The sequence below is a fragment of the Myiozetetes cayanensis genome, unplaced genomic scaffold (genome assembly GCF_022539395.1).
Source record: "Myiozetetes cayanensis isolate MyiCay16 unplaced genomic scaffold, myiCay2020 scf2-11, whole genome shotgun sequence".
NCBI lineage: Eukaryota > Metazoa > Chordata > Aves > Passeriformes > Tyrannidae > Myiozetetes > Myiozetetes cayanensis.
Genome location: NW_026087411.1, coordinates 56,422,547 through 56,566,725, shown reverse-complemented (window position 1 = coordinate 56,566,725; position 144,179 = coordinate 56,422,547). Strand labels below are relative to the sequence as shown.

Here is a 144,179-nt window from a genome sequence, read left to right as displayed (position 1 = left end):
CTCCTCAGGTGTAGGGGAATCATACCCAACCTTTCTACACTGGATAAAAAAGCTGGACCATATTACAAAGCATTTTAAAGCCATAGGTTTTGATACAGCAGAAAAAAGTGTCAGACGCCCAAGAAGAAAACAACACCAGGAGCTTTATCAAACCAGGTGTGTAGTTTGCAGGGGTGGCTTGAAATCACCTCTGCCTCTGCCCACTCTGTAGTGGCACCAGCAATGGCATGCCAGGATTTTTAAGGGATTACTGATGGTCCTTGCTTACTCTTGCAAATATTTAGACATAAATACATTCCATTTGGATGGGTAAAAATGAAGATGCTGGCTTTAGTAAGTGACTTTAATCCTCTTTTACCCTTATATATATAGTCCTTATAGCTAAAGTGAATGAAAGAAAAACAGAAACAAAGTTATGAAGTGCTGGCTGACTAATTTACCACTTAATCAATGGATTAAGGTATTTTACTTCTAGAAAACTGTGGAAAATACTTAGGTTAAAGATGATATATACAAAATGGGATTTTTTGTGAATTGCTTTCCTTCAGGAAGGGGAAACACATTGTTTTGTTAATTGCCAGTTTAGAAAGCTTTTCTGAATTTAATTAAAAACACAAATGTATTTAAGATGCAATGGAATCCACATACACCTCACTCATGGTGAGGAAAACCTACATCTTTTAACATTTACACTTTATCTAAGCAACCCACATCAGATATAAAGGTCCAAAATAGAGTAAATAACTTTATTGCAGATGCCAGTGCCATTTTTCTACATTTGAAAAGTTTCCAGCCTTTTCTACTAACATCTGATGACAATATTCTGAAAAACATAGCTGGTCTGTCAGATATCTCTGGAATATGAAAACAGCTTTCCAGGTGCTTATGGGGAAGAATAAAAATATGTGGGCTTGACATTACCCAAGATCTGATCTTCATAGTTAGGAAGGCAGCAGAAGAAGAATCCCAAGCATATTTCCATAATGGCGGTGGTCCAGCCAAAGCCATAGGCCCAGCTGAACATATTGATTCCTGTCATTTCAATTTCAGATGAGAACTTTACTGGATAAATGACCAGGCCCATGACGGAGAACACAGCTGAAGAAACAGGAGAAAACAAAAGATGTTTAACATCCAGCCCATTCCATAAAACTTGTAGCTAAATTCATCCACATTCTGGAGAATCTGAAAATTGATCCACTGCTGTGACAGACTTTAGTTTTCACAGAGAGCTCAAGTGCACACAAGACTTGGGTATAGAATCAGCTGAGGGAAACAATCAGTTCTAGTATGGATATATCTGCACAAGTTAAGCCTAACTCCTTACCAGCCACAAAAAGTAAGCCTCCAATCCCACGTATGAAGTTGAACCGAAGTGTGTCAATGGCAAACGCTATGATGGCCAGAGCAAAACAGATGACTAGAAGTAGAAAGCCAACCAGGTATGTGGCGGCAGCAGCTCTTCCCCAGGCTGAAATCAGAAGGAAGATACATTAGAAAGCAACAAAAACAATTAAAAAAATCCTTTGGACTGTTTTTCTCTGGTTCATAATGAAAGGTTAATTTTAAAAACTGTGAAAAGAAGGTTAGCTCCCAAGAAAGAAAGCATAGGAGCTTTCTCCCTCTTAAAGGTGAACATTTTAGTTCCAAAAAAAAAATCATGCACTAAGTGCAGAATGCATAAAAATGCCAGCTTTGTCCTCTCACATGGATTCCAATGGGGTTTGCATGCAAGCTTATTCTTTAGCTTTAACAATGAAGAATCTAGACAAAAATGGCTTTAAAATGTAAGAATGGACACCCTCCTTTAATACCAAGTGTTACCTCAGCAGATGCCATAAAATCAGCTTTATTTTGCATGGATAAGAGGAATTAACTGTCCCTGAAATTAATTTATTTCTTCCTTTAAAATGAAATGTTCATACAAGCCCATGCAAGCTTAAAGGTGTGGCAGTAGCCCATAAATGTCAAAATTCAGAGATTTGTGCCCTTCAGCCTTTGTATAGCTCTGTATCTTAAATGTAGCTAAGGATTTGGAATCTGTTTTGTAAAGAAATTGACCTCTAATTTTGGTACAAATTTAGAACCACTTCATTTTGACAAACTTGTTCAGGATATTAATTCTTTAATTTTCAAATTATATAACTTTATGTTATAACATGTCAGAGCAAAGCATACTGTGATGGCATAACAACTGGAAAAATAATATTTATTTAATATTTTAAGACTTGAGGAGCAACTACTGCTCAAAGAGATCAAAGTGTCTCCTCTTTTAAATGTAAAAAACTCACTTGAACATTTTTTAAATTGCATTTTAAATTCAGTAAGCAGTTAAAGTCTGCTAGGCATCTACAGACTTCATCCCCTCACCTATACATTATGCATTTGTAAGGTTTTGGCTTCTAACCAAATATATACAGCAGCAATGCCAAAAAATTATCATAACTCAAACAACCCTGATGATAATTACAATTCAACTTAAATGCAGCTCACGCAGTTCAGTAAAAGTTGCATCTGAAATTGTGTAAGTTAAGATTTTTGATATGCAGTAACCTGCAATTTGTTTGCTTTAAGCATGTAAGTAATTGAATGCAAAGTGTCCTGCCTTTCCCATGACCAGAGTAAGGTATGCATGAAAGCCACTGGCCTGTTTCCAGTGAGTGACAGGTTGGTGCTCAATCTCTCTTCCCCCAGGCCCCATACCACCATTGCTATTAGATGAGAAAAATGGATCAGGATTTTCCAGATATCCTTTTCTTCCCTTAAGTCCTGAAATGAGAGCAAGGCCTAAAGAATTAACTGAAATATCTCGCTCGGCTGAGAGAAGCCCCTCCATACCTGCTCTGGCTTAATTGCTAAAGCAAAATTTGTTCTGTTCCGTTCCTTGGACCTAATCTTAAGAAGAATGCTAGAAACATTATACAATGGGTCTGTAGGCCATAAATTAAGGCAAAGTAAGCCAAGGTAGACATTTGAATAGGAGAAATAGGCCTAAAGCCAAGGCTTTCTCCAAGCTTCAAAAAAATAGAAAATTGTTTTGGGGCAAAACCAACAGATAGGTAGATAGGTCATATCGAGGAAGGCTACAGAAGACCCCAAGCCCCACAGGATGAAGGACCAGATGTACCACCAATAATGGGGGGCCAAGAAAGGGCTCTGCCTGGAGTCCACCCAGACTCTGCCTATTATCAATATGTATGATTAGATGTTGCAATCATATGAATATGTATGTTAAGATGTTGTAACCGTAGAAGTTAGACCATATAAATTATCCTGTTTTGCACTGATACCTTGGAGCAAGAGCTTTGTGGTGCGAACCACGCTTGCTCCTGACGTCGACAAATAAATACCTTTGCTGCTCAAAAGACCCAAAGGCTTCTGAATGGTTTCTTTAACAGATTTCTCGGATTCAGTCCATCAAAACAAATTTCCCTTTTTCTTGCTTTTCATCATCCTTCCTGATTGTATGATCCCTGCTCTATTCTAGCTATTGCACTATATTTTCAATGTTATGTCATGTCAATTTTCTTTCTTATGCCAAAAAACTGTTTGTTCATAAGGCTTTTCAGCTGTATTTTTTTTCCTGTAAACAGGCAACTACCCGAGAAGACTGAAAGGGACAGCTAGTATGTTCTTACATCTCATTTTCTAGCCCAGTATCTTAGCCCAAACTCTTCTCTCTGGGAGTTTACAGTGGGCTTGAATGTGGGGACACAGGTGGGAGGACAGCGCTTCAGGCAGAGTATTGGAAGAAACAGTCAGGAAGAGGAATTTATTATACTGCTCAGTATATCCTGTTGAAGATGCTTCTGCTCCCAGCCTCTCTGTTACCCCTCTAAAAGGCAAAAAAGTGGCACCTGGCCATAAGAGAAGTCTCTCAGCAGCTGTGACCTCACTGCTCTTGGATACAGGAGCTATAACTTCTGTCAGAAGGGTGAAATGACAAGGACATGTAGAGGTGATGGTTTTTCTTAGGTGCACAGCTGGTTCTGGTTAGGCACAAAACTCCCAGGCAAATGAGTGTCCTTTCCCAGAGCAGACTCAGAGTACAGCTGCCTGCCCAGCAAGTTCTGAGGCACCAAGAGTCCTAGGCATTCTGTCTCACCCACTGCCAGTCTGCCGAAGCTCAGCCTTGCTTCCCAAGAGCTGATGGAAGAGTTCCAACCGCCGGGGTGGGAGCATCACCCGGGCTGGGGGCTCAGGGAGCCATGGCTGGTGGCTGCAGCCGTGTGTGGTGGCACCTTGCCCACGCCAGCATCTCCCTCCTCTGCCAGGCTCACCCAGGTGTTTTTCCTGAAGGAGTGTTACAAATGCTGTGACTGTATGAAAGCAGACTGGGCTCACGCCCAGCCTGCTGGGCATTGGCTCTATAGCAAGAAGAGACATGTTTGTTGCAGCGTGCTTGCATCACTTGGAGGCATTGCTTAATCACTTAACAGCCAATTTTGTGACAGTCACTTCTACAAAAGAGGAAAAAAAGTAACTCAACATTGGAAGAAAAACAATATGCAGCTCCAAGTAAGGCAATAGGATTGCATGGAAGAGTCTTTATGGGGTGTTTTTGATGAACTGGCTTCATCTTTCCTTTACAAAAAGCAGCAGCTCTCAGTAGTCTAAGACTACAGTGTGTAAACACCTTACCTTTCTAGGGTAAAAGGTAGCAAAAGCTTTGTGCAGGAATAATTTCAATTGTTTCTATATCCAAGATGCTTATTTTTCCGTGTGCCAGCCAGGAGCACTAAAGCAGCTTAGTGTCTTCACCAATAGAACTAGAACTTAAAATTCCTTAAAAATGTTGGAATTAGTAGAATTAAACTGATCAAAAAACACTGACAAACAAGTGGCTAATTTGGTCCCAAATATTTTCTTATCTTTCAATAATGTGGGTTTTTTTCTTTTTAACATTGAGCAAAAGCATAAATAAATTGTGCTAACTGCAAAGCTTTTTCTTAAAATTGTGTACTCCAGGCCAAAGAATCCTCACTGGTGCAACACCAACTCAAGGCATGCTTGGGTCTAGGGAGAGCGCAGTTGAAAGCTGAAAGGATCCAGTTCAACTGTCATCAAATCAAAAAGAGAAACAGAGGGAGCAGCAGTTACAGGTTATCAAGCTGAGTCTGTGAAAATATTCAGCAATTTTTGAGATCTGTTTTCTCAAACCCAAAAATAGTGGTGATGTTTTGGCTGTTTAAGAGTTAAAACGTACTTGTTAGAAAAGAAACGTGTTTATGCAAAAGTGTCCTTGAATACCAGCAGGATCCTGTAACACTTTGGTGCCAGTCCTATTTCTCCCTTTTTCGGTTCCTCTATCAGCTGAAAGAACCTCAGTGATCACTTTGAAAGGGTTTGTAGGCAGCTACACACCATCCACTCTTCAAAACTCCTTCTAACTGGCAATTTTCTGAGAAATTTTGTCTTAAAACAAGACTTTGCTACCCCAAACAGACAGAAGCAACCCATGTTTTCATGCCTATCTCAAGCAGAGCAAGGACAGTGTTTCTGATGATAGTGTTTTGTATGTCAATCAACAATGATTTGTGAAAGTCTGGGCTATCCACAGTGAATACAGTAATATGTGACTACTGGAAAACGAAAATAAATGCCTGCCTTCTAAAACTCCCTACGGTGTGAGAAGACCCCTGAGCTAATTTAGAGACCAGAAAGAGCCCAAGCCAGGACAGAACTTATGGTATCTTATGAGCAAGATAATTAACTGAGACAGAATTCAATAATAACACAGCTTTATTACTCTGCTATTAAAGCTAACTCAGTTTGGAGGTAGCCTCTTGGATTGCACCATATAAACACACTCTGAATATCCTGTAGCTGGCTACAGCCATGGGGGAACCTGATGGACTTAATTAGAGATCCAGGACTGAGTGTCTCCAGTTTCCTGCCTTCCTGATTTTACTCACTTGCTTTTACGGTTTGCAAAAGCGTAAGCACTGTTTGTACTTCACATATAAGGAAAGAAACTTCCTTGCTCAGCAGTAAGTTGAGCCAAAACTTTGAGCAACCAGACCTAGTATTTTCTTAGCCTGCCATCTTTCACACTCTGAATGGTGCACTCAAAAAAGAGCTGCTGTGCCTTGAAAATAGCATGGGAAGCCTACTTCCCTCAAGACAAATGTAAATGCCTGTTTTTCTGGTGTACATGTTTCAAAACATTGGAAAATATTCACAATAAAATGCCCCTGTTTTCCTAGATCTGGCACCCCCAAACCACATAAACTATTGAGTCTCTCTTTGGGTGACATTTTCTGAAAGCCACTCCAGAGAATTCAGGAGTACTGTCCCTTGTATAATCAGTAAGAGTATATTTCTCTAAATTTTCTTCCTGGCTTGAAGCTAAATACACAAATAGCACTGGAAAGAAAAACAAACATTTGTTGCCGTCTCGAAGACACCAAGAATTACCTACAGATTCTTGCTGACTTATCATTTTAATGCTTCAGTGAATTGTGCAGCAATTTGAGGAAGGATATCTTTAATTCAAAAGAAACACTCATCGGGAGAGAAAATGTAACAGACTAATATTTTTCTCTGTTATCCTTCATACCATCATGGGGAAGAAACATAAACACTGCAGTTCTATCTCCAGTCTTGGAAAACAATTCTTACAAGAACTAAAATCTGCAATGGTGGCAATTCATTTCTCTGTTGTATGTAATGAGAATGTTTCTAAGCTGACTTTACAGAGCTCAACCTGTTTTACATCTCTCTGATTAAAGGGAAAGAGCATTATTTTGGAAACAAAGCTGAACTCACTTGGGTTTCTCAACCTGACATTCTTCATCAGGGTGTGGTAAACACTGCAGAGCACATACTTCACTTTGAAAAGGGACTGCTTTAGCCAGGTTTTACCCATTTCCCTTTGGTTTGTACTCCTCAAGAAAGTTTCCATGGGAAAGTGTCCATGTTTACAGCAGAACATGTGATCTCTGAATCTTACGATGGTCCATCTGATTCAAAGAAATCCTTAACAATATGTAAAGCACACTTTCATTACGGTCAGGAAGATGCAGGGGGTTTGGCCCCCCCTTGCATTCCACTGAGAAAAGAAACACAACAGCTTTTTATACATTTGAAGGAGTGAGTTTCAAAATTATCTATCATTTACACTCTTTACGAAGTCTGCCTTATCTAAATAGACATTTGGTTGCCTAACTTATTACTTGCCTATTCTTATTACTATAGAGTAGTTAAACAAAGTTTTATCATTTCAAACAGCTTAGGTTTCCCCCACCTCTCTTTTGTCTCCCTTGAGATGCTACATGCTAAAAGTCCTTCCCGCTTTCCCTGACAGTCCCTCTTGTTTACGTAAGCTGAGCTTTATTTGAATTGCCCACAATTCGGGCAGCAATCTTCTTTCAAGCAGTTATAATTTTGCAAAGTCACATTCAAGCAGTTACAATTTCGCGAAGTCACACTTAACATAGCTAAATTTTACTAACATAGCTAAATTTTTATTGAATTTTATCTTGTCTTTATTTCACATCAAACTCATAAACACAGCTCTGTCAGCTGAAGGGTTACAAGCTGCTGGTGTATGCTCAAGCCACTGTCCTCAGGACTCTGGATCCGCTGTGTTACCTGTGCAACACTAAACACTGCAAAGTCCTGCCTCGTGGAAATCCCAACCCCACAACACAACAACTATGGGAGATTTCTGTACTCTTTCTGGAAACAAGTGTACATTGAAATCTCTGCAAGTGTTCAGTGATCACATGAGCTGGCATTGAAATAGCCATGTGCATGTGTTTGTATACAGCCAAGATAAATCCAAAACTATTAAAAGCAGCTTATGGATAAACTGCATCTGCAGACTGAAAGCTATTGACTGAAAATATTTTCAAAGGAAATCTGTACAAATGAGGAAAAAATCACATGTTAGTCATGCATAATTTATGAACAGAATAAAATGAGAAAAAAATCAAAGGCATGATTGGATGTGCACTATTTTCTGAGTTTCTGTCTTCATTATATCTCGATCATTTTTGAAACAACTTCACTCTCGGTGTATCTTACCGACAGTAGTCAATACTGGATGATTTCCTTTGAATTTTTTTGTGTATGTGTCAGTTTATATCTTCTGGAGTGGAATACATAATTTTTAGTCCTTCTGTATGGCTCCTTTTTTGGTAACTCCATTCTTAATTCTCTTAGCATTACTTCTTTAGAGTTCGATTGGCAGTTATTATGGATTTCTCATTTAATAACAGAGTATTATAACTTGAAAGCCATTTTTATGTGAGCTGGAACCAGCTTTTAGCCTGCCACTATTTAAGAGACAACCATGGAAACAGAGAATGACCTATTTAAGTTCACACTAAGATAATGTCATTGCAAAAGTTTCTTGGTGATTAGTAACAGGTCCCATATAAACGAGAAAGGATTAGGACTTTATGACAATTACCCCATAATAATGATTTTAAATGACAACATTAAGGACAAGAGCCTTTATGCATATGTCATTTATCAATAAAACACAGTAGATATTAGCAGAAGGCAGTGTCTTGACCACAGCTGAGTGCTAAAGTGATAGTTCAGAGTGACTTGGAGGGCTTTAATTCCTTTAAAGCAAAAACCTATTAATTCCTCACCACTGACTTCACTCACAAACACAGGCAAAGCCTCCATGTAATCTGCAACCCTCCCCTCTTACTGAGGTAAGTAATTAAACTGAGAAGCTATTCCAGATTGAATTTGAGGGGAGGAGCAGTTACATCTTCAGGGAGTGGTTCAAATTCATCTCATAATAAGCTCAGACATGTACAAGCTTGACTTAGAAGCTGGCTTCTGCAAGTGTTGTATTAATGAGGGCTGCTTCCTGATGCTTACTTAGCGCTAGGAAGGCAGAAGTGGCGGAGGGTGTAGAGCCATCATCAAAGTGAGCACCAAGGGAGTAAGTTAGCTATTAAAAATAATGCACACACAGTGCCTCAAAATTAAAGGTTTGCTCATGAGAGTCAGGGAGTACCCCTATCTCACATTATCTTCAGAAGCAGTTGCATACAATGAGAATATCTCAGGATTAAAACTCAGTCTCATACACTTTAATGCTTTAATTTTTTAATTTTTTAATTTTTTAATGCTTTAATTTTTTTCCTCTTATTTTTTCCTATTTATTTTAAATTAAAGCAGGATTACTCATACTTGGATGTGTATATGGGAGTTGAGAGGATCAGGTAAATAAAACAGGTAAGGTATTGATTAATCAGTTCATTTACATAAGCTCAGTTAATGAGAATAACAAGATGTACCTGCTCCCTAACTACTCCTGAGTTAAAGATGGGCTGAAATATTGAACGTGAATTAAATAGAATCAATTTCCATAATAATACAGGCTATGAACTAGGACTTTTAATCGAAACAGCAGAGTGGAACCTTTCCAAAAAAAGCTCTTTTAAAGTTTTATATTCCCAGAGAAATTTGAGACTGAAGAACACTGAATTTACATCTTATTTCCGTATGCACCAAGTTCTCACTCTTGATCTGCAGTTTTTATGCTGTGACCAAACTTTGTTCTGAAACCTTGCTGAAAGTTGCCTTTTGCACTAGGGAATTTCCCTCTAACAGACAGCAGCTGTGAATCTGGATCTGATTTTCTGTTAGATGCAAAACTTCACTATTTGCAAAATGAAACCCCAGTATATAGGCAGAAATGGTGCTTTGTTCTCTTAAAAATACATTAATTCTATTTAGTGTTCTTACAAATTAAACAGTTTTACAATGCCTCCTGAAAGTCTTTGTCACTTACTCCTTAGGGCTAATGGCATTGTTTAGTGAACTGCAGAGAGACTTCCTATATTTGGTGCCTATTTGGGCCCAAATAGGTGACATTATGTTGACATATGTCAACATAATAGGTGACATTAGATGTATTAAATTGCAGATTTAATACACCTGAAGTGATCTGAAGTGTTATTTAGTACTAGTAGAAGGAAGCTAGATACCTCTGGGACATGGGCTACTGCCATCATGCCACAAACTACCTTGAGTTCCTGGGAATTTTTGACCAATGAGAGATTTTGTAATGACCCTTAACCAAGAAGAAACATGGCATTACAACACTCACTAAGTCAATGTGTTTAAAATTGCTTAGAACAACATAAGCTGCCAGGCAGGAGTGACGTAGAAATGTGAAAAATGTTTTGAGAGTTTCATTTATTTTCCTACGTAACACCTTTCAAATTAAGCAATCTGTTTAAACCTACAGTGAAATTGTGACTGCATCTTGCCACCCTTATCACTGTTCAGACTATGGGGAGGTTATTATAGCCCTGCTGTATCAGATTACCTCAATAAGCTAGAGGAAGAGGTGAGGTGAAGAGAACTGAGAGCTTGGCCATAAGTTTTCACATGCTTTCAGCAGAGATGACTCCTGTGTGTGTGTGTGAATGGAATCCTCTCTCAAGGACTTCAGTTCCTGACAACACAAAGTGTTGAGGATCTTCACAAAGTCCTCAACACCAGCAGTTCATATTTCCTGATGGGGAGATGAGAAGGCTCTACAAAACTGCTGTTTTTCCTCCCAGTCTAACTGTAGTTATTAAAGGGAGGTTTGCAGAATTAATTGCTCAAGAACATAACTATTATTTAGAAAAGACTCTGATTAAATGAATCTGCCACTAAAATTATAAAAGGACAAACTCTTAAAATTACAATGGAAACATGTTAGCAATTGCAGATGAGAAATTAAATTTGGCATGGTAATTAAACACCCTGGGCTTGATTCCCTTCTCTTGTAACTTTTTAGAAACAATAAAGTGTGCCCTACAAGCTGGGGGAAACCAGAATTTTTTCTTTCATTCTTGCAGCAGAGTTCCTTAAATACACTGTTGAGATATTTTTATTACTCTATATGTTTAATTGAGACTGTGTTTTCTATAATTCTAAGTTTTGAATAATTATTGAATATTCTACATTATTAAGTAACTAATTTTGTAATCTCATTTCTCATTGGTTAATCCAAGGTAATGCTACACTTTTAGGAGACTGATGACAGGAAATTACGTTCTTCTCCACACATTGTCATTAAACTACAGACAATCACTCTATATAAATATAACCATTTCATGCTAGGATATAGTAGGAACAGTGACAGGTTTTGGTTTTCAGTTCACCCTGTGTCAAAGGAGTCAAGGCTTGCCCTGTAATCTGGGACATTTATGGGGCATAGAGCTGAGCTCCATCCTGGGCTCTCCCACAGGCTTCCTTGGATTGGTCAGAAGTATCCCCAGCCTTTGTTTCCCAGCCGCAAGGACACTTTCACAGATCTACTTGGATTTCACCAGTTTCTGAAAGCTGTTAAATGCAGAACCTTGACTTCAGGGAAAATCTGCAGTAAAGACACTGTGACTTTAGCAGATCCCTGCTTCAAAAGCAAAGTTACTTGCTTCCTTCATTTCTATTTCAATGTACAGACACTCTCAGATGCCAAAGAGCCATTGGGACAGCTTGCTTCTCCTCCCAAGCCCTGCTGTATCCCATTCTGTCCCTCTGGAAATATCCCTGTGTCATTCTGCTCAGGGTGCTTGCTTCACCTTGAGGCTATTAAGGGTTTCCCCATGCCTGGGATTAGGTGCTGGTTGTCAGATGTTACGGGACTGCAGGGAAAGGCAAAACAGTTTTACGTAGGTAGCGTGGCAATGGTGAAACTTGGTGCCTGGTCTGTCCTGTGCTCCAGGTGTGATGAATCACTGGTCTGATGGAGAAGGCAGTTTTCTGGAGGGAGAGAGCTGTGTGGCCAGCAGTGCGAGGCTAGTGGTAGGTTTAGTACCAAGAGAGAGCCTTTGCTGCTTGGACACTGATCCCAACCACACCATGAACCTTGCTGTTGTATCATCCCTGAAGATTGTACCTGCTGTTGTATCATTACCCTTTCAGCAAGTGATTTCCATTTTGTTCCTCCTGCAGAATGTTAAAGAGTGCTTCATCATAGCAAAAGATTCTCCAAAAACAAGAGTCTAATACAGGCAAAACAGAGAAAAAAACCTATTCATCAAAGGGGATGCAGAATATTTCTTTCCTCAAGAGGATTACTACCTTTGCAACATACCCTTCTTTCACTTACCTTGTAGCCATACTCATCCACTGTCATATTTGAAGTAATTTTTGTTCATTATAATCATACTATACTAGCCTTCATACCTTGTGGTATTGCATTAATATTCATAGATCAAAATATAACTGGAATTACCTAGTTGCCAGTGATTTGGCTGGAAGACAAGCTGCAGGAAGTTGTCCTCTCCACATGGCAAAATCATTCATCCCTCCACTAATCTTCACAGCCACTAAACCCTCCACACATCCTAGAAAAAGGCTACAATTGAATATTATGATGTGAAAATAACTGAGCAACTGGATTCCACTTGCCACTTGGAAAAGCCTTTTCCTAATTTTTTTCCCCAAGATCTGTGTTTGCACTATACTAGTGAGCTGATAACTTCAATCTATACTTCAAGCTTTAAATTTTCAGTTGTTTTGATGGCAGCATCTGCACATGGAAAAGCAGCAGGGCTGGGTGAAACATAACATGGGACAAGTGTAGCCACAAGTTTTTCACACTACTATGCATCACATTAAGACTAATAAAATCAGTTATTTTCCTCCAACCAAACCTACACGTTTAAACATCTTCAAAGTCTGCAGTGGAATAAAATCACATACTGAATAAGTGTCTCAGGTCTGCAAGACACACCTTGTTCAAGAGAAGCAATATAGCCAAAGATCAGGAAAAACAAAGGAGTGCTGTACCAGTGGGGTTTACATAGTGTGGGGTACATAGTGGGGTTTAACCTCTGCATTTTTTTTGTAAACTTAGACATGTCCCAGACAGATACATTCCATATCATGCTCATTGTCTATCCAATTGTCTTCCTCTCTCTTCATGAAGACAGAACAATGAAGAGCTGCTGTTTGTATCTCTCAGCCCTTAATCCTAAACTCCATGCATTCTAAGTGTCCTAATGCACTGGACATTTTTACCTAGAAAGTTCTATTTATTTGAACTAAATACACTTGAAAAGCAAAAGACTGCTGACAAAGACTACATGAGTGCCATATGGTTAAAGCAGATGATGAACTCTTGAAGAAGATAACTGTATAAACTCTTTCTATTCTCATAAACTTAGCAAAAACCACCTGTGAACTTTCACAAAAGACATCTGCACAGGTGGAGCTACTCTACTGGCTTTCCAAAAAAAAAAAAAAAGAAAAAGAAAAAGAAGTCTTTCCTGTGACCCTGTGAGGTTTTAATTGTGCCAGTTTAAGCAGCTACTCAGAGACTCCAAACTCCACTGATGCAGCCAATGAAACACTGGGCCTACTTCCCTTCCAATCTGACCGACCTCAATGATATTGGTTTTTTGTCTTCTGACTGTGTATAAACACATCTTAAGCCAAACAGCAGAAAATCAAGGGGAATTATAAACATTGCACGTGCAGCATTTGATTTGGATTTGCACATCATAATTAAAAACTTGCAAGAATGTTACAATTATATCTAATTACGATATGATGAAGATGTCTGTAGTGGATTAAGATAACTACACTGTCCAAGTCATGTTGACAATATTTCCTGGCAGCTGCTGGAGTACACATGCATATCACATATATCAGTGAAACCATCCCTGCAGGAATTTCAGAACCTACCCAGCTAGTGGCAAATTAGACAGAGGAGCTGAAAGTAAAGATCAGAAGAAACGAGATGGAAACTGTGGAATAGAGGTGGGAAGGAGATCTCATCTCAGGAAGGATGTAAAACACTTCTGTCATTTATGTTTACACCATGTCTTTTGTCTCTGCACTCAGGGAGGTGGATAATTACACTTTGTTTAACCAGCACTGTTTAGCTTGGCACAAAGTTAAACATCCCACATGATGATGACTGGTTGTTTTCCAAGGTCTTTCTGGAGTACTGTGGATAAACTCAATCCCAGAATTGTTAAAACCTATGTTTAAACACTGAAGCAGGTAGAATCAGGCTCAATACAAGACCTGGATGCTGACAAGTGAGATGCTGTCTCATGGCCTTGTCTTTTGGTTGGAATCCAAGACCAGCATCAGCCACCTGCACCCTGCGTAAGAAAAGGCAGGATTCACAGAAGTAAAATCCCAATCCCACACCACTGAGCACAGAAGAACAGAAGACCAGGACTGAATCTGAGCACAAGCTGCCTCTGGGGAAAAGATGTCTGAGAAAAAGGTCTGGAAAGATCAGGACAGTGACATGAGATTTCATCTTTAACAGTCAGTCTACAGCCTTCTCATGGGTTAAGAATAACTCAGCCCTAGGAAGGACAAGATCCACATTTTAGTGGCATAATCTTACAGGGGCAGAAGCCTGGCAGTGTAATCCACTGTCACCTGGCCTATGCAAACATTGTTTACATACAGGCTTTACATATTCTCCCACTGGCTAAGTGACTCCATTATCCCAGACATATTCTTCACTTCCCCCTGGAAATTTTGTCCATGAGGATTTTGAGGATTTGCTTATGTTTCCTGGGTATTTGCTCACTGCGAAGAGGTCAAATGATGGATGCATGCCCATTGAGAGCATAATGCAGTCATACAGCTCATGAGCAGCATTTCTAACGCTTTCAGAAACATCAGCTGACTCTCCAACGTACCTGCCATATAATATTCTGCATATGTGTACCAAGTCCAACATGCCTGTGTTAAAAGTGCTGGACTCACTGTGGATGTGATTCATGGCAACGCCAGACCCTGCAGGATAGTCCACACAGAGGATGACCTCTGTGGTTTGTCTGTAGATGCTGTCCAGTGGGAAACTGCATACAGATGCAGAATTTAAGACTATCAGAGTGAGGCAGGATAGGGAAGTGAAATGCCAAATAACTATATAGGACCTGGAAGCAAGGTGAAAATTCTCTTGTATTACCAAGAGAAGCTAGGTGAAATGCCTTGGTATTTTCTATCCAGTTAAAGCTGGCATTTGTAGCATTCTCTAGGGCCCTATCTGGAGATCAAGAGGAGGGCTGACTCTTCAGGAAGCCTAGGAGGAGAAGCCTAGGGAGAAGCCCTTTGCTAAGCATCATGTTCTCTCTCCTGCTCTCTAGCGATGTACCAGAGGCCAGCTTGCTGGCCTGACTTATGCCCAGCCACACAGCTGATGGTGGAGCCCTGAGAGCAGGACTGGGTGTGATGCTCAATAGCGCTGGTCTTGCCCTGGAGCCCAGCACTCACAGAGGCCTGCTACAATTAACTCATTACAGCCAAATTTTGTGCATAGAAGGTAGAGTTTGATGATGTACAATAAACTTCCAGGAACAATTTTGAAAAACTGTAATAAATGATCCCTGAGATTGTTTCTGCAAGTGTTTTTACATTCATTTTCAAGAATAAAAGCTGAGATTTTTAGTCTTAGAGAAAAGGTTCTTTATTTTCATACGAGTTATCGTAAATTTTAAGAACACTTGAACTTTCTTCCCGGCTCAGGCTAACAACCCTTCATTCACAATTACTTGTTTCAGACCATGGCCAATAGCAGATACACAGAAAGAAAAAAAAAGAAAAAGGAAAAAGAAAAGAAACAGGGCACATCTAGAGTGACCCTTCTCTTGGGCTCTTCTCCCAGGCTCAGTGGTTTACATCTTTTCAAGCTGAAGATTGCACCTGGTTCAACAACATGTTTAATAGCATACTTAACCCAAACTTAGTACAAACAAGAAGTCCTTTCATCTTTTAAAGCTTTCTTTCATAATCACAAGGAGACTTTTTCACACGACCCACCTACCGGAGCAGTTTCAAGGCAGCATTTTGCAGCCTGACACTCCCTGAGAATATCTTCCTACCATCTTACGTTTTTACCTCCTCATTTCTTGCTGGCACTCAGACTTGCTTGTCACAGTAATGCCAGGCTTACCCACACAACCTGCTGTTTGGATATTTAATCAGCAGTAGCCGTTAAGTTTTGAAAAGTAGTGATTAATCAGAAGAGGTCACCAGCTTCTTCTAAGAGAGGAAGAAAACGCTGTAATATTTTCTGCAATGGTACATTACCATGTGTGGGGGTTTTGTATTATGTAACCCATCAGTTTTTTATTTCACAGGGGTGAGGGCACTTTATTTCTTCACCCATGTAGTCAAAAGCCTTGATGTATTTCAGTGACAGTCTCTGTTGCCCATAACCTCATATATAAATGCCAGATATTGGGTGATATGGTTAGGAGAACTGAGGGAAGATGAGTTTGGAGATGTGACCCGCTGCTGCAGAGACTGCTCCCCGCCACCCTTGCAGGCGCTTACCGTAACCCATGAGGGACTCGCAGCTCCATTCCCCACCCTGATCAGGCCTCCTGCAGTTCTCCCATAACGACGCTTGCTGCACGTAGGGCAAGGTCTGCGACTCCAGCCAGCCCCTGCCCGCCAGCGCAATGATACCGAAGATGACTCCTATGCCCAGGAGCAGTGGTAGGATCCATCTGCACCGTGTGTAGTCGAGGCCGTACTTCACCATTGTTCAGGGCAGGGGTGGCTGGTGGGACGGGAACAGCTGTCTCTGCCACAGACTCAGCGACGCAAAGCAGTGGGTGCTTCTGCAAAGCTCCTGCAAAGTGAGTGCCGGTACCTACGGCCGCACGTACAGATGTTTGAGAAAAGTCAGGAGAGACACAGCAGAGAGGGAGGGAGGAATGGAGGGAGGAAAGCAGCTCCACCTAGATTCAGATGAGTAAGAACTGCTGCTGAGCAATAACCAGTTGAGCTGGGAAGAAGCTTCAGAGGCTGGGTTTATCTGTGGCATCTTCTCTGCCCTGCTGACTAGGTAACAAATCCGGTGCTATTTACCCTCAGCATTTAACACTTTCCTTCCTGACATTCCCACCAGCAGAAGAATCTCACAGCTGTGCATACACCTATCTCCTAAGGGATTTGCTCTATGGCAGCTGAAAACAGAGAACAGGGAACTATTTGCATGAGAAGGTGATTGCTTCTGAAACTTGCCACCTGGAGGCTGAAAGCTGCCTTTCTTGGACTCCATTTAAAAATAAAACATACCTTATTTTTTGCAATTAAAAAAGTTCCCGTAGCTACTATAAAGCTAAGATAATAAAGAACATGAGACTGTCCTCCCTTCCCTCCCCCCCCTTTGGGGCATAGCTACTGGGGAAAACCCCCAAAGTTTATCATCAAAAATACAGTATGATCTGGATATAGCCTTAGTGGGAGAAAAAAAAAAAAAAAAGAGTTTTGGTTTGACTGAGCCTTACAAACACTCCCTGTGCATGGGTCTGGCTGTACATGCACTGCCTGGGGCCTGTCAGAGCCTGTCTGCAGCATGCTGAGAGTGATGCAGAGATGAGCTCTCACCTCTCTATGCCCTGGGAGGCCACCCAGCCTACTGTGCTCCCTGCACTCTCCCTTTGAACTAACAGCTGCTACAGCCTAGGATTTTGGTAGGACCCAGATGCATTTACATCTGGAAGTAGCTGCAGCCCTTATAGATCAAAGCTGGTTTGTGTGAAACGCAGCTAAGCCCAGAGGATGCAAAGTATCCCTTGCTCCCATGGTAGATTTTGTCAGGTGGGGTTCCATCCAAGTACTGACTCCACTTAGTCACAGAAATTTGCTACTGTACTGCAGATCATGGTGCAATGTGACAGCCATACTGAACTGCAAATTCACAGCATTTCTGAATTAATATTCATAAATCAATAATGGCCTAAATAAAAGAAATTAATAATTTCCATTACAGTTGATACACTGTGACTAAATAGGCATGGAGCTTGCACAGAACCAAACTGGAACATTCTCAGCAATGAGCTATAGCACAGTGCAGGAGTAGTAACTCCATCATGAAAGCAATTTGAAGATATTAATATGACACCACGTGATATCTCTCATCAGAGATACCTTATTAGCCTGGTGGTAGATTAGCAGTGGTGTAGCTGCTTTATCTCTTATTCTCTCTAGCTGAAGCATCCTGCCAGCAGCTGCCTTTTGGGTCAGACACAGTCCAATATCCCTGTGGCTGTGAGAGGTCCATCAAGGGCATCCATCAGGTCTCTGTGATAGCAGGAGACATTTTTACGGTTTTGGCCACTGAATTTTAATGTTGCTAAAAGCTAAAGACAACTATGAAGACAAGCCAGCTGCTGTTCTGAGTTGGAATTAAGGGACAATCTCACAACTTTTTTGTAAAGTGAACTTTAGGAAACAGAACAAGCATTTCCTTAGAATAGAATGTAACTTCCATTGTAGTCCACATTTGTGCTATCCACAAATTCAGTTATCATTAACCTAATGTTTAAAATGCCATTTACCAGTTCTATAGCACTGCAATGTATTATTTTTATGTATGATTTAAAAAACATATTTACATTAAAACTAATGTTATTTGATGCTCACCCTTAGTGCATTATGCTGGTAGATGCAAGCTGTCCAAGTTACAGTCTACACATGTTCTTTCTGTTGCCACAGCCAAGGTAGAAATGGGTACAACAGAACCCAAAAGATTGAGAGAACACAGATTTGAATATGAAATTTTTTTTAAAGATGACTTCAGAAACACTCATGAATGTGGCAGTAGAGTGCAGATAAGCCCTCACTCAGCTGTCTATACCCAATCTCTTGCCAAGTTTCAATCTTCCACAAAATTACAGCTTTCTAAGGAAATAGCCAAATCAAGTTAAAGCAATTTTGTACTGGAAATCTACTATGAAGTCAGCACTTGTCATCACAAGACAAAACTGATGTCTTGTTTGTCATCAACAAACAAGAGGCAATATTTGTTAAGGACTAAAATGGTCTTCCCTGCATTTAGAATGCTCAGCCATGTTTCAGGTAGGCACTTATGACTGAAGGATTTGTCATCAGTTTCTGCTGTAGCTCATGAATGCATACTGTCACAAATGTCAGCATTTGTGAGGTGATACCATAGAGCTCATTGTCACGCTGTGAAAGATGGTGAGTAGTGTTCAATCACCATGGGTGCTTCTGTGTTTTGCCCATTTTTGTCATCCCTAAGTAACTTAGAACTACAAGCAATCTTCATGTTCAGTAAAAGGGTATTTTTAGATACATGGAAGAGCAGAGAGGGTTTATCATTCAAAGGTGATGAAATGATGTATCTATCTGATGTAATTCTGATACTTCTATGATAAATAGGGAAAAATGATTGGAAACTTTCAGTGATTTGTAGTGAACCCTCACCATGCTCCATCTTTTGCAATGCACAAGCTGGGTGTTTACATAAAAGCAAATGCTTTTTCTCCTTCTCCAGTATCTGTGGATAGTCCCTCCTGGCAAACAACAGCATAATCTGTTGAAAATTATATATTATCAGTGTTAAAACTAGATTGTAGTGCATGTTTTGCAACTAAAAATATTGCTAATGAATCTTTATTATTACTTGAAGTAACCATTAGAGCTAAGAGGCATTAGTGCTAAAAATAAAAATATGCCTTTTTCAGCCAAGACACAAATGTTTTTCTTAGTGGAAGAAGAAGCTTAGAAATTATTGGCAGCACATTTTCACTCACCTTTAGTCCCTGACCTGGTCAGCTAAGCTATATAAATTACTGGATTATCATAAAATGACCAGCTGTGGTGCATATTTTTGACTTTTGCAGCAAGCACATTTTCATTCTCTGATGTTCACAGTGCTTATAAACAACAAGTCCCCAGAGTCTGTATTTTAAAAGCTTTGCTAAGTTTATTTTATGATCTGTTCTCTTGTGTGTTATCTTAAATCTAATAAGTCACTCTGGGCAACTGAGAAACATATTTGTCATGAGCTATCATAAATCTCCTAATTATTACTATTATATTTATTAATCCATTTACAACTATCGGCCCTTCTTTCCAATAATGCCAATCTGCTGTTTTCCTTTGGAAAGGGCTGCACTGCAGTTATTGTTACAATCACAGGGTATACAGTGATGCAACTCAGTCAGCCAAATTGTACCTTGTGGTCACTACCCTGCATCCCCTGGGCAGTAGGGCAATAGCATTCTCAATGTGACTAATATTTCATCCATAGTAAGCACATGTAGAAAAATACCTTTAGACATCAAAAGTGTTCACAGGGCAATCCAAGCTGCAGCTCCTTTATGTTAATTAGAAGGACACTGGAAATGCAATTTGAACAGGACCTGACTTTACTTCTTTGCAAAATAAGAACATTCTCCTAAAAAAATGAACGCAATTGAGATCTTATACTCCTCCACACCAGCCCTTTCTGAGGTACACTCCCGTGGCGGCCAGACACTGTGACTCCTCCGTGACGCCTATGATGACCTGGGAATGGTCAGTGCTCAGTCCTGCTGCTGTGTGTTTGGGAAAGCCTTCCTCTATCTGTCCCACACAGCACAGGAAAGCTCCGCAGATGTTTGGTATTTCCTCTATTCAGTGACTGCTGAGCTCGGAGGCAAATTCCCACAGGGTGTTGTTAAGATTTTATCAAGAGTCATCCAGGACCAACTTGCTGTGGAACCTCCGAAGCCTGACCCATGCACAGCACTGGCTGGCTCTTGTCAGTAAAGGAGGCTTGTCTCGACAGGACAAACTCTTAGGCTTGAAGGGGCTTTCTTTTCCTTGCCAAGGCTACATGTGCAAACCAGGAAGTTTTAACACATGAGATGCAAACAGGGCAGCATCCAGGATTGTCATTTATGTGAGCAATTCAAGGGTGTATTAGGAAAGCGCAAATAAGGAAAACACAAGGTTAGGAAAGTACAAAGACTCTGTGTGCCTGAGCATGGATTTAGTTGTCACCTAGTTTTTGCTAAAGGACTTGATAAGCTCTATATTGGGACAAGGTTTAATCACCAGGTATTTCTTAGAGATGCTCTGTAGAAGTTTGGTGAATTCAGTCAACTCCCCCTTCTACAGGCAAATGGCTGAAATAAATGGTGTCCTGTAAATCCACTACACAGTTAACAGCTGAGACGATCTCTGGACATTTGTAACCACTGTGGGTGTCTGTATTTTCCTTGTGTGGCTGTCAGGATCACAAGCTCTCTGGTGAGCACACAGAATCATAGAATCAAAGAATCATAGCATATTGCATACAGGGATTTTATGAAATCCTGTGTAAGCAGTTAGAGTGGTACAACACAGTCCTCTTCTACACACGGGATAATTTTACTTAATCTACTTTCTTTGGGCTCCACAACTTCTCTGTGGCATAGGAGGGCTAACTAATACTTGTCCTATTGTACTGGATCATAACAGTAACCTCTTGCAAAGCATATAGCTCAGTTGCCTTAGAAGATAAATAAAATTAGCTTAACTTAGGTAATTCCCAGGTGCCACTATCTTGCTACTTACAGCTCTCTGTCAAAGGAATGGCTTTTATTTGCTGTGCCTTATAGGTCAGTTGGGAACAGCTACTTATGACATGAACACCAAGCATATCTTTTAAGAGTTTTGGCCAGGAATTTTCACTTTGAGATTCTCCAGACAAAAGTAGGATTTTGCTCAAACCAATATGTTATATGGAAATGACCTCTTCAGTTTTAAATGTCTGATATGAAATTGATTTGACAAACAGGTTGAAATGAAATTGGTGGTCTCCTGGTAAAACTTTCAACTTATCCTACTGTCTTGATACAAAATGGCAATTATGAGTTTCCCAAGTTTTGTTTTGGGAGTTGTTTGGTTTTTCTATTCTAAATCAGAGAAAAATTCATTTTCAAATTGCTTACAACATATACTGTATTCACAAAGACCTCTGTTAAAAATAGTATGTGTTGTCCACATTCCCATAAATAAATAAAAACCAGTCATATCAGTTCTTCTAGTGTTATCCAATCCTGCAAAGATGAACCCATGAGGAATATAATTAATTTCTATTTATTAGATATTTATTTATTTCTATTAATTATATTATACAATGCATAGTTCTCATATACATTATTATTTATCTTACTTATAGTTGTAATATTATAAAGCTCTAGGCATGTCCACATTTTCTTCTTAAGTCTTTATTATAAATACAGTCTTATTACATTTATGAATTCAAAAATCATAATAAAAAACCTCTTTGGATTATTCTGACAATTCCTAAGTAATTTAAATATAAGTTTATAGAGGCAAATTTGACGGTACTGGATTTTTGCCTGGAGTTTCTAGATGTCAAGTTTTGTAACTGGAGCAGCTCTGCCCACACCTTTGGACACCAGGAAATCCCAGACTAAAGTCTGCTTACAGTACCAGTGCAGACTTGATTCATTGGACCTATTTTATAAATACACTGCATATGCACAGGAAAATCGACACATTCTTGTTCAATGGGATCTACACACATAAACTGCTGCACCTGTGCTGTGTACACTGGCATATACCAGGCTGTGTGAACTCATTGCACATGGATTTCACTACTCCTGTACAGACACCTGTTACAGGAATTACATCCAGAAACTCAGCATGCCTATTTTTGATAAATACATCCTCCAGATTTGATTAAACTGTGCAACTTCACCTACTGGCAACAGAATAACCTGGTTTTTCAGGGGCTGTTCCACATTGCCAGTAACCTCCACTGCTCTGAGTTGTGAGACCAGCTCTCTAGGCTGTTGTGCATTTCCTAAAGCATCTTGGTTTCCATAGATATATATGCTTGGTTCATAATTAATTCATAAGTGTTCAATGATCTCAGCAACTCTGTGTGTGTGTGTGCAACATTTTCTTTTAGCATGTGGGTGGTTTTGTTTCTAGAGTGCTTATCACCATAACAACCCATCCCCTCCTAATGATCTGTTACTACACTCTTGATTTATGTATGTACTCTAGGTCCAAAAGCCCTTGTATGCAGGATGTAAAGGTCAGGTGAGCACTCTTTTAGGATTCTTCCTTGACAATGAATTGTCTAAAAAATTAGTCACTTGTTGCGTCAACTAAAAATACAAAATCCCAGTGGGGTGTGGCAGCTGTTTCCCATATCCATGAGATTTAAGCATTAATCATCCCATTCAAGTCAATTAGCCTTCCCTAGCACTCATTTATGCACATTTTTGATTGCCCATAACTCCCCCTGAGACAAGGGCCAAGTGTGCTCAGATTCTCCTGAATTGCCCTCTTTTCCCCAGGGTTGGATTAGAAGAAGTGACCCTGCAGCCTGAAGCTCTCTGGAGCTGCTCAGAGGATTTTAGTGAGCACAGATTTAGGTTGCAGCTTAATACACACTTGTAGGTAAACAAGAGTACAAATTTTCTTTCTCTCAAAAGAAGGGCACTATAGAAACCCTCCAATTATCTTCAGAGCATTTAGGAAAATCTGACAGGAATCAAAATATTTTCCCCATTTCTGTATTTAAAATTAAGAGTAGTTAAGAGGGGGGAGGCATAGAACCAAAACCAAAAAGAAATCTGTGAAAGGCACCAGAATCCAGGGTAGTAACTGTACTTAAAATTAAGACATTTAGGAAAGAGAACAGATTTAAAAAAACCCAAACAACAGGGGAATGATGAACCTGTCTTTCCAGAAATCAGAAGCCACAGGCTGGTGTAAGACAGCACTGACTGACAGATTTGCTCTCTGTAAAAATGCAGGGGAAAAAAGAGTTGCTTAGGATACAGAATGACATTAGCACAGGGCTATAATGTGGGCCTCGCATAATCTAAGGTTAGAAATGGGAAGGTTTCTAATCACAGGAGAAGTGCAGGCTTCCACTGAAAATAGCAGGCCAGTACCCCATCTTTTTCTCACTATTTAAAGTTCTTGATCAGTATAGGAAAGGCACTTGGAACAGTTTTGATAAAGAACAGACTTCCCACATCCTTTCCTCCTGTAGACTGTTGTGTACTTAAAATGTTTAGAGTTCCCCCTTAAGCTGTGATGCACTTAAGAGGTTTTGGCTTAGCAAAGAACATTCTATGCCTGGCACTTCCAAAGAAAGTGCACAGACATGTTTTGCATTGTATACCTAAGCTTATTTGACTGGAAAATGAAGTTGCAGCCTCCTGGACACGAGGTCATTAACTTCATTTTATTAATCCGACACTTTATGGATACTGATATTCACGTTAAGAGAAGGAAAGAATGACTACTTCATTGAGTTTATGAAATTAACCCATGAACCACAAACAAGTTTCTAGAACCGTAAGTTAAAACATTTTTAATCAAGCCGACACATTTGAAGGGAGTGTCACATACATTAGTATCACTTGAAAGTAATTAATGACTATTTGCAATAGCTTTCTCTGGAACATCTTAATTGTGTAACACACTGGTTGTGCTTCTACCCCTCCCAGTACATTTAGAGCCAAATTTATTTTACATCTGTGCTTTTCTGACAAGTTACGACACCGCTTATAAGAAAGCACACCAAAGACTTTAATTGTGCTAAACCCGGTTACCATACCATCCTCCCTCTCATTAGGAAAGGTGTCCATTTTCTTACTTTTTTTTTTTTACCTCCTTCTCAGCTTTAGCTGTATAAGAATTTTCCAGACTTGGGATTCTCTGCTGTGTTTTGAATTCGATGGAAGTAACTACTGTCATTACTTATGATACAGGTAAGTCTACACAATATTCCCCAAAACCAGTACTGTACAGAAAAGGGGAAAAAAAAATTAAGGGACACATTTCTCACAGAATTCTCTTATTCAAAAAGAATCACAAATACACTTGATTGTATATGCCACGACTGAGCTCATAACACAATTCTGAAGTCTGCAGACATTTATGCCCTGTAAAATTATAAAATAGGCCTTGAAGGGACCTTCAGGAGTCACATGACCTTTCCAAAACAGGATAACATTCAATGTATAGTATTATCAAATTAACAAAGGTGTTACAAAATGGAAAGCTACAAAATATATAGTACAAGAAATACTGAGCATTATAAAATATTAGTTGTAAATTACTTTAGCTTTACAGTATGTTGGTTAATGCTTTTTATGTTCTATTTTGTACATGTGCATGAATACACATACCCATACACTTACTCTCCCTTTAGTACTGGGTTCATGAGAGAAGAAATAACAGAGTAACACACAGCCTTTGCTTTCCATCCTCCCTGTACCCCCCTCAGCCTGTCCTTTGCTAGAGCTGCTTCTCCCAAAGCTGGAAGAAGAGCTCACAGAATAAGCCTCTTCTTTCTTCCCCTGAAGAAAGCCCTAACAAAGATTATAGACCATAATTAAATCTGCTGTAAGATGCTGTAGGTCCATGACCAACACAGACACAGCTCTGCTTTGCTGGAATACTTATTTGGAACTGCTGACTGCAGAAACACAAACTAGGAGCCAGCCAGATTACTCTGACACAGATGTCTGTATGAAGTTTGCATACATAAACTGCTCACAGAACTGCTTATCTGTTTTTGCCTGTTACCCCTAATGACTCATAAAACAGCCCCAAGTTTACTAAACTGAGGCACCTACAGTGTTAAAAACTTTCGGAGGTTTTCAGATACCTTACACTAAGATTTCACTCTAAAGTACACTGATAATTAAAACACTGAAGCTTTAAAAAAGTAGACAAATAGAACAGTTTATGTTTCTACTCAAAGATATTTTCTAGACCAGCATCCCTAAAAAAACATGTAAAAATATATGTAATTTTAACATCTGAAATTTTATTGATCGTCTCTACGACAACATATATTAAATACATATCTGTGACTCCATCACAAGTCCTGCTGTGGCCACAAACCCACCAGTGTTACATTAGCCACTGTTACACACCAGCTCCACGCTTTAGAAGAGATCTCTGTTTAACAGCTTCACCTGGTGGAAAATAAATTTTAATTTTATTTTCCCCTTAATTCAAATAGCTTTTAGTCAGTAACAGTACAGTAACAGATATAAGAAAAGATTTTTAGGTGACAGGTGACTGTGACAGTCTCAGGGAAGTTCTTTCTTTGGGGCTGACTTTGATGGAAGAAAAACATTCTTTGGAAGGCTGCTTTTTTTCTAGTTCCATTTAATGCAATTTTGTCAGAGGTGAAAAAAAAAAATCTCTTGCAGGACCCATTAATGGGTTGTTTAAAATCTATCCTCTTCCTTTTTACACTTGAAACACAATCATCTTTATTCATAAGCAAAAGTCTGAATAATTAGTTGGGAGGGGAAGGAGCAAGTAAACCACCGAAACAGAATTGACATGAGAACACGTAACTAAATACTTTAGATAAAAATTATTTGCTTAAATATGCCAGTGTTTTTCCTAATTTATTACCAGGATAATAAGAAATGCTCTGGTGAAATAAGGTGGGATTTTTTCAGTCTCCTACAATCACACCAGATGTACATCATAGGTACTCCTCTGTTGTTTTGACAGTTGACTGTACTTGGACTTAATCTTTCAATTTAAGTATGGTGCTCTCTCTGGGGAGGAGTAGTAATAGGTAGGCTTGATGTTTCCCAGGACTTCATCTTCCCAGTTGGGGAGGCAGCAGAAGAAGAAAGCACAACCTATAACAACGACAGTGCTGGCCCAGCCAAAACCATAGGCCCAGCTGAACATATTATCTCCTGTCAGTGGAATATCTTCTGTGAATTTCACTGGGTAAATGACCAAGCCAATGATCTGGAATGCAGCTAGAGTGAGACAAAAAAGAACAGCAGGAGTAAGTTACAATGAACATTGAACATACAGTTCCTCCTAAGAAAAGGTACCTGGAGATAACTGCATATTTAAGACATGTAAGGATTAGCTGCAGTCCTGCAATCAAATCTGCATTCTTACAGAGGTACGTGACTTCTGGCCAAGGCAGATCCCCACACCTATCAGATTGCAGCAGCTACAGCTGACATTGCCAGATTGCTAAGGCACATATCTGCATGCTGTGACCAGCCCTGTCCTACAGCCAGGCACAGTGAACCCTGCGGAGCCAGTTACCTCCCACAGCCCCGTTGTTCCTCCTCCCACCAGAAAGGTGGGAAGCACCTGGGGCTCTCGGGTTTTAAGTCTTAGCATGTGACATGCAGGGTCAAAGTTGATGGGTGTCTCTGTACAGTGCTTTTGGGAAAGTGCAAACTGACAAAGCCCACTGGAGCTTCCCTAACCATTATTCTCTTAAATCAACCTTTCCTTGTTTCCCACGAAAATGAGTCATAAACCAGACAAAGACAGCTAATTTCATAAGGGAGGCTCCATCTAGCATGTTTTTCTGCTGATGCCTGTTTTACATCTCAAATAACCTTGTCTCTGTGCCCAACCTTACCAACAACAAAGAGCAAGCCTCCAATTCCTCGCACAAAGTTGAAGCGGAGTATCTCGATCGAGAACGCAATGACTGCAAGAGCGAAACAGATGACCAGGATCACAAAGCCAACGAGGTATGTGGCAGCTGCTGCTCTCCCCCATCCTTGAAGAGAAAACAAAAAAGGTGTTACACACAGCAGTAAGTCATTGCAGTTCTTTGGTTTTCTTTAATCATTTTTTATTGAAATCTTTTACTGTAAGAAGCATGTCTTTATTTCAAAGCAATACTGAATGCCTCCAAAGTACAGAGCTGCAGAGCAGAGAGGCATCATCATTGCTGGAGTAGCACAGAACTCCCTGTCCAATAACTTGTCTTGCTGAAAAGAGGGATACAGTGCAGCACAGAATAGAGATAACACCATCAAACTCTGTATCTGTAAGAGCCACAGACACCGAAGCAGATAGGGCCCACAGCTGCTGACAGTGCACTTTATTGTTACAGCTCCTGTTCGATATGCAAGTTTACAAAATCACTTCCATGTACAGGGAAGTGTGAAAGCAGAAAAGAAGGTACCGCCACAGTCGATAACTGGGAAGTAACAGTACTGTGACATATAATTTCTTCCTGTTTGTTTATGACAAGAATAGTGCACCTGTAGCAAAATTAGAATGACCAAAAAGAAGTAAATTCGGAATAGCTGAAAAGACGACAAAAAGATAGTTCTTGAAGATAAATATCTCTTCACAGCTAAAACGTAGCAGGTGGAAGAGAAACAGACAAATCTGAGTTAAAAGTTGAAGAGTCTTTGAATCATTACTTTGACATTTGATGGAACAGGGTGGTGGAGATTCTTAGTATCAAGCTAATGCATGCTGGAGAGGCTCAGGCATGAAGCAAGTGGCTGTATTCCAGCAGAGCAGCACTAGCACCCAGAACTCACACAACACAGGCCAGGGCCAAGGCAACAATGGTAAGAAAACCTCCTAGAAAAACAGACAGCAATTCCACTTTTGCAGTAACATGGCCTTGCAAAAAGGCCCTCACAGACCCTGTCCACTTCAGAAACCAGGTAATTGAGGTGAGCTCCATGCAAACAACTATAAGCAAAGGTGTTCCTGCCCTGGAGGTAGGATACCTGCCCACAAGGGCTAAACCATACTGGCTAATGCTTTGTTTTCCAGTCAGCTGTCATCACAATTCAATTCCCACATCTACATAATGTGGGTTTCTACTTTCACACAGACAGAGGTAGGGCCAGATCCCGAGCTCCCTCTAATGTAGGAATAAAGAGGGTAGTGAGATCTAGGTCAGAACATTTTAAAAAATCTCTTTCATCAGAGCTGTCCATTCCAACACAGTTGAAGTTACTTTGGAGATATCTTGCTTTCATTGTGGCTTCTATTCTTTCTGTGCAAAAAGTAAGAGGAAAAAGGAGGTAAAATAAATTTTTCCTAAAGAGTTATAACCCTCCACCTTAATTCATGTACTCTAATAGTTGCACAAATGGCAAAAAATAGTATTTTGAGACGGAGAATGCAGTAAAACTATCTCAGATACCTCCACTACATACATAAATTTGCAATCTGAAAGCAAAGCATTCTTTTACAACCATTTTAATTAGATTAGTTTGAACCGGTTTCCTTCTCCTCTATTCCAACAGCAAAAGTGAAATACAGCAGGTACCTGTCAGCTGAATCTCTGCCCAAAACTCCCAACCACCACTGCTGCCACCTGAAGACAATAAAGCTGACATAGAAAAGGTAAGGAAAAGGGTTTTCTCTTCCCTCTCCCTTCCTGGAGCTACTCAAGACAGCAAAAACTTTTCAAATTGGTTCTCCTTCAGCTAGTTGTGCATGTTTCATACCCCTTCCCTAAGGGAATGGTGAGGGGGAAGGAAGGAGAGAGAGAGGGAGGGAGGGAGGAAGGACACCTGATGAGTGTCTGGAGATCAAAACTATGTCAGCAGTCTGAAAAAAGCTTTTCATACAAAATATTCTCAGACATTTCTCAGACCTAACACAGGCATTGAATATTGTCTCCACAATAGGATTTCTTTAGTGATAACTAATATAAAGGGATATATAGCCACACAGCCAGTCCAGGAAAACCAATTCAGACTAAGTGATCTTGGAAAGCTATTTATCAATATTTACCCTATTAAGAAATAAAAGCACAACAAGTGCTTAGTTACAACAACAGTTCCCATAGCACATTCCCTTTCAGATGCATTATATATGCCGACAAGATGTAAGAAGACAAATTTGGTATCTGTTTGATAAAAATTAGGTTGCAAACTCAAATATACCAACGGGTTAGACACTTTGGGGTTTGGTGCAACAAAAACACAACTGGAGAAGTACAAGCCAGAATGCCCCCAGTGCTCTCTCTGCCATTTTTGTAACATTTGTGTTTACTTTACAAGCATAACAAACTTTTGGATACAGGTCAGCCCCAGCTCTGCTTAAAGTGATTTATTGTCTTCTCTCTGGCAATATGAAAATGGCAACACATATGACTGAGAGAGATATCTTGTCAAGATTAATATCAAGCTCAACTTTGCTTCAGGTTTTCAGAAACAGGGCAGCAGTAGGCACCATCATTTTCAGTGAGTTTTGTGCTCACATGTGACAGAGCTCAGCGCTGGTCATCCCATAACTTCCTCTCTTTCTCCTTCTGGATTATCTTTTCCAACAGCAGTTAACAGCCAGTTGATACTGACAAGACCTGATAAGATGGAGTCATATGTGCTAGCCCCAGCACTAGATGGGTGTGCTCTGGGCTGGACTGGTGTAGTAGTCAGCCACTGGACATTTGATCCCCTGTGAGAATCAGAAGAAGAGCAGCAAAAAGCTCTAGACTTCTATATACACACAATGTAAGAAAAATCTCAAAAATTAACCATGAGTCTTCTAATAAGTGACAGACAAAAGAGATTGGGATGGGAGCCTGCACCTTTCCTGAGCACAGGGTGCAGCCCTGGCATGTTTCTTATCTGCAAGAACTGTTGCTACCCCCACCAACATGGAGAGCCTTCAGCAGAGGGCTGCTGCAGGACTCAGGCTGAAACTGCTGTTTCTGCATGCAGGATTCCCCTCATCCCCATACCTATCAAGTCAGGCTTTCGCAGCTCCTTGTCCCTCTAAAGACTTCCAAGAGCTGTTTGAGTCCCTACAGGCACCCAGTTCACCTGTCTGTCTGAAAGATCTTCCCCCTCCAGCTCTCAGGAGGAGAGAGGTGCAAGTTTACCCTCTCACCATTTTCTGCCTTATGGGCTGGAGAGACCTGCACACACTCAGAGAATGACAGATCAGCCCCAGTTTCTAGGTGGTTTATACTCAGAAGTACCTTGTAATTGCAAGATATTTAGCCAGGATTTAAATTTTCCATAAAAATAGAACATTTTCAGATCCATTCATTTGGCAGAGAGAGTATTTCAGACATAAATATGATGTTTGTTTATGAAATCCACCTATAACACACACAGTAATTAGGAGCTGCTTAAAATGAAAGGTGGAAGAATAGGAGAGCAGAAAAGCAGAAAAATAGTTGGAGATACTAGTGTTCCCAGGTTGTCTTGGCCTCAAAGAATAATCAAGTTCTTTGCATCTAATCAGCAGAAAGGTATTTTTCAATTAGGTGGTGTTGAAAGAACATTAAAAAAACAATTGTTCAGGAGCTGAAGGTCTATAATTATTAGGAAGGATTATGAGTTTTGTTACATAGCACTACATTACATTAATGATTACTATGGAAAGGAACTAAGCTGCAAATGTTATCATGCAAATAACTAGGAGGGGTCAGGATTACTTAATGTTAATGGTGAGCACCAGTAATATGATGAAATTAAAAGAAAGCAAGCAGTAGAGCCTTAGCAGTAGGTGTATTTCCTGATTTCATTTGGCCATGCCTCGGCCTTACCAGGTAGAAGATGGAATCTCTACAGGCTAAAGTATTTAAATCTAGATTTCCTTTTAGAAAACAATAAAAGGGCTAGGAAAGTAATCTAGCAGTGAGATGAATTTCTACAGGATTTGAAGTAACAAGATTTTCTCATCTTCATTTACTTACTTCCAAAGGCAGAAGCTAGTTTGTTAGCTTATGAATAACTGGAATCTTAGGGTAGAAGTTTTTATCATGACATGCATAGATGGGGCATGTTTTTACACTGTTGCTTTAATATTTTTCTGTATATAAATGGCAGTAACAATTCTTGTTTGGCCTTGAAAGCCCATTACATAGAATGTCCAAAAAATCTGCCTCTGTTAATGTAATAAAGGAGTAGTGGACTCCAAGCAAAAGAGCACTGTCAGTCCATTTTCTTGCTCAGATAATGCACAAACTTCCATGGTAGCATGACTGGTGACAGGAAGCTAGGTGCATACCCACCACGGGCACGGAAGAGACCAGAATTAAAGGGTTGCTAGGAGGGCTGGCTGGAAAATAATACTGGGAATCGCAACTCTGTTTTGGCTTTCAGAGTGCAGGAAAAGCTATAACACCAAATTATTAAAAACAAGCCCAACTTGACATCAGTTGCCTCTGCCAGGAGCTGAGGAGATGCACAATCCTATACATTTCCAACTTTTAGAGTCTCTGGGTTGTTAGCGGTGGAAGTGCGCCTGCCCAGGAGCCAGCAAAGCACGCTGGCAGAGACACAAGCCTCACCTGTTCACTGGGTTCTTTTACCAGGGAGTTGCAGTAAATGTTTTCTGGGTGTAGATAGGGACACCAACTGCTACACCTTTCCCATTAGCATTTTCCAAGTGCCTGCGCTTGGATGACACTATAAACGATGTTAATTTGTCTTGAATATATCTTGGCATTGTAAATCAGACAAAAGCACGCCTGAAAAGAGGTGTACTGAAAAGATAAGCGTACATCTAACATTCCTCCTTTATTTACCTGGCCCCTCAGTGAAGTCGACACATGCACTCAGCTTCACCAATAGTCTGTGGTATCAAAGTCCATGCCTCTAGAGACGCAGGTACGGTGGCAAAGCTGCAGTGAAATATGATTCACAAAGGCTGGGCTCCTACTCCTAGGTTCCACCTCTTTTTTCCCTTTTTTTTTTTTTTTTTTTTTTTTTAATGTGTGTGGGGCTTTTTTATTTGTTTGGTTTTTTGGTTTTTTTGGCACCTAGTATGAATGTTTCCCTTTCTCTTTGTTGGCTGTTGTGTACTTAATGAACAACAACTGGCTGTTAGGAATATAAGAAAGAGTTAACCTAATGGGGTTACCTTGACTGCGCACATACACACCCATCTTTTACAGTGTTAATTCCAAGCAAAGTTGCTGGGACCAGTCATTCAGAACCAGGAGGATACAGCCACCCACAAATACTGCTCCTAAGTGTACAGCCTCATCACTATAGAGACAATCACCCTCTCCAAGGAACACATTGCAACTAATCCTTGTCGCATCTGATGATTTACTGATATGTTTTAAACACCGAGTCAACAGTTTAATCCTGCAATGGTCCAGATTAAGTCATATTGAGTCATATTCTAATGCAGTGCAGCACCTCTGCATTGCAACATTTTGATAATACACAGACGCTGCCAGCCAGAGTACTTCCCAGGCACAAACCAGTACAGAACTCTAAACAAAATCCCTTCCCTGCCTCCCTACCAAATGACATCCTACTCTTCTTTTTCCCTTTCACTTCTTCCCTCCCATGTGGCATTTGCAAATGTGTATTTGCAAATACACAAGAAGCCATGCAGTTTACTAGACACTCCTATTTGCAAATCTTTTTTTGTCTGTTCCTGCCCCTTTTCCTCATTTAAAATAAGCAACTTGGCTGCTTTTTCTCTTCCTCTTCTTAGTACACATGCCGTAGCTCAATTAAGAAGTTGTCTAATAAAACTTTCTGTTAATGGACATCCACTCTGAAGTCTCCATTTCATCAAGAGAGGTGGAGGATGTTTGGTGCCTAGCAGTTACCATATGCAAAACACAAGTTATGCATCTCAATTAGTTAACTTTAATTTTCCTGCAGCAGCGCTGTAAATGCCTGCTAGGTATTTTTTCCTTTGTAAATACCCTCCCCTATTTTGAGACTAATTGCATTAGCATAGAAAAAAAAGGAAACAAAATAAATCAAGCCTGAACTCATGTGTAACATCCTGTCTCTAGATGTAAATACTGTTTCAGTAGACAGTGGCACTGATGTTATGAAAATTTGAAAAGAGGCAAATTGGTATAAATGAGCCAAGGATGTAATAAGTTTTGGGTTAAATAAGCTAGGGCTTAAATAAGCAAAGTCAAGGATACTATTCTTCTCTGTCAGCTTGTTAAATAGAAAAAACAGGAGAACACTACTTTTGCCCCACAACGCTGAGGGCTGACGCAAAGCACACACCCATCAGTACTCAGGGAAGTGAGAAGCAGTGTCACTACAGGAGAAAACAAATTTCAGCAGCTGTTCTGTAACAGCACTTTTTCCTTTTGCAATGCAAATTTCAGCAACTCTAATACCTTTTCTTCTCTGTCTAATGGGGGAGATGGATACTTTAAACTCACTAGCCAGACTTCTTCCACCTACAGTAAGGCGTGAAGTAATCACTTGGCCAAAGCCACTTCTCTTACAATATATTCAGGATTAACTTTTAAGCAAAAGTGTTGCAATGAAAAGCTTCTGGAAGTCAGTCTGCCTTGCTAAGGCAGCAAGGGATCTGCGCAGGGAAGCAGTCCCAGCTCTCCCAGCTGAAACACACCCTTCCAGATTCCCAGTCCCTAAAGAACCCTCATCCAGGATCTTAAGGCGGGTCTGCTTATTTGTCCAGAAATATTTTGCTTTAGGGAAAAGCAGATGTAATCAGACCCATGTGTTCTAGCAATAAAACAAGAAGTCCCCCAAAAGACCCAGAAACTGAGAATGTGCAGTAAGAATATTACATTGTTGATGCCAGATACAGAAGCAGCTCAGCCAGTTAAAACAGAGGTGCAATTATCCCTGCTTTAGGCCCCAGAGCAACAGAGAGGTGTACAAAAAGAAAGAGCTTTTTTTTTTTTTTTTTCCTGCCTGCAAACCCTCATCAGGCCATTTTAAGCTGCAGGTCAGGAGACATTTTAATAGCTGCACTGTCTTGGCCAAGCAGGGTTAAATTAAGGTGCTCTCTCCCTCAAAAGAGTCCGGGAAAGACCATTTTACTACTGCCCAGGTGTGGTTCTGCATAGGACACCTTCCCTGAAGGTTTGCACGCTCACCATCTGACCAGGGAAGCCACCGGCACAGGGCGGGGAACTTCACTGGTGCCTGGGAAGGCTGCTGGGACTGCAGCCTGTGGAGAGTTGAGGGAAAGCAAATTGACGGACTTGTAGCTAGTTGGCAGAAAAAACCAAAGTATCAACACCCCGGCTTCTCAGCGTTGTACTGATAGAAAAAGATTGTTCTGAAGCAGTCTAGACCGGTGTTTCTTTGCTGGTTTAAGCCCCAAAACAGCACGAGTACTGGTTCGGCAAAGGAAACTCCATCCCAGGGGGCAACTGCTCCACCACAGAGGTAGAGAGGGTCCATGGCCATGGCACCCACTGCCCCGGGTCTCTTGGAGGGGTTCTCACTCACCGTAGTCCATGAGGGATTCGCAGTTCCAGTTGAGGTCCTCCTCGCCCCGGGTGCAGCTCTCCCACAGCGACGCTTGCTGCACGTAGGGCTCCGACTCGGACTCCAGCCAGCCCCGGCCCGCCAGGGCGATGATGCCCATGATGATGGCCAGGCCCAGCAGCAGTGGCAGGAGCCACCTGCACCTCCAGCAGGCGAGGCCGCACACCACCATCGTGCCCGGCCGGCGGGGCGCGCAGCGAGCGCGGGCGTCGCGGGTGGGGTGCAGCGGGGACGCTCCGCCGGGACGGGAGACTGCGGGCGCCCCAGTCCGAGCGGGGTTTTAAGGCGCCGGGGAGGAGGGAGTCCCACCCACATTCCTCTGACTAAGCCTGCCGCCGCCGGCGGCCCCGACCGGTGGGGCCGGCGGAGAGGAGCGGAGCGGAGCGCAGGGGAGGGGAGGGAACGCGGGGCCAGCCCGCTCCCGCTCGGCCCAGGCTCCACGCCAGCCCCGAGAACTCCCGGACCTTGGCTTGCCCCGCCCGGGCTCATCCTTGCACCTACCCTCTTGCTGTCTGCCACCCTCCCGCACCCGTACCCTCTCCTCCGTCGTGGCCCTGCCACCACAAAGAGCAACCACAGCGAAAAAAACTTTCCGTTCTCGGGGTTCCACGAGCCCTGCCGTCCTCCCAGGGACTGGAACTCATCCTCCTTCTCTCTGTTCACTGGATGGACCGACCAGCATTACCCAACATTGATAATACTGATGGTGTTAGCCACTTCAGGCACCAAAAGCTTGCTGTAAATCCTGTGCATTTGAAAAAAAACACCTTACAGAAAGATGTCATATGAGGATGGGAATGTGACATTACTAACAAGGAAACCATCACTTGTCATCAGACTCAGCATTAAACAAACACATGTTTCCTAATGACATCAAATCGATGTTTGATTGCAATTGTGCTCCATCTTCCATGCAGACTGTGCTGGGCACAGCCCAGCAGTGGTACTCAGGACCCATGCACCCTCATCTCTTCCCATTCCATGTCTGGAAATGCAACCCAAGATGCAAGATGACAAAAATGAAGGCTTCCCCAGCACATGGCATGAATAAACATCCAAAATTTTGGTTATGGGAGAAGTGCTTCTCTACAATAAGATCCCTGGGTTTCATAGAGGATAAGGACTCTTATTGGACTGCATCAATTGGGATTTTGTCACAGGTGTGTCACATATGATGAAACTGTCAATCAACTTTGTCAATTCCTCAAAAAATATTCAGGGGAGGTGTCCTACGAGGAAGGATGGTCAACCTCGTTTGAGTACTAATTACTGGCAAATATTAGGGAAATGGTTATGATGCTAAAAATCAGAACAGTAGTATGATATCACTATAGACAAGTTCCAAAAATCTCAGGCAGATTACCTCAAACTATGTGGAGTTTGACCAGCCCTCCCAACATCCTTATGGTCGTTCTCAGTCTTCAGATTTCATTCCAAATTCAAAATAAAATAGAGCTCTAAATAAATTTTACCAGAACTACTTGCAAGTCTCAGTCATCAGCACACAGTTTTTTCATAGATAAGTAATGGCAGAACTGGGCACCACGATCGTCTCCTTTGTCACTGCAGCAGAACTTCATTTGCACAGTGCTGAGCGGTGATTTTCCAGCAGTCTCACTATCAGCACTCAAGTCACCTCAGAAGGAGATGCAGAAAGTACTTTCTTCAGCACAAAAAGTGAGAGCCGTTGGAAGAAGTGAGGTTAAATTTCATCCATTTTGCGGGAAGTAGAGGAGGAACGCACCAGTCAGGAAAGTGCTCTCTTCATTACAAGGTCAAAAGTTAGGGAGTTCCCCCAGTTCAGACAGGAGCACAGAGCTGGCTTCCATTTTTAGTAATTGCATTACTTGGTTTCCCAAGGTTGTGCCTGCACCTGGAGTGCCTCAGTGGCCAAATGTTTCAGTAGCATAATGTCAAGCTCTGAGATGAGCGTCCAAGCCCACCTCTGGCATTATTGGCTTGTGTGGCCTATTCTGCTTTTCCCAGTGATCCCATGAAAAGAGAAATGCCATCTTCTCCTTTCTTTTAAAATACCTGGCTTTTAAACAACTAGGAAATCTAGCTGAAGTTAAAAGATAATATACCAAACATTCCATTATGTATGACTGGGGGTCTACAACACAGTCAGTGAAGTTATCTGCCTTCAGTCCCAGTGATACTTAGATTTAGTAACGAGGAAATCTAGCAAACTAATAACCCAGTGCCTCATGCAGCAAAATAGGCAGCTACAGTAACATATGTAGTTTTTCTCACCTCTGGGCTGTATAGCCCACATCTTCACAGAGACCAGATGGTAGGAGTCAGCTCTGTGGGGTTGCAATGATACACAAATGAAAAACATGTATTGCTGTGCTCATGAGGAAAAGATGCCCTAATACATAACAAAACAAACAGGAGGTTTGCTTCAGTAAACACGAAATCTACCTGAATGTATCTGGGCATTCTGGATCAAGCTGCTTTGCCAAACATACAATGTCTTCAGCCATGAACACAGCTATGTGTTCTGTAGTTGTGAAAATCTAGACACTTTCCCCAATTTTTTCTTTAACCGTGGAAAAAAGAATCATAAGCTTCTTTCACCATCACTACCCTTACCTCTATTTGTTTATTTGAATAATTGTTTATGTGAATAATAAAATAATTCCAATTCCATCCTTGTGGCTCTATAGAGATGTTTTTTCTTGGAGTGTAATGAGGGATACGCCTCTCTGGTAGACGGTGCTTTATGTGGAGTAAATCATTTACCACTTCTGGCAATCATTCACCCAGCTATCGGAGAAAACCAGGTAGCCCTGAGTGAAGGTCAGGGAGCAGCTCCAGCCCAGATGGGTATGGATGGGCTCTCACAGGCTTTGAAATGTGCCAGTGGGAATCTGCAGGCCAGTTGCCAAGAGTTCATTTTGGGGAGGGGGGAATAAGGGGGATACACAGTAGGTAGCACAGTGCCAAAGGCATCTCTGTACCTTGCAGCAGAGAGTCGCCTCAGGGCTGGGGTACTTTTCCTTTACCTGTTTTACCCCACTGTATTTTCTAGCCTTTTTACCTCTCAGCTAAAATCATTAGGAAAAAAAATAATGTCCAGAGACTGCATACCGGTTGTAAATCCAATTATTTTGTAATTCATGGGTGTTGCCCTTTAGCAGCGTCTTATGCTCACTTTCCTCCATGTCCAAGTGCCCCAATTCTACTTAATCTCTCTTCAGGCATCACAGCCATAATATCTAATTAGCATCACCTAAACAAGGTAGTCATTCAATCCATAAAACAGGATAGGAATGGGATGTACTTAGTGTAATCCGCAACAACCACTCCGTCAGTATTTCCAGATCAAACTTCAGTTTCCTTGTGTGTGCTCAAAAGCTGCCATTATCTGAATTTATAAGAAAGCAATTTTTCTGACCAGCTCTTATCAGTAGCCCTTGGTTGAACTCAGTTTACATTAGAGACTCATCTGGGGCTGGCATAGATGAAATAAGCTGGCTCTCCGCAATTGATGTGCTGTTGAGCCTGCTTCAAGAGCCTTATGCAAATACTAGGGCAACAGTTTGGCCTGCAGAGGTGTGACTAACCCTTTCTCATTCCAGCAAGAGCCACCTTGTGTGACTCCATCAGCCTAAGATAACCTAAAATCTTAGAAATAAAAGGACAGTAAAGAATCCTTCTTCTGTGCACACAGTGTCTATGTTTGCCATACAGACAGTTGTAGAGCTGCACGTGAGCTCACTAACTTCAGTTTTCTACGCTTGGGTTGTGCAGCGGACTCTCTACTGTCATGGAGTGAAATCTACTGGGTGAAATTCTGTTTCTATTAAAGGAAATAGCAGAATCCAAGGTCGCAGCAATTTTACCTCAGAGCTCTCTAGGGACCTCAGGCTCATTTAGATCATGCTCACACAACATCTAGGGTCTTCAGAAAACTAAGGTCTATGGACTGGTTGCTGCAACTTTTTCTCCTTTACCTCATTCTCTCATTTGCATTTCCAAAATATAAAAAAGGAAAACATTAAATAAGGAACTATGTCATCCTTGATCTTCGTAGTGATTTGGGGTTTGTCCATAAGTCTTTTTCCAACGTTGACCATCTTCATGTGTGATGTTACATAGTGCTAGCAATTGCCTGGCTAACACTGGAACTATTCTTGCAGGAGTGTGGGCTTGGTGCAGCTTATGAACATTATTTCCTAGACTTGCTATTACTATACTTATTCACGAGGGGCGGGAGGGTTTCACTGGTTTTTTACTTTGTTTTCACTTGAGATAAACTTCTGTTTATTCAGAAGAATGGGAAAGACTTACTAATCCTTGCAGAGACTGTGCTTATATTTATTCTGACTTGTGTATTCACATCTGATAAATGAAGAGATGTGACTTGTAAAAATACCATATTCGTGCAATATCAGATACAAAGCTGGAAATGGTTTTTTCACACCTTTCTGAGTCCAGGTGTCAAGTCTGAAACTCTCCTTGAGAACTGAAATTTCTGCTCCCACGTCACTTTTTCTACAAGCGCCGCAGGCGTCCGGGGGCGGCAGGGTGGAGCCGGGGCTGGCCGTGCCTCTGCCTCCAGAGGGCAGGAGTCACCTCGGGAAAGCTTGGAAGTGGGGGATGAGATCCGGGGAGGGCAGCTGACGGCCTCCCACCAGAATCCCCTCCCCGACGAGGGGTTTGTCGTGTCCCGGAATCCTCTGCCCGGCACCGCGGAGCCTCCCGAGTGGCTTGGCCAGGCTCGGCGGGGCCCTTTCAGTTGTCCTTGTTTCTTTTCCTACAGCAACGAGAAAAGGGCATTCCGGCTGGAATCGGCAAAAGTGTGGCCAGCAGGACTGGGGAAATGATCGCTCCCCTGTACTCAGCACTGGCGAGGCCACACCTCAAATCCTGTGGTCCGTTCTGGGCCCCTCACTGCAAGAAGGATGTTCAGATGCTGGAGCATGTGCAGAGAAGGGCAACAAGGCTGCAACAAGGAGCTGGTGAAGGCTCTGGAGCACATGTCTTAGGAGGAGAGCCTGAGGGAGCTGGGGATGTTTAGCTAGCAGAAAAGGAGGCTTGGGAGGGACCTTATTGCTCTCTACAACTATGTGAAAGGAGGTTGTAGCCAGGTTTGGTTCAGCCTCTTCTTCCAGGTAACAAGTGATAAGACAAGAGGAAAAGGTCTCAAGCTGCATCAGGGGATGTTCAGATTGGATATTAGGAAAAATTTATTCACTGAAGGGGTGGTCAAGGATTGGAGCAGGCTGTTCAAGAAAGTGTTTGAGTCCTCATCACTGAAGGTATTTAAAAGATCTGTAGATGTGGCACTTGGGGACATGGTTTAGTGGTGGACTTGGTGGTGCTAGGTTAATTATTGGACTGATGATCTTACAGGTCTTTTCAAACCTAAATGATTCTAGGATTCTATGGCATTTAGGTGCTTATTCCCTTGAAACCGCAGGCCAGGGACCTAAAGAGGAATTCCTCTCACTTGCATGCTTTAGACTGAGGCTGAAGTGAAGAGCAGTGGCTGACTGTCTCCCCACTGATGATGGGGAGTCACCTAGGCCATGGGGTTAGCTCCCACCCAGGCACCTGCATCCCACTTGCACTCTGTGCAAGGCAGAGCTTAAAACCTGTATGACTTCCAGAGGGAGTTTGGCACTGCCTTCCATCCATGTATTTGACTTAATTTAGGGAGCTGGAAGGTCCTGTACTGCTGTCTATTCTTAGCACTGGGGTTATATATATTTTACTCAGTATTTTTGAGTAAGGAGTCAAGTTGAGAGTTTTTCATTCAAATATCTCATAGAAAAACTGTCCTGATAGATATTTTGATAGATTTTTTTTATAAGTTTTCCTTTCCATCAATATTTGCATTTAGTTGCATCAGTCTGTATTTCCTGTCTCAGTTCATCCTTCCTCTCTATAAAAACCATGTGTATCCCAGAGCTGCCCACACAGCACTGTAGAAGATCATCACCATTTTTATTCTTTCCAGCCTCAGCACAGGCAGCTCTTGTAAAATGATGTCTTGGTTCCCAGCAGTGGCATCAGGAGCTTTTGGGAAAAACTTGATCTCCGACTGCACATCCTGAAGCAGACATTTCATTGCACAGTTCCACATTAAAGCCCCTGTTTAGCTTTTATAAATGATTCACTGAATAGCTCAGTCCACTGAGGCCTGATTTCTAAGAGACAGCCTGGTACTTAAGCACATGCTCGAATGAGGGATCACAACTCTAAATTAGCAGCACATTTGGACTGGATTAACACAGCATGCACAAACGTCAATACTTTGAGTCATTATTTTCAGGGGCAAATTGGGGGTGCTGCTTCTGATGCAATCTCTCCCAAGCCTTGTTCCACGAGGAGCTGCCTCTGTTTTGCTCCCTGGCAATGACCCACTTTGCTCTATTATTATGAACAGCAATAGTTATAAATAGCTATAATTCTGAGTCTTCTCTCCCATCATACTGGACAGACAGGAGAAATTTCCATCTATTTGTCCTGCTGCAGACGACTCACTTTCTTCACATCAGATAGATCACATTTGCAGAGTTAGCTTTCCCTTGCAGAAACAGTGCTATACCTCTTAATTTTAAAAGCATGTCATTCATGAACACCTTACTGTGAGAGAGAGTTGAGTGCAGAAAGATGAAAGAGGACTTTGCAGAAGATGATGTTGTAAATGCCTAAAAATATGGGAGAAGAAATAATTTTAAAACTGCACATGGAGTTAACACAACCACGCATGACCAAGATTAAGACTTGAGAGTCAGTAGGAAAGGGCTGGGAAAAGGAGGAGGGAGAACAGGGAAACACTGCTTGGGTGTTGACAAGGATGCTACAGGAAAACATTTTAGCTCATGAAGTGTGACAGTATCTACCTATTTCCCTCAAGTGTTTGTGAGGTTACTCTGTATATGCTTCTTTGCTTTATAGTAGTAAACACTAAGATAGAAACACTGGATTTGGTTCATGTATAAAAGAGTGGAGGTGAGGGATTTAATTTAAACACTGTCATCAATAAGAAGTAAGCACTGAAGATATGTGCTTACACAGAGAGAGAGGGATGGTAGGCAGGGGAAAAATATCCTCGTATTTTTGCTCCTCTCTTTGTAATTTACACATCATACAGTAGATAGCAATTAAATTGAAATATAGTCTGTGGTATAGTGTGATCAGTTGGAAAAGTGAGACCACAAGAGACTTTAATTGATCACACAATAACAGATGGGGTAATAAAACCTGGGACAATAAGGAATATTTGCGGAACAAATGAAAGATCAATTCCCCTTCTGTTGTAGAAGCAAGAAAACAGCCAAGTGTTAAAGAACAATCTAAAAGGCAAATTGATGAGGAAGAGAACATATGGCAGAGATGGAAACTGCTAAATACACACAGAGGAAAATGTATGTTTTTAAACTGTCTTTACAGCACACTTGTTTCTAGTCTTTGCATGCTTTTTTTTTTTTTTTCCCCCTACTATTTGTGAAGAAACAATTCCTTGTATCTCAGCAGCAGAAAGCATGAAGAACTAGGTACAAAATATAGGTTTAAAGTTTAAAGAAAAGCACAGTAGGCAGAGGAAAGAGAAAAGGAGGATTTTCCACAGGCAATCTGAACAAAAATTCTACCAAGACTTTTTTTCCCACAAATATTATTGTAAAAGAGATTATGCCATGTTTAGAAAATGAATGCAATTAGAAATGGATAGGAATCAGCTCTGTCTAGCCACTGACACTATACTTTTCCTGCAGTATCTAAACAGCAACAGCGAGTATATCCTGTACTCCATTCTGCTGGGAGCAGAAGAAGCACACTAAACATGGAAAGTACTGATAAACTACTGAAAGACTGGAATCTCTTTCAACTACTCAGAGTCTGTTTGTACAGTCTGATGAAGGGCAGTAGGAGTCCAGCAGGTGATATGAAGGGCCAATGCAGAGATTTGGCCTAAAAGGGCAGCTCTGGGCGCAGCTGGAGCTTACTCGTTCTCTGTGGGACATGCAGGGCCTCATATGGCTGGCACCTCAGCAGCCCCAGGTAGTCTTCAGTTCCTAGGTGAGGCAGATGTGAGGAGGAGTGGTACCCAGATCAGTGCTTGCTGTCATTCCCAGTCTGGAGCATTGAGAGCAGCCTTGATGTGGGCAGTGGTCCTCATCCAGCAATGACAGCTCCAGGGACTGTCTGTGAGAAGGTCATCACACTCTCAGCACTGAGCAGCCTCACTTCCAACATGAGCAGGAAGGTTGCCTTTAAACACGTACTGGAACTGTAGATTTCAGGGAGAACAACAGTCCCTCTTGTTCCCTCACTCTGTTCCCAGTTCTTAGCTAGGAAAGTCTCACACAGTTCACTGGGACTGTCCTATATTTAAAGAAAGACCTGCAAGCTATCTGCCAGTTGCAGGGGTGACAGGGCTATGGTTCACACATGGGCACTGCCCACTCCTGTAGTGGGATATGCAGCAGAGACATATAAACCCTCCGTGGGCCCCATAGCTGGATCTAGCTCTATGCAATTCTTTGCAAGGTCAAAAGTTCAGCTGAAAAGAAGTGAGGTCAAAACCCTGGATTTAGAAGCAACACCTTTTTTTCTATATTTCTATGTTTGTTCTAAACAAGTATTTATTTTTCTTTATGCTGCATTTCCTCTTTCTTATGGTAGTATGCAAAAGACAAGAAATGGTGAAGTCCCTATCTATCCCTACCTGCAGTCCCATTTGAATACATCATAGTCAATATTGTCATTGATGGTAATATGAGAAGGACAACATGGAGACAACAGCAACACTGATGCTTATCTCCTGCATTGTGCATCGGGATGTGCTGCAGAACAGTGACATGTATTCTCAGCAAAGCTTTTTCTGGGTTATGACTCATGTAGAGCCCTGTTTTTCTGCTCCTCTCCCACCTACTGTGACAAACAAGAGACTTAGAGGTAAATAAATGTATAACCAGCTACTATTACCAACCAAAATTCAATAAATAAATGTAATGTATTGCTGCACCTCCTGCATACAGGCATATTGGGATCCTTAATCCAACACCACACTTGTGCAATGACCTGTGCCCTGCCCCCTCCCACTCTGAAGCCTCAGTTGAAGCTCTCCTGTTTCAAACCCTCTTCTCATTTGCAGTCTTTTATCATTTACCTATAGCAGCAGGCCAGCGAAGAAGGCTGTAGAGTTTCAGAGGACTCTACAGCCAAGAAAGAGCAGGTGGAGATGTTGGGAGGAAGACAGAGGAGGCAAGCAGTAGGGTAGGGTAATATAGAAGCAAGCCTGGGCAGTGGGTGAGAGCCTGCTGACAGCAGCTGTGTCACCTTGTTTTAGATCTTTGAAACAATGTAGGTAGGGTTTGGAGTTGTAAGGGTTTCACTTTTCTCTTTTTTAAGGGTGGGTATGTCTGTGTGCCTCAGCACAATTAAAGGCAAACAGATGGAAGTTACAAGAGTGAGCCAGTGTTTATCTGAGGTTGGTGGAGAGTCCTCTTCCTCCTACCCACAGTAGCAAAGTTGAGCCTGAGATATTTCAGACCCTGAACTTATGGGACTAGCAAACTTCCACCATCCAGTGACCTTTGACAAAGTGAGTTAACATAGGAGGCACCCACACGTCTGGATGGGAGGGGATATTTGCTCTGAGCCTGCTTTGTCTACTCTGTGTTTCATCCTTTTGCAAGCTTATTGAAGGGGCAGAATCTTGATATAATTGTAAACTCTTGACTACCTGAAAGTAGGGACTGCCTTTATCAGGTTCACCAAAGAAAAAGGACAATGGTGTCTGTTCCAGATAGCCACGCACAACCAGAATTGAAACATTAATAATGAGTGCTCACGTATGGCACATTAGGATAAAATCAGGACGTAGAGCCAAGTGACTTAATCTTCTATGAAGATATTTTTATTTGGAACCCTTTAAAAAGCTGCTATAAAATAATTCTTTTGGCTGAACTGGCTTAAGCACCTTAAAACGTGGCAACAGCTTCTTGAGTGCTAGGCTTTGGGGCTCACCTTTTTTAAACACTTAGCAGTTTCCTCCCATCCAGTCATTTTATGTTATTTGCTTTTTTTACAGGGAAGGAAGATATTTTTTGGTGTGCTAATACTGCAACAGTGAAGCTCTTCCCTCAGGCTGATTTTATTTTGTGGACATCTGAAACATTTGGGATCAGATTACATACTAGCAAGTAGGACAATGGCATTGCCATAATGAGCTGGAGACTAATTTATAGGCTTTGCAGATGTGAACGCATTAGTATGCAAATCATGAGCAGCCCCTGCCTATAAATAAAAGAACTTACCTTGCCAAGAGATGGCTGTTCCCAAAAATATAATGAGTATTATAAATTATAAGCAATTGTCAAATTTCAGCTTCCTTTGTATTCTTGCTTGTGCTTCTCTAAGGGAACATTTAAAGACAAAATGTATAGTACAATGCATGGCACAGGCAGTTACATTCTTTGCTGCCCAGTGCTATTATCACCTTTTGCCAACTGCCACTCCTTCATTTGTTAGAAAAACAGCCAGTCAGACTTGTCAGCAGCTTTGAATAATATGTTCCTACGTGGTAGTACTCTGAAAAGGAAGGATGGACTACGGCGAATGCAGTTAACTGTGGGTCAGGAGAAGTTTTCTGTTTACAGTTCTGCCTAAGACACAGTTCTTCCTGTGTGGCCTTTGGCAAATCTTTTAAGTAGCCCGTGCCATCACTTCTTTAGTTAAGAAATAAGCAACATTAAGGTTTGTTTTACCTGTGTTTACTGTTCAGATAATGTTTTGGGGTAAAGCCTGACTTTACTGTCTATCTGTAAAGGGTTGTATGTGTTGACACACGCTGGGCATTCCTGGCAGTAGAAATAAGTGCAGAAATAGCTTCTGAAGTTACAGGTTTTGGTTTTTTCTTTTGGAACTGGATGAGAAGAACTTAATGAGACTGCACTTAATTATGTGATTTGCTTTATCAAGTCATGAGCTCATGCGGTGCTCTCTATGACTTTGCCAGCTTCCTACCACTCCCTACCTCCCCAAAACACCTTTTAATGACAGAAGAGCAGAAACAGCAAAACTGAGGAATTCCTACAAGTTTTGCCAAAACAAATTGCCTTGTGGAGGAGAGAATCCCAAAGTATCATCTTCCACCCCTAAAGGAGAAGCTCTACACTTCTTGAGGTTCTAAGAGAGAACCTCAGAACTGTTAAATTTTCCTGTTCATAGAGCTACTTGTTTCTCCCTAAAGTTGTATTCTTTGAGGTTCATTTCAGTGGAAGAAAAATCCTTCTCAAAGTAAAATAGGCTTGCTGGAGAGAAAGGTCACTGACAGCTTTGCTTATTTTATGGACAAGTTACAACAAGCTAAGCCTTTGCCATCTGCTCTGCCCGAGACTGTAAAATGGAAAAAACCCACACCAACCAAACAAAAAGAACAAATCACAAGAGCACCAAGGAGATACAAGTGGTTTAACTGCCTGTGTATGCTCTGCCAACAATGCAGCTTGCACTGAAGATGTTGTTTCTAATGGTTAAGACACAAATCACAAGGAAAACAGTTCACACATAACACAGTAAATTTCCTGCTGAGATGGAGTTTTCTTGAAGCAGATCTGACTCCACCAGACCATTCAGCTGTGCTTCTGTGAAATTATGTGAGCTTTATGTAAAGACTGTCCTAAGTAATTTTTTTAATGTTGGTTGCATCTCAGGCAGTAAGGTACAATGGGGTGTGAATTATTGGAGGAATAAGGCACCTGGTGGGGGGATGCGTGAGGCAATAAATGGTTTTTGCATGTAGCTAAACACCACAGCAAGGCTGTGAGGTATCTGAGAAGCACAGAAGCATTCATTGAAAGTATGTTCCAAGTGCCATGTTCAACAAAGAAAAAGTTAAACAAATATAAATGTGAAGACTGTGGATTTCTGGCCATGTGAGAATTTGGGAAATCTATGCAGTTAGTTTGCTAGAGAAACATCATAAGAAAACATTGAGATGAATAGATTAATGGGGAAAATAATTAGGATGGGGGAAAAAAGTGACGACTTCAGCACATGCATGTGTCAATAAAGATGCATCATCCATGGGAAGCGTATATTTTGCACTCAGTGATAAATCCTCGTAGTGACATGCAGCTTGTTATATGGTATTCTTGCTGCATTATTAAGCACAAAGTAAAAACGCATGAACCAACCATACAACATATCGTAAATCACTGTAATGCACATTTAAGGGTTTTCCCTTAAGAAATGAAACTATAATCTAATGTATTGCATTTATCTGTGGAATGTAAATTCCTGTAGAAATGGATTCATAGTAAGCATAATGGGGAACAATCTTTAATGAAAAGATTTAGAAGGAGTATATCTATTCCTTGAATTTGTCTTTAAGTTACTTAAGTTAATAAAATTTGATTGACATCCAGGCATTTGATTATCTCCTTGGATTATGAAAAAAGAGACTCTGAATTGTAGTGTATATGTATGTATTTCAGCTAAAAAAATTAGACTCTTCTGTTAGTTTAACTCTATGGGACCATCTTCTTTGACACTGAAGGACCTGTATCAGGTCACAGTCTTGCAAATACCTACAGTGGCTAACCCCAATATGCAGGAACAACCTTTAAGAAGGAAGGAAGAGAATACAGGAGTTGCTGCTGCCCTCCTCAGAGGGTCAAGTGCCTGCATATACACTGAAGTATCCAACAACTGCATGGAATAGGTGAGGTATATTAGGTGTAACATAAGGTGTATCTTCATTCTGTGGCCAATAACAGTAAATTAGCTGACAACATTTTGCATAAGGCTGCATGGGAACAAGTCAAACTTCAGAGTTCAATTAAAAAATATAATTATTTATATTCATATACTTCATATTTATAAATCCTTAAGCAACATTACTAAATCCTCTTATTCTGACATCTACATTGCTATTCATTAATGAATCAATGATGCTCTGTTCTTTTGCATCATAAAGATCAGCTTACCCTTGGCATGAGCAACTATTGGACTAATTGTTCCCAAATGAAGAAATTATTCAAGTTAGACCCTTGGTATTTGATAAGATAATGTTTTCAACTTCCACAAAAATCAGAAAATGCACACTAAATTAAATGAGTTATTTTCTCATTACTAATGATGTGTGACTACAGAAAATCAATATTGTATCTGTAATACATATATTGGTTATGAAGCTGGCTGGCATTACAGGTGGGACTACCTCAAGGTGACCTGGCAAATGTCACAGTACAATCTCATTTTCACTCACTTTGCCAAATACTAACTAGGGCTGAAATCTTCCATCTGGATGGGAGCAGGGTGATTACTTTACATTTTGATCAGATTAGTTTCACTATTTGTAGACAAAAGAGAGGAGATAATGTTTTGCCAATGTTAATACAATCTGATAAACTTCCTTGGAAAATATGTACTGTCCCTGTTTGCTGTCATGAAGAATTAAAACAAAATGTAAGAGTGGCTTATGTATCAGAGTTATGCTTTTGGCTGCACTGTTGAAAACTTGTCCAAGTCTGAACACATTTCAGAAAATAAGCCTACACATGTTCAGTAAGGTGACTAATTTTTATCAGTTCCTACAGATCAGATGTGAAAGAGTAGATTGCAAAACTAAAGGGCTATGGTAGAAAAGCTGCTCTGTTTCCATATCAGTGGGACCTCAAATCACACAGTTCTACTGATTGCAATTGTGTCAATAAAGCATGAGGAAAAAGAGTTGCATAGGACCAATCAGTACCGCTGAAATCAGTGAGACTTACAGTAGTACAGAAAGCAAGAGTACTACTAGGCATATTTAACATCAAGCCAACAAAATACATTCACACTGCATCCCTAAAAATAGTAATTGTTCTTTAAAGGACCATAATTTTAATAACATCCCAAAATCTTCAATCTGTTTTTTTTTCTGTCTGCTTAGCCTATAGTACACTGAAGGAGTCCAGTTTGACAACTAGAAACCAGATGAATCTTGGTTATTAGATAGCTTTTCATCAGAGGTTTTTCGTTTATAGACTGAGTATATTTGAATTTGAAGCTACCGAAATCTAAACACAGAACTCTGCAATGCCATTCTTTGAAATCTCTTTTCAAAATACATGTCGGAAAACCCTGTCTTTCTGCTAGACTTTCCATTTAATGCAAGAGTAGTTTTTAAAAGACTTAAAACCCAATGCATTTGGGTAGTGATGCTATCCCTCAGGCCTACAAGGCTGTGGGCTCCTGTGACTATTGCTGTAATAAGAGCTTTTGTGTGGTTCAATATCCACTTAGCACCGGATTTTCAGATCATGACTTAGAGGCAATTACTGTCTACTCCTAGCAAGATGGAAGCTGAATGCTGTACTCCCTCTGATTATATATCCAGAAAGTATATGCCAATAGCAATCTGAGCATTGATTGAGTGTTGATTAATACTAGTAGTGGAATATAAAAGGACATCACTCAATGTGCAAGTTCATCAGTCAGTTTACAGCAAACTGGTCTCTCAAAGAACATTCCAAGAAAGCTTCCAAGCATGTGGCTATACCCGGGTCTACTTATAGGTCAAATTTACTGCTAATTTGCAATTTGTCAAACTCAGGAACCAACTCCTGTGCCAAGTCAGATGACAGAGAGAGATGTATAAGTAATTGATAGTCTTTTCCAACCTAATTGATTCTGTGATTCTGTGATACCTTTGAGATGAAAAGTTGTGTCTTCAAGGACAAGAGCAGATGGGGAGTAACAGATTCTTACTCCCTTTGGAAGAGCTTTTGGAGACTGGGACTTACTTGCCTTGAAATAAGTTCCCACTTATTATTGTGAGGAATAATACTAAATACTAAATTCCTACCAAATAGAAACCACACTCTGCTCTGAAGCTAACTACTCTCTTCATTCAGAACATTTTATCTTTTAAGTCTTCTAAGTTGGTTTTTAATGTTGGCAAAGTAAGCACCATTGACTAACAGAGTCAAAACACCACATCTCAGACAGTTTGTGGGCAGCATGGAAAATAAAAAGGAGATTATTTTTTTTCCCCTTGTGTTTAGTCTTTACATGAACACACAAAAAGAAGGCTCTGAATTGAATGTTACCACCATAGTATTGGAAAGCCAAGAGTATTACCCTGAAACCAGGGGATTCATTTCAGACTGATCTATCAGTAGCAGAACAGAATCTATAAATTAACACTATTAAACTTCTAATTAACCTGTCCCGTTGTGTTTCTCTTTATTTGGCACTATGCTTAACAAATTCAAGGATTTTTCAGAGAGTGGTCATACTTTAAATTTTGTAACAGTGCATGAAAATCTATTTATCTATTTCAAAAAGACCATAGTAGATTGAAAACTTATACAGTTCTTAACTTTTCTAGGAGTATTTCTAGTACTTCAACCCATGTATTTATATGCTTAACACCAAAGAGGCTATGCAAATCACAATTCATTTCCTGGCCAGTAGAGATACATTTAGTTAGACCTTGGTGACTTTTCTTGACTTTGCAACACAAGCCTCTAACAGCTGTAGACGCCATGATATCATTATTTCCTCATAACGAGAGACACCTTTTTCACAGTCAAAGGCCACAGCAGATTTCAAAGCAGGTTATGGATACAAATATGTATAATGAATTTGTCACTTTTGTGACCTACATTTCATACAGCTACAGTTCAGTACCTTTTCAGAGACAGCTTCACAGAGTTTGAGTTTGTGCCTTTTGCATATTCCAAATATATATGATGGCCAGATGGTACAATCCTGACTTTTGTGTTCAGCTTTTGAATGGACTACTGTTTTCTTTCCATAGATCAAGACTAGGGGAATCTTCTGGATTATAGGGAGAAAAGTGGGACACAAGGAACCCTCTGAAGTTTAGTTTTCTGGCTGACTTAAAATTCTTGTGATATTAATCTTAACTCCACAGTTATTTGTAATTTCCTTGCCCCTTGAAACCCTATCAATAGAGTCTGATGGAAGAAAGAGAGCTTTTATAGTTCAAATCTTCAAGCTGCCTTTTCCCATGTACTCACTCTTCTTCACAAACTCTTGTATTGCAAGGTAGAGAAGAACTGAAATTAGTACAGAGAAGGGCAATCAGTATGACCAAAGATCATTTAGGAAGAAAGATTAAATAGCATAGTCCACTGTAGACTGGAATAAAAACAGCTGAGGGAGGACATGCTCAGTGTATAAAGAGTCATGAATTGTGGGGGGAAAATAGGGACTGCTTATGCAGTGCTTCTCACAGCACATAAGGTAGGTAGAATCAAAAACCTAAGCAAAAAGAAGCTAAAACTCTACAAAAAAGTATTTTCTTTTGTTTGCGTGCAACTCGGCTGTGGAGCTTACTGCCACAGGATGCTTGTGCAGGTCAAAAGCATAAAAATAATCAAAAGGAATTAGATACAATCCCAGAAGAAAAATCTTACAGATATTACTGAATACATGAAGATAAAACCATTGTCTCAGGAAGTACCTAGTCTGCAAATTAATAGAGACAGAGAGAGTTTACCAGAGGAAGGGGCACTATACTTTTTCTACCTTTTCTTTAAGAACATCCACCTAACTTCTGTCAGAAATATGTAAAAAGAACTTTGATTTGATACAGAATAGCTGTTCTGTGTTCCTGATACCTTCTTCAACTGCCTTTGCAACTCTGCAGGGAGACGAGAAGATTATGGCAAATCGAAGGCAGTTATGGGAATTTTTGCTTTTCATCTGTTATTGCAGAACGTATATCTCAACAAGGCCAGAATGTCTTGTCTCGTACTTCTACCCTGACTTGGACCTCAAGACTTTACATTTGCTTCAACTGTTCTTTACAGAATAAATTATGTGAGGCTATGTTGAAAAGACAGTTTTGAATATATACTAGCCTTATTGAAAGTTCCCACTTCAGAGGGCTTTTCTCCCTAACTCTGTAATCCCTGCACCCAGCAGCACCCATGCTCAATGTGCTTTGCAGTGCTTTGTCTTTGCTCAGAAAGGTCATGCTGTGGAGGGTGCAAAAAGCAGCACCAGCTCAGGAAGGATTTCATTGAGCCCTCTGATAGCCTCTGGTAATTCACTGTGTAGTCAGACAAACAATGACAGATGCCACCCTATCATCAACAGTGTGTTCACAGTCTAGACATCCAAAACTGAAAACAAATCCTGACAAGGGTCTTGCTTGTCTGAGTCTTGCTGCCCTCTGGGAGAGGGAAGGAAGGGTACCTCCATCTGGTATCAGGTGTCACAAAGGTGCTGATGAGCTCATGTTCCACCTACAGCCCCTTTCACTTCAAATTTTTTGAGCAATTTTTTCCTATATAAAGGGATTCACATGTACAGACCCTGCTGAGCAAAACTGAGCCTAAGCTTCTTTTGAAAATATAGTCAGTCCAGTCATAGGGGTGCTTGTGGGAAGACTAATTTTTGAAAAATCTGGCTAAGCAATATTTTTGAACCATGGAACCAGGTGTTTTTCCTTTCATTAGAGGGAATTTCTTAGTATTTTGTAATTAAATTTGAAGGAAGTTCTCAAGGGACACAGCCCATCTCTTCAGTGCACACTTTCCAGCATCTGAAGCATACAATGAGATCTTGACCTAATATATTGTTGAAATGGCCAGAGCACAGGGAAAACATGAGTGATAATGACTAATAGAAAGTATATGTGATTATCTCACAGTCTAACATGCCTTTGTCTCACACTTTTCCACTGTACATTCTAGTTCATTCTTAGGACCTCAAAGACTAGAATGACAGGGCAGGCGTGTGAAATATGTCTATATGCTATCAGAAGAGATTTAAACACATTGCCTTCCTCGGCTACTGGAAGGAGCAGACACATAGCAGCAAGGAGGTCTCTAAGTCAAGTGAATACTGCTCACTAGCCTAGAGAGAGAATTGTACTAATACAGCTCTATTACCCTGGGTATTTTGAGTAGCTTGGCTTTGCTTTCACACTTCTTGGCTGTGTTCTGAGCTCTGGGTGTATCCCAGGATATAATCAGTATTCACATAATGCAAAAGATCAGTAGCACTGCCAGGTGAGTGTTACAAAAGCAAACTGCATATCTGCCACTGCATCTTAGAGATATATGACCACTGCATCCTGCAGATACCAGATCTGCATAGGAGCCTTCTGACTTCCAGCTGGACAAGGCTTCAGATGTGCAGGGAACCATCAGAACTGGCTCCTAGGTAGCCTCTACCACTGTAGAAGGCTACTGGCTTTCAACAGCCAGGACAACGCAAGGAGGACTTATGAACTCTAAGAGTGACCATAGAAAGCTTAGTTGTCTCTTCATGACAGAAGACAGGAGGTTTCTTCACCATCATCCCTACCCTGTACCTGGACTTCCAGATATTGTGACATTCTAGGCCACTTGCCTTGAAGGGGAGTCCCAAGCGCATGATTAAACATGACCTCCTCCCTAAGCAAAACGTATTCAGTGACTGACTTCCAGCAGGACATGGTTACTGTGTATTTATGTCATTGCTACAGACAACACACTCAAGGACTGATGGACTCCTGCTTATATTGAAATAGAGGGCCTCACATTAAAAGTGTCAATAAGCTGACTCATGGTACTTTGACATGCTCAGGAAGAGTCATCATGACTTAATTTTTCCATCTGCATAAATCTTACTGGCTCTAGAGAGCCTGAACATGTCCTTTGTTTCTCTCAATCTGGTGACATAACTACAGGGAAAAAGTGTTTAGCAGCAGAGAATCCATTTTGCTTGAAGACATTGGACAGTGGGTGAAATACAAACAAACGCAAATTTTGGTTCAGTAAAATCGAGCATGCATGAAAACACTGTAGCTCTGGTGAAGATTCCAGCTGCAAAGGCCCTCCTGTAGAGACCACAGAGAAATTAACCAGTGAGTTGATGATGCATATAGTTAGAAAATAATCTGAAATTAAAAATTAATTAAGTTTCATCAGTGGTTTCCTGAAAACAAGCAATTAATTATTTACTACTTATAGATACATATTTATCTTTTAGCATTTCAGAGGTCCAGATGAACTCTGGTACATAGTTTCTGCATTAAAAATACCTCAAACACCATCATAGTCCTTTTTGTTTTTTCCCCTCAAGGAAAAAAAAAACAAAGTCTTGAAAAGACAGAAACTGACTCTCATGCTCATTTGCTCTAAGCACAACGCAGAATAAAGAGGAAGCACATAGGTGGGAAAACAATTCATCACCACTTCAGCTTGAGCGTTGACTTAAAGCATCACAGTGCCCTGACAAACCCAGCCACTAGCTACATTTTTTTTCATTCCAAGGAAGGTGGCAGGGCATGGTCAGAGATAAGAAACTTTTGGAACATACTTTTGGCTTCTTAGAGATTGGTTTATGCCCTGAAATTGGAAGCTTAATGGTACTTCTTTTAGAGATTGGGGTTTTTTTGCTTGAGTGGGTTTTTTTGTTTGGGTTGTTTGGGCTTTTTAATCCTTACTGTTGTAGCAATAGGCATTCCCTATCCACCTCTAGACCTTTGTGGCATCATTCTAAATCATTTTCTTCAGAGAGGAGTTTTACATTCCAGCCTTAAAAGACAACTATGGATTATGCATTCATTATACTTCTGAACACAGGATGAGCCCTTGTAAGTATTTGGATAAGGGACAGCCTTTGAAAGCCCAGTATCCTGTGGGAAATGCTATGGCTGATTCACCAGGTGCCAATATTCTGCCTGGTAATTCACAATTGGTACTCTTCCAATTAGCAGTAGGAGACAACCTCTAATACTGCCAGCTGCTACCTGGAATGCCTTTCTTATCTGTTTGGGTGTTTTTTTCCTTGTCTGCTTGCTCTCTTGTATCTTTTTACAGAGATTCTGCAAGAAGACAACGTCATTGTAACACTCAGTTAACCGATGCAATCACAAAAAGGGCAAGTAGGTATAAACTAGAGATAAGGCAAAAGAACAGCAAACTGAAGAAGGCAGGAGGTTTGATGAGTAGGAAGCATTCCGAGCCTGAGGAGGACGATCCGACTAGCGGAGTGGCTGTTTTCTCCCCTGGGGGACGGCTTGATGGGGGGCACATGAGTGTGCGTTCTTTTCAAGGCTCAAGACAAGCGACAAGTCCTGACCTTCTGCATTTGCCAGCTGGGGAGAGAGGCGTGGATCCCGCAGGGCTCACGGCCATTTATTTGACCCTAGTCGATTTCAGGGGATAACCAGAGCCGGCACGCACGGCGGTGTGCAGACCTGCCTGCCTCTATCCGTCGGGTGCGACAGCGCCCGCGGCTCCGCAGGACGCTGCGGGCCGGAGGGATTGCGCTGCGGCAGCGCTGCCGGGAGCGGAGCGCCGGGCTGGCAGGGCTGGGGAGCGGCAATCGTGCCCTGCAGTCCCGGGCCGCGCTCAGCAGCAGGGTGGCGGGGCGGCACCGAGAGCAGCACCCCCCGCCCGCCCGACCCCGCGAGTGCCCCGTTGGATTCGGGGAGGCCGAGGCGCAGGCGGCTCCCAGCGCGCCCCTCCCGCTGCCCGGGGGCGGACAGGCCGGGCTGCCGGCTCCCCGCGCCGCCGGTCGCCATGGCGACCCGGCCTGCCCGCGCCGCTCGCCTCCCGCGGGGCTGCTGCTGCCGCCGCAGGGTCCGGCTCCGGCGGCGCCGGCCCTACCCCGAGGGTTCTCCGCACCCCCGCAGGGAAGGGAGTCTCTGCGCTCCCGCGGGCAGGGCCAAGCCTGGCCCCAGCCCCGCTGCGCCACCGGGGCCTGCCCGGGGTGGGAGAGGAGGAGGAGGAGGAGGAAGAGGAGGGACTCCGCAGCGGCAACAACTGACGTGTCCCCGCCATGGAGCTCGGCGTGATTCATCAGCGGCGGCGGGGCGGCAGCGGGATGCCGCGCTCCGCTCCCGCGTAGGCACTGCTGCGGCGGGGGCAGCCCCGGCACCGCTCTGCCGCCCGCATCGCCCTCCTCCTGCTCCTCCTGCTCGCCGCCTGCTTCTCTTCCCCCGCGGCTAGGCGAAGATCCCGAGGGAGGCAAGATGGAAGAAATCCTGCGAAAGCTGCAGAAGGAGGCGTCGGGGAGCAAGCACAGGGCCATCAAGGAGAGCTGCACCTGGGCCATCGGTACGGTGTACGCGGGGGGCGCGGCCGGGCTGCCGCGGGGAGCGCAGCGGGGCAGGAGCCGCCGATGGAGGGGTTTTGTAACGGCGGGGGCAGGGAGACCTCAGCAAACTTGTTCCGCGCTGGCTGCTGAGCCTCCGGCGGGCGGGGAGCGACAGGAGCGCCTCGGGCTCTTCGAAATGCCCGGGAGCTCCGCGCTGCTGGAAGAGGCCGTGGCACCTGCTGCCGGTCCCGGAGAGTATCCGCGTCCTTCGCCCTCCCCACCTCCTGGATCTGTTTCGTGGCGCTTCCCAGGCAGATACGGGTATCAGTAGCTGTCAGTTTCCCTGTCAGTTTCGAAGGGGCTGTCTTTTTCTTAAAAGGCTCCCTCGTTCCCCTAAATCATCGTAAAAAACCGTCCGGCATAGTTTTTACTGCCGGTTTATGTTCGGGAATCTATTTTAAAAGCTAGGGGTTTTGTTTTACTGGATTCCATGAGCTCTTTTATCCTTGCTATATAATGGAAATAATGATCAGTATAAAGAGTTCATTTTTTAAGGGAATACAAGCTTAGGTACATTTTAGCATCCATCCATTTTACAAGATTGTTTGTGTCTTGAAGTGTTTTTTTGACGCTAAGAACCTGGAGCACTCGTCAGCACTCGTCAGCAAGACCTCTAACTTACATCATCGTAACTGTGATACTTTCAATTACTTTAAATTTTTATTTTTCATCCATACATAGCTACAGCATTCTGTGATAATTCATACCTGTTGCTGTCTTATTACTGGCCTTTCATCTTGATGTTCCATGGATTGCTTCATTAATTGTGTGTTACTCTTGCACAGCAGCCATGCAAATATCCCAAATACTGTTCCAGTTTTAGTATCTGTGCTGCCGAAGTGCTGATATGTGAAAGTGGAAAAGATGGTACTCGATGCCTTCTCATTGGGCACCCAGGCACCTGACAGATTTCTGCAAAGCTTTGTAGACTTGGAGCAGCAGTGATTGTTGTTTTGTCAGCTGAAGTAGGTGTAAACTTTAGGATCGTTAGTTCAGAGATTGTAGCCAGATGTATTACTGTGGTTGAACTCAGAAGTTTCTTTCAAAAGCCCTATTGTTTCTTTTGATTATACAGAAACCTTGGATTCTCCTGATGCTGCTATCAAGATACCTCCATATCAGCTAAGGTAAGGACATTTAATGTTGAATCCTGTGGAGCTGTCGTTATTTGTAAAATTGAAGCAAAAAATTGAATTAAAAGTGAGGTGGACAGGGGAGGGGGCTGAATCTTTGTGATTTCTTTAGTTTGTAGATATACGTATCTATGCTGATAGTAGTGGATAACTTGCTGATGATTCCTTGGCCTGTGGCCATGAATGAAATGTGTTAAAATGGGTATGTGTAGTGGTGACACTGGTTCGAAACCTTTCGGTTTAAGAGTTTTCCTTCTGAATTACAGCTTTCGGTATAAATGATAATGTTTCCCAGCCTTCTGAGTGTCTTTGTTTTCTTTTCAATCTAAATCAGTTTTTGTTTACTGAAAATAAAAATTCTGGAAACTGAAAAATTATCATATAGCTAGGACACTGACTAAAAACTAAAATAATGCAGTTTCTATGCCTAATTCTTCATTTAACCTACTAGATTATCTTGAGTAAGCCTTCTTCCTTCTTCCTGCCTGCATTTGTACACCTATAAAAGATCTCATTTTGGAAATTCTGATTGTTATGGAGTCAGTGGATAAGCAAAATTATTCATTTTCACTTCTGACAGAACCATTGGGAATCATCAAAAGGAACTAGCAAGCATACTGCTTAAAACAGAAGGACGCTGTTTCACACAGCCTAATCATTCAGATGTGAAATACTTAGGCTTGCCTTATTAAAGAATGTAATGGATGCTAAAAAATTGCGTGAGTGCAAAAATCACCTCAACAAATCCATGGAAGAAACTGATTGAAGTCGGTCAGATGCAAAGGTACCCCATCTTATTCAGAAGTACTTTAGTCAGAGATGATTGAGTTTTTATAAAAGGATATGTAGGAGTCTTGCTGGATATGTGGCCTGTCCTGTAGTTCTTCTAGATATCTGTTCTGAGCTGCTGACAGAGGTGCCATTTGTTTACCACAATATTACTCTCAGTAAAGCAGCCACCAAATAGGGAAGGTATAAGAGCAGTTCTTTTGCCACTCTAAAATCCTATCAGCTGCAGTCCACAAAAGGCCTCAATGAAGTGGGAGATGGATGTAGCACAGGTCTGACGTAACCAATGCCAGACACATGCATCTCCAGCACAGACTGGAAACAGCTGGATGACTAATTCCCCGTAGCTTCATTAGAATTAGGTTTACTTGTCACTGTGGCTGGAGAACACTTGGCTCTTCATCTTCCCTTTTATCAGCCGCTATCTTTATGGTCTCTCTGTTTTTAAGTGCTGTTGTCTTTCCCTGTGAATTAGTTAACTAGCTGTTACCACACTACTTCCTTTTTCACTTGCCTACTACCTCTTTACAGATATGTCTACTTTTTCTCTTCTTCCTCCAGTCTTCTTAATGATGTATTTGTTTAGTTGGGGCGTTTTTTCCACTGTAAATCCTAATCGTTTTAAATGAAGCTAATACCTTCACAGGTGTAGCTATGATGAAGGAAACTCTTAACGTTAGACTTGTCAGTAACAATGCACTCATTATTACTGAATGTTTTGCAAAAATAAAAGGTACACAGGAGAATTTGAATAGAAGCTTTTGTTGTGGGGCCCTTGGTAAGTCTCTGCCACACAGCCTCAGACAGTGTGGGAGCTGTTGCTGAACTGACTCTTCCCTCTTTGATAACAAGAGGCACCAGGCTCCACATCAGCACACTGAGCCACATCTTGGGCTGGAGTTCACCTGCATGGTGTGCAAATTAGATAAAAAGTTTTCTTTGCTTGGTATTTGTGAAAGAGCAGCACTCTGATGGCTTGGGTCCTAACACTGCAAAAGAATAGCTTTGAAAGTATTGTGGCAGCTACAATCAGAAATACAGCCAGGATACAGGATGGAGACATCCTGACCATGCCTCTTTCCTGCTTTCGACTTATATCAGGTGCAGGTTGTATCACCTGCTGTAATACAGGTCAGCCTCTGGAGCTCATCCACTTGGAATCTGAGTCTGCACTTCAAACTTTCTGCTATATTATTTTTGAGTGTAGTAACAGAGCATGGGAATGTGTTGTAGAATATTCCATAATACTAGAACTAATCTTTCCAGTAATTAACCCTAGTCCACAACTCAGATCTGAGCTCCATAGTGACAACATACTGAAAGTGTTAAAGGCAGTGTGGCAAATAGTTCAGGAAAAAATGTATTTATGAGCTGAATTTTGAGTACTTTATGGGGGGGGAGGATGTTCCAGCCTGCTTAGTAATAAAATTTGGGGTGTCCTTAGAATACAATGGATATAAAGAAAGGACATCAGCACTTCTCTACAGGGTATTTGGGAAAGTTCTTGATCTAGGGCACATTCATACTGCATAGGAATGGAGAACAGATTGATGAGCTGCCACATCCAGTTGAGATAGATACTGACTTGGTTTCAAAAATAGTAAATGAAATAAGTATTCCAGTCAGTATTGTTCTGTTTCTCCACAGAGCAGTGTTTGGCTTCCACTAGTGAGTTGTACTGATGTTATTGACATTTAACAGGTTGTCTATGACCATGCTTAAGTTCTTTTCCTTCTAAAACTGAAGAATGAAGACTGGTTTCAAAAATGAGAGTGTGTAAACTGTATACTCACTTTTTTTGATTTATAATAAGAAAAACCATTTACTGCTTTTGACACCCCAGTTCCAGATGAGTAGAGGTTCTTCATAATGTTTTCTTGTAAGATCGTGACCCTAGTGTGAGATTGGGGACGACCTGGTGTCTTTTTGCATTTCCTCAGCCTGTGACCCATTTTAGTTCAAGGGTTTTTAACATATGTCAGCTACATACTTGTTTCCACAATAGTGTTGAGGTAGATTCTGTGTTCTGGCTTGCTCCTGATCCATCCATGGTTTCCTCTCTTGTATTGGACCTCTGTTACTGAACATTAGGCAGACCACATTATAGTTCTCTGTGCAATTAATTAGGGGCTGTAGCATTTGTATGGGAACCGTTTCTGGCACTTGTCTGGTAGCAGTTTAGATAGTTCAGACCTGCTATGTTTGGGAGCACCTGGAGTATTTTTGCCCCAAGGGAATCTCAGTGACTGGACATTCAACCTGGAATGTCATTCTTTAATTAGTTTGATAGAGATCTGTTGGGTATATCTTTAGGGAGCTAAATGAGACTATTTTGCTGTTCCACTTCCCTTGATGTTAATTGGTCTTATGAATCCAAATCCCACTTAATGACCTTGCATATTAAATCTAATGAGGGGCATTATTTAAATGTCTCACTTCCTAAAGAAATACAAATCTCCAACAAGTACAGAGTTTCCCTCAGAGTCTTGTCAGCTCTGCCTTGAGATAGGAGTATGTTTGACTTTTTGGGACTTTCAGCTTATGATCAGAGTATTGGGCAAGGTTTGAGAGAGTAATGAAGATTAAAGTGGATCAAGATGGAAATGACTTGAAGTCGGTTCAAGGCTTTGTTGTAGATGTTCTGGGAATTCTTCAGAAGGGAGAGTCACATAACCTATTGGTAACTGGTCTCTTATTAACTGCATAGTATGATGATATTTTTCTCTGAACAGGAGTTGTAACGATTGAATATGTACTAAGTCCTTAAGGAGTCTGGATGGATGACTTCAATCATGAGTTAGATAAAAGGAATTGATGTGCTCGTGTTTTAACTGGTGAATTGATCACACAGAAAATAGCTTAAGAGTTGTCTGCCAGCAAACAGTTGTTTGCTACTAAGTTGGGCTCTGTTTACTTCAGTATTTTCAAGATGACAAATTCTTCCCTAAGGCCAACAATATACACTGAATAAGCCTCTCTTCTTGGCTGATCCCCAGCCAGGTCCTCTACTGTGTTTTTAGAGACTGAAATATGACCTATTACAGGTAACTGAACAGACACAAAAAACAAGCTTTGAAAAAGAATGTTTGATCAGAGCAGTTTAATACTCATGAGAATTATCACCCTATCAGAGAATAAAATAAGAGGCTAGACAGCACTTGCCAGTCACATACCACTTTCAAAAAACTTGGGTTTAGCAGAGTTGCTTGGAATGCTTTATGAAGTTAAGTCATGCCTTATAGGCTATGTAAAACTTAGTGGCTTTTTATCAGCACAGACTTGGTGCTGCTAAGAGGAGGTAGATGGGACTTCTGAGGGAGCTTCTTTTCAGAAGGAATGCAAATTACATCATGTACTGTACCAGAAAGGCTCACTTGAATTCCACTTGTATTTCACATTGGCCTTTTAAAAATTACCAGTACTTCTGGATATTATAACTGGGAAGTCAGAAGTCAGTGATGAGCAGGGTCCTCTGTAATAACCAGCTTACATCCAGTTCTATCTCTTCTATTTGTGTCCCAGTAGTAGTCGTCTTGGTACTAGTTTTTGAGGGCAGTTTGGGAACTTCAGTAAGCCAGTGTGATGAAGACCTATCAGGAACAGACATTACGTCTTAAATTTAGCTGAACTCTGAAATATCTCGTTGCATGTGCTCAACAAATAATGAAAGCAATAATTGTGGTGAGAACATCACCAAACAACCAATGCTATTGAGACGTCCAATCCACTTACCTTCGCAGGTAATTCATCCACTTAAAGAATCTTGAGTCTTGGGATGTGTTTTGGCTTCTCCATTGTGAGGAAATGTTTATGATTTCATCATTTCTGTATTTTCCCATCTCTTAATTTTGATCATACTTTCTGTTGGTTTCTTTCTTCTGGGAGAGAAAAGATAGATATATATATATATAGCAGATCCCTAACCAGAAATAATGAATGTGAGAGGAGGAATGGCTGTCTCTGGAGGGTGACTTTAGCATATCTCTCTCTGTTTTACTCTTTTGCTTTTTTAAAACACTTTGTTTCCAGCTCTTGCTCTCACAACCACCTGGCATTAAGTGCTCCTATGCTTTCCTCCTGGATGTGACTGTTGGATATGTGACTCCTGCTGCTCAACCACTCTCTGTCTGGCATTCAGCAAGTGGATTATGAATTCCCTGGCAGGCATGTGACCAAGAAGAGGTTCTAGTTGCAGAGTGGATTGTTGAGCTTCATCTCTTGCATTGGCAGTTTACAGTCTTAATCCAGACTTTTGGGGGCATTTATGTAACTCATTTGGTGTTTTGAATGATGTATAGGTACTGGTCTTGATTTAAAATGTTGCAAACCCAGTTCTAATGTTCAGGAGTAGGTGAGGGGAGGAGATCAGTGTTTAGAAAGGCAATGTGGCACTGTGTAATGTAGTATTTGGATCAATCTGCATGTTTAGTCTGGGATATGTAAGTCGCCCTTCTGATGGGCAGGTACATAATCTCTGCAAAACTTTACATCTGCTCTGGGACCCAAAAGACAGCACAGCTGAAGAGGAAAGGGATGTATAGGGTCAGTTTCTATAGTGCATGTCTGAACTCTTGCTGTCAACACAAGATTTCAAAAGTGTTCGAAGGCCTCTAGATATAGAAGTCCCTAAAAACCTGCTAGCCAGGGTTATTGACTCATGAATGTATCAAGCAAGGCAAGGTTTAGTGTTGTCATGGAAAACAGTGCATGATTTCTGCTACACTTACTTGTGGGTTTGTTGTGACTTTTTTTGTTTAGTTTTGTTGTTGTATTTTTGGTTTGGTTGGTTGGTTTGTTTGTTTGTTTTTTAAGGGCAGTGCTTGCTGTTTCTGAAACTAACTTTCTGCCCTTCCTGATATTCTTTGTGGTAGTGAACCTTAATATTCACCACTATCTTGGGTCTTTGTTTCTTTTATAGTTTCTTCTGAAAATTCATTCTACATTTGTGACAAAAGTCCACCTTGTACTGGTCTTGGCTGGGCTAGAGTTGGTTTTCCTCATTGGAGCTGGCCGTGTGGGAGTGGAGAGCATCTGAGTGGGGCCAAGGATGAGGGCAACTGTAGTTTTAGCTATTTGTCTAACTTCTAACAACAAATGCAACTGAAATATTGACCTTAGGGTCTAAGGATGATAATGGGATAGCAGTGTGTGTCTGTGCTTTAAACATTTGATTCCTTTTAGTGCTTGCAGAGGAGAAGAAAATGAGAACATCATGAGACTGTTGATATTTGCCTTAGAGAGTGAAATATTGTTGAGGGCGGGCAGGAACCAGGAGATGGAAGAAAAGTGGCACGGAAACTGAAAGGACTGCTTTCCTACTAAATAATGCTTTACTCTGCTGTGGTCTTTGTGTGATGCTGTGCAAGGCATGACTTTTCTTTGTTTTGAAAATGAAAGGGTTAGTGGGAATAATAAGTTGTTTCTGACATTTCTTTTATTTACATTCCATGAAAAGTAACAAACCTGCAGGAAATTCACTGCCTTTCATTTCCTTGAATGTTTGTTTGCTTAAGAAATTGAATATGCTGAGGTGCAGTGAGTATAAAATTACATAATACATTGCAAAGGTGGGATATTTTTAACAACCATGCCTTAGGTCTGTCAAGATTTAGCATTGAACTGCTGTGAAAGTTGAATGGCATTGCAGATTGCAGCATTGATATTCAAAATGTAACCAGTAATGACCAGAAATGGATCTCATTCTCCCATTTCTTCATCAAACTTCTGTAACTCACTGTAGCCATACAAGTGTAATGGAGAAAATAAGGTAATTTGCACGTTCTCTATGCTCTAGTACCTCTATGTCTCTTTTCTGTTCCCTCAGTTCTACCTAGTCCTAACATTGTAAAACTTCTCCTGCTGGAAGTTTAATTTTCATAAGACACTTTGTTTGTTATTTTCATGGAAAAATCCTTAGCTTCCTTTCCAGGCTTACCAAGTAGGGGGAAGAGAATTTCATGGACTAGTTTGATAAGCTTTAAAAATTGTATGCTGAACAAGTCCTGTATGTCCTCTACTTAAGGGCAGGAGGTGTACACTAAGGATGAATACTCGGCTTCTCACCTCATCTTCAAGTTGTAATCAAGAAAATCACCTGAAGGATACAGGTTGCTATATAATTAAGATATTCTAAAGTTTACATGTCATCAGATTCCTTAGGAGAAGAGTTACTGTGATACCTTGTGCACAAAGGGCAAAAGTCTGTAAGGGTGGATGTGATGATAATGTAGAGGGAGAGTGATGATAATGTGTCAGAGAGAGGGGAGCTTTGGAGACTGGCAGCATCTGATTATTGTTTTGGCCTTACCCATTTAATATTGTGTAGAATCTTTTGTTGTCTCTCTTCCTCTCCTCTCAAGTAAAGGTACACCATGTGCTTATATTTTTTTGTTTTGTTCTGTTTTGTTTTCATCTTGACAACACTGTCAGGCTCCTATCTAGGAACTTTGTGTTGAAATCAAGATGTTATTAGCCAGTATACCAAGGAAGCAAATGACCTTAGAAGTGCTCTCCAGCTGAGTGAGTGTGCTGAGCTACTTAATTACAATGGCATGAATTTTGTGGTCTTGGCTGCATGAGGTTGGAAGATTAAATTGCTCATGTTTGCTTTTCCATAAGTAGAGCTGTGCTTCTTCTGTAATGGCAAATCCATTTATCTTGGAAAGTATGTAAGTAAAGAAGATTAGAAATACCATTATCTCACTTTTTAATAGCAAGCAGTTTTAAACTGCAGTCTCATTCAATATTCCAGGTTGAAAAAAATTATTAAAATTCTAGCTAAGAAACTGTATGAAATTACGTTTAGGCATTATTCTTCACTTCTTTTTCTCTGTGTCATTAAACATCCTCTGATAAGCAACTCATATACTTCCCTCCAAAGGTAGGTTTGTTTAAGTGTTGAATGATTACTTTGTGTCTGGGTATGAAAAGCAAATAGATTGAAGGGAAGAGGGAATATGTAAAACAAAGAGGAAGGAAAAATTAAATACTGACTTGGAGGGAACTCCAAGAGAGAGCTGATGTCAGCAGCTGAGGTGAGAGAATCGGATATGGAAAGGAGAGTTAACCTCAAGTCAGATGAAAAGAAGCCTTCCATTGTAACTGGATAAAAGCAAAAAGTTTTGTACTCTGTAGGGAGGAAACGAATGAGATTAAAAAAAAAAAAATAAGATACAAGTGGTGAGACAGAAAAATGAAAATGCTTTCAGCTAGAAATGATATTTTAGTTATTAGTAAATGTGGAACCTCACCTGATTATGTGAGAGGCAAATCTCTTGACATGAGAAACATGTCTCTATGATTTTGAGTAACTGGAGTAAAATCCTGGCTCTGATGAAGCAAGTAAGCATTTTTATCTACATAGTATGACAACAGTCCCCCAACTGCTGATTTTGGTTTTTTTTTTCAGAACCTGTAAACTGCAATGCTGAATACTTGTTCATTCTTATGTAGCACTGCAACAAGTTGTCTAATGTGCATGATCATCTTGTAATGGTACAGCATCATAAAGATACTTTGTTATTGGTTTGGGTTTTTTTCTTGAAAAGGAGGGTTCTAACTGGAAGTCTTCAGATTTTGTCTTTTAGAGACCTACTAGAGCAATAGGGTTAAGTATTAATGACAAACTCGTACTTGCATAGAGGCACAAATTTTAGTGCTGGAGCGGTCTGTTGCAGTCATCTGGTTTGACTTCCTGCATTGTGGAGGCAGGAGAACTTGCCCTATATTTATACACTGTGGACTCCAAACCTCTCTCTGAGCTTGACTTTAATACTCTTTGTACTCTTGTCATATTTGCCTAGTAGATAAAATCAATCATTTCTCTAGAATGTGAGCAAGGACCTAAAATTTCCCTTCTTCTTGAAGAGCTGTTGCTCGAAAAAGGATATATTTATTTCCTGTTCCTCCTCCAGGTTTTAAGTATGTCTGTTATAAACCATAAAGTTGTTGGTGGAATCTTCTATCAGTGTTCTCTAAGCTAGCACAGTAAGTTTCTACTTCTATATGTATGTGTGTTCATATATACAGCACTGGAATTTGTTTTACGTAAATTAAATCACTCCCTTTTGTGCAATGGTAGTGTTTGCTTCTGTTTGGTTTATTTAAGAGTAACAGCTATGGGTACCTCCAGAATTCTGAGAATTCATCCCTACCATTTATTTTTTCTTCATGGGCGAACTCTCTTTTTGAGTAAGTGAGGCTAATCATGTTACACTCTGCTACTCTGTTCATCTTAAGCAGCCAAAATGGAGAAGCTCTATTCAATCATAGATTTTACTCTGGCTGTGACTGTTATCCCGCCTAACAAACAGTGTATCAGAAAATTGCAGCAGCAGCGAATCAAATTCTTATCTGTTCTTTGACGGGGTTGTGAATTGCTCTATGGAATGCAAATTGCATGCTGATTAGGCCCCGGAGTTCTGCATTTTGCTTTCAGCAGGAAGATAATGCAGAGAGATGTCTTATTTTTAATCTTTAATTTTCAGAAATGGGATTAAAAATAATATGGTTATCACCATTTGCATGAAGGGAAAAATGCCTCATTTATAGTGCCCCTTTCCCTAAGTCAAGGGGCAGAAAGTAGGTTGTGAGACTGTGTTTCGGGCACTAACAAGAAGGAGTTAAGATTGGGCCATGTCCTATCTTCATTACAGTTTTTATCATGAGAATGAATTAATGCGCCATTATTCTCTTCTCACTAAAGGCTTTCTTCACTACAATTGATCTCTCTCCTTACAATAGTAATCTGTCTTTCTCTGACCTTTTTGGCAGTCTGTTTTGGCTGACATGTCATAGCACCTCTTGTTCCAGACCTGCAGGGAAAGTGGTAGGTTGATGAGCCACAGCAAACGCAGACAATTAGAAAGGTCATTGTAACCTAGCGTGCTGAATATAAAGGCTATTTATTATTTATTTCTTCTCATGATTCATTCTGCAGTTAGCGTAGTTGACAAGTCACGGAGTGAGGTAACTCAGGAAGCACAGCCTGATCTTGGATTACGCACTTGGTTCTGTCTCTGAGCTTTTTGCCTGACCCTGGGCAGATAGCTTCCCCTTCTCTAAGTCAAAGGTTCCCCCTTCCTTTCACCCTCCCTCTATTTTGTACTCAACTCATCTCATTCAGGGTTAAGTTGGCCTTTGTGCCTAAAACTGCATGTGTATGTATGTCCATACCTGCGTGCAACTTAAGAGTTCCAGTGTGCAACTAGTTTCTGTACCTTATGTAAAGGGAAAACATTCTTAAATGTGTTTTGAAGTATACTGTTGTGCACCAGCTTAATCTGAGAACTTCACTTATGTAGAATATCTTACATGTGTCGCATTACAAAAGCTGAATGAATTGTAACTTAACAGCACAGAACATCAGACAGTGCAGTAAGCAATGGGATCCCATAGTGTGGAACCACTCAAAACAGGGTTGAATTATAAAAGGGCTGTAAGGTATAAGAGGAAACCTCAGTCCTTTACTTTATTGCTCTCTGAGACCAAATTCTGGTCTACATTCTCTCTTGTGCATCCTTATTCAATCCAGTTTTTTAATGGTAGACCTTAGAAGGGACTGACTGAATTTAAGTCATTTTCTCCTATTCTTCCTGAGGATTATCTACCATGTCCTCCTGTGTTCTCTTGCTATCCAATGATGCCTTTAAATAGCAGGTTAAACTGAAGTGTAGAAGGTGCTCAAGCTAATCAAACATTGCAAGGTATCTCTGCAGGTGTTTTATATCATGGAAATGCTAAAGGTTTAATTGACTGAGTGTGTAACAAAAACAGGAAATGTCATAATGGCAATTCATTTTCTCCAAGAATACAGTGGGAACACAGTCTACAGCAACCTTAATTAGATTTTCAGTTAAACATTTTTAGCAAGGATGGGAAGTTCAGCTAATTGAATCTGTTCTAATTTCCATTCTCCTGTTTATCATTTTTTCTTCTTCATTTTGGGACATATCTCAAGGCTCTCATTGTTCTCTGCTCATTGCAGTATGTGATGACAGATGGTAGGCAACATGCTGATGTGCAGGGTAGCTACACATAAGCCGTAGGAGCTCCCACCTGTCTTCATTATAACGAAACTGAACTGGATCCACTCCAGTAACTTTTGCCTTCTTTTTCCCCTCTCCTTCCAGTCTCCATCCACTTTAATGTGAGAATAAGTTTATTCTGTATTAATAATGCCCAAAATGTTTATATGCTGTTGCATCAATCTGTAGAAAGTCTAAAAGCAATGTGGTGTTCAACCCTTAAGAGATGAAGGTCTAAATAATCATGTTTTTAGCATCCCTGCAGTTAGTATATACACTATTGTGATTTTTTTTTCCTGTCTGTGTCTGGATGATTGAGTACTGGTTAATGCAAAGGTACCCTGTTTTGGCATCTGTTGATCTACTAATTTCAAGTGTGAGTTCTCTCCCACAGGGTGATAGTGAAAACGTCTTTAAAAGAGGAAATATGTCAAAGTCACAGTGCAAAAGTTAGCACTTAAAGGTGCTTTGTGGATTAGAGATGTATTGCTGTGGCACCTTGCTATCACAGTTTACCTGCAGGCTATATATGTTTCCAGGTCCAAGCAAAGTTGGCATTAGATACATAGATGGTAGCCAACTCTATACTGGCTAGAGGATTGGTGTCTGAACTCTGGAGTAGATGTTTTGGCAGTTTCAGCAGATTTGGGTTGTATGACACTCTTACAGGAAATATTTCCTAGATGTTATGTAGTTCAAGCTGTTTTGGATGCTAAGCTCACAGGTTTCAAGAGTCCTTCTAGTTAAATTGATTCCAGAAACATTGAAGAAAGGAGCTTCTGCAAAATTTGGGCTTTGTGCCTGCCTGTTTCTCAGAATATCTCATGGAGCAAATGGTTACCTTTTAGTTAAAAATCTATTTTAAGGTATACAGACATGTAGTCTGCTTCAAGTTCTTTAGTATTCATGTTTCTTTAAAAAGATTCCAATAGTGTTATGCCAAATGGCCTTTTACAAGTTCCCATAACCTGTGAAGAAGGTAAAAATTTAGACCTGCAGATTCTCAGAAATCTTTTCCAAATACAGAAGCTTGCTATATTGCTTAACTGAGTCATGCTTGTGACTTTCAAGTCTTTAATTTATCATTAAAGGAAGGGGTTGCATTTCAAAGAACAAATAGCAGATTTGTGCCCCTTAGGGTAGCTTTTAATTTGTGGTTTTTTTGGGGAAAGGTGGAGAGAAAGGAATAATACCTGAACTAAATGAAAATAGAGTTGGTTTTTGGAATGGAAAATCAGTCCCTCTGCAATCCACGATCCACTGAAAGAGTTACAAGATGGGTTCCCCAAAGGTGAAATGACCGGTGTTTGGTAATCTCCATTTAAATGTTTTTAAAAAGAAAGTTCAGGTTGTGGACTTCCTGTTTTGGAGTGAGGTTAGTAGGTTATGGGCAGACTGTGCATGACTTTAGGTAGCTTTGACAATGACTCTGAAACTCCAGTAATCATTATTGCTCTAGTCTAGGATTTCTCCTTAGCTAGTTATGAAGGAAGAATTTCCAGTTGGGTAAGAAGAGACTCAACTAATTGTTTTCTTCTTACCTTGCACACAATTGTCTTCATGGAGAGGAAATTAATGTGATTCCAAAAGGGCTCCTTGGGGTACAATCACAGAATATGCCAAGTTGGAAGGGACCCACAAGGATCATCAAGTCCAGCTCCTGACTCTTCACGGGACCATCCCCAAGAGTCACATCATGTGCCCAAGAGTATTGTCCAAATGCTTCTTGGACTCTGTCAGGCTTAGTGCTGTGACCACTTCCCTGAGTGAGCCTGTTCCAGTGCCCAACCACCTTCTGGGTGAAGAATCTTTTCTAATATCCAACCTAAACTTCCCCTGAGACAACTTCAGTGCAGACACTTGGAGTACTGAGACTCTTAAGGGCTGGCACAAATAGTTTGCCATAAGCAAATATGTCTACACAAATGTGAAAAATAGACTATATGTACAGATTCTTGTTATGATATGTAATCTAATGAAGTGCAAATCTTCAGGGAGCTGCAGTTGGACATAGGCTGAGTATCTCTGATCAGGAATGAGTTTCCTGCCAACTAGCAGGATTTGCTTAAAGGGTTTGTGGTTACTACATGTTTAGCAGATGCTGCAGCCCTTTTCTGATAAAAAGCGAGGAGTAAAGAGAGAAGTCACAGTTCCAGGCAGTGTTTGATTTGGTCACCAAATTAAATAAATTTAGTATCTGAGCACTGAGTCAAAAACATCTAAAATAATATCCTAATTAATAATTTATTTTAATATTAAAATTTTGTTATTCTATAATCAAAATACAGCTAAGTCATAGTTATAGCACATGCTAATTCAGGTGAAAACTGAACTCATTAATGTCGATTTACTTTTGTCTGCACCATTTATAGTTGGAGGGAGCTAACACAACAGGGTGCACTGTACTGTAGAGCAGGCCATAGACTAAAACTCAGTTAATAGAAGATGGATTATGAAACCAGTTTTCTGGAAACTTGAATATTAAACAGAAGGTAAGTGACTGAAGTGTAATGTTCAACACACTGAGTTGCAAGAGCACTAGTGAGTTGTGAATCAATGCCATCTTTATGCTTTGCACATTCATGCATGCACACAGAGGGCTAACAGTTGTGTTTTGTGAAATTTCAATTGAAAGACCATTCTTAACAGTGTGTGAAGAAACATGCCAGCTTTTCACAGAGTTGTGAAATTATCTTTGATTACTTTATGCAAGTGTGATCTTACTGAAAGTGATACAGCCTTTCTGGAATGTTACTTGAATACCACTTTTAGTTTCATTTTTCTCTCTCTGTCTTTTTTTTTTTTTTTTTTTTTTAATTTTATTTTCCTCAGGGAGAAGTGTCTTCTTCCTCTTCAACTGGCTCTGGAATCCAAGAGCATGAAGCTGGCTCAACAGGCTCTAGCAGGCATGCAGGTATGGCTTTAGAGTGGGGGTGTGTTGGCAGGCGGTGGGTGTTAAGGAAAGCTAGGCTTTCCTCTTGAAAAATAGCACAGAAAAGGTATCTGTCCTCATGTTGATCTAACAATAATGTTTGTGTTTCTGTAATGGTGTTCAGAGGTTAGGATGCAGGCAAGGCCTGGTGATTCTGTAGAAGCTAAAAATGTTTGCAGATAGGTAGGAGTTCCTGGATTTTAATGCTGAAATGTAGATGTACTCTTCCTTGTGTGGCCCTTTGCTAGTCTCAGTAAGCTTGCCACTGCTAAACCTCTTAGAAACTAAACTGAGTCAAGACTTGCTGTTTTCTTTGATTGGAAGTGAGTATAAGAATGTAAGTGGATCATTCAAATTCATTTAATCCAGCATATAAGGTGTCAGATATTTGGTTAGAGTGTGCCCCATATTGGGGCACAAAATAGTTGTAGTAGTTCTAGAAGGCTCTGGTAAAGGAAAATGGTGTTTTTTGAAGGGTATCGGTAACACGTGTCTTCTGGAAAGGCCAGTGATCACCTTCTTGCAGCATAGTACTCTGGTCCCGCTCTGACATCCTGTGTCCTGCGTTTCAGCTACATGACAGCTGGGGAATGGAAGTTGCTTTTATAGTGAAAAGTGGGACTTAAACAAAGATATGTCTGTTGTACTAGTGTGAGGATGCCTGTTAGAAGAACATTGCAGCCTGATGATCAGCAAAGAATAGTAGAAGAATTACGAGTGACCCACTGTGTGTTGTAGTGTAACTTCCTTGGGAACACTCAGTGAGAATAAATTTTATATTTTTAATCTTCTAACTTACTATACGTAACACTTGAGTTCTGTAAGAACTGGAATTGCAAAGTTGCGAATTTTCAGTGTGGTTACAGTTAAATAAGAATGTTACCTCTGAAGCCTAAATAGGTTATCCAGGCAAGAATACAGTCCTTCATCTGCATTTATGATACCTGAAGTTTTATGAAGGGCAGAAAAGCAATCCACACAACTGATGATAGAGAGGTACGTTAAAAAGTAGGATAAAAGACAAAAATGAGATTAAGTACAACTTAAATTTATCCAAGTAGGTCACAGGATGGTGGAAGTTAGCAGGGACCTCTGGAAGTCATCTGGTTCAATTCTGCTGCTCATATGGGGTCATCTAGAACTGTTGCCCAAGTTTGTGTCCAGATGGCTTTTGCATGTCTCCAGGGATGGAGACTCCACAACCTCCCTGAGCAACCTGTGCTCGATCACCCTTACAGTTTCCTCATTTTTATTGTTTCCTGATGTTTGGGGGAAACCTTCTGTGTTCTAGTTTGTACCCATAGCTTCTTATCGTGTCACTGGGCACCACTGAAAATATCCTATTCTGTTCTCTTTGCAACCCCTCTTCAGATATTTATATATGCAGACTACATCCTCTTTGAACCTTCTCTTCTCCAGGATAAATAGTTAAAGCTCTCAGCCTTTCCTCATAAGAGAGATGCTCCAGTTTCTTTGTCATCTTAGCAACCCTTCCCTGGACTCTCTCCAATAGCTCCATATCTCCTGTGCTGAACTAAACATACTTCTTTATATAGAAAAGCCCATTATTTTCACTGCAGTTTGAGTTAAATCTCATCAGGCAGTACAGTGCTAAAACACTTGATGTACTGATATATGGGAAATTCTTTAAAACATTGTTTTGGGTTAATCATGGCTGACAGTTCCAAACCCAGTCACTTACTCTCTCCCTTGCAGGGGAATGGGACAGAGAAACGAAAGATGAAAAGTGAGAGAACTTGTGAGCTAAGATGGAGTTTAATAGGTTTAAAAAAATTAGTTTAATGCAAAGCTGCATGCACAAGCAAAAACCTATATGGAATTCATTCACTTCTTCCCGTGGACCAGCAGGTGTTCAGCCATCTCCAGGAAAGCAGGGCTCCATCATGCCTTGTAGTTACTTTGTAAGACCAATGCCATAACTCTGAATGTCCCTGTCTTCTCCACTTCCTCCTTCTTTCCCCAGCTGTTGTTGCTGAGCACAGTGTCATATGGTATGGAATATCCCTTTGGTCACGTTGGGGTCAGCTGTCCCAGCTGTATCCCCTGCCAAACTCTTCTGCACCCCCAGCCTACTTCCTGGGCAGCCAGTCTGAGAAACAGAAGGTCTTGATACTGTCTAAGCTCTGCTCAGCAATAGCAAAACATGGGGATGTGATCAATGCTGGTTTTGGTCACATATCCAGAACAGCACTCTGTGAGCTCCTATGAGGAAAATTAACTATTCCAACCAAAACCAGTGCAAGCATAGAAAGTAAGAAGGAATGAACCAGTGAAATGTGCTACAGAGTTGAAGGTGAGAAGGAGCATCAGTACAAAAGTCATGCAAAATGTACAGGGTGAAGTGGCTGTGCAAAGTCTGCACTGGGACACAGCAAGGTTGTGTTCCTGAGATCTAAGACAAAGTAGTTTTGCTTTGTCATGGGAGTTTCTAAGAAGATGGGAACTGGGAAAAAACTTGAGTAGGTATGTCTGTTGCAGGATGCCTGCCACTAATAAGAGGCACCCGTGAAGGTGGTTATAGACTAAATAGAAGAAGCATTTCTAGTAGAATTCCAAGGAAGTAGTACCACTGGCCATGTTGATAGTTGCTCAGATATTGGCTTTTTCCAGGCAAAGCAAATCTGATCAGCCTAAAATATTCAGTCGGAAGTTCATTCAGTCTGTACTGAACACACTCCTGTGTATGTTTGTGTTAGTCACTTGCTCACAGTACCCTTCCTTCTGAGAACTTGATTGTATCCATTATTAATCAACTTCTGAATGACGCAAAACACATCTTGTCCGTGATCAGAAGTGCCACCTTCACTGTGCTTCACCCTGTACCCTATTGGAACAACTGAGACAAGAAGTGCCTCTGTCACCTGCTGGGCAGAGGATCTGATGGCACTAGTTTGATGTCAGAATACTAGCCTGAGTGGGGCTTTTTGTTGTTTTTAGGTTTGGGGGGCTGCAAAGGTTCCACTCTCTCCCCACTTCTAAAATGTTGAGATGTTTTGCTGAGGGCATTACTTGCAGTGATTTATCAGTTACTGATGCCCACTTTCTTCTGGACACTGATGAAGTAGGATGGGGAAAAGATGATACCAGAATGGCAGCTGACTCAAAAGATGTTGACTCCCCCGCACTGGCTTCATGGCATGTCTCCCAGTTTTGCTGTATTTCTGCATTTTATGTTATTTGCTCCATTTGAAATTTTTACATAAAAATTTTTACATAAAAAACCGCAGTACCAAGCACTAATAAGTTAGTTGCAGTAGTTTACAGAAGAATTGGGCAGAGGTAGTTTTGTCTCAGCCTGTACATTGCCATTTTCTCTCTGCAGAAGCTGCTGTCTGATGAGAGGTTTGTATCCGTGGAAACAGACTCAGATGAGAAACAGTTGCTTAATCAGATGCTGAATGCCGTCAAAGTGACTCCTTCACTCAATGAAGACCTGCAAGTTGAAGTGATGAAGGTTAGTGTTTCACACACATTAGTGCTTGCAACAGAGGCTGCATGAATGAATGCTGGAGTTAGCAAATAAATTAGCTGTTGCCTTGGAAGTCTTCATTTTAGGACAGTATTTGATTCCCTTCTTCCTGGTGGCAGATGTTGGATGGTTTCATTTCTACTTCATTTGTGTTTCCCTGATTAAATAGGAGATACTTTATATTAAAGGTCAGTACACTGGTGATTCCAGTTTTAGCAAACTGAAACAGCACAATCAATCTGTTCCATGGGAGCACACAGATAAAAGACTTGTAGATTTTTAAGTTTGTTATTGAGCTTTAGTGATCATGAGGTGGGCTGTGCAGGCTTGTAATTTTTATTGTGTGTGCATAGGTGCTTTATAATTTGTTAGCTATATTTTCTCTTTGTAAAATGCTAATGATCAAGCACAATTTGTTTAAGCACCAAAATGTCACTGGACCAGTACATAAGGGAAATAATTGTTTTGTAAACTCAGTGAATACTCCCATTTTTAGAAATGCTTTAGCATTCTCCTGTATGCACGTTAGGAAGCTCAGCTGCCAGGAGGTATTGTTTTGGATTGGAGGTGATGTCAAATTTCCTTGCTCTGTCATTGGATTGGTTGTATGATTTGCCAGTACTGTAATAAAAAAATGACTTCCAATTATGGTAGGATTTGTGTGAAGCAAGATAATGGTGGACAGTTCTCTGATGTTTGGATGTAAACTTTGTACTGCAAGGTTTGTTTGCTGTAGCTGATTGCTAGTTGAAACCATTTTGGAATGAACCTGGTGGTCCTTTTTGCATGTTCATTATACCTAGAACTAGGGAGCCCCTGGTGGTCTAGTGGTAAGGGCACGGCGCTATCACCGTGGAGACCCAGGTTCGATTCCTGGTCAGGGCCACTCCCGGGCAGGTGGGGCTCGTTAGCCCTTAAAGGCAACCCACCTACGTCCTAAGGACCTCGCTGCCACCGTCCAAGCTCGCTTGGCCCCGGCAGATGAACCTTAGGATTAAAGGGTGGGCTCAGTTCCGCGCACACTGTGTCTCACCTAAAAAATCCAATGCGCAGGCTGGAAGGTGGAAAGACCTTCCCTGGATCTTCGCTCGCAAAGACTGGCCAATATATTATTATTATACCTAGAACCTGTTGATATATTTGGTTCTAGTCCTTGACCATCCTGTACTTTTAAGTACATAGACTAGCTATTTTGTTTCTTGCATGTGGTATTTTTATTCTAATGAACATATCCATTCTGAAACTGCTCTGTAATAGTTCTACTCTTTAGCACTAGAGGTGACTACCTGGGTGGAATATGCCCAGTGTCATAACATGCAGAAGGGTGAACCTAGCAGCAGAGAAAAGGAAGTAGTATTTTAGTAGACTCTTACCTGTTTTATGGAGCAGGCTTCTGCCCATGTACAGGTTTAACTGTGACACCCAGATCTACATTCCTAACCCAGTATGCCTCTTTCCTGCCTCTTTTGTCTCTAAAGTAGGAAAGGGGAAGAGTTAAGAATTAGCAATACTGAACCAACAGGTCTCTCTTGCTATGCAGTAATTTTTTGCAAGTTGCTTTTTTTACATTCTTGAGTGTTGCAGATTGAGTATCTGCATGCACACTGTTTATTTGAAAGTCCTGGCATACATCTGTCAGAAATTACCCCTACACTAGGAATGTGAGCACTGTATTTTGCTACAGTTACGAGAATATATCTTCTCAAGTTGTTTTGATATGTGAGAAGCCAAAATAAAAAAGAATCAAGAAACCTTCAAAACTTTAAAAGAGAGAAGGGATCATAATTTCACTGAGTGAAATCTTGATGTACAAATGTTTTCTGGCTAAAAGCACAGTGAAATGCATGTATGGTAAAATCAGGCTATAACTTTACATCCTGAGAACAAAGTAAAATTCCACTGACTTAAATATTTCAAGAGAGCAGAGGACTAAACATATTGTAATCAGGACAATTAAAACTCAGAGACCTTGGATTTGAGCCTTGCCTGAAAGTCAAATCAAGGGACATCTCTTTATGTTATAACCTGAAGGTTACAGATGCCATTGCAACACTTGAAAATGTTGTAGCTAATGCAGGCCTGGTGAATGGCTAAAGCCTTTGGGGAGTTTTCTAGCAGCTGGCCTCAGCAATGTGTTAATATCCCTGGATCTGCTAAAATGTGTCCTCAAGGCAGCATATGATTGTACATCAGACTGTGTAATTCCATCTGGAGGAGATTAAATGTATCTTTATCTAGTGCAGATAGATATTAGACACTCCTGAGTGTGAGCAAGTTTGTGTGAAACTGGATCAGCTGTGATACTGGCCTGGTTCTTTGCGACTTGCTGCACAGTTGTACCAATTTCACAGGTATTAAGAGTGTAACCATCAGAAATTACACAGAAGACTAGTCATGCAAAATCAATGTGAAAGTAGATGTGCAGGAGTAGTTTACTGCAAGTTGCTGGTAGATAAGCTTCTAAATCACTTAAATGTGTGTGTTTAGGGATTTTTTTTCAATCCTATCCAGAATATCTCCTGTTGTTCCCAGTAAAAGTACACCAGAAAGTCACACTTCAAATACTATCCAGAACAAATGTTTTGAATATTTATTTTAATGGTTTGTTGTCACCCACCTGTATTACAGATGGAGGTGTGAAAGGCTTTGATTGGCTGAAGAGAGCATTCTGTAAAGCTTTTTATATTCAGATTGCTGCAAGCTGGAATTGGCAGTGGAAGGGAGAACACAGGAGAGGTGTAAGGGCGGTTAGTTGCCTTGCTTGACACACTTTTGGAACCTGATAAATATTATTATAGATGGCCAGCATTAGACAGCAATGGAATAGAGTAATTGTAATGGTTGTTGTAAATAAATGGAGAGGTGTGCTAGCTGGACCTCTTCTGGCACTGAAAAAAGCAAACAGTTTAAGCCACTGTTGTAAAAGTGGAAGGGCACTGACTGATTTATGGCTAGGTACCAAATTCTCTTTATTTTTAAGTGTGAGTGTCATGGCATGCTCAGCAGATTCCCAGATTGCAGGATCACAAAACCAGCATGCCGACAGTGTTCAGACTTAAGGGCCAGGGCTGGGGACTGTGCTGGAGTGCATCCTGGGCAGCTACCCAAATGCAATTGTTAAGAAGAACTCAAAGCCTTTCCCTCTCACAATATCTCTCTCCACTGTGTTAGGTGAGGTACCTATTATCATTTTTATAAACTTCGATGTAAATTGGAATTTTACTTTTTGTAATAAACAAATATTAAACTAAATTCCAGGTTAGAGACTGCTGTCAGTATCTCTAGTTCTTCTGAATACCAGTTGTGGATTGCACCTTTTTCATAGGGGTTTCATACAGAGTGATTATGTGGGGAAATTCCCTCCTTGGATTTCCAGAGTAGAAATGATACTCTTGACATCCTTGTTTGTTTTCTTTCTTGTAGGACACCCTTATGATTACTAAGCACTGTGTCTACAGCACTTTTATGCCCAAAAGAAGGGAGTGGTCTTTTCAGTGAGGAAGAGGGAAAGGCTATGGTTTCTCTTTGACATGAATAGGCACCTATAACAAGTACAGGTGTACTAACTGGATTTGATTTGCCACATTCCAGAGCAAACTGTCTGGTGTATATAAATTTTGCATTCAGACTTACATGTTATTTAACTGCTGAGCCAGATATTTCTTTATAATACCTCAATGACCATATGGTGTGTGTATTCTATGCCACGTGTGTTTTCTCTGTACCTCTGATGTGTTTTATGGCAGAGATTTATTAGTATTTTCAGACTGGGGGATAAACTGAGGTTATTTTGGTGCTTTAATGTATATGACAAGATACTGAGAAACCAGAAAATCCAGAAGGTGTGACCAGAGTGAACAGTGTATCTGACACAAGGCCAGTTCAGTATTCTCCTCTGCTGTTGCCATGATACTTTGCTGTCAGACTGAAAAGGCTTCTACTATATGTTTTACCAGTTTGTGTTTTTACTATACTCAACTGGCTGTATCAGTGGAAGGGAAAATCACACAATCATACAGTACCTTGCTCGATGTTCTTCTTGTAATACATCAATAGCTTAACTGCAGTTTCAAACAGAATAATCTAAATACTTGTATATTTTCTTTATAATATTCATGGGGGAAGAGATATATTGATCACTAATCAAATTCAGTGTTTTATCAGTGAGATACCAAAGTGACTCAGTGCTTTATGTATACAGTTACAGATGTATAGAAAAAATCAGGGGAGCAGTAATTTAAAACTTTCATTAGATGAGCACGGTCATGCAATATGGCTGGCCCAGAAGTGGGAAGAATTTTGTTGTGTGACATGGTGCCATGTTATAATTGAGTGAATTGCAAGGTTGTATCTCATGTTGATGAGTGTGGACCTTTTGTTGACCTTAAGCACTAGACTAACAAGCAAATAGATACTCTGCAGAAGAAAGGGGACAATTTCTAAATTGAGGATTAGTATCATGCATTTGGGTTTGGCTGTGGATTCAGGGAATCCTGATTTTTTTTTTTTTTTGCCCTGGCTTGATGCTTTTAAATTCTGGTTTCAGATGTTTTTAAAATAGCTGAAGTACTTCTGCTTCATGCTATTAGACCTTTGCTTGCAGGAACACATTTGGTATTGGCAAAAGCACTATCAGATATTGTCAGATCAGCAGTGGAAAAGGAAACTAGGAAACTAGTCTATAGCTGAGTCTCTGCATTGCAGCCCCTCCCAGCCTCAACAATTCTGTGATTTTTTTTTTCTTTCTCACTTTGATTTTTTTTTTTGGTGACTTTTCATCAGTAGCCTTGACCCTAAAATGCATTTCCTTCTGGAAAGGCTCCTGGAAAAATGGTATTCAGCTTTGAACATAACTGTGGCAGCGAAGAAGATGAAATCAAATATGAAGGAAATAGATAGTACGGAAGGAATCCAAAACAACAGGGACTGTTTGTTTGGGGTTTTTTTCTTCTTTTTTTTCTTTTTTTCTCACTAATGTTATGGTCCTTTTCAAATATCAGTTGACAACCTTCTTAATAATGCCATACCTTTCTATCTGTGAGAACATTATTCTCAAATAACAACAAAAACAAGTTTAATGAATAATTGCAAATTAGTAGATGAGTCCTCACACAGAAATAAGTTCTCCAGATAAACCAGCCACAGTGTAATGTAATGGGAACTATCAGTAAACAGATAGTTCTTAAGAAAAAGGCATGATTAGTCATGTAAATTTTCCCTTTCTACTGTATCCTTTTGTTTTCTTCAGTCCCAGATAAAACTTTGTAATGTAATTCAGTGCATGTCAGTTCTGTTTGCCCAGATTTCCCAAGAAATTTACCACTTGCAAGACTGACATTTTCAAGCATGAAAGAGAATAATGACCTTTTGTGAAAGAAACTCCAGTGTTCTGATTTGGTGGGTTTTCAAATATTTCTTTATTTCACTATTCTTATTAATGGGGTTATGATATGCTGGACATGTTATGAATATATACAATGTTTCTGTCAGTGGAGCTTGCGAGCTTTGTTTCGTATTACCTCTGAGAAGACTTCACACAGTTGAGTTGCGGCTACTTTACTTGTGGTGGCTTTTGAATAGACTTGGGGATTGTTTTGAAACCAAAAAATAATCTTCCAGAGTGACTTGAGAGAGAGAAGACTTTTCTAGTTCTGATTATTTATTTATTTTCCATGGTGAACAGCTATTTCATTTAGTAAAGGTTAGTTTATTCCCAGTGACTCCAAACTGCATTTGTTAGTGGATTAGGTATACTTTTTGCTGATGGGCAAAATTTTAATGATTTTTCTTCTGTAGGCTTTCAGTGAGGAGTCAGCCAGAAGTTTTTTTAATCTATGAATGAGGTTTAATAATCCTTGTTAAATCTGCTGTGTCAAGACAATCTTTTATCTTTGCCTCTGATCCATTAATACAGCATTTGGGAACTCTCCAGTAATAATAGTTGATAGCTCTTTTTGCGATTTCAGTTTTCATTTCAGGTATATTCAGAACTGAAATCTGAATTAGAGTTCTGTGGTAAAACTTAGTTTGTGTAAGAACAGACTGTCTTTAGATTGAGTGTTAGCAGTTGTTCTTTCCAAGATTGCTGCCACAATGGCTTAAAGATGCAAGGTGCTAAGAGTCATATCCTAGTTTTTATTGATTTATTTTCTGTAGTAACTAATTGATAGGGCCCCAGTTATGCTGTCAAATTAGTAACTTGAAAAGGTCATTATTGAAGATCTGCAAGGAGTTGTAGAAAAGGGTTTTGTTTGTTTGTTTTGGTGGATTTTGTCTTGTTTTTTGGTTTGGTTTTTATCTTAGTTTTTTAAACAATTATAGTTGACCTGTTTTAGGTTCTGCACATCCATGTTGTTACAGGTTCAGGGAGGTAGTCCTGATCCGATGCAAATATTGAATTAAGTTGGATTGTGCTTGAGCAACCAAGCAAAACTTATGAAGTTAACTTATGGTTAACTTTTTCAGAAACTTGTCAGAAACTTTTTTGCTGTTGAGCTGGTCTTTTGCCTTCCATCACAAATAATAACTTACATATTTGAAAAGTTGTTCCAAACTGTTTGATCCAGAATGTTGGCAGAATGCAACTGCAAAATCCCAGCCTTTTTGGATGATTATACTCTACACCTTTTTCTTTATTACTTGTAAATGAGGTGATCACTGTAATAAACTCTCACAGATATATATGTTCTCATTGTTTTAAGGTTAATATTTATGATATGTATCCTTTCCCATACAGTTTGGTTATGCTTAGTAGCATATAATTTGCAACTGTTCTGCTTTGTCCTGAACTGTAAAATCAAGTGGAGGAGGAAAATGGACTGTGAAACAATTTGGATTTAAAGGTATACATAAACTATGTTCCCTTTGAGGCATGACATGTATAATAGTTTTATATGGGAGTAAAGACAGTTGATTTCTCTGCCCATTAAAAACAAAAATTCATTGGTGCAGCAGTAAAAATATAGCTGCTCAATGGAAATGGGGAAGAGAGACTGTTATTATCAGGATGGGAATCAGCAATCCAATTGTTGATACTTGCTGTAAATCTATGTATTTTAGTTAATACAGAATTTTGGAATAAGAGACCATTTTATCCTCTCAGTGTATTTTATGCACTGCATTAATGCAAACGTTTTTCAACATTACTTGCAATATAAATTTTAGTCCAGTCATGTTCTAAGCAGAGATGGGCTATGTTTTAAATAAAGTAAAAAATGAAAACCATTATGCAACTTTAATTGCATACTTTAATCCTGAACTGGTTTAAAATCTGTATTAATGAGAGAAAAAAAAATGCTGAAGATTTGTAGAACAAAGTTTCACCTGAATGTACTTTAGTTCTTGTAATAGTGGTGCCTCGTATGAGGTGTTATAAGCAATAACTGATTTTTTTTCCAGTCCATAATTCAGAGATGTGTTAGCACTGGCTCTGTTAAAGAGGGGATTCTGTAAAGACTTGCACAATGTCATGAAAATAAGATCCTTTTCTAAGACCAGTCCTGCTGAGGAATGCTAGATAGAGTTCTTAGTGCTTTGCCTTTTCATAAATTAAATTATTGAAATGTGGGCCAGCTACAAACCCAGATTCTCTGGAGTTTGCTTCTCTCATTTTTTTCTGGTTATTTTTAAAAGTTATTTTATTCATGTGCTTAGTTATAAGTAACCAGGTTAAATCTAATTGATTAAGTGACCTACCTTGTGTGCTTCAAGATAAGCTCATCCTTTCCCAAGTTAATTAGAACTATGATAAATGCCTAGTTCTGTGATTAAAGAACTCCCTTGGTTCTTAGGTGCCTGGCCATTGTAGCAGTAACCAGTCTTGAGTTAAATAGTTGAGCTTTCTCCTTAAGGGTTGCAAAAGAATGACAGTGGTTATGGCCTGAATGTGAGCAAAAGAATACTGGATGAGAACTGCCTAAGCCAGTCAGTAGTGAATGCAGTGTCTCAAAAATCAAGCCTCTCTCCAGGATCCAGCTTTTTCTCAGTACCTTTCTGTACTTGAATTCATATTCCTGAACAACCTCTCTGGGTTTGGACAGATGTGTAGCTTTAAAAATCTAAACAGAGGGCTGGTCATGTCTCTTGAAAGATTTGCAGGGTAGATAAGTAGGCTTAGTTTCTTGCCTGAAGAAATTCCGATGCAAAACTTTTAGCTGTCTCAGTGCTATGAGGTTATGAAGGTGTTTTCAGATAGAGAAGGTGCTCATTCTGTCACGTCAGAACTGGTGTAGTATAATCAAAACTGTTGGCATCAGCACAAAATGTAGCAAGTCCCTAGCTCTGGAAAGTGTAATTTCACACCTGTCCAGAGTGGAAATACAAGTTCTTACAGACTTCCTTTAATCTTAGACACATACCAAGAACCTGGAGATCAGTTAACCACTATGAAAATTAATTGGAAAGATGTTGTATATTCACAAACCCAAATACAGAAACCCTTTAACTTTCATATATTGCCTTTTAATCTTTTCCCTGCTGCCAGACATTAATGGTGACAATGCCAAGTTCTGCCAGCCAGATTGTCCACACAACAGTGGCATTGAATGGTCACTTGCCGTAGCTTTTGTGTGCAATTATACACATATATTATGTTTGTATTATACACATCTAGATGTGCCACACCTGTACACAGATGCACCTAGATTAGAGCTTCTCTGCTTATGAGCTTCCCATTATGAGGGCCACTGACACTATAGCAGTTAATGCTGTCTGGTCCTGGGGGAGCTGAGGAGAGAACTTGTGTCCTAATAAGCTGTTCTGACACTGCCAGCCAGCTCCTTGAGTCCTCTTTCCTGGAGCTCCTCACGTGTGTCTTTTGTGAGAGAGGAGAAAGATACGGAAACTTCATGTGGTATCGTGGTTGGTGTGGCAACCACAAAACCACCTTATCTGGCTTCTTAATATCAATTTCCTCAATCAGATTGGGATATGATCTGGGATAGGGTGAAATCCTCTGACTGACCAGACAGCCTGTGTGACCCCACTTCTTAGGTTGTCTTCAAGCTAACTTCTCGCCAATTAATCTAGTGACTTGAAACAGTAAATTTAAATCAGCTGTTCTAACATACAGTGTCATACAGAACATCTCCCTGATACGTGGTGGGACCTTCCATGTATCTGAGGGCAAGGGAGTTGTCTTCCCTCTCTCCTTCCCCAAACCATTCTCTTGTTGTCAGAAATAAATGTCAGAATTTTCCACGCAGCAGATATACCCGGTCTTTTTTTCCTTGACAGCTCTGTGTTTATTTACATCTATGTGTTGACATACTTCTGAATAAAATTGATAACAGATGCATTTTTATTATTATAATATGCATTATGCATGATTTTATTATAATAACTTCATTTTTACTGAGGAACTCTTTAAACTTTTTGTTGGTATTTTTCAGTTTTGTATTTGTCCTTTTTCAGTTTTGTTTTACTCAAGTTGTTATATTCTAATTTAGAAAGTAATGCAGTATACCTAAATAGACTGTAAGGGGGAAATGTCATCCTAGTGCTGCTAGTCAGCCTTTTTCTTTAATTTTTCCCTGCCTTTAATTACTATAATTCTAAAGATGTAAGCTCCTTGTCAGAGTATTGTGAAAAACTCTGAAGCATCGATTAAGCCTTAAATAATTTCTTTCCCTTCTACAACTGTACTACATAAGCAGGAGTTTCACTTGGTTTCATACCACCATAAACAGTGTTCAGCAGCAGTTCTGTTTTAGTCCAGTGAACTAAATGGGCATTGTCTTCTCAGAGCATTCTACTTGTCACTACTGATAATATGTGAGGTGCTCCTGTACCAAATACAGTCTTTATGTCTGAAGCCTTGATGCATTCATAATGCTGAGCAGCATTTATGGGTTTACTAATTCGTAGGAGACACACTCTCTCTTTATAATTAAAATCTGCTGTTTTGTACAGGGATACACGGTGACACAGTGTACAATGACATCATTAATAAATTGGTTTCTCCTGCCCTTGTTTTCCTTCAAGGCCGAAGAGTGCAACATGAGCACATTTTCAGTTATTCTGACAATAGGAGGACATCTCCCATCCAAACTGTTTTGCAGAAATACTGGATGACTGCTTTAAATGTCATACTGCTGAGATAGTAGTCCTGCCTTGTCTTCTGTCATAGTTTTTCCTCTAAGGGGGCAGGATTTGACAATCATCCCACCACATATTGCATCCAAGTTTACAAACCTGCAAGTAAAGCAAATTAGGAAAGGCTTCTATTATGAATCCCACAAAGGGATTAGAGGTGGCTGCAAAATTGTTTTGTTTTTAAATTTTAAAGCTTTCTACCTTTTCTCTCTTTCTTGGGGATACTACTTACTTTCTTCTGTACCACACAGTGGTTATTTGACGTGCCTCTACCATAAGGTCTTCAATGCAAGAGTTGCTTTATACTACAAGTAAGTGCAAAGCACTTGGGGAATTTGGCTAGAAATGCTTAACAGCCTTAGAATCTAAAAACATTCCCTCTTTTTCCCTTTTCAAGAGATCATAGAATCAGAATGGTTTAGATTGTAAGGGACTTTAAAGCTTGTCTTGTTCCAATGGCCCTGCCATGGGCAGGGACACCACCCACTAGACCAGGTTGCTCAAAGCCCTGTCCAACCTGGCCTTGAGCAGTTAATCTCTCTTAAAATACGGGATCACACAGAATCACAGAATGGTTCAGGTTGGAAGTCATCTGGTGGGTCATCTGGTCCAATGTCCCTGCTCAAGCAGGGTCATCCTAGAGCACGTGGTACAGGATGGATAGACATTGTCATGTCAGTTTAATTACATTGCAATTCAAATCCTATACTTTTGTGCCAATTGACCTTCACTGTGGCATCAGAAGCAGGGTTTTTTTGTTTTGTTTCTACTTGTTCTGAAAATTACCAATGCATATGCTTTTATACTATAGTTGATACCCTGGGACTCCAGGGAGTAGGAATTATATTTCTTGTTCCATGACAGTCAGAGCTTCAAAAGTAATTAAAATAAATACTTTCATTATGGATAAGCCATTTATGGAAATATGATCTCATCCAGGCATTTGCAAGATAATGCAAGCCAAGTAAAAAATCCTGGGGGTTATGTGACTTTGAAACTATCTCTACAGTCATATAAATTCCTTCTTTAATAAAAAAAAGAAAAAGGAACAAAATGTGGTTTACAGTCCATACCAATCAGTAAAAGCTGATTTTCAATTTTGTTTTGCACTGGAATTGCTTTGTAGTTACTAGGAATTGCTTTGTAGTTTTGTTTTTGCTTTCCCTACAAGTGGTGTCAAAACCAAAATGTCATTGCCCAAGAAAGCCTATCTTTCTTTTCTTTATTTTTTTTAAATACAGACTGTTTGAGTTAATGTCATGAGTAGTTAAGCAGCCTATGGGATATACTGTCTGGAGACTCTGTGTTTTTAGTGGATTTGAGTGATTAAGTTTGGTTTTGTTTGATTGGTTTTAATCCCATTTTTCATCCTGTAATTTAAAAGAGAAGCCTGCTGTCTTCCTGTTTGTTCCACATAAATGGGAAAACATGCAAGTTAAGTGTCTGGATCATTGCCAAGACTGTAAATGAGCCTTGCAGCAGTGCTGATGAGAATCATAGTGAGAGCAGTTTTGTATGTTGCTCAGAGACTGTGTTTCACAACTCTCAAATGACTTGTGAGGGAAGACCATAGCAGTGGAGCAAGCTAAGAATATACTGGCTCATAACCCTTGCTTCTGTCATTTGATTACATCAGATCATATGCCCTTTCTCTAGCTAATAGGTTCCCAGATCTACTTTTTCTACAAAAAGTAGCAATCAAAACTTAGTAGTCTTTTTGCTGAATTTCCCTTTTGTTTCATAGCAAGGATTTGATCATCACTTCCTCACTGCACTTGATATCTGACCATTCACCAGTTACTTGCAGGTTTTTGGCATATATATATATATGTGTGTGTGTGTGCGCTAACTTTTCATAATTCAGCACTCTAAAGGAGGGAAATAAAATTAAAAAAAATAAATAAAAAGGAGGGGAAGAAGAGATTTGGAAGAGCAAGGGCTTAAAAGAATGCCTAAACTTATGTACTGCCATGTAGTGTAATATATTGACTTCCAGGTTTTGATCTCTGAAAAGCATTAGATAACAGCACACTCTACAAAGCCAAGATGGGACAAGAGAGGAGAAAATCCCTTGAAGCAAATGAGGTCTTACAAGTAGGGAAATTCAGGACACACAAACCACTGGATAAGATTAGTCATACGCCTGGCTGTCCATCGCGGCTCTTAGCATGATAAGAAGAGATTTGTCAGTGAGAGGTGAGAGTTGTCTGTCTCTGGGTTTCTGAACTGTGTTCTAAAACCTGTGTTTTACACAGCAGTGTCTGGAGAGTATAAATCACAGTTTTTTCCTTAAGTAATGAATATATTTTTTAGCCAGCTGTTTTGCTCTCACAGCTCTTAGAAAATTTCAGGTTAATTAACAGCTGAGAAAGTGAGGCCCAACAGCTGACTGTGAGGCAGACCAGTAGCTTAGAATCCAGTTAATGCTGAACAAAATTGTTTGGCTTTTGAGTTTTAAATTTTGCAGGTACATACTGAGCAGCAGATGAAAATAACAGCCCTTATAACTGAAGTACTTATTAACCAAATGAAATTAGTGAGAGTTATTGTAATTGACCATTTACTTTTCTGTTATTCTGTAGAATTTGCTCTGTTGAGAGGAAAAGATGTTATCACAGTTTCTTCTCACTGGCACTTGTCCATGTACTGGTAAATGCTATGGATTGCAGAGAAATTTGTGGAGCTCATATCAAGAAATACAAAGCACAGCATTCTTAATTGTTTATAGTTAGAATTAGGTTTATTTCTCTGGCAAGTTCAAGTGCTCTGTAGCTCGTATCTCTCCTTGTAATACTGAGGTAGGCTGTGTAACACTTTTAAGATGAGAAAATCCATTTTGTCCATTTCAAAGAAAAGAGAAACCATGGAGAAGAAACTTGGCTGAGAAAGTTTGCTTTCCTCTATAGGTAAATGCTAAATATCTAAAAAAGAGTTTCTAGTGCAGGACTGTTGTACTTCTGAAGAGTAGCATGCCCTTTTTTATTGCCATTACCTCTAGTATTTATCCACACTATTTGGCTTATTTTTATGAAAGACTGAGAGTCTTTCATAAAAGATAACACAAACTGACAGCTGTAAAATTGCCGTTACGCAGTGGTTTCCTGGGAACACTTTTTATAGTAAAATCATCTTCTGTAGTAATAAGATCAACCTCCTGATTGGTATTTTATTTACAAAATGAAGCAAACAAACAAAAAAACCCGAACAACCTTGGAGTAGCATGTGACATCCTGTAGTGAAATATGGGGGTTTTTGATGAGAAAAATATTTGTAAAGGTGTTGTGCATTTCAGTGTGTAGAAACTTTTCAGTCTGACTCTCAAAATGCAGAGAAGGTTATTTATGTCCTTTTCCAGGAACATGTCCCACTCATCCATGGACAGGCTCTTCTGTACTTTGCTTGTAGCTAAGTCAGTAATGCTAACTTATCTGATGCCCCTTATTTCCTTGTGAAGCAGAGGACAGTAGTTCTTAGGGGCTGAGAAGTTGTAGGGAACAAAGCATTAATGTTAATGTGATTGGTATTTGCTGGTACACTTATCCCACTCATACTATTTCAGACCAAGCAAAACATAAATTCTGGTACTGAGGAAATTTTACACTTTGAAGGAGAGAGAACAGTAGCTTTCTGTGAGGCAGGAGGGATTGAAAAGGAGGAAGGGAGACAGGGAGGACATCTCCAGACACTAAAGGCATTGGACAGCAACTCTCGCCACTTTGCCCCACTAGACGTGGTAGATGATATCACATTCTCACTCTCCTTGTCTTCGAAGTAAGGTGTTAGATGGGGCTTATAGTTCTAATTTCTCCTGCTGAGTTCAAGACAGGACAAACCTCCCCTCATTCATTGGGACATATGAATTGTTTTTTAGATGCTCATTATCAAATGAATGTAATACACTTACTGGAAATGTCCTATGCTGGGAAATCTTCATGTCAGGCAGTAATTAGTGGCTTGTCTCACATAATACCTATCTATCTGTGCCTCTTAAGTAATAACTTTTATTGTAGGCATTTTTCCTTCTTCCTTTGTTATACTAATAGAAATAAATTAAAGGACTGATTATAAATAATTCAAAGCTTGTGGTTAAAATATAAATGGATTCTGACTATGGAGTCCAAGGCCAGAGTTGATCACTGGATTGTCTTTCTTTGGTGGTCATATGTAGGAGACAGTAAGAAGTAATGCACTGAGTGGTACCTCTGGGGCCAACAGATGCAGCATCTCAGCTGGATCTCCTCTATCCCAGTAACACATGGTGCTAAGAAGCTTCTGATGCCTGCTCTAAAAATTGGAAGGAGCTGTGGCTAAAAGCACATGGGTGGGAAAGGGAGGCAATAACCAGTGAAACTTAATTTTTTTCCTTCCTCCCTCTCTTTTGTTGCAAGGTCCTGCTCTGTATAACATATACCTCTACATTTGAACTGAATGGGAGTTCAGTGCTGAAGATTGCTGAGGTAAGTGCCTCTGTCATACCATGGCTTGTGTCACTTAACTTTTCCCTGCTACCTTTCTTACATAACCTGGAATTGAACTAGTCCAAAACTTAACTACCATTTCTAGTGTGAAGAAATAGTTGCAAGTTGGGCAGGTTTGATGGGCTTGCATGGGAAGGCACTTTTGGAAATGGACCGATAATTGTATATTACAGTGTTGCACATTTACTACTCATTTTTACTTTACTTTGCTTTTTTTTCTTTATAAAACAACACTGTGCTGATTTCTTACCTGCTGCAAGTCTAAAACTAATGTTTTTCCTCAAGAGGGGTGTATAAGCCATAGTGCCTCATGTTAGCAGAAGTGCCTCAGTGTGCCTTGTTAGCCTTGTGTGTATCTTTTTCCTAATACATCCAAGTAAAATATTTAAGCAAGTGTGCTAGTAGTCACTGTACTCCCTTTATTCCATTAGATTTTAGTCGGAATTAAATTGTATAGGATCTTTGGTTGTAGAAAAACATACCTGCGGGTATATTAAGTAAGCCTTTATAGGTGGGTGATATTTTTAGTACATTTTGTAGCAAGCCACAGAGTTGTTTGTTCAGGTTAGAGAAGAGGCACAGGAACACTTAATCCTTCTGTGCAGCACACACTGTTGTGTGTGGAACGTGTTATAAAATTAGATTGTTACCATGGTATGGGCAGAGGAAATGGCCATGAAAAAGTGTAAAGATTATATACATGTCCTATACTCCAGGTGTTTGTAGACATATAGAGACTTGTTCCTTCTCAGGTTTTTGTTATTTTGGGTGGGACTTTTGTAAAAAAAAAGAAAAATCCCATGTGAAAGTAGCTCAATTTACCTGGATATTACAGAACTTTCAAGTGTAAGAATAAAATTGACCTTGAATTGTTTTACTGGAAGCTGAGAATGGGGCTATAGAGATAACCAGGAACTGAAGAAAACAGCTTCTATTTTGTAACAAATGGGCATTAAAAGTCCACATTTCATGTATATGGCATATACATGATACAAAAAGGTAGTCATCATTCCAGATTAACACAGCTTTGGTTTCTCCTTGTGCTGGGTGAGACTGTATGGTATACCTATTTTTGGAGATCATTGTAAGCCCCACCTGCAGATGCTGCAGATGTCAGTGTCCCAAACCAAAGAAAACAGATTGTTTCCCCTACTGCAGTTTTTCTCAGTGGACTTTCTAATATGCAAGGCAAAATTTAATGAATTCAGCTTAGTGCATCTCTTTGCTGTAGGCAAAGAACTCTAGTTTAAACGAAGTACTTTCTGGGAAAAATATTTGATGACTCTAAACCCTTCAGATTTCAATCTTTAGGAGCACTGCCTTAGTCTGGGGGAAAACAGTCAATCAGTCATGTTCTGTGTGCTATAAGCTGTATCAGAAGTCGTATTTTCTGTTCTCTGTGGAAATTTGGATAATAACAGGACTGTTATGCATAAAAAGCATCCTGGAAAATGGCAGTTGTCTCTCATAGATAAGATATTAAACACTGCTGTTCTTGGTAGCTGCACTTCACCTTCATTCCCAAAGGCTATCCTGGCTCTTAAAAACCATAGGTTTTGTACTGATACAAATTAGCACGGTGATGGTTCTTTTCTGTTATGGTGAACAAGAGCTCAACAGCAGGCAGATGAGATGTGCCAGCAAAGTAAACAAAACTCTTTTCCTTCAGTGAATTGGAACAAGCTGTAATACAGAGTGTACATGTTTCTATTTGGAGTGTTTGGAGGTACAGTTATTTTCCCCACACTCCTAGGGAAAATACTGCCTCAGTGAATACCTAGATCATTCTAAATAGCAAACCCTACAAGGCACATACATGCTTCTTCCTGCCCAGGTTTTAGGTAAGGCAAAGACTTTAACAGCTGGAATCACTGCACCTTTGTATCTGAATTCTGCAATGCATAAGCAGTAGGAGACAGAAAAGAATTTCTCCGTTCAGCATTTGGTTAACCTTCTGACTTGCTCTAAGGGAAAGGTGGCAGAAAGGAGCTTTCTGTTCCAGTGCCCAAGCTATTTGACATTTTTTTTCCAAGTCAGTCCCTTAGTTCCTTTTCCTAGCCTGTACTCTGTAGCAAAGTGGAGCCACTGCAGAATTGGAAAGGTGCTGCCTTTGTTACTGATAGAACTCTCTGAGGACTATCTCTGAAAAACAAAGCTACAGTCTGGCCATTTTGCACTGCCGGATCATTTGCAATTCACGTGTCAAAATAATGGCATTCCAAATCTTTCTGAACCTTATCAGGTTCAAATTAAGAAAGCATCCAACATGAAGAGTGCTATAATTTGTGCTTAAGTATTAATAGTATTGAATATAGATTAATAGTATTAAAAATAGACTAAATCTTCCCCTGGGCACCTTCCCATGCTTGCCTAGACACCTGCAAGAAAATTTAGTTCATGTTTTCTTGTTTTTACGTGTATATTTGTTACTCCCATGTACCTTTTGGTGGTTTGTTTTGTTTGAATCTGTTGTGTTTCATTAGCTAACCCTTCTGTGTTTTGCCCTTAGTTGTGTTTTGCATGCCATAGAGCTGGAAGTCCCCGAATGCATGAAATGATCAAAATGTCCATTACACACCTCTTTGGAGCCCTGAGCTCTCGCATTTTTACTGATGCTTCTTCATCAATGGCTTTTCAAAAGGTATCTTGCACAGCCATTTAGAACACAGACCTTCTGTAAGATTGGAGCTCAGGTGGACAGTATGGTTGCTTACTAGCTTGCATGGGGAGGGGAGAGAAGGAGGAGATATCAACCATGCTCTTTCCAGAAAGTCAGCCTACCTTTAAGAATGGTATTTCATCAATTAATTCAGGTACTCTAGAAGAAAACTTACAGCTTGAAAGAATGATCTCAGCAGCACTGGAATGGTTTGGCCTCTGCGAAGGGCTGTACATGGTTAACAGGCTTTTAGGTTTTTTTTTTGTCCACTGGAGTTCAGGTGATAGCTGAATGATGGGCAGAGTTGGTCCAGGCCTTCTTTTAACTTAGAAGACCATCTTCATCACTGACCTCAAACTAAATAAAATCCTTTATATATTTGGGGCGATCTTAGAACCTCAAAAAAGGGCAATGAGACGTGCCGTCAGTTTGGTCCCTTATATCCTGCAGATGCATACAACTAATCCATTCTACTGTGTTGTCAAAGAAGATAATCAGTCTCAGGTTGTCATATGCATGGTGTTTCTTGCATGAGATAACGAGCAACATACATACACTTGAAAACCTCTGGGATGCTCTCTCTCTCTGCTTAGTTGAGAAAGGGAAAATAAGGCAAGAGCTTTCATGTGTGATGTCTTGAATCACTGAAGCTATAGTTTGTATTCAAGAAAACTTGAAAAATTGGAGGATATTTACATTGCAGACATAAACTTGCAGAGGGTTGGTTACAAGGAAGTATCAAGAAATGAACAATCAAATCTGCATTTAATGAATTATCTACAGAGCAAGACAAGTGCCAAAATCACTTGTATTTGACAGAAGGAGACTTTGCCAGTTTTGCCCTACCATTCTTGCAGCTGTGAGACTGATGAATTGCATGCTGCTTCTAGATGCTACTTACTTGGTATTCCATTCTGCTGAAAACTTATAATGTCCTAATAAAGCAACAGTAAGGAAGGCTGACTATCTGCATGCAAGAGACCTTGGTATCAATACCTCCTAAAATGTGTTACAGTTCATATCTTTGTGCTACTATCTTGTTTCCTCATCAGGTTTGCATTGAGACATATGTATCTAGCTGTCACCAGCGGAGCATTAACACCGCTGTGCGGGCAACCCTCAGCCAAATGTTGAGTGACTTGACTTTACAGTTACGACAAAAGCAAGAAAACATGGTGAGCCTTCTGGCATCAACAAATGGTTCCATGTCCATGGCTGCATACCTTTTTGTTTCTCTGAATGCAGTGTGTTGTACTGGCTTGTTGTGCCTTACGGCTTTTATTTGACACTTCCGCAATTAATCCTGTTTAAAAGCTTTTTTTGGGCTCCGACCATGCCTGCCTCAGAGCAGTCTATGGGAAACTCAGCTCTTACATTGTCAGCTCCTTTGGTTGGCTGATTTTTTTTTTTTTAATTTTTATTTTTTGTTCCCTTCCATTAAACAAAAGAGGCTTTGTTCTGATGTCAGGCTGCCTTGGCCTTTTCCATTCTTTTGTTTTCTTTGCTTGTTTTCCTAAGATCCTTCTGCTAAAAGTTTTTGCATGACAAATATTTACATAAAGAAAACAAATTCTCAACTAAAGGAAAGTGTAACTAAGGTTTTTCTTATACTTTTTTTTATAGAAGATAATTTTAAGCTCGTGAAATTCTTTGCTTAGCTGTTAGCAAAACAAAAGTAATTCTCTTTATTGCATTATTAGAATCCATGAGAGCTCTTTGAATGAAATCCCAGCACATTTTCAGTGAAACTGTAAATATTCTGGGTACACGTATTACATTGACTTTTTACATTCGTTTGTCCTGCTTTCTATAATATCATATTGTCAAAAAAGTACTATTTGTAAAAGTCAGTTTCTGTGTATTAGGAAATTTTAAGAACTATAGTTGTTATTTTCCTTACATCTGTTTTGGGTTAAGATGATCCCTTCTATTTTGGATTAGGAGACTCAGCTTTTATCTCACTGAGCAACTGCAGAACAGAATTACTCAGTTTAGGTAAACTTACCTTCTGTTTGTACTAAGTAGGTTCATTTTTACTAGCCAAAATATTTACCAAAAACCCCAAACAAACAAATACAACCGGTAGTTTTGAAATTTCAGTTTGGGTCTGCAAATTTTGTTAGTTTTTGTGTCTTCAGTTTTGTTAGTTCTTAGCTAAGGACTAGGTAAAAGCATATGAGAGATGCATTTAATTCCTGACAGTTTGTTTTTGATGCTTGAGAGAAGAATTTGGCTTGACCCCTTTGTGCACTTAATAGGAAAAATCCTATACCACAGCTGAACCACGTGATGTAAGAGGTCATTTCCATTTCCTGACTGCCATTAATTCTGTTGGTACTGTAACCTTAACAATGCCAATGTTCTAAACTCTCAAATACTCGATTGACTTTGGTTTCTAAGTACTTTGTGAAACTATGATTTCCTCTCAGTTATTTTCAATGTAACTTACATACCGAGTTATTACTAAGTTGTTTTAGGGATAGGAAATCCCTTAAGAAGTTAGAAATTCTTGTTCAGCTCAATGAGATGTGAGTTCCTTTAATCTAAATGACTGTTGAACAGATCTTAAGGAATTTTAAAAACATTTCAAAAACATTTTGCAAAAGCTTCACTTAAAAAAACCCTAACAAACAAAAAGCCAGAACAGGTAGAGGACACGAAAGAAAGCTCTGCTGTTGAAGTATTGCTTCTATGGTGTTTTTCTACTCCTTGCACCAATTACACTACCTTTGTCTTTCCTCAACAGACGATTGAAAACCATGACACCCTGCAAAAATTCAAGAGTCAAGGTACTTGTAACATTTTTTAGTGACTCCTTACACTCCAGCTTTTTTATTCTTAACTTTCCTTTCATAAACACAGTGCTGTTTGATGTCGTGGGAATTTCACCTTCAGGTTTTCGTACCTTCTCCATAGCTTGATATTCTCTCTGTTGCCTGTGGTAAGAACTGAGACAGCCCTGTTAGCTCCTGGTATTTTCAGATCTGTCTTCATTTGGACCATGGTAACGGCATTGCATTCAACATTGTAATAAATTATTGTTTCAAGATGCTAACATCTGTAATTAAGGAATTTGTATTCTGGAGAAAGTTTTAGTAAGTGGCTTTACTTCCTAAATTGAAACAGATTCATGGAGTAGGATATAGAATCTGTAAATGATTGTGTTACTCTATTTCAGACCAAAGATGCTGTTTTTATAATGGCCACTTTTGGAAGCACATCACTACTGAAGGTGTGCTTATGCTTGCCAAATAATTATTTTACAAGAGAATGTTTTTCTACTCCCATTCTGGCTTAACTTTCAACATCTTCTCTGATAGATAAAAATAATCCCTGTTTTTGACCTTCTCACAGGATTTCTGCAGAACTTGTATGAATGGAGGCTAAAATCTTTGAAGAGCACAAGCATCTTCTTTTAAGATCATAACCTGGTCAGACACCAGAAGCTGTGTAGGAGAGACAAAGTGCAGGGAGAGATACAGAAATTGGCTGCCACGTAGAAATACTGGAGTCTTTTTTATTATTTAATTGTATACTTATTTTATTATCTGAATTGGATTTCAGATAATCTTCTGTAAATGCATGTAAGCAATCAATGCTCTCTCCAGATTTAATAACTGCTACTTTTGCATTTTGTGGAGATCACTTGCTAATTTAGGACTTTTCCTATTGCATCTTCTCTATGAATTTTTGTAACCTTGCTCCTTGTTTAGAATCTCTGACCAGCTCTGGAAGTCTATGCAGTGAATTGAGGTTGTAATCCATTTGCTCATATGTAATGCCTCTAATCTTTGTCCTTTTTGGAGGTACTTCGGTGGAGTCTCTTTGTGATGATGTTGTATCTGTCCTCACTGTGCTCTGTGAGAAGCTCCAGGCTGTCATAAAGTAAGTTATTTCAGTTCATAATTTCAATTTATTACCTGGAGTTTGAGAGTTTCATTGATACATGTGATTGTACTGTTGTAGTTCTGGAATTAGAGAGCAAAGCCATGGTTAAACAAAGTGTTTACTAGAGGAAGTTTTGCTCATGATGCATTCATTTAGTCCTTGCTTGAAATGAGGAGCTAATCTGCCTTCTTTGTGCACTGTTCAGCTTTAAAAACTTCTAGTAAGTCTAACCTGTAAGTAACTTCCATACAGCAGTGAAATACTTATCAATGGAGAAGTTTTCTTGCTGGAAGCAACTGCCATGGAAAGAACAACAAGAGCCATGGAAAGATCTAACAGAAACTACATTGAGAACGAATTAATATGTCCTTCTCAGAAAGGCAGCATTTATCCAATGGAAGTAATTTGCATTATCAAAGAATTCCTTAAATGTAGGAATATCATACATTCTACTTACTTGGAAATGCATGTGCATAACTTTAAAATGTGGTTGTTATGGGCAGTAATAGAGTGTTATATGCTCTACAATTTTCAGGAACTTACAGAGCCAGAAATAGCACAGACATCTGTGTGCAGTTTTTCTATAGACTTTCCTCCCACAAGTGTCTCTAATTACAGCAAGATTTGAAAGGGAAGAGTGCCTTACTTATCATTATTTAATCAGTGTCAACATTTGAGAAAATAAAATCAAGAGTGCAGGGATGCCCTGTGCATGACCATGCAAGTGTCAACTGTAAGATGATGATGGTCTGCATTAACACATTGTAAGAAGTGTATCAGTTCCAGGCATCCACAGCTTTTTTAGTATTCTTTCTCATGGAGCTTCCTTTATGTTTATGGTTCTGACAGAGTTACTGGCAAGGCCCTGAAAGGCAGTCATGTTACCATGCAACTTTCTGCCTGTAGACATTGACTTCTGACAATTGTGGTTGTCACCAAGAAAAGAGGAAAAAATAACCAGAAGAGAGCAGCCTAAATGTGCTTCAGATTGTCTGAAGAAACTATCCAAGCCCAAAATCTTCTGTTGTCTCCTTTTCCTCTGTTTAAGGATTCCTGCCTTCTCAAGTTTAGATTGAATTTGAGTAATTACTTCTGTTTTATTCTTCCTCTTTTTTTCACTGGGATTTTTTTTTTAAGTAGCAGATCAGTGCATGTGGTCAGTACAAAATAAATGGTATGATGGTGATCACACCATTATAGATGGATAGAAAGAAGCAATATAAATCAAATGCTGTAATGTATGGTGTAATTTTCAAGTGAACTAATATAGTTATTGTAGAAAATTAAATAATCATTGTTTTAATATGATGTGAATGGCATCTTTTTGCCAGTGACAATCGGCAACTTCAGCTTCTTTACTTGGAGTGCATCCTTTCCATGTTAAACAGCTCCTCTCCCAGCATGCACCAGCACAAAGGATTCACTGATCTAATATGGTGAGTACTTCTGAACACCAATGCAAATACTAAGTTTGTAAATATAAAAGGACCTTCTCCCCCAGCCATGCGAACAAACCTCTAGTAAGTCTCCATATGTGAACAGGGCTTGATGTTAACCTATTGTCAGTTCTTTCTGTGCTTCATATAAGATTGGGTAGGATCTCCTGCTCAGCGAGCACATTAAATCCTGATTGTGAATTTGTATAATGAAGTCCAGTATGTTTATCCATAACAGAAAATCTCTTATGCTTTCAGCACTAGTTTGGATTTGTGTGTGGCATTAAACACAGAGATATTCTGCTTGTCATAGGAAGGTACTGTACAGATTCTTACTGGTCTGATGCAGTAATACAGGAAGATAAGCAAAATTAATGTCAAATGATGGGCTGGTGACCAGAAAAGCTTATGACTTGCATTGTGTAAGGGCTGAGGCTAAACCATCTTCATGATGCTTCCCCTTTAATCAAGAAATTCTCTTTTTTTAAACACATCACCAGAAAGACTTGATGTCTTCGGTGTTCATATATATCTCTAAATTGTTTTATACCATCACCTCAGAGCACCTTAAATAATCCTGTTCCTTCTTTTTATTTGAAAGACTGGGTTTTTTATAGTCTGTGGATAATTGAGTCACTGTAATAAAGCAAGAATGTAACTAATATGCAGTTCCTTGCACTTTATGCTCGTCTTGTGACTCTGTCAGGTGATTGTATTAAGGAAAGATATGTATGACTGTTAATGGCAAATGTGTTTCTTGTACTTTTACTCTGTAATTTTTGAAATTGAAGTGTTTGACTTGGGCCCAATTCTAAGGATGGAACATGTAATGGCACCCATAACTTCCCTTGCTGTCCCAGGAATGTCAGTGACTGCTGGACTGGGAGGTCTTCAGGTTGATAACACTTGGCAGGGACCCTGTACTGAGGCCTTTTAGAGCTCTAATGTAAGAGCAGAACTATCTTTTTCATGAAAAATCCCCTTCAGAAGTTTCTGCCTTGAATTTCACCCAACCCTTTATTTATGCTTATGTGACTGACTCGTGGGGACATTGTATAAGCAAGGTCACTGAAATGATCTTAGTTAAAAGAAAACGCTTCCTATTTTATTATAAGTCTACATCATTTTGATGATCTAGTTTATGCTGCAAATCTGCAGGTGTTTGTATATGTAACCATGTACCTTCAGGGCAACCCACCAGTGCTTCTTCAGGGACTCCTTAACTCCTTAACCTGCATTGCTGCTAAGGAATATGCATCCTTCCAGCTACCTGCTTAAGTGGGAAGAAAAAAAAAACGTAAAACATTGGGAAGACAAGAAACAGTTTAAACTGCAAACATTGTTTTGAATATATAGTAGTATAAGTACACACTAAACATTACCTGTCTGGTGAAGTTGTGATCCCAACTGGTAGCTGTTGTTATTCTTTAAGGAGCTGTTGCCTAAATGCGCACACACACAGCTTTCTCTCTGACTGGTGCTTTATAGTCAATTCTCAATAGAAGATAAAGAAGGGAGCAGACAGACAAGATTTACCTCTGTTCTTCTGACAGTATTCTCCATAGTTTGATACAGATACACTTAGATAGGACTGAGATGCTTGGGGAATATAGTGGTGTTACAACCTGTGATTACACCTGCTTTGAGATAAGCATATTTCTTTAAACAGTAAGTGTGAATTGATATGTTTTGAAACGTACCTGGTCGGAGAGATAAATAAGCAGACTCAAAGTCATTATCTGATTCTGATTAAAACTCTTTTTCTTTCTGTGACTTCAGGAAGCTGAGCTGCTTCAGCAATCATGTTAAAAGAAGCAACAAAAATTCTGGACTGCATAGAAATCTTGAGAAAATAAAACATACTTACCTGTGAGGATATATTGTACGAATTTTTACTTGTCATTCAGTACTTGATCTAGGCACTAGCTTGAACCTCTGAGACATGGGTGAAAACCAGGTTTGGGACTCATTCTCATGCAGTACTTGGCTTCATAAATTAAGGTCTTGCAGACTGAAGTAAAATGTCAAGTGCATGAGTGCAAAGCTGAACTAACAGCTAACGGAGCAAAGTGCTGAGCTGGCTTTGGCTCTGCCAGAGAAGAGTGATCTGCTGGTGTTGAATCACTTAACATGAGTGCTCGTGCAGAAAGACGGTTGAGGAAGGATGGTTATTTAGTGTATAGTGGCATATGAGTAGTTATTGTGCACACTTTGAGTTATTGTGGACGACTTTAATTATCTTTTCAAAAGCCAGCAAAACAGAGTCTCACAGCTAAGGGTGCTTACTAAAATACATGCATGTGCAGTTCAATAGTGGAACATAGGTCTTCTAGTTAACCTGGATTAGTACTTGTTTGGTCAGGTTTTTATAAAGCTCCCAAGTTGGACTAAAGAAGAGACACTTAGCAGTAGAAACCTGGAATTTCTACCTTGCAATCATGTTTCTAAAGCACCCAAAGGTATTTCCGTATGTACGGTCATGCTGATGCTTGGGAGATGAAAAAAGCCTGGCATAATTTGTTGTTCTATCTAAACACTGCTGTTGACTGATCATTAAAACAAGAGTGTGTATCTCATTTAACCATGGGCTATTTTCAATCTGTTCCTGTGAGATTATTTTTTTCCGTTTACCATCTGCTGCTTTTCTCTTTCTCAGGAAGCAACTGTGTCCAGCCCTAGTAGTAATCTTGGGAAATCCAATCCATGACAAAACTATCACCTCTGCCCACAGCAGCATCTGTCTTGAGGCTGATTCACCTTCCTCAGGGATCTCTGATCATGGCCGAGGTTCAGGTTGTTCCTCCACAGCACCTGCCCTTAGTGGGCCTGTTGCACGGACCATATATTATATTGCAGCAGAACTAGTTCGACTGATGGGGTCAGTGGAATCAATGAAGCCTGTGCTACAGTCTCTGTATCACCGGATTTTGCTTTACCCTCCGCCTCAACATCGAGTAGAAGCCATCAAAATTATGAAAGAGGTAGGATAATCACGTGTGCAAATCCAGGCAGGTAAAGCAAAATGTTTATTTAGCAGTAAATGTTGCTGATACGTGTATACCAATCCATTTCAAACCTTCCCACCTAGGGATGTTGCAATCGTCCTTTCTGAGCAGAGCTGTTACATCAACACCACTTCGACAAATATCTTTAGTTTTATGAAGCCATAATAGCTTTATTTTTCTCTGTAACGCAAGTTACTGTGGCAACTCCATCAGCGCTCATGCTGTGGTACTACGTGGAGCAGATCCTATCACTGAGTCATGACTGCTCTTTTGGGTGAGATAGAGTATAACGAACCAGTTTGCAACTTCTTTGGCATCTTTCCCCACTCTCTGCTCTTGCTAGAAGGAAACATTCATCCTCACAGTGTAGTTTCCAGGAATTAAAGTGAATATATGTTTTGATTACTTGCCAATTTTTTGAACTACAGTTTCTTTGAGCATTTTTTGAATAGCCACAAGGAAGCTGCTAATGGCTTGAGCAGCCATTTCAAGACCAGTCCATTCTGGCCTCTTGCCCAGTGCCTCTGAGAGCACTAGAGCTGGAGCACAGTGAGACTTGTTTGAGCACCAGCTGAAATCATGGACTCTTCCACATGGGAGCTTTCTTCTCATGTTGTGGAACACAAGGCAACTTATGTAATTTGTAGGAACAATGGTATCTCTCAGAGAGTTTTTCTTCTAGCTTGTGCATACCTAGGCTGTTCTGTTTCTGAAGATCTCTCTTAACACCCCACAGCCACCCACTTGGTTGTCTGAACTAGCAGTCATCCTTTCATTTGGTTTTGTCTAATTTTAAATAGCAGCAAGATGATAATTGAAGTTTTAGGAAAAGCTTAGTCTAATGTTGTTTCCTGCAGGATGTATGTTGCCTCTTTGGGCTTATTAATACATGCTCATTTGTAATGCTTTCTCCTTGTATTTCCTGGTGGGCATTAACAAGGAACTACCCAGCAGGTTGAGTCTGAAGGATTTACTTAGCCTATCTTTGCATGACTCTATCATTTTGTAACTAGGTGACTGAAGAGAAAGATTCTCTTTGGTATAAACTATAGTGCAAAATATGTACTTAGGCATAAAAATTCTCTTGTGAGCAATATCACTTGAAACATATTCAGTCAAAAATGTAAAACACTGGAGAGTATTCTGTATGTGATTCTTGCTGAATATTCTCCTCTTCTTTATTTGCTTTTCTGCTTTTAAAAACAGGAAGGATAGCTTTAATAAATACAACATCAGTGTGCTGCTCTCCTTTTGCTGTGAGAAGTTACAGTACTGCTGCCTCAGATTTTAAGGCTTGATAGAATTATGACTTACTTATTGTATTTAAATAATGCTTAGATAATCCTCTACTTACTTCTGTTTCCTTTCCTTTCAGATACTTGGCAGTCCTCGTCACCTTTGTGATTTGGCAGGGCCCTGCTCTTCTGAGTCAGAATCCAAGAAGAGGTCTATTTCTAAAAGGAAGTCCCATCTGGATCTTCTCAAGCTGTATGCTTTGTTTCCTCCTTTAGCCTCTTCTCTTTTAAACCTGTGCACACAGGACACTTAAGCAGTTGTACTTTCAGGAGCATACCCAATAGCAGCCAGGGTATCTCTCTGGTTAAATAAGCTGTGAAAATGGAAAGGGGTAAAAGCTGGATTGTCGTCACTCTGGGCTTATTTGTAAAGGCATAGATAACTACCTTGTGGAGTTTGTAAAAATACCCAAATATGTTGTTTTACAGCTGGAAATTTGTGGCTATGGGTCCCTAAACTTGCAATGAAATAACTGTGTGTTTATTTAGAGGTACATTTCCAAGATGAAGTCAGAGGAGGTCATAGAAAATTTAAACATCGTCAGATTGAGCAAGAAGGGTAGTCAGCTCTTGTAAAGATCATATCTTGTAGACAAAATAATTTTCAGGACAGATGGCTTTAAATTTAGTTCATTTGGGTGCTGAGATTTTTTTTACAGTTTAAGTGCTTGTCTGTAAGGGAGAACATGCTGTGCATGCTGGTATAAATGCACGCTAACTGTTTCCCTGGTTGGTACTCCCTTTACAGAATGGCCACATTTGCATGGGATACTTAATAATTTGTTCTAATACTGGTTGTCTTTCTCAGGAGTAGTCCTATAGGAAAAGTTCACTTCATTTTTTTTCTTGGTTATGGAGGGATGGTGTTGAATGACAGGGATGTGCTCCTTATACATTTTGCATCACTTAAATGAACTCTGTATTGATTGCAGTATCATGGACGGGATGACGGAAGCATGCATCAAAGGTGGTATTGAAGCATGCTATGCTTCAGTGTCCTGCGTCTTTGCCCTGCTTGGAGCATTAGATGAGCTGAGCCAAGGGAGGGGTCTTAGTGAAGAGCAGGTCCAGCTGCTACTCCAGCGCTTAGAAGAATTGAAGGATGGGACTGAGACGAGCAGGGACTCCATGGAGATCAATGATGCTGACTTCAGGTGGCAGAGGCGCATCCTGTCCTCAGAAAATCCTACCTGGGAATCAGGAAATGAGAAGAGTCCTGATATTAGCATTAGCGTTACCACAGACACTGGTCAGACTACTTTGGAAGGGGATATGGGACAGACGACTCCAGAGGATAATCCAGAAAGTCAAAAAAACTCACTGCCATCTCCAGCTGGACATGAAAGCAAAGAGATTCATTATAGAGAACCAGAGTCAGAAACCATTGACCAACCAGATGTTGTTCAAAGAAGCCACACCATAGTCTATCCAGATATAACTAATTTCTTATCAGTTGATTGCAAGACCCGATCATATGGATCTAGATACAGTGAAAGTAACTTCAGTGTAGATGACCAGGACCTTTCTAGGACTGAGTTTGATTCATGTGATCAGTATTCTATGGCAGCAGAAAAGGATTCAGGCAGGTCTGATGTCTCAGACATAGGCTCTGACAATTGCTCCCTGGCTGATGAGGAGCAGACACCACGGGATTGTTCGGGTCACAGGTCCTTACGTACTGCTGCTCTCTCTCTCAAATTGCTGAAAAGCCAAGAAGCGGACCAACACAGTGCACGGCTGTTTATCCAGTCACTTGAAGCTCTCCTTCCTCGGCTTATAGCTCTTCCCAGCATAGAAGAAGTGGATGGAGCGCTGCAGAGCTTCTCTTCAACATTCTGCTCAGGTTTGCAAGCAAATGCTTACTGTCTAACCAGCATGCACACTCTGACAGCAATGTACACAGAGCCTCCTGTAGGATTTCATCTTCAGAGAACATATCCAGAATAAGGAGGTTTGGGCTTTACAAAGTACATTCCTTCACAGCAACACACTTCATTTAGGGCAAAGCAAATTGAATATGCAGGCACTGATTCAAAGGGAGATCAACCCATTGACTCTTAACAGGCTTTTAATAAAGAAATGGTAATAAATATTTCTGTAATAAAATACCTCTTCACAGGTTTGTGACGATCCGTTGAGAAGATTTGCACATGCTGCCATTAAAGAGGTTGGGGCAGCCTTTTAGCATGACAGGGATGTGGGGAGTACCATCCCCTGTTTTGAATGAGGTTTAAGTAGCTCAGTACATCACTGCATTACTGTTAATAATGCCAGCCTCACAAAAAAGGTGATAACAATTCTACAGCAGTAAGCTCTTGAAAAGATAGGAAAAGAGGAGAGACACTATTCTTCACTCTTTTGTTTTTCTTAATGTTGTCTGGTATGATAGGAAATGCAAAACTCAAAGCCCAGACAAAGTGAAAAATTAATATCTTACCTTTTAAGAGACTGAATACCTTCAGTTCTTTCCTGTTTAGAACCTTTGGGATCTTGACTTGTCAAACAGAAAAAGTCACGTAAAGGCTAGTTTGTCCTGCTGATTTAAAGTGTGATATTTGAAGTGTGTGTAAATATGTATATATTTAGAAGCATTTTGCTCTCCTGACAGTGACCAAAGTGGAAATGCTTGCTAAAATATATTTCTCTGTTTCTTTAACTTTACTGCAATTGCCTTTCCTATTGCTCCTCTCCTAATCATTGCTTCATTCATTTGTGCTCCCTCACATTAAACTCATACAGAGTCAGAAGGGCTGCCTTCCATCATCATACAGCAAAATTTAGATATGAAGCTGGGTGAATAAGCTGATATTCCTGCTTAAATGCTGCTCAGTTAAGCTCAGGAAGATGGCGGGTGGTATTCTTAAGAAACATTAGCCATTTTATATCATAGAAAGGAAGTATCTTAAAGGAGGCAATGATGTTAGTTACTTTCCTAATTGAGGCAATCAAGAGTGCCCTTTCTGTTACGGGGATATTTTTACCTGAAAAAGAATGATCTTGAGGTTATGCTGAAAGACCAGTGCTAGACCTGTAGCTCCAACTTTTGTGCACCTGTTCCCTCATGCATGAATGAGTATGCCGTTTCTTTCCTCTTTTCTGTTAAGTCTTTTTAGACTGTTTTAAAGCATCAGAAGATGCGGACCTAGGAAACTTCCAGATTTTTAAGGCTAAACACATTTTTTTGCTGGCATTAATGCCATTATGACTAATACAGTGAGAAAAATGGAAGAATGTAAATCAATTTCTATGTTAAATCCATAATTTGTGGTTTGTACATATCTCTTAAAAAGATACCTAGTCTTGGATTTAGACTGTTGAGAGACCTTTCACTTTCCTAAGAAAGCCACCCTCGTGACTAAATGTGTACTTTAAAAATGTACACCATATTTCCACATGGATTTGGTGAAGTAGTCTTAGAAGATACCACTCATTAAGGCGTCATGGAAAAGTAGAGCAGCAAGTTACTGTATTAAGACATCCTCGTGTTTTCGTGGAGATGTGACTGTTGCAGAGTTGTACTTTTGTGCTCTCATAAGATCTGTGTGGTTCACGTTTCAGTTGGATACTGGGAATGAGACTCAATCCAGCTGAAACAGTCCCTTAACTTGTACTTCAGATCTTAAGCAAATGTCCATCGGTCCTCCTGAGGCGAGAACTTGTGTTCCTGTGTATGTGAGAGAACTGTGAGTTTGAAGACCTGTTAGAGAGACTTACTAAAGTTGAAGCAAATGTCAGGGGGTAGGAACATCCCCTGGAGAGCTTCCAAGACACCTATCTGACCTGCCTCTATAAGCAACGTTGAGGTCCTTACTTCAGGAGTCCTTTGTTACCACCAGCAATTTAAGGCACAAATTTTAGGTGATGAAGTTAGAGGGACTGATCCTATTTGTTGTATATACACCATCTATTAATGTATAATTCTTGAAGAATACATTAGGAAATTTGAATATTTCTTAAAACTCGGGTTGAGAAAATGAGCAGGTGCAGTTCTGAGACCAGCCAGTACAGAAGCAGTATTTTTGTGTTTCTGGGAGACCTTATTTAACTGCTTTATTTCATTTCTCACACTTTGGGGGAAAAATATGTTTTAATAGTCTTTCCTACAAGCTAGGTCCTTAGATAGAACTGCAATATTAGTGTGTTTTCATAGAATTGAAAAGCAATGAAAGAAGGTAGGAATTTGGGGCACTGCCATGGGACTGTAAGCATTGAAAAAGTGAAGTCAGCTGAACAGAGTTACAGTGAAATTCAGATTTGCAAGTAACCTGGTTAACTCCTAAATTAACACCTTAGGAATAAGTTAGCACCTCTTTTCAGTTTTGATTCCATAGTTTTTAGAGGCAAAGTTTCTGTTGGTGAGCATCAGCTAATTTTCTGCTTTTGGGATCTCAGAATCTCTTAAATGCAGTTTATTTCCCCATATTTTAGAGGAAATTGGGGATCATATTTTTCCTAGGCACTTTTTGGTGCTCAAATACATACCCACTATGTAGTATCCACTTTTCTATGCTGTTCTACACCTTCCTTTTTAATTGTAGTCTTGTATTTTTGCACAATTTTAAAAATATTTTAATGCAAAATAGAGTGGGCTTTTTTAGTGTGGTTTTTTTTTCTTTTACATACCTCTCTGCCTTGAGGTTTTTATTACTCTAGCAGATTCTAGTCTTAGAGATAAGATATCAGATCAATGAGGGATAAGATAGCCACATCAATATCATGATCCTCCATCCAACAAAGTGTTAAGATCCATCTTTGCCTTCAGCGATGAAATCACTAGAGCTACTCACAGGCTACTTTCAAGCACGTGGTTGCAGTTTTGGTACTAGTTAAAGATTCTCTGTTAGTGTTCACCATGAGAAATCTACCCCAAGCACATGCCAGCCTGTGTGGGTATGGTTTGTAGCCAGCCCTATCACCCCTCTTCCACAAAGGTTGCTCCCTTGAAAAGCTATTCATCTTTTAGACCCACCCTGGAACAGTTACTATCTTTCTAAATCCACCCTCAAACAGTTACTCACCTTATCCACGCCCCCAAAGTGACGACAGTGGAAAGTCCGAGAAGGCAGCAGCACAGAGCTTTCAAACCCTCACGAGGCAAGAAAAACATTTGCTTCTTTTCTGTGTGTGGATTTATTTTTTTTTTTAAATGTTAACAGTTTGTTGTATTTTGTCTTAGAAGAGGTGTGAGCTTTATGGTGGGAGGAATATATTCACAGTAAACCACTGTAGCAGTTAACAAATGACACAGCTTTGCTTCATCACATAACTAACCTTGGAAGCTGTTTTTTGTTTCATTTCAAATGTTCCTCTAGGATAAAGCTTACTCCTTGATTTTCTCTAATTGACATTATATGAATGGATTTCACAGTTGATGTGAAAACCATGAAATACTGTGAGTCATATGGGGGGGATCTAGTATTTCTTGGTTTTTCATGGCTCAAACTATAGATCATGGAGATTTAATTAGGTCATACTTGATCTATGTTTTTCTACCAGTAGGTCAGCTAACTCAGAGGAAAATGTATGTGCCATCCATGGGAAGAAGGGATTGTGCCACTGAGCATGGTTGTAGGCTGTCGTTTCATACCAGTAGTGTTTTCAGGACTACTGAGTGCTTTCATGTGGCTTCTTGGTCTGACAGAACTGAACGTGCTCAGCTATTTACAAAGTAGGTCTTGTATGAACTAAGTAAGGTTTGGAGTTGTTAACGAGTTCCAGCCAGCTTGGCCCCAGGTATTTGTCCACTTAACTCTAGGCCATGGAGAGAATGATGATTACAGTCTGGTTGAAAGGTGCTGAGCACTCCAGTCCCCATCCAACAACTGATTTAGCCAGAACAGTTTTATGGGGGGGTTAAAAGGGATTTTAACCTCATTAGCACCATTTGGTAAAATATTCTCGGTGAAGTACATAGGCTTTGTGTCTGCCCCTGCACACGTCACCTTTCCAGTTGGCACTGCAGGTCTGTCCTAACCTTTGCTTTGTACTTGCTGCTGCTCCTTGAGTATTTCAAATTTAGTATGTTGCTTTGCTGGACTGTGACTGGAGTGTTCAGTTTGTCTTGTAGTAGCACTGCATTCTAGATTAACTACTTATTTTTCTGTTCCCCGTTCTAGTCCATTTAGTAATTCTAACTGATGACTCATTAACTATTCTAGCAATCTGTTGCTGCCAAAATGCTAGGAATAGTTTCTGATATTTTTTTCCAGGAAAAATCTGTGTAAAATGTGAGAACTCACATGGTGTTTTTGTTAGGTATGATGCACTCACCAGGATTTGAGGGAAACCTAAATTTCAACTTCCAGACTCTAATGAATGCAGACAGTCTCTATGTGGTATCACATTACACTCTGCTGCTCAACCTGAAATTGGCCAACTCCGATTACTACAGGAAGAAGCCTGCCCAAGCCCCTGTGTTGCTGGTGAGTTGGGGAATATGGGAAAACTGTTTAAAAAAAAAAAAAAATTATTTTGCTTCCCTTCACATAAGCCAACCCACACATAAAGCCTTCAGGCTGCTTGCTAAGTGGAGAAATAGTAGTTGCAAATGAAGCGTTCTCCGGACTGCTTATGAATCTTGCATGATCAATGTTGTGCATTTGAATTACACAGCTTCTCTGTAATTTGGGGGAAATGAATGCTGCTTACTGATTGTCATTGAAGTCGTAGTCATTTTGATGGGTAAACTGTTTTCAGAATAGATCTTCCTTGGCATCATGTGATATAGCAAGTATTGTCTCTTGATAATGGGCATAAACATACCTTCATCTTGCAACTACTTTTGAGCCCAATGACAAATTTGTTGCTAGATACTTGACTTGTATTTCCATAGTTGAAGACATGAGAAGTTAAAGTGGAAAATAACTGCATTTTAATAATGTGAAATTATGATTTTCGTGGCACATGGAATTCCTCAGCTTCTTGGGCTTTTTAAAAATTGTTTTGAAGCCTGCAAGAGTTATGAACAGTGAATCTGTGTTTTTCAACCAAGTTGCCAAAGAGAAGTTGTTTCAGAGTTTTCTTAAAAATAATAAAAAAAAATTGTGATATATGGAACAACAGCAACAAAAATTATGTCAAAATATATCATTATTGCTGAGCTTCCAGTGTAAGAGAATTTATAATCTAGATCATCTCAAAAACAAGTGGAGTTTACATCATCCCTAGTTCTGGTATGCTCTGCAGCTGCTGCAAGTGCATATCTGTGGCTCAGAACATTCTCTAGGGGCATCACTGTGCACAACAGACTTGAGCACGACCAAAGTATTTTTGGAGATCATTCTGATGTATAATTGGACACCAGTTCATCTGTGATAACTGTTCATGCAGAAGGGCCCAATTGCTGGACAGGCAGAGTTAGGTGCCACAACCTCTTTTTATTGGATTTGAGATCCTACTCCTACCTTGTGGAAATAGTGAGAGATCAGCATGTCCCATTGTCACTGTACAAGAACTGCCATTATGATTTGCATTAACTGTGATAGGAGAAGGGAGAGCTCCTTGTTTGTGTCATTCTCCACTGTAGAGGCACATACAGGAGAATCTGGACAGGCTGGATCAATGAGCAAAGGCCAGTTGTGTGAGGTTCCAAAAGGCAAAGTGCCAGATCCTGCCCTTGGGTCACAACAACCCTGTGCAGCTCTACAGGCTCGGGGAAGAGTGGCTGGAAAGCTGCTTGGCAGAAAAGGACATGGGGGTGCTGATCATGAGCCAGCAGTGTGCCCAGGTGGCCAAGAAGGCCAATGGCATCCTGGCCTGTATCAGCAGTTTTTGGCCAGCAGGACTAGGGCAGTGATTGTCCCCCTGTACTGACCACTGGTGAGGGTGCACCTTGAGCGTTGTGTTCAGTTTTGGGCCCCACACTTCAGGAAAGACATTGAGGTGCTGGAGCAGGTTCAGAGAAGGACAGTGGAGCTGGTGAAGGGTCCAGAGAGTAAGTCATATGAGGAGTGGCTGAGGGAACTGGAGTTGTTCAGTGTGGGGAAAAGGAGGCTCAGGGGGACCTTATTCTCTACAGCTACCTGAAAGGAGGTTTTGGTGTGGGATGGGGATCAGTCTCTTCTCCCTGGTAACAAGTGACGGGATGAGAGGAAATGACCTCAAGTTGTGGTGGGGAGGGTTAGACCAGATACTAGGAAATTTTTTTCATGGAAAGAGTTTTAAAGCATTGGAACAGATTGTCCAGGAAGTGGTAAATTCACCATCCCTGGAAGTGTTCAGAAAGTGTGTGTGTATAGCACTTGAGGATATGGTTTAGTAATGAACATGGTGGTGGTGCTGGGTTGACAGTTTGACTTGATGATATTAAAGAAATTTTCCAACCTTAACAATTATATTATTTCAATCCTCAGTTAATTCTTATCTTTGCATAACTTCATTTCTATTCCTGCAGTTTCTTACTCAGAGTAGATTTGGCAACTGAGGGTCATGTTGTAGGGCTTACTGTTGTCTTACATCTGGTTCCCTGCAGAAGGAGTTCATGAAGCAGGTCCAGTCCAGTGGAGTGTTGATGGTTTTTTCCCAGGCCTGGGTTGAAGAACTGTACCACCAGGTACTAGAAAGGAACATGCTGGGGGAAGCTGGATACTGGGGAAGCCCTGAGGAGCACAGTCTTCCACTTATCAGCATGCTGACTGGTCAGTATTATATTATGGTGGCAAGGCTAACTTCAAAACACATGTTTAAAACTACGTAATGCAATGAAGCAGTGTGTCATTGCATTACATACAAAATGTGGTGTTTCAGGAAATTGTCAGTAGAGAAGGAACCGGACTTAACTGTGGCAAGTATTTAAATGTTTGGTTTGGATCATCAGAATGCTTTTGAAGTGTGGGTTTAAAAAAAATCAAGCCTGTCTGCGGGAGACAGGGAGAGTAGTTTTGTTCATTGAATCAAAACATCTCTTATTTCTGTCAGCTTCAGTTCTGGTAGATTTAATGATAAGCAATAAGGGTGCTGTTTTCTTGATGTCATAGAAAAGCCACTTCAGTGTGCCTGTGGTGCAGTACAAATATAAATAGTGGCATCTGATACTGGAAGACTTCCACAGATTAGACTCCCCTTGGTTCAGATTTGTGCTATGCCAGGGATATGCCAAATGGCACTACAGAGAAACTGAAAACCTGGAGCACCTCTAACAAATGCTTAGAAACAATCCGTAGCTTCATTTGAAGGAAAGAAAGCAAATTGTTTTAGTTGAATGACAACAGGATGGCAATGATATTGTATTGATATAAAATGCACTGTCTGCTTTAATGTGTATGTAATTAAAACAGTATATGTAGGGAGAACCTTAGCTTCCACTGAGCCATTAACTGGTAATCGAAGGGCACTGCTCTGAAAGTTTTTTGCTGATTGTACTGAGCTCAGTGTTACCTTTAGCTATTGAGCTGAGAAGCTGAAAGAAACACTTTGGAAAAACAATAACCATGAAGTGTGTGGAAAAGCGGCTGCTAGAAATCAACCTGGTGTCCCTAACATTAAACTCCCTGTGAAAAGCTTATCTTGTTGTGTTGGAGAAAGGGTTGTATTTCTGTTGTTGAGATTGGACCTACACAGGTCTACTAAAAATTGCATATAAGACATAGGATTCCAGTGCGTCTTGAGGACTCGAACGGAGGTCTGGGAACATCTAGATACAGGATTTAGCAAGATTTAAAATTTTATACTAAGAAATGCAGAGATTTAAGTGTGTGGTAAGTTCTCAACTGTAAGAAATATCAGTAAATCTTTGCTGGGAGTTCTGTTCACTGTGTTACTTGGGGAGCAGGGTGGTGGGGAGGCAGCTTTTGAGAGTGGGATGTTTCCCTTCTTCAACAAAACACTGGTTATTATGAGCAAAGCATAAAATGCCACAGCTCATGTTTATGCCAAGGTTTCAGTAACCTACCAGAAAGAGTAATTAAAAAACCTGAGAAGTCAGGAGTGATAGCACTTACTTGAACAAAGAGCCAGTAAGAGATACTTTCCTTGTACCATCTGTGTGTCAAATAGTAATCTGATGTGTTTTTTAATGTTCTGGCAGACATCGATGGCTTGGGAAGCAGTGCAATCGGTGGCCAATTGATGGCGTCTGCTTCAACTCAATCTCCTCTTTCCCAAAACCGGAAGACAGATGATTCTGTTGTTGCAGGTATTAAGACTGTACTATAAGTGCAAGTGTGTCTACCAGCAGTGGATTGTTACATACCAAAAGTATATTCAGATAAATTGTGTAGAATAACAATTTAAGGGCTGAGGAAAGTATCTCAGTACATCCTGCATGAACTACTCGTTCAGCCTACAAAGGACAAATGTGACTTGGTTTTTTACCACTGATGATAAAACTGCTCTATGTCTAGTTGTAGTAGTTACTACTACAGTAGTAGTAGTAATGTTTTTCCCACTCCAGGAGTTGCTTTTGCCCGATACCTTTTAATCGGCTGTTGGAAGAACTTGATTGACACTTTGTCCACCCCACTGACCGGCCGCATGGCAGGCAGCTCCAAGGGGCTGGCCTTCATCTTGGGAGCAGAAGGAGCCAAGGAGCAGAACCAAAAGGAGAAGGACTCCATCTGCGTGAGCCTGGATGGACTGAGGAGGGCAGCCCGGCTGAGCTGTGCTCTAGGTACTGTTGCATGTGGGATGTCTTGACAGACTCATAAAATAGGATGGTAACTTTCCTTGAAGGAATTTGGGAGAAATAAAATGCAGCCTGCTATTCCAGTCTTGGATAGGAACATAGATTGTGGCAATTCACATAGAGTGCATCTGCCCTAGATATAGCCAGCCAACTTTCCTTGACATTGTCTCTTGTTGAGTTTGCATGGGAGAGGAAATGTTGGTCAACCAGTAATTGTGCTGTTGCTTTACAGGAGTTGCTGCTAACTGTGCATCTGCTCTTGCCCAAATGGCTGCTGCCTCCTGTGTCCAAGAAGAGAAAGAGGAAAAAGAAATCCAAGAACCCAGTGATGCTATAACTCAAGGTAACTGTGTGATTAAATTACCTAACTAATATTGCCTGCAAAAGTGCAACTGGAAAGCACTTTGCCACACATAGTGGCATTCCACTCTGTCGTTCTTCTACTGAACACCACTGACTTGTAGACATATGGGATATATGTCTTCAGTGCATGTTCTGCTGTCCTAGGTTCTTAACATTATATATATATATATATATATAATATAACTAATATATATTATATAACTAATATATATTATATAACTCTATATATATTATATAACTAATTATATTTAAAATGGAACTGAAATCAGTGGAACAACAGATAAGCCAAAAAAATTTTTAATGTGTGCTTTTTAAGCCTTGTGATACTAGTACAACTAGAGGGCATCAGAAAACCAAACTATTTGGGGTTTTTTATGTGTTGGGTGGTAATATAAACTGAGTTTGTGTCCTTCTCCCTGTCCTGTGAATGCATATAATGGCAAGAAGCCCATAACAAAACACAGTGTTGCACGAATGAGCCTACTTAGCACTTAAATTTGGTGTCTTAGTAGAGAAAACAAAACTGAAAAAGCCTGAGCTAAAACAGGCTTTTGATCACTCTGCTAGATATGACTGCAGTGTGTTGGCCAGGCCATGCTGAAGCAGAGAGGAGGCAGTAGGCCAGAGGCCCAACAGATCTGTTCTGTGTAAGCTTGCAAAGCTTCAAAATTTGATCCTTTGCAATGCAGCATGAAAACTAAGCTTTTCAAGGATTCTCAGGAAAAAATGGGTCCAAATGCTTGTAATTCAGATCAAGATTAGTTTTGCTTTGAAAAGCATATCCATTAACAAAAACTCTTTGGTGAAACTTATGTATGAGAGTAGATAAGAAATCCACAAATGCTTTTTTTTCCATAGCAAAGCAGATTTTGTTAAAAATAAGTAAATAGCCAGCCAGATGTCTCTGAAGAGAAATATGTAATGTCACTGACAATCTGTTACTGTTCTGTGGGCAACAAGATGTGAATCTAGCACTGATTTTTCTTCTTCTATATAAGATCAGTCAGAAGGGATTTTAATTTTAAAACTGTCTTAAGTTTATTAGGAAGAAATGGGTTTCTCTGGTTTGTTTTTTGTCTAAATTCATGGGGTTTATAGCTTTCAGTTTGTAATCCTTTGCCATCATCCTATATATGCACCAGTGTTTGTTTAAAAGCTGCAGAAACTATTTGGTTTTTTCCGATGCTGCAGTGAAACAGAAAGTGGAGCAGAAACTGGAGCAGATGGGGAAAATGCAGGGAGTCTGCCTGCACACTGCTCATGTTTTGTGTATGGATGCAGTCCTTAATGTGGGTCTGGAGATGGGAAGCCACAATCAAGACTGTTGGCCTCATGTGTTCAGGTACTTACCAGCTTTCACAAAATAACCAGAATTTATACTATTTTGTACTAAATTGCCTGAAAGTAAGGGACTGAGAAAAAGGGCTTGATGGGCTCTGGGTGTTCTGTATAAACAGTGTTTGAATTAACTACCAGCATCTGTAAAAGGCAAGACAGTACAGTTTTCCACCACTATTCAGAGGCAAAAATCATTACTTAGAAACTTCAAAGCTACCAGAAGACTGTACCAGACCCAGGAATCTAAATGGGCTTTTAAGGCACTGTCACCAAACTATTTGCTATCTAGGCACATGAGAGGTCAAAGGGTGTAAGAAGAAAGGTTATCCATGTGTGGTCTGAGAGTTAGAGATTGTCTGTTCATGGTTTGAGGAAAATGTTCTGTGCATTGTATCTGATTCAGATGTACAAATCAGTGCCTGCGAATTGGCAGCAGGTTTCCATGTCAGTTGGCTTCTCCTACTTATGGGGCTGTGTGGTAGCCAAGAGTACTCTGGAGTACAGACCCAAGCATTTCTTCAGTGAGCCTGTGATTAGTGGGGGGAGGAGTTGGTGTTCTGGGGTGTTTATTCGTCTCTCGCTTCTCCTGTTTGTTCTCAGGGTATGCGAGTACATCAGCACTCTGGAGCACACCCACTTCAGTGATGGTGCTTCCCAGCCCTCCCTTACCATCACCCAGTCACAGCAGGCACCTGGAGGGCTACACCCAGACTCTGAGACTGGTGACTCTCCTCAGGCACTCACCCCGGAGCAGGAGACCACCCTGAGCAACCACCCTGTCATTCAGCCAGTTTCTATCCAGGATCTCATCAAGGACAACAGTAAGGGCAGAGCTTTTGAGTTCCGTGGAGGCAGTCTGCTGTGTGGGACCAGTGCTGCCAAGGCTGTTCTCACGCTCTCCACACAAGCTGACAGGTAAAAACAGTGCTGTCAGGAACCAGAGTCCTTGTTCCCAAAACAGTACCAAAATAGCCCTTTTTGTGCTGCAGTGGGTCTAATCTTTGTTCATTGCAGCCACTTGCTTCAGCTGAATTTCACAAGAGGACAACAGTTTCTAAAAGACTGGGTTTTTTTCATCTCTGCAGTACCTGCCCTGCAGTTACTGAGCTGAGTATGTCTGTGCACAACAGTGAATATGCCACATAAATCAAATGCATCCTGAGAGTGATGGATTTATTTCTTGCATGTAAATTAATCTGTTGTATTCAGTAAAGCAAACAAAATAAGTGGGTGTCTTATCCTGACAGGAAGGGATTGAGTGACAAGACTGTCAGTTAGAAAGCATCTGCTTCTGTCAGGACTGTGTGGACAGTTTATCAGGTGTCCCCAGTGTGTCTAGAGGAGGAAGGGTCACCAAGCATGGTCACAGAGTGATGTGGTTAAGCATCCCTTCATCGTGGTCTGCTGACTGATATGTGTCGCAGACTTTTGCGTTATTTCTGCTATTTTTTAAGCAGCCTAGGCTAGAGCTGAAAATTTGCCGAGTTTGCATGCTTATAATTATCTTTTTTCTCCAACTGACATTTTACATATCGATCTCTGGCCATAGGAAGCTGTTGTTTGTAAATTCAGAACCAAAAGTAATGGATGAACTGCTTGTAGAAGTTTGACTCTGGACATAGAAAGTATCTTTTCTTTAGGAAACTCACAATACAACTCGGTTCTGAGGATTAGAGAATAGCAATACTGTAATCTTAATGAGGCAGGTTTGATTTCTATGCTTTTACTTCAGTGTGAACATTTATTAGGACTCAATCCCCAGTTTCCTAGGGCTATAGAAAGTTTTTCATGAAAAACAATGTCAGAAGATCTTATTTTTGTCAATTTCTGGCTGCACCATGTGAAATTTCATTGTAGTCTCTGTGGAACCCACCTCCTGTGTAACCATGTTTGCTTTTTAAGTGTACAGATTTTAACTGGTAAATCTAAAGGGCTCACTGCAGCTGAAAATAAGGACTCTGGCTTATATTTGTTGTAGTTTAACAAAAACATAACTCCGTACTAGGCATGGTGAGAAAATTAACTCTACCCCAGCCCAAACCAGCACTATGTTCCAAAATAGCAATTCAGGTACAATAACTTTAGATCTAAGACTTCAATTAATTTGTTTTTCATGTAAGGCTCCGTGACTTTAGATGGAACAAACTGGTATAACTGTAAAGTCAATGAAACAATGATGATGTATGTTGTGAGGACTAGGCATGTTCTGTTTTGTTTTTTCATTAGTGGTTCATGAACTGCTTTGAAAAAGTGACTTTTTGTTGTAGTACCATAGTTGGATCCCAAAAGATTCTGTTTGGTCCCACAGCAACCCTCCAATTATTAAAGCTTCTGGATCAAAGTCTTTCTGTAGCACTGTATAAAAGAAAAAGCCCTCAATAACCCAATGTGTCATCAAAGGTCACACATAGCAGCCATAACAGATAAGAGTTTTCTTCTTACATACGCATTTGAGTCTGCATCTCATGAATTTTTCAGTTAGATTCTGTTCTTTACTTATAGGCTCTTTGAAGATGCTGCTGACAAGTTAAACTTGACGGCACTGGCAGGCTTCCTTTACCAGCTCAAGAAGGCTTCTCAGGCCCAGCTCTTCCATTCAGTCACAGATACAGTTGATTACTCACTAGCAATGCCAGGTAAGTCACCTGAAGATCCCTTACAAAGTGTTTCATATACAACTGTACTGCTTACAGGACTTACTCTGTGTCCTTACAGTTTTGATTTTTTCCAATTGAAAATTCAAGATAAAAATAAAACACAGAATTTAGTCTAATAAGATCTCTCTGTAGGAACAATTCAAAGTCTTTAGAAAAGGCTGAGCATTTTTTTTTCGGGCAGGGACCACATCCACATCTGCTTTGAAACACTTCAGAGGGCATTCATTTCATTCTTGGACTTTGGGGGTGTTAATTATCCACAGATACTTAATTACAACTTCACTTTGGAGCCTAGTCCAGTATGGAAACTTGGGTGAATGTGAACCTAAGACAGTGGATTTAGGTTAGATGTTTGACAGTGGGATAACTTCAGAAGTGTTCAGAAAATGGGTAATAGCGAACAAAGCACACAAATGAAGAGTGTTAAATAAAGCAGTGGGATTTGTCCTACTTGCTCTTCCCCAACAGAGTGGATGGGGCATGTGCCTTACAGTGCAAATGGTTGTTTTCATCACTGTCTCAAATAGATCAGAAGGATTGGGCACAGAGGAAGATCTTTCACTTAAATTTGTACTGTGCCTGTAGAAGCTACATTACTCATACAGGTTTTGTTCTGTCATGGATTTTATCTGATATATGTCTCCAGTTTAATCAGTTTCCCCTTTCCCTGAAGTGCTGTTTGTCATTTGCCAATATAACACTTCAAGTTGATTGGTTTTTTGCTCTTGCTTTGTCTCCAGGCTTCAACATTCATAACTAGTTTTAATAGCTATCCTCTTTTCATGTATGTAGTAGTCAATCAACAGTAGTAAGCAATAATGAAACTGAAATCAGGATAGAGCAATTAAGTGCAATTTTTTATTTTAAAAGTGGTATGTCCCCTGATTATATATCTCATTAGAGATAAAAGCACCAGTATATGTTTGAATGAGGGAATGAAATGTCTTTCCAAATTTTATAAGAACAATGGAAGATGAATCCCTTTCAACAGCAAATAACAAGTGACTGGGGAACAGTAAAGCGTTTTCTCACATTCTGTTCTTTGTATCCTTTGCTTAATAAGAAATACAAAATTAAGTACCCAAACTAAATAATTTGCAGTTTATATTCTTTCCTGTAGATGTCACCAAAGGCTTTTGTAACTACCATTTTGGGTCTTACTATCAATTATTTAGCTACTTGCTTAACTTTTCTGCAGTATTTCTCTAGGACTTTGTCTTTAATACGTTTGCAAAAAACAGGAGTGATCACTTAAATCAAAATTATGTTTAATAAGTTGTTCTTAAGACGTGGATCCATCTCTTGTTCTTTTACTTATACAAGTATAGACTGTGTTTTTCATTGGGGTTTTTTTTGGTTTTTTTCCTTTTTCTCATCCCTCCTTAAACCTCCCCCTGACTTAATAAATAATTTTCAACCTGATTTCAATTCCAATTTAGACATTTAGAGATGGAGGAGCAGCTGATGCCTAGCTTCCATTTATTTTCTTATACTTTCTTGTAGGGGAAGTAAAATCTACCCAGGACAGGAGAAGTGCACTTCACTTGTTCCGACTTGGTGATGCCATGCTCAGAATTGTAAGGAGTAAATCTCGCCCGTTGCTCCACCTCATGCGCTGCTGGAGCCTGGTGGCACCTCACCTTGTAGAGGTAGGAACAGGGGACAAAAATGTGAATGTGTGGAAGAGATGACAGAGGTGAAAAAGATGGAGAAGGCTTGATAGCTCTTAAAATGTATAACAACCCTCAACATTTTCAAATCTACTAGGTATTGTATAAACCATGTCATATACCGTGATACTGCAACAAAGGGCTGTGCTTTTAAGTAACTGAAATGGGCAGGACCAGGGACAGGGTGTTGGATTTTTGCAATATGATGCAAAATGTGTCTGGTGAAAAAACTCAAACCACACCAAGAGGCTATAAGTAACTCCTCCATCAAGTCTTCCCATAAAAGGATACAGGTTTCTTTTCCTACATAAAACCAGCTCAATGGGAAGGATTATAACATTTTTCCCTTTCCTTCTGCTTCCTTGTGAACACTGCTCAGTGGCATGCCAGTAGCAGCCACAAAATGGATTTCAGTCATAACAAATGAAATTTCCTCAGTCAAATTTTCAGTCTTTTCAGATGAAATGCTGGTGTCTTGACTTCTTAGAGCTTTTTGATTTGTATCATTGGTATGAATAAATGTGCAGTACTTTTTTTCTTTCTGTTGATGAGGTGTGTAGTGTCATTTGCCCAGGTCTGGTGGGAGTATGCTTATCTGAAGTCTAAAGATGAGCTGTTCAGTAAATTACCATAGCACTTTCTTTCATTGACTTGAGAAAATGTGTAGACCATCTTACAGCAGAGATCACACATCAGGAAGTCTCAATGGAATCCCTTTAAGTGAAGTAGAAATAACAAAGAAGGGTTTTGTTGTGTGCTTTACAGCCCTTTATCTTGAAAACCTGTGTCCTCCTTACCTTTGTATAACAACCTGAGATATCTTTAAATACTTTGCATGTTTTGAACACTTTAGGGTCTTTTAAGATCCCACACTAGTTTAAATTCAAGTACCATCTATGTTTTTAGACACAGGAGTGGTCAGACTTTTGGGTTAACTTCAGTGAAGATGAGGGCATTATCAGTAAAAAGTAACATCACAGAAAGGATAACCTGCATAGTTGCTTAAAATGGTAACTTTATATTCAGATTCACTGCTCTTCAATTTTATAACAGTTCTTCCAAGTGTCAAGAACCTTGAAGTTCCATAAATAGCCAGATAAGTGGCACTTGTTCATGCCTACATAGGTATGGTGAATATTTGCAGAAACTACCTTTTTGAAGGGAAAAATGGTCACCCAGTAGAAACAAAAGACAGTGTTTCACATGAGTTCTGTTCTGTGAGTTTTAGTATTTATTTATTTTTTAGCTCTGTACTTTTGGAATTGTTAACAAACCTTCATGCATCTGTGGAACTCCCAGCAACTCAGAGTCTCAGTCATCTGTTTCCATGGCAGTACTCCCTCATTTTCAGTGTAGTGGGGTCCCTAGTAACATCAGTGGTGAAACCGCTTTTAGGGTTCAGCAACATGAAGTGCTTACCTCCCTTGAAAGTGTCTCACTAAACCAAATGTTTTCTCTTGCACATACTCTAATACTTCTCCTTTCCCTGCAGGCTGCCTGTCATAAGGAGAGGCATGTGTCTCGAAAGGCTGTCTCCTTCATCCATGACATCCTCACTGAAGTGCTGATGGACTGGAATGAGCCTTCTCACTTTCACTTTAACGAGGCGCTTTTCCGCCCCTTTGAGCGCATCATGCAGCTAGAGCTGTGTGATGAGGATGTCCAAGACCAGGCAAGTCAGTTCTGATATGGGTGTCTGTATTTGGCCTACCATGCCCGTAAGAAGAATGGTTTCTGGAATGCACTTGGTCCACCTGAATGTTTCTCAGATTCCCTTCAAATGCTGTCCTTTAATGATCTTCAAAGAATTGAGAGTGCTCTGCCTACCTAAACCAGCATTGTGATACAGCACAGAGACAGTACACCTGGCTTTAAAGCAATTAAATAAAGCTTTTCTATTATCTAAAGAAGTTTAAATAATAAATTAGTCTAGACTGAGTGAAATCTAGGAATCTGAAGACACTGTCATTCTTTCTGAAGATCCATCTATATATCAGTTCTGTTTTTTGATTCTGTTCTTTTAACCCCTCTTACACTGACTGCAGGTGGTCACCTCTATAGGAGAGTTGGTGGAAATGTGTTCTACCCAGATCCAGTCGGGATGGAGACCCCTATTCAGTGCCCTGGAAACAGTGCACAGCAGCAGCAAGTCAGAGGTTAAAGAGTACCTTGTAGGAGAATACTCTATGGGTAAGGACTTACTGCACTGACTGTTCCATATGTGTTTTAGATTCCCTGGGGGACACAGTAACTAAATGTATTTAAATGCCCTAACTGAACAGTGGCACTGCAATACTCCAGAACTGTACTCAAGTATCTGACTTCTTAGTTGGAAGGGGAAGGCAAAGCACAGGTATTGTTCTGACTTTTTGGCCTCTAAATTCTGACAGATGAGTAGAATGAGAAAGAAATGCTTCAAACCTATGTGAATAATTTTGAGCAACACAGTAGTTGAGGCATACTGAGCTTGGCTGAGCCCTGGTCACTGTCCTGCTCAAGAAAGGGAAGCAGATTGTATACAACCAGCATGTCTCATGTGGACTGTCTTCCTTATTGTGTGAAACCTAGTGCTCTTAAACATCATGGTAACTTAATGTGATAATCTAGACAAGCGCTTGTCCAGGTAGTTTAATCATAAGGTTTTCAGATTGCTGGTGCTGCAAGAATTTGCACCCCTCTTTGCTTGTATGGAAATGGAGTAATACGGGAAAATAATTTCATTCTGTTCTTTTGCCCCATTCAAAGGTATTTTAAATGTTACAAGTCACATGTAAGGTTTCTTCGTAAACTTTGTCTTTGAGATCTGTTAAAACTGATGGCTGAATGCAGGTGTACACAGCTTTTGAAGATTGATAATCTACTTGGGAAAAACAAGGCTATTTTGTTACTGTGTGGTCTCAATAGTTTTCTGCGTGATTGATGTCCTCTTGGCAGTTATCAAAAACTGAACTAGAAAATAAACATAAACCTCCACCAAACGAAGTATTAGCTTCTGAATTGAGTTCAAGAGGTGAAACCTGCTCTTACCATTTGGACAGGCATACGCTAGTATTTGACATAGATTAGGCAAAGGAGGGACTCTGTATCTCTTCCTATGAAAGGCTACATGAGTTGCCTCAGGAGCAAGAGAAGCTTTTACTTTTAAGATGGTTTCTGTCTCTACTCAGAATAGAAAAAGATTTTACAGATTCAATTTAATTTTTGAAAAATGGTTGGAAAATCATTTTTATAGGAGTTGGGGAAAAGTTCTCATCTTGTTATTTCCACAGGGAAACGCCAGGCTCCGGTGTTTGATGTCTTCGAAGCATTTCTAAACACAGACAGCATCCAGGTCTTTGCCAATGCTGCCACCAGTTATATTATGTGCCTTATGAAGTTTGTCAAAGGACTGGGTAAATATTTTCCTTTCCTATTAAGTCATGGTATTTCAAACTTGATCCTGCAGAAGAGGATAATTCAGTTGTGTAATACATAGTATGGTAGAAAAGAGAGAGAAAATGAAGAACATGAGTCCACAATGCTTAAAAAAAAATGAAATGGAGACTGAGGGATTATTTGACAAACATTTTTAATACTCTCAGTTCTTCAAGTTTTTATAGCATCAAAAATGCATCTCACTATTAAATGTCTACTCCGTCTGATCTTAATTTGCAGCAGAACTTGCTTACATTCATTTAAAGAATAAAACCCGAACCAAACCCACTACCTAGAATATTACAGAAATGGCCTGGCGTTATGCAGAGACACTAGGGAGTATCTGCAACAGAATAGGGTGTGTTTTATGTTCAGAGGTCAAAGGCACATCTGCTTTATGTCCTTGCCCACCTCAGCAGCAGTAGTTTGGCGTATGCACTGCTGAAAACCTGCCGAACCTTCTGTGAGGTCCTGAGCATTGCAACTCACACCACTGTCCCTGTGCTTTGTGTTGTGTTACTGAGGGCAGCAGAGACCAAGAATATCGTGCCAGGGTGACCCTGCAGAGTAATTGTGGTGCTTTGCCAAAATTCAGAACAAAGAGAAATGCTGGGTCGTTCTGATCGCCCATGCTTACCCTGATCATTAGAATTCGACACTTTTCATTGAACTGTGACAATGATGGGGTGTTTTGGTTATCTAAATTACAGAACTTCCAATGAGTGGTAAAATTAGACTTTTGGTTTCTATAGGTATATTGATTCACAGAGGTTTCTGTCTGTAAATAACTCCTTTGATCTAAATGAAGCACCTAACTGCAGCAAATCTAGTCTTTACTCTTGTCTTATTAAGCTATTTCACTATTGATTTAAATGGAGGCAGAATTCAACTTGTGATAACAGACCATAATTACTACAAAAGAGAAATAAACTTGCATGTCCAATACCAATAGAGGGAACTCATGTTTCTTCTGGAGAGTTCAAAAGCCTGTCTTTATGTTTCTTTAGGTTTCTTAGTTACATGAGATAATTTTGACCCCTTTGTGGTCACATGTCAAAAAGCAAGATTTTTTTTTAATTAAAGGTAGTAGGACTATGGGATACTTCAGCAAATACCATACTATGTGCATTTTAATGTAAAACTAAAGGATTCAAATTTCACTGGCTGACTTGGCTGATCTCAATAGTGGACAAAACTTTAAAATGCATTATGGAGGGAATCATTAAGGGCATAGAAGAAACAAATAAATATAGTGAAAGGAGAATAAAGTAGGACTTAATAAAAGGATTTAATATTTATTTTGTGGTTTTTCTGAGAGAAGTAGCTCTTAAGACAACAGAATGTTTATGTGTCTAGGCATTTAGTAAAGTTTCAAATTTGGCACTGAATTGAAAGTAGTTGGATAAAATGGAAAAATGGTTATAAACCAAGTATTCTAAGGTGGGCAGAACACTGGCTGACAGGGGAGGAAAACAGACTGTGCAGACAGGAAAATGGTGGAATGAATGGAGTTATCCAGAGAGGATCTCTGCAGCAGGATGCCTTGGAACTGCTCTGCTTATTGAATTCACTTAATGAAACTGACCTGAAAGAAAGAGTCTGCTGATGTCGTAGAGTTGGTAATACTAGCAATTTTTAGCCTGAGGATATATATCATACAGTTGAAACTGTGAGACCTTGACACCTGAATTAGACAGCAGAAGGAAATATAGTAGCACAAAATATAAAATGGTGCATTTAAGCAGTAAATAAACTAAAAGGAAGAACTTGTGCTATAAAAACTTTCCAGGGCACTGGGGTACAAATGAATAGAAAAAAAAATGAGTATAGTAATTGAGCAAAGAATAAGAATATAATATGAGCAAGTAATTACAACACCCATGGAAGAAAGTGGAGTGGATCAATATAGCAGATAATATAATATATGATTATAAGAACTCCCAAACACTTTACTAAAGAGTCATTAAATAGGCGTATCTGTATCAAAACATTTATTCATATACAAGTTTGTGGGCCAACAGTGACCAGTATTACTGTATTGTTTGTGTGGGGGTCATCTGGTTGTCATCTAAGATGATCAAAGAAAGAATGTTTTCTGGCTTCTGTTCAGATATTAAGGCATAAGTGAATGAAAAAGGAAAAAGAATTCTATGTTTGTTTATATTCTTCTGTCCTTCCCAATGCTACCTTTCCTGTCCTCAGGGGAAGTAGATTGTAAGGAGATGGGTGACTGTGTGCCAGGATCAGGATCTGCATCTACAGACTTGTGCCTTCCTGCACTTGATTACCTCAGGAGATGTTCTCAGGTATGATGAACAATCTTATACAGGCACTAACTTGGCCTAGGAAACAGTTCTACTCTGCAGGCTCTACAACAGTCATGAGATGGTTTGCATGAATCTAGCAAAGTCTGTGGTGACCCTGATGGTAATAACCTGCACTGCCAAATGGTCAGTGGCTATATCTGAAGGCATATCATACCTTGTAGGCCAATTAGTGGTGGGAAAACTGATGAAATAAAAGCACCCAGGGAGCATGTGGGAAAATGTGAACAATGAAAACCTAGTAGTAACATATACAAAGCCAAATTCATTCTTATTTAAATGGTAACTGTAAACAATGTTGAGAATCAAAGACAAAAAAACCAACAAACAAACAAACAAGCAAAAAACCAAAACAACTTGAGAATGCCCAGATCTTAAGAGCAACAGGTTACACCCTCTGAAACACAGAAGCAGCTTATTTGTACCATGAAAACTTATCTGAAGCTTGGGGCAAATCTGTAATAATTGGAATGCTGAGGTGTTTCCTCTAAACTTCTGGCCTCTAATTGTGTTTTCGTAGCTTTTATTTTATTTTGCGTACTTGTGTTGTATGTGATAGCTTTTACAAACTTTAATATATTTACTTATCCTCTCTTTTTTTTCCTCTATCTCCTCTCCACTTCCCTCCCCAAGTTGTTAGCCAAAATCTATAAAATGCCCTTGAAACCCATCTTCCTCAGTGGTCGGCTAGTTAATTTGCCCCGCAGAGTGCAGGAACAGTCAGCCAGCAGTGAGGATGGTATTGAATGCATCCTTTCTGACTTTGATGATGACACTGGTAAGTGCATTGAAAGCAGTAAGTGCAGAATTAATCAATTACTTCTTCCACATGTTGCTGTAAATTTTGCCAACTGCTGAAAGCAAAAACTTCATCGTCTCCCTGTTGTCTACACAAACACATGTGCACACACAGAGTTTGGAAGTTCAGATCACATCACCTTCTTTATGTAAAGATACAGTTCATATATGAGAAAAATACAACCCATCTGCTAGGGCGAGGCAACAATATTTTAATGAATAATTATTTTGATTATCCTGATATTCATAATACAACCAAGGTATATTTCTGAGACCTAACCCAAAACAACCTTTCTAGACTGCAGCTGAAGTAAAGGAGTGAAAACCTTTTAAGGTTGGTATTGGCAGGCCTGCCTTAACAGAAAAAAATATCAGTATTTAGTTACAACCTAGAAAGATAAGGAATAATTGTTTAAATGTTTTCAAACTTGTGTCCTGTGGTCTGTTGAAATAAACGGTGAATTTCTGAAGTCCATATAAAGCTACATGACCTCCAGAAAAAACAAGCAACATTTGTCTCCTGATTGTTTGTGTGGTTTATATAGGTTGTGGATTAATCAGGTGTTTGATGAAATAGATCTGTGCAGAGCCAAGTGGTAGAGGAATGCAGCCTTACAGCTTCTGAACTCAGGAGGCCTTCACAGTAGTGCAGTCACTTTTGAATATCTGAACTACTGAGCTGTTCCAAACAGGCTGCTTCTGCGAAGAATCAGCTCCAACCTGTCAGAAAGCAGGCTGACTCCAATGCGTTTCATTCATGTGCCTCACCAGGCTGGCCCTTGGTACCTACTTTTATCTAGACTCTTCCATCACATGGATTGTCCTGTTCCACTGCCACCCTGGATAAAGGAGAGAAGAGCTGCTCTCTGAAAACAGAAAATCACAAGTCCTATTTTTTCACAAAACAACCTTTTACTTACTTCTATGTTTGTGTTTGGTTTCGGTTTAGTTTTTCTAAGTCATTGAAGCCTCTGTTTGAGTCAGTCCTTGGGACTTGACCTAGGGTCTCCCCACCTCAGGTGAACACACTTTGCCTGCTGTTCTGAAGTGGTTCTGCCTATCAGTGTCTTTCTGTGATTAGAAGTGCCATCCTACAGCAAAGAAACCTTCTGATTTGATTTTTGTCACAGTTAAGCACTAAAACTGTCACCCAATTTGTTATTTAGATGGTAATGGTGTTAGAACATTGCTAGGTGAACTGACTTTACAAAGACAGGAGGCAGTGTTTCATCTGGTGCTCTAGAGTTCAAAGTCGCTACCAGGATGGGGCAAAATGTCTTAGCCTACTTTGCCATATTTGCAGTGTATTTTCATAGTGTATTTGATACCAGCAAGTGTCATGCAGACAAAGACTACATCAGCATAGCTACCAGTGGCAGAGAACATGAGCTTATTGGTGAATCAAAGTAAAATCCGCTTTAGCCTAATAAACTCCTAGCCTTCTTGACTTAAGAATAACACTATATAGTGGCAGGAGTGTAATATGCAAGATCCTTCTAGTCATTCATGATATCATGGGGAAATACAAATATTTAAAGTGATCTGTGAAAAAGGGCAGCAGTTCCTAATCATCTTCAAAATTTTATTGAAAAATAGTTGTATCCCATAATCTTCTACAGGATACATGTTTGCCAACTCACCTGCATCCTAATTGCTGTTCTGGCAATTGTCCAGCTCTGTGACCTCTTAAGATTGAAAGATAATGTGAGGCAGTGTGATGATACCTTATGAGACATTTTACTGTTCAGTTTTGGTCACCAGTTAAATTATGGCTAGCTACCTCAGGAGCCTTACTTAAAAGCATAACCTAAATGAGGTCAATCTCTTCTGGGCAGGATTTGCAATGATAATGAGATGGGGTTTTACTTACATACTTTTTGTGGGACTTTTTACACAAGGTTAAAGAGACTGGATTAGAGGGAGAAGTAAACTAAGACCAGAATAAGGTGGAGGTGGAGGAGAAGGATGGCACAAAACACAAACTTAGTCTCCTTTTCCCACTCTTTTTACTATCATTTCAAAAATGGATATTGCCCACAGCCACTACACAGAAAGAGTGAACATGCAAGAACCCATGATCTTTATGGTAATTAATTTGTTTCCATCACTTTGAGGGCAAGTTTCACCTGTAGTCAATGCAGTATCTCACTCATGGTTTTTAATCTTCCTTTCTTTACTTGTAGGCCTTATCAATGTCTGGATTATTCTACTGGAAGAATTAACAACTGCCATATCCAACTGTCCCCGTCAACACCAGCCTCCTACTTTGGATCTGCTCTTTGAACTGCTGAGGGACGTTGCCAAAACACCTGGTAATGAAAGGGATTGACAAAATATGAGCTTAGTGGAGTCCTGACCCAAACCTTTTAGAATTCTAAACCACTTCTGTAAAGTGTACTACTCATGCTAAAGCTGCACAGAGACATTCTCTCGTAGAAAGGGATTTTCTTAGAGTGGATTTGTTGCTCCAGTTAGTGCATTTTTCTGTTGACAAAAGTTGTCTTGCAAGAATATATTGAGCATATTCTTAAATTCATTGCACAAATAGAGAGGTGTGGTACTCTATTGATGTCCTAGTTACAGAAAATGTTTGCTTGGTGTCTAGGAAATGGAAAGAGAAAACTGCGTAATCCTGCAGACTCTTTGGGAGAGACTGCACCTAAACAGTTGGCTAAACGTTCATATAGTATCTCACAACTAGATCCAAAACTCTTACTACTCGCATTCCACAAAAAAGTTTCAGAATTTCCTTTCTTTAGAATTACCCCAGGTCTCAACTTGCAACAACTTAGCAAATTTACTGAGCGTGGAGACTTTGTAAGCAAAAATATACAACCCTCATTATGTTTATTTTTAAGGACCAGGATTTGGCATTTACGCAGTTGTACATCTTCTTCTTCCCACGATGTCTCTTTGGCTCCATCGCAGCCATGGTGACCATTCTTACTGGGATGTAGCATCCGCTAATTTCAAGCATGCCATTGGCCTTTCCTGTGAACTTGTAGTGGAGCACATTCAAAATTTCATACACTCAGGTATGTCATTTTACTGTCACATCTGTCATCAGTGACATGTTACGGATAGCTATTTGTGGAGATGGTTTCATTGCTTTTTGGTTGCTCAAGCGTAAAATAAGAGAAGGAGAAGGGTTAAAATTTTCTGTTTAGGATTTTTTATTTTTCATTCTTTGTAGGATTAAGAATTGTGGGGAAAAAAATTTTAAGGGACTTATGGAAGTTTCTGGAAGCTTCCTACTCAGAGCAGAGCTATCTTCAAAATTAAATCATTATGGTCTTTAGTATACTTTCCAAAAGAAGATACAAATATTTTGATCATAAAGAACTAGAACATCAGAAACAGCATCTAAGAGAATTTCTCCTGTACCACTTAAGCCCAGACATTTTATATTGTTAACATCAGAAGGAATTGTCTTATTTCAACTTGATGCAATGCATGTTTCAATAGCTGCATAAAAAGAATTTGGTTTGCAAATTTTCTGAATAGCATTTAAGTGTAGCAAGACTATGTATTTCTAATTATAATGAAAAGGCAATGATGTCAAAAACAGCCTTTGTCTTTTCCTTATAGATATTGGTTATGAAAATATGATCAATACTATGCTGAAAGATCTTTTCAAGTTGCTGGTAGCCTGTGTAGCAGAACCAACAGAAATTATTTCCAGAGTTGGCTGCTCTTGTATCAGGTAACCCAATCTGTTCGCTCTTAGCATATTCAAAAAAAGATGTCTGTGTCTTTGAAGAACTTGTGGACTTAGGCTGGTCAACATCTCAAAAGATGTCCACAATGTATCTTACCTCTTGTTATTTGAAAAATGAATTTTAGACTTACTAGCCTCTTCTTGCTGTTTCCAGTGTGCTTCAGAACCTGAGATTTTAGGCATTACTGTATGTATGGTTCCCATAAAAAGCTCTTGGATATTACTTTATATATAGTTAGTCAATAATTGATCCTTAACAAAAATACTCAAGGGTTTTTCCATTGGAATTCACATGTCTTTAGAGGTAATTAATATCTTTCACAGTCTTCAGGTTATTACAGTCATAATCAAAATAAGCACTGCATTTATATATTTACACAATGTATGGTTCTTGTGGCAAGATGAGTACTTAAAGAGGAAAAGCAAAGGAGAAAAGAAGTCAAAACTGCAGTGTAATTACAAAAACAGGTCAGGGTAACAACTGAGGAGATTGGATAACATTAACTAGCTACTAAATAAGCCTTTTGTTCTGTTTTCCTATAATCATAGAATGGTTTGGGTTGGAAGGGACCTTAAAGATCATCTAGTTTCAACCATGCTGCCATGGGCAGGGACACCTTCCACTAGACCAGGTTGCTCAAAGCCCCATCCAGGCTACCTTGAACTCTTCCAGAGATGGGGACTTTCAACCTTCTCCCTTTACAAGTAAGAATTGTCTAGTTCCTGCTTTAACATGGTAACATTTTTCCTGTGTTCTTGCAGGTACGTGTTAGTGACAGCAGGGCCTGTTTTTACTGAAGAGATGTGGAGGCTTGCCTGTTGTGCCTTGCAGGATGCCTTCTCTGCCACTCTGGAGCCAGTAAAGGTAAAACTGCATTTTCGCCAGCAGTCAAAATGTAATCACACTGTGTATAGACTCACTAATTTTTGACAGGTTGTTTTTTCTTCTTCAGACAAGTTTTTGTGTATAGAACCAGGAAAAGAAGCCTAAAAGTTATGTGGTAGCTTTTGTTAATTTGTCAATTCACAGTGAAGCATGTTGGATCAACAATGGAGATTGAAACCAGTTTTTCTAAACATACAGACAACACTAGTAGCTAACAGACTTATTTTGAATTGCCTTGGTAGCATGAAATTAGAACAGCTCTGTAGGTGAAAGCTTCCCTTTTGATCCATTTCTTCCTCTGGGTTGACTAATACTAGACAGAAGACAATTTTGCTTATTTAACCCTGCAGCTGCATGCTCCATATAGCTTAGTTTTCAACTCACTGGCTGTCTTATAAACAAAACATCGTGTTAAGTCATTGCCGGCCGGAGTACATAAGAAACTGTAGTGCCTTTACACTGGATGTATTGAATTGCTGAATGGCAGGTGACCACCTGATGGTAATGGGACAGGTCACTCTGAGTCTTGTATTTTACACAAACAGGCTGGACGTTGCTACAGTCACTGAATTGTTTAACGCACAGTGAAAGTCTGATGTTTTGTCTCTCTGTAGAACCTGCTGGGCTATTTCCACAGTGGTTCTGAAAGCTTTAGTGGAGATGCCTGTGAAGTGAAGGTGGCAGCCCCCTCCCTCTCGCCAAGCGCTGAAGCTGAATACTGGAGAATCAGAGCCATGGCACAACAGGTACTGACGGATGTTTCAGGGCAAGTCAGAGAACCTTTTAAACTTGGAGGTTTTCTTTATGAAAGTAAATTTTTACCACCACCTTCCTCACAAACCCTACAGGCAAGGACTTCTTCATCACCAAACTTAACATTTGTGTAACAGCAGTATTCAGAAAAAATTATAAAAACCAGAAAAATAAAACCTAAAAACTGTCTCCCGGTAAATAGGGATTAGGAATGCCTAGAGTGGGGAAAGGTGCATGAATACCTGAGGAGAACTGATGATGAGCCTATTGTGTAATTAGCAGCATCAGCATACATCAGTGGAAACCTTTCTGATAGAGAAACACGTTACCATGACTCTGCATCTAAAATGTCATATACATTTCTGTTTACTCTGTTAAAGAACAATAAATTCAAAGGACAAAAAATGTGCTAGAACAGAGATGGGGATATTAAACTAGGAAAACAAGATTTGTTTAACCTATCAAAGCAGAGTTTTTAGAGAAATGCAGATTTTTTTGTGTTTTACTCTATAAATATCTAGATATAGGTTTCAGAGAAGAAAAAGAGTTGCTGGGAACTAGAGGATAATGCTGATATTTAAAAAATTATTTAAAACTCACAACTAACTCCTCATTATCAAAGCAAACTTTGAGACAACTTTCTTAGGGTCCTTTTGACTACAGTGGAGGTTATTCATTTAATGAAAGTAGTTACATGAAACAAGTTCTTTGAAATACAGAACACTGAAATTAATGACCTGTGGGGAGCCATAAAACTGTAAATACAGTATGACAGCTTCAGCATGGGAAAGCACCTAGATTAAAACAGCTAACAGATGTTTGGTATCAATTTCTGACTTAAAAAATCATATCCTGATGCTGCTTGAAAATCTGAAACACACAGACCAGGTGATCACAAATAATGTGGCAGTGGCAGACATTGTTTGAATAGAAAACAGTGTTGTAAATTAAGTTTTAAAGATGCAGAACTCAAAAAAGCAGGGAATGTGGCATTTATACTTTTCTTGTAGACACTATCAGTGGCACTCCCTGAGTCCTTCTCAGTGGGGATTTACCACAACTACGAAGCTACAAAACAAAGCTACAGCAACTGAGTTGTTTCCCCATTTCCCACTGTCCTGGTTTTGACTGGGATGGAGTTAATTTTCTTCCTAGTAGCTGGTAGAGTGCTGCTGTTTGAATTTAGTGTGAGAATAATGTTGACAACACACTAATGTTTCAAATGTTGCTGAGCAGTGGTTGCTCTAAGTCAAGGGCTCTTCAGCTTCCCATGATCTGCCAGTGAGGAGATGCACAAGAAGCTCAGGGGGACGGCTGATGGAAACTAACCTGATGGATATTCCATACTGTAGAGTGTCATGCTTAGCATGTAAACAGGGCAAGTTGGCTGGGAGGGGCTGATCACTGCTCAGGAACAGACTGGGCATCTGTCAGTGGGTGATGAGCAACTGTACTGTGCAAGTTCATTTCTTTCTCTTTCTTTTGTTGCCTCCCTTTTTGTGGTGGTGGTTGTTATTATTATATTTTATTTAAATTATTAAACCGTTTTTATTTCAACCCATGGATTTTACCTTTTCTTTTCCCTGTTTCTCCTCCCCATCCTTGAGGGGGATGGGTGTGGGATGTGGTAAGCAGTGGCTGTGTGGCACTTAGTTGCTGGCTGTGGTTAAACCACCACCCACACACAAAGAATTGCATACTAGATTTCTGTATCTTAATGGCTGAAAATAATCCTTCTGACAACCAGCCTTTCTAGGTGCAACAGGGCTAACTATGCAAATAGGTCCTTGTCTCCACTATACTTGATATTTTCAGATAGTAGTGTACAGACAGTAGAAAGTGTGTTTTGGCTTTTGGTACTATGCCTTATACAAGTTCAAAGAAAAATATGTCTGTCCTTTGCCCTGTTCTCTGTGGATGTCTGGGGATAGAGCCTGTCAGAGCCTCATTGCTCTGAGACTGTTTTACCAAACCAGCATGCTCCAGGGAAGGTCTGCCTTGGGGGATACCTTGCACTCTCTCTATCACTATAAAATAATTCAATATGACAGATTTTTTGCAATTTAGGTAATCCTATTCTTGGGTGCCTCCAAGAACCCGGTGCAAGTGCTAAACTGACTGTTTTATGTCACTTGTTTTCTAGGTCTTCATGCTGGAGACTCAGTGCTCTCCAAAGACCCCTAGCAACAAGGAAGGGTTTGAACATGCCCAGTCATGTGTGCTCATCATTGACTTGCCACCAGATAAGAAACCAAATGGGCATAGCCAGAGAAGGTAAAGTATCTTCTCAGGAAAATACTGTGTCATTGAAAGTAAGGTAAAAATATTTCCACACAGAGATGTGAACTGAGTCTGGCAAACTATACCTCTCCCTAGAGCTCATAAAAAGAAATGAATACTCTGATCAAATTAGGTTTTGTGACACTGTTATGTTTGTAATGATACCTTGCAAATGCAATGTCTGCTTCACTAATGGTCTTTTAAATTCAGTATTACTCAATTAAGAAGGTGAAAAAAGATAATGGATAAGCTGGAACAGTATAAATTGAAGAGACCACATCCAAAGCTGTGAAAAACTGTCAACGTATTGAGCTAGGGAACATTGACTTTGCTTGGCACTTTATTTTTGTGGAAGTCCTTCCATTATGTTACTGCCTCAGAAATTCATGCATTTGCATGACATTCTGATCCTGTCAAAGAATATTTCTCTTTGCTTGCACTCAGTTGTTTAAACAACTGATGTAACGTCAGTAGGGCCAAGAATCAGAATTCTGCATTCAGGGTTTGTGTTTTTATTGCAAGGTATGAAATACATGGCATGAAATTGTCTTTTACAAAATACCAAACCTACTTCTGTGCCACTTCAGGCAGTCTCATTCAAATCTAAACTATTGCTTGCAACAAGGAGCTGGAATGTGATGGTTCTTCTTTGGCTGAACAGGAAGAAAGACCATACAAGATGTCTCTGTTCTTACACTGCTGTATAGAAGTTTCCCCTGAGAGCAGGTGCTCTGTTTCCTTGCCTTCCGAGCACAGGGCCCCGTGCAGAGACAAAGAAAGCTTAAGATCACAGTCTAAACCCTTCCTTTGTGGTGGGGAAATATCTGCTTTATTCAAAGTTTAGCAGATTATTCTTCTTGTTAAAATGAAAGCAAAGCAAAAGAGTGGAATACTCACCTCTCACAGCATGTAAGGCCATGCAATCTAACAGGCTCTGTAAAGGGAGTGTGGGCCTTGCTTGTCTTTAGACAAATAAATAAATAAAGCTTGCAATTAATACAAACTCTGAATGCTCTCACACTACGCTTTGTCTAAACAACTGCAAAAAGTGTATATGCCAGTAGGCAAGTGCTACCCCAGCAATACTCATTTTTTCACCAAAACATAGCTCAAAAGTTGACTGTGCCACTGTTTTTCTCATTATTTGCTACAGCAGTGCAGTAATATGCCAGTCATGCATGCTAGTAACTGTGGCCTTTCAAAAGTTTTACTTTAACCTTAGCAGGGTTTCTCTTCTCCCTTTTGCTTTTGTTTCCTTAATGCTGCATCGTTTCACAGGAAGCTGGGGTAAGGGAGCTTTTCTTTTTCCTAAAAAATAATCATAATTTCAGTTTGAAATTTTGGGCAGAATAAGAAAATACTATCCTTAACCAGCTTTGACACTGTGTTTTCACCTATATTGCTGTACTAGTTTGTTTTGGGATTGAGCAGTGCTTTACACTGTACTTGTAAATTGCTTTTTTGGCTATTACAAGGAAAGCAGATCTCCTTCATTCCTGACTATGCTTTTGAAACAGGATTAGTTGCTTGAAATCACTGCAAGCTCTCATTTAATTTTATACATGCTCTTAAGAGCTTTTCTGAGTCAGAGCCTCAATGATTTTTACAGCAGAAAACTACTTCCCCATAAAGAACTCCACTATATGTGTTAATCTTCAAGATTTTAGCACTGTGAGATAAATTTAACTGATGTATCAGCACTGACAGCTGTATCATAGTAAGTGAACTGACATGAGTAACTTAAACCAAGAAGAACAGTATGAATTTTTTTTTTCAATGTTTCATTCTCAAAACTGAATTTTGATATGATTTTTCAAAAAAAAAAAAAAGAAAATTAAAATTAGACTTCATATTTTGGTATTCCCGAACACTTTTGAAAGTTGTTTAATGAAAGTGAAAAATATTAAAGGTCTACAACTGAACTTTTCATGTTATGTGAAGATTTGCTTTAACTTAGACCTAAAATTTCAATATTGCAAGCAAACTGAAAAATCTCTTCCTCACTTGATAACCATGCAAATTAAAACACAACCCATCATACATTGAAACAAGTGTTGCTATATGCATCTGCTCCATTTAAAACATTGCTGCTATAGTCTTATGCAAAGACTTTTTTTTAAAGGCCTTAAGATAGGTTCCACGCTTTATAATTTTAAATCCATGAGATACCAAACAACAATCGTGTCCACCTCTTCTTCCAAGCCTTACTTGCGTGTAAGCCTCTCAGTGTTATTTACCGGTAAATGACCTAAAAACTTTGTTTGGAGGAATTTGCCATTCCTGGGTCCCCTGTGCAAATCAAATATTAGTGAGGGCTAGAATAACTCCCAGCATCTCTCTAACAGGAGCACAGCTAAGAATACTCGGTATTGTGTGTGGAAAAAAGGGTTAGGAGTACATATTTCCATGCTAGCTTCTCAGTGTTCAAGTTGGTCTTAAGAGCAAACACAAGAGTGACACGTGACTTCAGCTTCTTTGCATGCTGCATTGCACTGCTGCTGTTTCTGTACATGTTTATTTGTTGGTTCATTGGCTCTTTGAGGTTTATTTTTCAGAAATACTCTTGGCATTAGTGGAAATGGAAACCAAATAGTAAACTAGTTTTGGCTTCAATTTGTCATACCAAAGTTAAGGTTGTCTGATATTGGTGGATGGGTAACTTCTGTGTTAACAAGTCCCTCAGTTATAGCAGGCTGAAATATTGAGCATACTTGCAGCTGCCAGAAAATTAAGAAACAGAATATTTAATCCTTCAGTGTCAGATACTGGAGAAAAGGACAAAAATCATAATAGAGTTTTGTTTTAATACCACCTTTACATAAGTGCCATTAGTGTGTTTGCTGTGGGCAATTTTTCTTAACCAATGCAAGAATCTTCTCTTTTAGGAAACTATTTGAAAGACTAGCTGAAAGACCATTCTAGACTGCTTTATCTTTCTCCACTTCTTTAGTAACAAGGCTGTAAAAATTTGGCCTTTCATTTGCACTTTTCACATTAGATTCTACAATATAAAGTAGTTCTGTACTCCTAGTAAAAGTGCAATGCACCGTTTTAATATGCTGTGATTTTTTCCTTCTTATGCTTGGTTTACCAAGTATTCCTTTCAGGACAATAGTGGTGAGCTTGCTGTCCCACCAAGTGCTACTCCAGAATTTATATGACATCTTACTAGAAGAATTTGTGAAAGGCCCTTCTAACTTGGAGGAGAAAACGACAATACAAGTACCAGAAAACAAGTTGGCTGGTTTTCTCAGGTACATCTCCATGCAGAACCTGGCTGTCATCTTTGACTTATTGCTGGACTCCTACAGAACAGCCAGAGAGTTTGACACGAGACCTGGTTTGAAGTGTTTGCTGAAAAAGGTGTCTGGCATTAGTGGAGCTGCCAACTTGTATCGACAGTCAGCAATGAGCTTCAACATCTACTTCCATGCCTTGGTCTGTGCAATCCTGACAAATCAGGAGAACATCACTGCAGAGCAAGTGAAAAAGATCCTCTTTGAAGATGATGAGAGAAGCACAGACTCATCACAGCAGTGTTCTTCAGAAGACGAAGACATTTTTGAAGAGACTGCCCAGGTCAGTCCTCCCCGAGGGAAGGAGAAGAGGCAGTGGAGGGCTCGAATACCATCTCTGAGCGTGCAGCCCATCAGCAATGCAGACTGGGGGTGGTTAATCAAGCGGCTTCATAAGCTCTGCATGGAACTCTGCAACAACTATATCCAGATGCATCTGGACCTGGAGAATAATGTAGAGGAGCCTCCAGTGTTCAAAGGTGACTCCTTCTTCATTTTACCATCTTTTTACTCAGAAACCTCCACTCCATCGACTGGAGGGCTGTCTGGAAAGGACACGCCATCGGAGGATGATCGGAGTCAAATCAGGGACCAACTGGGAGACAGCCTGACACCTCGAGGAGGGAGTGGAGAAGTGTTGCTGCTCCCCCCACCCTTAAGTCCTAAACCAGAGAAAAAAGAGCAAACCAAGAAAAAAGAATGGTGGGAGAGTGCTGGCAACAAGATCTACACCATAGCCACTGACAAAACCATCTCCAAGCTCATGACAGAATACAAGAAGAGAAAGCAGCAACAGGCCATGACATCCTTCACCAAAGAGGTCAAAGTGGAAAAAAAAGGGGAGCTCCTGTGTTCAAGAGGGCCAGACTCACCCGTGCTCCAGCGGCCACAACATCTTATAGATCAAGGTCAGATGAGGCATTCATTCAGTGCTGGTCCAGAGATCCTGAGACAAGAGAAGAGACCACGCTCAGGATCTACAGTCAGCTCCTTGAATATATCTGTTAGGGATGCTGAGGCCCAGATACAGGTAGGACATTCTTATGGAATGCTAATAATAATAGCAATAAATAAAAATATACCTATACATATTTTTAATTGATTTTATTATAATCTTTTCATTAAATGCCTTTTTAGATAAAGAAGTCTTCATGATGAGCACTGAATCTTGCAGCAGCTGATACTGATAAAAACCTGATTTTGTCCTATTAAAAGAAAGTCGGTCTTTAGGGAAGTGTTATCAGGCATATACTAGTTCAGCTTTCAAGAGTGCTTCTGTGACTTAGGTCAAAGCTGCACTTAATCTTTAAGAACTAATAACCTACAGCAAACTCATTGCTTACTGCTGAGGGCTCTAGCCCACCTAAATCTTTTCAAAACACCATGCTCCTTGTCACAATGCTTTTGTACTTGAGGGTTTTTTTGTTAATTCCAGAGCAAAAATAGTGGGCTCTGTTGCTGAAAAGAAACTTGCTGCTTTCATGTCCAAGTGAACAAATTAGTGAAGGATTCTACCTTGACAGACTTCGTTCACTGTGGGACAAAAAAAAGAGGTGATGAAGGGTGAGCATGATACCTGCAGTACAAAGTCAAACAATTACTTATAGTACTGATTGTGAACTAGGAAAACACAATGAACATTAATGAATATGCTGGCATTACTCAGCCCTCTTCATGAGGCTGTAGCCACCAGATATCTTATTTTGTGCCTCAACCAACGGGCTCATTTGTTTCAAAAGGTCTTCTAAAGAGTCTTTTCTTTCTGTCCAACTTATTTATAGGCATGGACCAACATGGTGCTGACAGTTCTCAACCAGATTCAGGCCCTGCCAGATCAAACTTTCACAGCCCTGCAACCAGCAGTGTTCCCCTGTATCAGCCAGCTGACTTGCCATGTGACAGATATCCGTGTCCGCCAGGCAGTACGGGAATGGCTGGGAAGAGTGGGCCGAGTTTACGACATCATCATTTAAACCAAGCAATGCTCTGTTGCAAAGGGCAACAAGGTATACAGCAAAGAAGTATTTGGGGTTCATTAGTTGCCTATTTGTTGGTCATAAATTAAGAAACAATGACCTTGTTGGTTTATGTCATCCACTTGAGATTGTGTGTTCCTCGCTCACACTAGCAAAGGAGGCAAAACATGAGTCTGTCCAAGTATCTGGCATGGCCCCAGAACACAGAAACTACCAGTAAATCAGTCTGGTACCTGAAGGGGTGATACATTTCAGTACCCTTCATTTTAATTCAAATTTGTGACTTGTGGGAGCCACAAGAAACTGCAGCAAACCTTCCACACTTGCAATTAGCTGTGAATGCAACTGTCATGTGGATGTCAAACCAGGTCAGTAAGCCTATGTAACTTTAAAAAATAACTAAATAAATGCAAGTCGGGGAAAAGATGGAGCTATAGGACAAGTAAAAAGGTGATGCTTTTTAGGGTAGCATTCTCCCTTCAAAAATTAACATGAGAGAGGATAGGCAACTAAAGACTATTGTAGTAACCATATGCATCACTCACTAAAGAAAGTGGAAATTTATTTTGCTCCAAAAAGAGCCTTTGAAGTCTGGTCACATTTGGAATAGCTGAAGTATTCCAGGTCTAAAACTGGTGAACCAAGCACAGACTATTGATTCTTTCATTGCTCTTTCGGAGTATTGCTTGAAGAGAAATGGCACTGTCAAGCTGCCCTCTCTCCAGTGCTACCCTGGCTGCCTCTTCAGCTATGCCTACAGTTGACCATTTTTCCACAGGTTAAATTCCCCCTAAGGGTAAAAGGGAAGTTTGTTTTGTGTTTCCTGTGAAGCTGTGAGTAAATACCAGAGTAAATACCAGCATGTGCCAATATGCAGCATTCAACTAAGCAGAGTAGGGATAAAGTTTTCCAGTCTAAGCAACACTGGCTATGATTCTTCTGGAAGTTTTTTTGCTTATATAGAGCTGCTGTAGCCAGGAACACCCTTATCACCTTTGTTAAATGTAACCTGTCACTTCACATTGAGCTGAAGCAAGATGGAAAATAGTCTGAAGGGAAGGTATCTTTGCTGTTCCTCTCCCATTTCTTACCTGCTGCTGTAAATAGAAAGGGGCATATCCTCACAGAGGTTCATCCCCCTCTGTGCAGCACTCCTATAGGGACTACTGCAATTTGCTGTTATGAGTAAGAGGGAGGAGAAGGGGAAGGATTGACTATTGTGTTGTCAAACGCATATGTGATGTTCCTCGCACTGGACACAGCAAAGGGTTACCTTGCTGCACAAGTTATGTCACGGCCCCTGGGACATTCCATCTCGAACTCCCATGCCACATAATTTGTTGATCAGAGTTGAAATAACTTGTTGAAAATAAGTTGATTTTTAATCTTTGAGACCCCTTAATGCTGTTCTCCCAAGACTTTTAAAATGTGCATACCAACTAAATATACAGCTTCAATCCCTTCTCCAAAGCGTTCTAAAAATGTCATCTCCTTATATCAGGCCTGGATTTTGCACAACTAACTGCTTTTAGCATCTTAAACCTAGAAAAATGGAGCCAAGAGGCTTCAGTGAACAGCCATCACCCAAGCTGCTGTGTTTACAAAGAGTCTGCCACTATCCTCCTGCCTTTTCCCTCTATTGCCTATATTCCATTAGACCTGTTAGACTTGTGCAGGGAATATTTGTCCCATAAATTTCTGTAGTGTCAGTCATGCTGTTTCCCTTTCTTTCAAAACTTCTCTTTGCTAAATTGTTTAAAGGACATAAAAATTCCGTAAAAACAACTCTTTCCTACCACCTAAACTGAATTTATAAATGACCAACATTTTTTTCAATTGTCAGTTTTCCCCCAACAGTTTAAATACTTCTTGGGGACAGGTTAGATTAGCCTTTGGTATCTGGGAGAGTAGTAACACAGTTTGATTTCTGTTGCCATGTCTTTCTTATACATCTTTAGGTATAGAAAAAGAGCGGTTATATATTTTGTACAAGTTTTTACTGGGCATCTAGATAGAACTAGTTTTAAAGCAGTACATTAGTTAGGTAACAACAGAAATCAGAATAATAGACCATATGCAAAACAGCTTTTCATTATAAAAAACCCCAAGTTTTCATTATAAATTTCGTTATAATGTATTTATAATGAAAACAAGTTCTCATTATAAATGCATTGAATGGATGGAGATCCTTGTGGTACTGATCTAAAACTAAAGAAAATCCCTAAATTACATTGGGGAACTAAAATTGGCAGCAGTACTGGTGAAATCACTCAGGACTACAGAGGAGGCCCTAGTATCTAGGAAACACTATGGTTATGTGTTCTGGTTGAAATACAAAATCCTTCTGTAAAACAGAAAAAAAGCTCTAGGAGTGACAATACGACTACCACCTCCCATGAACAGTATAATCTAGCGTTATCTGATAAGCTATCTTGACCTAAAATATAATTTCATTTCAACTACTTACACTACAACTACCATACTGGAAAATGAGGAGGAGTAGATTTGCTATACTGCTGTTGCCCTGTTTTAAACTTTGTCCATCAAATTGTGCACCAAGTGCCCATTGTCACCCTCAGTGCCTGTTCTTATTAAAACCCCTCCATAAGAGGTCATGAGTAACTTTGAGTAATTCCAGAAATGTGATTTAAAAGGAGGGGTGTATGGTTTGAAGCAACAAGCTTTACATAGCAAAATTCAGCATGTGCTGCTCTTCTTTATGTGTAAAATGATAAGCAGGTGAGGAGAACAGCCCAGGGCCACTTCAGTAACCATTAATCTGAGATGTAGGAGCCTTCTGATGCACCTTCAAATTATAAACAGATAAAAAAATCGAGTTGGTTCATTGGATTCTCAGCAATTTTTTTGGTTGTTAAGCCATAGACATCAGCAAGCCCCAAAGAAATAGAACAATAAACATGTGAAGTTACCTTCTGACCTCAAGCTTTTAGCCCAAAGGAGGAGTCTGCCAGGACAATCCTAGGAAAAGGTGACTGGCATCAGCCTGTCATAAGCTTCAGGAGAGGATTCCCAAACATTCCAGTCCTGTCAAGCTATGTGTCCATGCTACAGCAGCTTTTCTGCTTTCCATTTGTGAGTGGGGAAGCACCTTAGTCAATAGCACAAAGTAGCCCTTGTATCCACATGTGTAAGTCTCACACACCTAACCCATTCAAATCCTCACTTATAGCTCTGTAACCTAATGCATGAGCTACAGCAGCATCTTGGCAGCTTTACTGTGGTGGCTTGACATCCTTCTCAGGTACCAGAGCTGCACCTCTGCTGCCATTGCCTAATTCACACTGCCCTCCTCAGAGCCACTGCAGCAAGCCGAGACAAGGGCATCTCATTTTCAAATCTTGTAGGCAACCACTAACAGAGAAAGTTGCTGTTGTCCAGCATCAACTACCTTTAAGCACATGAAATAGCTCATCACTGCAAATATTTAAAGCAGACAAAAGCAGAGCACTCATCAAGAAAGTGATCCTTCATAACAGAAGTGGGGTTTGACCCCAACTCACGTGGTCTCAGGCCATTGCATGTGTTTGCACTTTATCCTGTACTGGGAACAGGTGCAGACATATGAGATGACTGATGCATCTACAGATACCTGTAGCTCCAGTCACTGTCATATTCTGAGCAGTCAGCGTATTTTCAGAAAGCTGTCGTGCTGTCCAAGTGTTTATATCACACCTGCACTGGTTAACACAGTTACTGAGCATTCATCAGCCGTAGAATTACCACCACTATCTTTTGGTTAGCATGCTTTCATGTCCTTAAGATACTAAGATACAGATTTAATACTTTCCTGGGGATAAACACTCATGTGAGAATAACTGACTTAATTTAGCATGTAGAAAGAATTACTAGGAAAAGATTTAGGCAAAACTTTCCTTGTACAACTCCAAGCACAGGCAACACAGTTTTTTGCCTCATCACAGATTAAAAAATCGTGTCCTCTGCACTATGGCTGGCTCATGCCAAGGCCAAACACAGTTTACATCTGTGACTTGTAAGGTGCTTTGCCTTTCAGATTGAGCTTCAAGTTTTGTTTAAAACCTAAACCTTAACTGTAAAATTCACTGACAAATTCTCACTCGCCAAAGACATAACTCTCACCTCTAAGTACCTTGCGTTACTGTGTGTAATCTTCATCTCTACTTGATAGAGCAGCATTTCAATGTTGATATTGACACTTCAGAGCTTGGCAGCAGCACTGGCGTGAAACTGAGCAGCAAACAAACTAGCAAGTAGAGAGGTCCAACTCCATGTGCTGCCTGCACTTTGTACCTTTCTTCACAGGTTAAGCCTACATTCAAAGTGCCAAAGCTCTTGAAAGCAATGGAAATTAGGTACCTAGACATCTTTATTACTCAGGACTCAGTCCTCGAATCCTTTAGTCTCAACATACGGGTTTACAAGTTCTCAGGAAAGGGTAAGTCCTGTACAGTTCCTCGCATCGCCCTTTCTGCTGCTGTCCTCTCTACAGCTTCTGCTTGAAAAATCCACAGGAACCAGCAAAAAGTCCCATGCATCCCAGTGCTGCAAAATTGGAACCTTCACTTTTGCACAGATCCAGTATTAGCATGTAGGAGGCTGACCCAAGCAAGCTGAAGTGTTTTATTTTTTACATAGCTCCTCATCTGTGTAGAAGCCTATTGAGAAACTGGGCGTGGGGTTTGGTTTTGTCAGCTTTAGCAATCCATTCTAGACATGCCATTTTTCAGTGATAAATTGTTTTTAATTCACAAAAATAGTGAAGTGCTTTCTTTTTTTCCCCTGCTTTTTACTAAGATCATGTTTAAGCAAGCTACTTACTCATCACTCCAGTTATAGTCATTTATGGAAAGACCTGTGTGCAGGGCTAATCATGGCATATGACAAAAAAACACCCCAACTGTATTTTTTAAGTGTAAAAGGACCAAGTTACCATAGCACAGAAGCACAAATGTTAGATTTTATGCAATATAGATAATAGCATCTGGCAGCTAGTCATCCCTCTCCGCTGAATCTCCCTATTTTGAGTGGAGCTTCTATAGGGATATGACTAAAGGGTCTCCTACTGGCCCTCACCAGCAACATGCCTGGGATGCCAGGAAGTTGTACAGCTGCAAGGAAGAAGTCTTATATCCTCTTTTTGTTGTTTCCACTAATCCCCCTCCGAACATGTACTTTATATGGGACACTAATACCATACTGAACAGATTTGGCCAAACGTGCAGTGCTGGCTATTTAAAAAGAAAAAATGAAAACACACATGGCCTAAATATGCACCAGTCTTTTCACTTAGTGCTCAGAGGTCTCCAAGCTGAAAACTAAAAGCAAAGAGAAGAAGAAATGCCCTAATTCTGTGGTTATTAGTGGAGCTGCACTTTATGATCCTGGATTAATGCAATAATGAGCTTGCCTGTGGAACCAGATCCCTCAAATTCCAATTTTTGGCAAAATCACAAGTTGAGGTTTGCATAGTCTCCACTGCCACATTGAATCAGGGTTTATGGAAAGCATTTTTGGTTAAGAAACATGGCAACAGGATCTATTTCAATCCTTTTACCCCAACATCCCACTTTTCAAAAGGTAGTTTATGTACTTCCATAAATTTCATCTAAATACCGTGGAGCACCAGGACCCTGTTTCCTCTCCATGCATTTGGTCCATCTGAGCTGAACTGAAGTGCCATGTTTTCACAAGAAGCAAGCTGCAGTGATAGAACTGAGCTAGCAGAGAGGCACAGGTACACAGATTAAAGCAAGGGACAAATATCACCTCCACAAGCAGGCTGTGGCTCCTGAGCCACCCACTCTGCAGGGGAAGGCAGGATTTGATACCAAAGGGGAAACAGCCAGGAAGGGCAGAGCATGGTGGTGACAGAGCCCTGTACTGCATGCTGCTTGCTGGTGCAGATGGGAGCGAGAGATTAAAAAGTACACAGTGACAGCAGCAAGCACCTTCTTTCAGTTCTTCCCACTTTCTATGCCTCTTTTCTCTCTCCACTTTTTATCATTATTTGTGAGACTGCAAACATACTTCTGTGGGCCCTTCAACCAGAACTGAAAGCAAGCCAAAGGGAGTGGACACTCCATTTCACCAAAGATCTAAGACTTTCCTGTATTTGAAAATTAGAAAAATAAAATTTTATTTCCCTGATGATGGCTGCCACAGGAAGCATTTTACCACAAAACATGATTCCCAGGACTTAATCTCTCTAGCTGTATATTCAGGAGGAGCCAATAATATTTTTTAAGAGAGACTATAAATCACCTTGTCAAGCAAGTGCTTACATGGGGTTTACCTTCTGCTGATTTGATACCTAGCTGCAATTCCTTGGTCTCATCCATGTTTCCTCCCTCTACCTTTCTGCTCTTCTTTAGAAAAACACCTCCCTGTGTCTGCTGCGTCCTGTTGTGCCGCTAGCTTTGTATGGTCCTTGGGTGTCCAGTGGTTGGGCAGTCACTGTCAGCTGGCTTGCAAATTGTATTTTGTGTATATTTTATTCTGATTGAATTCTGAAATGGAAATATTTTAAAACAAAAAGTATAAACTATTTATGTTGTTTGTGTTGTAGAATAAAGATTGAAATGCAAAATAAATTATGCTTTGGTTCTGTCTGACAAAAGTTACTTTACAGTTCCTGATGAAGCAAAGGAACAGAACTGAGAAAGAACCTGAAATATTTGGTATGTACCAGCAGGGACTGCAGTTTTCATGGATCACTTGAGGAATTTAGTCACTCTGAACTGCTGGGTTTTTTTGATGGCAGGTGAGTTCTAAACACTGTAACAAATGAGTCCTGCAGCAGTCCTAGCCAGAGTCTGGGCTTGTAAGGGTGGAAAAGGATAAAGCTACTGAGACAGCTAAAGGTGCAGTAGATATACCATGCAGAATTTTTGAACATCTAAATTGGTGAATCATTTCTCCCTCCATTAAAATGAGGAAAATACTTTAGTTTTATATTTCATTAGAGATGGGTTCATTGGAGCTCTCATGCACAGTCAAACGTTTGTTCCATTTTTAAGCTAGGCATTCCCTGACCACAGTCAGTTTAGCTAGCACTCAACATGTGT

General features: G+C 40.1%; 3 protein-coding genes across 5 annotated transcripts; 1 reads left to right on the top strand and 2 right to left on the bottom strand.

Moving 5' to 3' along the window:
- Positions 1-735: 735 nt before the first annotated feature.
- On the bottom strand, positions 736-16,578 carry LOC126640180 (p53 apoptosis effector related to PMP-22-like). The gene is made up of 3 exons (XM_050315749.1): positions 16,276-16,578; positions 1,328-1,471; positions 736-1,098 (listed from the first exon to the last, which is right to left on the bottom strand). Exons 1-3 carry the CDS (start codon positions 16,484-16,486, stop codon positions 884-886), a joined length of 570 nt encoding a protein of 189 aa, XP_050171706.1. The 5' UTR covers positions 16,487-16,578; the 3' UTR covers positions 736-883.
- Positions 16,579-23,168: 6,590 nt separating this feature from the next.
- PERP (p53 apoptosis effector related to PMP22) lies at positions 23,169-34,968 on the bottom strand. Its single transcript, XM_050316426.1, has 3 exons — positions 34,689-34,968; positions 27,140-27,283; positions 23,169-26,513 (listed from the first exon to the last, which is right to left on the bottom strand). Exons 1-3 carry the CDS (start codon positions 34,897-34,899, stop codon positions 26,278-26,280), a joined length of 591 nt encoding a protein of 196 aa, XP_050172383.1. The 5' UTR covers positions 34,900-34,968; the 3' UTR covers positions 23,169-26,277.
- A 20,422-nt stretch (positions 34,969-55,390) lies between these two features.
- ARFGEF3 (ARFGEF family member 3) lies at positions 55,391-143,705 on the top strand. 3 transcript variants are annotated; one of them, XM_050314401.1, is made up of 35 exons: positions 55,392-55,759; positions 56,875-56,926; positions 70,579-70,660; positions 74,022-74,153; positions 88,649-88,717; positions 92,450-92,572; positions 94,144-94,186; positions 95,204-95,282; positions 96,617-96,721; positions 99,378-99,702; positions 101,102-101,214; positions 101,954-102,864; positions 106,032-106,115; positions 107,277-107,443; positions 109,492-109,657; positions 111,046-111,153; positions 111,412-111,627; positions 111,875-111,985; positions 113,197-113,347; positions 113,944-114,258; positions 115,846-115,979; positions 117,504-117,649; positions 119,163-119,342; positions 119,716-119,860; positions 120,940-121,062; positions 123,287-123,390; positions 124,042-124,186; positions 126,390-126,518; positions 127,065-127,241; positions 127,795-127,909; positions 128,687-128,789; positions 129,425-129,556; positions 131,707-131,837; positions 134,939-136,169; positions 136,921-143,705. In XM_050314401.1, the coding sequence occupies exons 1-35, from the start codon at positions 55,675-55,677 to the stop codon at positions 137,110-137,112; spliced, it is 6,624 nt and encodes a 2,207-aa protein (XP_050170358.1). In that variant the 5' UTR covers positions 55,392-55,674; the 3' UTR covers positions 137,113-143,705. The 3 variants fall into 3 exon arrangements, with proteins under 3 accessions (XP_050170360.1, XP_050170358.1, XP_050170359.1); XM_050314403.1 differs by lacking the exon at positions 92,450-92,572 and having other exon boundaries at positions 55,391-55,759; XM_050314402.1 differs by lacking the exon at positions 106,032-106,115 and having other exon boundaries at positions 55,394-55,759.
- Positions 143,706-144,179: the final 474 nt, after the last annotated feature.

Coding starts and splice junctions, on each gene's coding strand:
- PERP (XM_050316426.1), bottom strand. CDS start 34,899: ATGGTGGTGTGCGGCCTCGCCTGCTGGAGGTGCAGGTGGCTCCTGCCA. Junction 27,284..34,688: donor CGAATCCCTCATGGACTACG/GTGAGTGAGAAC, acceptor TTTCTCTTCAAG/GATGGGGGAGAGCAGCAGCT. Junction 26,514..27,139: donor AGGCTTGCTCTTTGTTGTTG/GTAAGGTTGGGC, acceptor GTCTCACTCTAG/CTGCATTCCAGATCATTGGC.
- ARFGEF3 (XM_050314401.1), top strand. CDS start 55,675: ATGGAAGAAATCCTGCGAAAGCTGCAGAAGGAGGCGTCGGGGAGCAAG. Junction 95,283..96,616: donor AAGCTCCAGGCTGTCATAAA/GTAAGTTATTTC, acceptor TCTTTTTGCCAG/TGACAATCGGCAACTTCAGC. Junction 99,703..101,101: donor CCATCAAAATTATGAAAGAG/GTAGGATAATCA, acceptor CTTTCCTTTCAG/ATACTTGGCAGTCCTCGTCA.
- LOC126640180 (XM_050315749.1), bottom strand. CDS start 16,486: ATGGTGAAGTACGGCCTCGACTACACACGGTGCAGATGGATCCTACCA. Junction 1,472..16,275: donor CGAGTCCCTCATGGGTTACG/GTAAGCGCCTGC, acceptor TTCTGATTTCAG/CCTGGGGAAGAGCTGCTGCC. Junction 1,099..1,327: donor AGGCTTACTTTTTGTGGCTG/GTAAGGAGTTAG, acceptor CTGTTTCTTCAG/CTGTGTTCTCCGTCATGGGC.